Source organism: Haematobia irritans, chromosome 4 (assembly GCF_050003625.1).
Source record: "Haematobia irritans isolate KBUSLIRL chromosome 4, ASM5000362v1, whole genome shotgun sequence".
NCBI lineage: Eukaryota > Metazoa > Arthropoda > Insecta > Diptera > Muscidae > Haematobia > Haematobia irritans.
In genome coordinates this window covers 30,405,217-30,549,395 of record NC_134400.1, presented here as the reverse complement: position 1 = coordinate 30,549,395, position 144,179 = coordinate 30,405,217, and the positions used below count along the sequence as shown (strand labels likewise).

The 144,179-nt window shown below is 29.8% G+C and overlaps 4 protein-coding genes and 1 long non-coding RNA gene across 8 annotated transcripts in view; 4 read left to right on the top strand and 1 right to left on the bottom strand.

Moving 5' to 3' along the window:
• pip (heparan sulfate 2-O-sulfotransferase pipe) overlaps positions 1–38,591 on the top strand; it is a 390,683-nt gene extending 352,092 nt beyond the window's left edge. Inside the window, exons 4-6 of one of the 3 annotated variants that reach the window (XM_075304207.1) lie at positions 28,171–28,730; positions 28,795–28,949; positions 37,339–38,591. In XM_075304207.1, coding sequence (XP_075160322.1) covers positions 28,171–28,730; positions 28,795–28,949; positions 37,339–37,538 — 915 coding nt within the window. In that variant the 3' untranslated portion in view covers positions 37,539–38,591. Of the gene's footprint in view, positions 1–12,763; positions 13,324–13,487; positions 13,643–13,703; positions 13,895–22,471; positions 23,032–23,095; positions 23,251–23,312; positions 23,522–28,170; positions 28,731–28,794; positions 28,950–37,338 lie in introns of those variants that run through there. The other 2 variants (XM_075304209.1, XM_075304208.1) reach the window with 2 other exon arrangements.
• LOC142233320 (uronyl 2-sulfotransferase homolog pip-like) lies at positions 1,937–3,222 on the top strand. The gene is made up of 3 exons (XM_075304215.1): positions 1,937–2,632; positions 2,703–2,857; positions 2,930–3,222. The coding sequence occupies exons 1-3, from the start codon at positions 2,169–2,171 to the stop codon at positions 3,163–3,165; spliced, it is 855 nt and encodes a 284-aa protein (XP_075160330.1). The 5' UTR covers positions 1,937–2,168; the 3' UTR covers positions 3,166–3,222.
• Positions 38,592–43,200: 4,609 nt separating the features above from the next.
• On the bottom strand, positions 43,201–56,452 carry fal (SAM and HD domain containing deoxynucleoside triphosphate triphosphohydrolase falten). The gene is made up of 8 exons (XM_075306223.1): positions 56,188–56,452; positions 50,949–51,115; positions 50,782–50,887; positions 48,806–49,066; positions 48,272–48,733; positions 48,128–48,207; positions 43,951–44,019; positions 43,201–43,886 (listed from the first exon to the last, which is right to left on the bottom strand). The coding sequence occupies exons 1-8, from the start codon at positions 56,188–56,190 to the stop codon at positions 43,847–43,849; spliced, it is 1,188 nt and encodes a 395-aa protein (XP_075162338.1). The 5' UTR covers positions 56,191–56,452; the 3' UTR covers positions 43,201–43,846.
• Positions 56,453–73,028: 16,576 nt separating this feature from the next.
• Positions 73,029–133,680, top strand: Gbs-76A (Glycogen binding subunit 76A). Of its 2 annotated transcripts, XM_075304341.1 has the most exons (4): positions 78,543–79,084; positions 80,024–80,209; positions 131,506–131,711; positions 131,768–133,680. In XM_075304341.1, exons 3-4 carry the CDS (start codon positions 131,541–131,543, stop codon positions 133,502–133,504), a joined length of 1,908 nt encoding a protein of 635 aa, XP_075160456.1. In that variant the 5' UTR covers positions 78,543–79,084; positions 80,024–80,209; positions 131,506–131,540; the 3' UTR covers positions 133,505–133,680. The 2 variants fall into 2 exon arrangements, with proteins under 2 accessions (XP_075160457.1, XP_075160456.1); XM_075304342.1 differs by lacking the exons at positions 78,543–79,084; positions 80,024–80,209 and adding an exon at positions 73,029–73,430.
• On the top strand, positions 92,077–92,720 carry LOC142236998 (uncharacterized). Its single transcript, XR_012722296.1, has 3 exons — positions 92,077–92,178; positions 92,264–92,362; positions 92,445–92,720. It is a non-coding gene; the product is annotated as an uncharacterized LOC142236998 (long non-coding RNA).
• Positions 133,681–144,179: the final 10,499 nt, after the last annotated feature.

Genomic DNA, 144,179 nt, shown 5'->3' with positions numbered 1-144,179 from the left:
CAATATATAGCTTTCGCCCGATTTACACTCATATGACCACAGAGGCCAATTTTGTGCTGCGATTTAGTTGAAATTTTGCACATGGAGTAGATTTAGCATTGTAGCTATGGGTGCCAAATTTGATTGAAATCGGTTCAGATTTATATATAGCTCCCATATATAGCTTTCGCCCGATTTACACTCATATGACCACAGAGGCCAATTTTAACTCCGATTTAGTTGAAATTTTGCACAGGGAGTAGATTTAGCATTGTAGCTATGGGTGCCAAATTTGATTGAAATCGGTTCAGATTTAGATATAGCTCCCATATATATGTTTTTCTGATTTCGACAAAAATGGTCAAAATACCAACATTTTCCTTGTAAAATTGCCACTGCTTAGTCGAAAAGTTTTAAAAATGGCTCTAATTTTCCTAAACTTCTAATACATATATATCGAGCGATAAATCATAAATAAACTTTTTCGAAGTTTCCTTAAAATTGCTTCAGATTTAAACGTTTCCCATATTTTTTTACTAACATTGTGTTCCACCCTAGTGCATTAGCCGACTTAAATTTTGAGTCTAAAGATTTTGTAGAAGTCTATCAAATTCTTTCAGATCGAGTGGTATTTAAATGTATGTATTTGGGACAAACCTTTATATATAGCCCCCAACACATTTGACGGATGTGATATGGTATCGAAGATTTAGATCTACAAAGTGGTGCAGGGTATAATAAAGTCGGCTCCGCCCGACTTTAGACTTTCCTTACTTGTTTAATTTACATCCAAAACATTGAATTCGGATCACACCTAAAGAAGTGATGCAAATTCAGTGCAACGGCTGTTGAAATGGAGGACTTCCGTCCTATGACAAGCCCATGTTAAATTCATCGCTTCTGCGTCAATTTTGCACCACTACCGGATCCAAAAAGAACATTTTCATTACTTTTTTGGCGACGCTTGTTTTGCTGGGTAATTATATAAAGCCCCATATAAACCGATCCCCAGATTTGAACTCCGGTGCCTTTTGGAGAAGCAAAATTCATCCGATCTGGTTGAAATATGGTACGTGGTGGTGGTATATGATATTTAATAGCCATGCCAAAAGTGGTCCTTATCAGTCCATAATCATATATAGCCCCCATATAAACCGATCCCGAGATTTGGTTTTGGAGCCTCTTGGAGGAGCAAATTTCATCCGAGTCATTGAAATTTGATACATTGTGCTAGTATTTGGCCGTTAAAAACCATGCCTAATTAGGTCCATATCGGTCTATAGTTATATATAGTCCTCAGATAAATCGATCCCCAATCACACAAAAATTGGTCAATATCAATTTCATAATTGTATATAGCCCCCATATAAGCGACCCCCATATTTCAATTCTGGCTCTCTACCACGTATGGACTAACTCACAATTTAGAAAACGATGTTAAGAAGTTTCAAGATACCACAACCCAAGTAATTCGATTGTGGATGACAGTCTTTCGTAGAAGTTTCAACGCAATCAATGGTGGAGGGTACATAAGATTCGGCCTGGCCGAACTTACGGCCGTATATACTTGTTTTTTTTTTCTCAAAATATATAAATTTCTTAAACAACATAAAACTATTTTTAATAAAATTTTTTCAATTTGACAAAAAATTATAAACTTATTTTTGTCATATTGCAATTAGTAAAATATTTTAGTTAACATTTGCTAAAAAAACCTACATTTTCTTCAATGGTTATATTAAAAAAAAAAAACTATATCCCGCCCATATGAAAATTCTTATGTGTGAGTCATGTTTTTTTTTTTGTGAGTGTATGTTATGCAAAATTTCTTTAGATCTTTCCTCTTTCCTCTTCAATGGTATTTCTTCAATGCATCGCAGCAACGTAATAACTAACTCTCATCTTTTAGTGCTTCATTTTCTTCTTACTCAATTTTTTACTTCTCCTTGCATTTCAAGCTTAATTGATTACAAAGTAGATGGCAAATTTGAATATAATTCCATACATTTCGCAAAAAAAAATTTTTTTTTGAAAATTTGGTTCATTGACTAAGACCCCCTGTGGGTTATTTCTTACCTTCATTATTTTCTCAGCTATATACCCTAAATGCCGATGCATTGAATAATACCAAAAGAGCTGAAACCGATATACTCTTCTTCAATCGTGTACCCAAAACTGGTAGTGTCCAAATGATTAATTTACTCCAAAAACTTGGCAAGATCCATGACTTCGAAGTGGATGTTGATCAGCAACAAGGAGGCATAAGAACCCTACTGGAGGACGATGAAATTGAGAACACTATCGATAATATTGGAAATTTGGATGAAGGCACAGTGTTTGTTAGTCATGTGAATTTTATGAATTTCACCGACTATGAAGAGCCACGACCCATCTATATGAATATGGTAAGGGATCCTGTGGAAAGGATAATCAGTTGGTATTATTACATACGTGCCCCCTGGGTATTTGTCCCAAAAAGATTGAAAAACAACAAACCAATGCCCAATCCCAAATGGGCAAATACCGAATTCGATCAATGTGTTTTGAGTAAGGACAAGGCTTGTACATATATCGAGGGTTCCGGATTTGAGAGAACGGGTGATCATAGGCGGCAGACTCTATTCTTTTGTGGTCACAACGAGCATAAATGCATGTAAGTCGAAGTGAATCAAGTGAATTCTTCATCGAATCATGGAATACGATTTTTTTTTTTTTGATTTAAGGCCTTTCAATACCCGTTTGCCTTTGGAATTGGCCAAACGTACTGTGGAGAAAGAATATGCTGTAGTAGGTACATGGGAGGATACCAATGTTACCTTAACGGTTTTTGAAAACTATATACCACGCTATTTTATGGGAGCTTCCAAATTGTATTACAGTAAGTTCTTTGGTCTCTGTATATTACACTTGTCCATATTCTTAATGCCGTATGAACTCTTTTCTCTCCCAGTGGACTTGCATGCCGATCATAAAAATAGCAATCCCATGAAACCCCATATCAGTGAAGAGATTAAGAATATGGTACGCCGTAATTTCACACGTGAAATTGAATTCTATCAATTTTGTCGACAACGCTTGCATAAACAATATTTTGCCTTGAAGAAGCAAGATCTACTCGCCCTAGAGATGAGGGATCAAAAACAAAAAATGTCATTTCTTAATAAGGCTTTATTGAAATTAAATTAAGGTTTCATTCATTTAAAATTGATTATAAATAAAAAAAATATAAATATAAAATTTAAATTTATTTTTTTATTATATATTCCACAAATAAATAAGCTTCCGTACAAAAAAAAACAAGTATAAACGGCCGTAAGTTCGGCCAGGCCGAATCTTATGTACCCTCCACCATGGATTGCGTAGAAACTTCTACGAAAGACTGTCATCCACAATCGAATTACTTGGGTTGTGGTATCTTAAATCGTTTTCTAACTTGTGAGTTAGTCCATACGTGGTACACATTAGACAAAAAAAGTATGTGTAGGTAAGTCTACAAATAATTACGAAGTTTCAAGTCGATAGCTTGTTTCGTTCGGAAGTTAGCGTGATTTCAACAGACGGACGGACGGATGGACATGCTTAGATTGACTCAGAATTTCACCACGATCCAGAATATATATACTTTATGGGGTCTTAGAGCAATATTTCGATGTATTACAAACGGAATGGCAAAGTTAATATACCACCCCCCATCCTATGGTGGAGGGTATAATAAAAATTTTACAAAATTTTCTATAGAAATAAGATTTTGAGAAAATTTTTTAGAGAAGTAAAATTTTGAGAAAATTTTCCAGAGAAATAAAATTTTGAGAAAATTTTCTATAGAAATAAAATTTTGAGAAAATTTTCTAGAGAAATAAAATTTTGAGAAAATTTTTTAGAGAAATAAAATTTTGAGGAAATTTTCTATAGAATTAAAATTTTGACAAAATTTTCTATAGAAATAAAATTTTGACAAAATTTTCTATCAAAATAAAATTTTGACAATATTATCTATAGAATTAAAATTTTGACAAAATTTTCTATAGAAATAACATTTTGAGAAAATTTTTTAGAGAAATAAAATTTTGAGAAAATTTTCCAGAGAAATAAAATTTTGAGAAAATTTTCTATAGAAATAAAATTTTGAGAAAATTTTCTAGAGAAATAAAATTTTGAGAAAATTTTTTAGAGAAATAAAATTTTGAGGAAATTTTCTATAGAGGTAAAATTTTGAGAAAATTTTCTAGAGAAATAAAATTTTGAGGAAATTTTCGATAGAGGTAAAATTTTGAGAAAATTTTCTAGAGAAATAAAATTTTGAGGAAATTTTCTATAGAATTAAAATTTTGACAAAATTTTCTATAGAAATAAAATTTTGACAAAATTTTCTATCAAAATAAAATTTTGACAATATTATCTATAGAATTAAAATTTTGACAAAATTTTCTATAGAAATAACATTTTGAGAAAATTTTTTAGAGAAATAAAATTTTGAGAAAATTTTCTATAGAGGTAAAAATTTGAGAAAACCTTCTAGAGAAATAAAATTTTGAGAAAATTTTCTATATACATAAAAGTTTGACAAAATTTTCGATAAAAATAAAATTTTGAGAAAATTTTCTATAGAGCTAAAATTTTGAGAAAACTTTCTAGAGAAATAAAATGTTGAGAAATTTTCCTATAGAAATAAAATTTAGACAAAATTTTCTATAGAAATAAAATTTTGACAAATTTTCTATAAAACTAAAATTTTGACAATATTATCTATGGAATTAAAATTTTGACAAAATTTTCTGTAGAAATAAAATGTACACAAAATTTTCTGTAGAAATAAAATTTAGACAAAATTTTCTGTAGAAATAAAATTTAGACAAAATTTTCTATAGAAATAAAACTTAGATAAAATTTTCTATAGAAATAAAATTTTGACAAAATTTTCTATAAAAATAAAATTTTGACAATGTTATCTATAGAATTAAAATTTTGAAAAAAATTCTAGAGAAATAAAATTTTGACAAAATTTTCCATAAACATAAAATTTTGACAATATTATCTATAGAAATTAGATATTGAGAAAATTTTCTATAGAGCTAAAATTTTAAGAAAATTTTCTAGAAAAATAAAATTTTGCGAAATTTTTCTATAGAAATAAAATTAAGACAAAATTGTCTATAGAAATAAAATTTTGACAAAATTTTCTATAAAAATAAAATGTTGACAATATTATCTATAGAATTAAAATTTTGACAAAATTTTCTATAGAAATAAAATTTTGACAAAATTTTCTATAAAAATAAAATTTTGACAGTATTATCTATAGAAATAAAATTTTGACAAAATTTTCTAAAGAAATAAAATTTTAACAAAATTTTATATACAAATAAAATTTTGACAAAATTTTCTATAGAAATAAAATTTTGACAAAATTTTCTTTACAAATAAAATTTTGACAAATTTTCTATAAAAATAAAATTTTGACAATATTATCTATAGATATTATCTATACAATTTGACAAAATTTTCTATAGAAATAAAATTTCCACAAAATTTTTTATAGAAATAAAATTTTGACAAAATTTTCTTTAGAAATAAAATTTTGAGAAAATTTTCTAGAGAAATAAAATTTTGAGAAAATTTTTTAGAGAAATAAAATTTTGAGAAAACTTTCTATAGAGGTAAAATTTTGAGAAAATTTTCTAGAGAAATAAAATTTTGTGGAAATTTTCTATAGAGGTAAAATTTTGAGAAAATTTTCTAGAGAAATAAAATTTTGAGGAAATTTTATATAGAATTAAAATTTTGACAAAATTTTCTATAGAAATAAAATTTTGACAAAATTTTCTATAGAAATAAAATTTTGACAAAATTTTCTATAAAAATAAAATTTTGACAATATTATCTATAGAATTTAAATTTTGACAAAATTTTCTATAGAAATAACATTTTGAGAAAATTTTTTAGAGAAATAAAATTTTGAGAAAATTTTCTATATACGTAAAAGTTTGACAAAATTTTCGATAAAAATAAAATTTTGACACTATTATCTATAGAATAAAAATTTTACAAAATTTTCTATAGAAATAAGATTTTGAGAACATCTTTTAGAGAAGTAAAATTTTGAGAAAATTTTCTAGAGAAATAAAATTTTGAGAAAATTTTCTATATACATAAAATTTGACAAAATTTTCTATAAAAATAAAATTTTGACAATATTATCTATAGAAATAAAATTTTGAGAACATTTTTTAGAGAAATAAAATATTGAGAAAATTTTCTATAGAGTTAAAATTTTGAGAAAACTTTCTAGAGAAATAAAATTTTGAGAAATTTTCCTATAGGAATAAAATTTAGATAAAATTTTCTATAGAAATAAAATTTTGACAAATTTTCTATAAAAATAAAATTTTGATAATATTATCTATAGAATTAAAATTTTGACAAAATTTTCTATAGAAATAAAATTTTGACAAAATTTTCTGTAGAAATAAAATTTAGACAAAATTTTCTGTAGATATAAAATTTAGACAAAATTTTCTATAGAAATAAAACTTAGATAAAATTTTCTATAGAAATAAAATTTTGACAAAATTTTCTATAAAAATAAAATTTTAACAATGTTATCTATAGAATTAAAATTTTGAAAAAAAATTCTAGAGAAATAAAATTTTGACAAAATTTTCTATAAACATAAAATTTTGACAATATTATCTATAGAAATTAGATATTGAGAAAATTTTCTATAGAGCTAAAATTTTAAGAAAATTTTCTAGAAAAATAAAATTTTGCGAAATTTTTCTATAGAAATAAAATTTAGACAAAATTTTCTATAGAAATAAAATTTTGACAAAATTTTCTATAAAAATAAAATTTTGACAATATTATCTATAGAATTAAAATTTAGAAAAAAATTTCTAGCGAAATAAAATTTTGACAAAAATTTTTGTAAATATAAAAGTTTGAAAAAATTCTCTATAAAAATAAAATTTTGACGTTATTATCTATAGAAATACAATTTTGTCAACATTTTCTACAGAAATAAAATTTTGACAAAATTTTCTATAGAAATAAAATTTTGACAAAATTTTCTATAGAAATAAAATTTTAACAAAATTTTCTATAGAAATAAAATTTTGTCACAATTTTCTATAGTAATAAAATTTTGACAATATTTGCTTTAGAAATTAAATTTCGACAAAATTTCTAATAGAAATGAAAAATTTTTGTCGAAAATAGGCGATTTTAATTTTTGGTAAATTTTTCTTCAAATTTTGGTAAATTATTTTTGGCCCTAGTGGCAACAGTAATCTTGATCCATCTAAAATTGCGGAAGTGATCCTACCTTGACATAAAATTTAACTAATGTGATGTCTAGTGAACAATTGTTATGCCTGAAACTATGCAAAGAAAATTTTATAAAAAGGGTTCTCCCATGAACTGGATTAATTTTCGATTAAATTCACATAAAATGATTTTTATTTAAATCAAGTTTGTTAAAAAAACGCTAGTTTATTTATTTATTTTATAATGCTAATTTACTTATTTAAAACTCGAAAAATTCAATTTTTTTTAATTCATGGCCACATCCAAAAAATTGAAATTTCGATAAAAATTCTCGAAAAATTCAAGTTTTTATATGAAAAAATTATGTTGGCCATAACTCAATAGATATGGGTCCCTAGAGCGAAAAGGACGTTAATTCATGGCCACCCCCAAAAAATCAAAATTTCGATGAAAATCCTCGAAAAATTCAAATGTTTGTATGAAACTCTTATTTTGGCCATAACTCATTATATATGCGTCTAATAGCGAAAAGTATCTCAATTCGTGACCACCCCTAAAAAATCAAAATTTCGATGAAGAATAAAAATTTTGATGAAAATTCTCGAAAAAATTCAATTTATATATGAAAAACTTATTTATGCCATAACTCCTTAAATATGCGTCATAGAGCGAAAAGGACGTTAATTCATGGCAACCCCCCAAAAATCTTCCAAAATTCAAAAAAAAAAAAGGTTTTTATCTTTATGAATGATACGCTTTTTATAAAATTTATTGTGCCACTTTGTATTGCAAGTGACACTTATTGTGATTCTCAAAGGCAACGCAGATGGAAATATAAAAAATATGTCCCCTTATTTTCTCTAGACTGTTCATGGGATTTAGATAGGAGATTTTAACCGAAGGTGATAAATTTTCGGTGGCTTGGATCTTCCCAGCAAAAAAGCGAAGCAAAGGAAATTTTCATTTTGGATTCGGAAGTGATTCAAAATTGGCTCAGAATCTTACTCTTTTTAGGAATCCGCTGCATTTTCATGTATGTGATGCCATGTGATGATGTATTTAGGATTTCATTAAAAAAAAGTAGGAAAACCTTATGAAAATAATTTTTTTCCCAAGCTGTCACATACTTCTCACGAAGCTTGTTTGGTAATTTTAATGAAACAAGATTAACTCCTTTGAACTCATTCGTTAGGTGTTGGGATTTATTATAATGCCTTCTCTTCGCCCTCCTATTACTTTTCATCAACTTTACATGGCCCTCTAAATAACATGCTATGACTTTGATCCCATACAAACCGTACCTTTCCAGCTCTCCAAACTATCTGCCCAACGTCTCAATAATACTCGTCATGCCGACATTGATGTCATCTTCTTTAGTCGATCTACAAAAGTTGGTAGTGAGGCTTTATTGGAACTTTTCGATGCCATAAAGGGTTTCAATGATTACACTGTAGATCGCCGAGGATTAACGCAAATGATGAAACCCAGCATGGAGAGGTGGGAACAAAGAGAAATTGCCAAACGAATTGTTGATCTAGAAGAGCCATCGGTCTATATATCCCATGTAAATTGGATTGATTTCGATGATTTCGATTTACCCAAACCGATTTATATAAATATGGTTCGAGACCCGGTGGAAAGAGTTGTATCCTGGTATTATTACATCCGGTCATCATATAGGAATGCTATATTTTTTAAAAAGTTTCCCAATAGACAAGTCCCAACTGAGGAATGGTATAAAAAGGATTTTAATCATTGTGTCCGAAGTGGCGATGAAGAATGTCAATATCCCCAAATGGAGGTTCTACAAAACACAAAAGATCAAAAGAGTCAAGCTTTATTCTTTTGTGGTCATAGTCAAGATTGTTTGTAAGTAATGGTCAACACATAGACATATTTGATGATATCATTCGAAGTCATGAGCCATAGGACGGAGTTTATAGGTCTGTTATATACTAAAAAAAAAACACTTTACAAAAATTTTGTCATTACCCATAGGGTTTTGGTATTGATTCCCAGCCACGGTTGCCACTCGAGCCAAAAATAATCGATCAAATTTTTAAGAAAATTTCACCAAAAAACTATGAAATAGAAAAATCTTATTTCGTAATGTTTGTTCAAATTTTTGAGGTGATAAGTTTTGTCAATGTTTATTTCTATAGAAAATGTTGTCAAAATTTTATTTCTATAGAAAACTTTGCCAAAAATTTTATTTCTACACAGAAAAAAATATCACCAAAATATTTCCAATAAAAAAGTCAATTGAAGTTGAAATTTTTTTCAATTAATAAATTAATTGGTATAATTAACTTTTTAATCAAGATAGAAACATTAAGTTAATTAAGTCACTAATTGAAAATTTTAAAATTTTTAAATAAAAAGTTAATTGATACAATTAACTTTTAATCAAATTCGGAAAACTAAGTCGGTTAAAAAAGCGATGAACACTTTTTTTAAATTTTTAATTAAATTTTTTTTCAAACAATTAATTGTTAATCCAAATAAAAATTCTAAGCCAATTCAGAATGTAATTGAACATAGTTACCTTTTTTTAATTAATAAATTAATTGAGTTTTACAATCAACATCAATTAAATTTTTAATTAAATCAATTTAAAAATTAATTGAAATTGAAATCCATTAATTTTTTAATCAAGATTTTTTCTATGCCCAATTAAAACTGTGATTGATACTATCATTTTCGTGATTGAAGACATTTCAATTAAAAAATTAATTGCATCAATTAATTTCGTGATTGAATCAGAAAAAAATTTTTTTTTGTGTGTATAGAAAATCATCAACATTTCATTTCTATAGAAAATTTTGTCAAAATTTTATTTCTATAGAAAATTATGTCAAAATTTTATTTCTATAGAAAATTTTGTCAAAATTTTATTTCCATAGAAAATTTTGTTAAAATTTTATTTCTATAGAAAATTTTGTCAAAATTCCATTTCTATACAAAATTTTTTCAAAACTTTATTTTTATAGAAAATTGTGACAAAATTTTATTTCTATAGATAATTTTATTAAAATGTTATTTCAATAGAAAATTTTGTCCAAATTTTATTTCTATAGAAAATTTTGTCAAAACTTTATTTCTATAGAAAATTTTGTCAACATTCTTTTCTATAGAAAATCTTGTCAATTTTTTTTCTTTAGAAAATAGTGTCAAAATTTTTGTCAAATTTTTATTTCAAGAGAATTTTTTTTTCAAAATTTTTTTTTTTCTGTAGAAATTTTTGCCAAATTTTTATTTCTGTAGAAAATTTTGTCTAATTTTTATTTCAAGAGAAAATTTTGTCAAAATTTTATTTCTGTAGAAATTTTTGCCAAATTTTTATTTCTATGGAAAATGTTGTCAAAATTTTATTTCTATAGACAATTTTGTCAACATTTTATTTGAAGAGAAAATTTTGTCAAAATTTTATTTCAAGAGAAAATTTTTTTCACATTTATATCTCTATAGAAAATTTTGTCAAGATTTTATTTCTATAGGAAATATTGTCAAAATTTTATTTCTATAAAAAATGTTGTCAATAATTTATTTTTATAGAAATTTTTATTAAAATTTTATTTGTATAGAAAATTTTGTCAAAATTTTATTTCGTTGGTGTTGTGTGCATATTTTTTTTTTTAATTTGTTGTACGTCATGTTGATGTATCATATTATTTCTATAGAAAATTTTGTCAAAATTTTATTTCTATAGACAATTTTGTCAAAATTGTATTTGAAGAGAAAATTTTGTCAAAATTTTATTTCAAGTGAAAATTTTTTCAAATTTGTATCTCTAAAGAAAATTTTGTCAAGATTTTATTTCTATAGGAAATATTGTCAAAATTTTATTTCTATAAAAAATGTTGTCAATAATTTATTTTTATAGAAAATTTTATTAAAATTTTATTTGTATAGAAAATTTTGTCAAAATTTTATTTCTATAGAAAATTTTGTCAAATTTTATTTCTATAGATAATTTTGTCAAAATTTTATTACTATTGAAACTTTTGTCAAAATTTTATTTCAAAAGAAAATTTTGTCAAACTTTTCTAAAGAAAATTTTGTCAATTTTTTTTTTCATTATATTTGTTTAGTTCGGCTTGAGGTCATATGAATAAAAACAGATGTTGTTGTTTTTGTTAAGTTGTATTTTTATTTAAAATTATCCAATATTTCGTAACATCTCAGATGTTCGTCTTCTGGGAAATTTTTTAGAAGTAAAGAACAATGAACTTATTCGCAAACGACCTCAAGCCGAACTAAACAAATATAATTAACAGTTTAAAGGTCAACTATCAAACAACAACAATTTTTTTTTTCTATAGACAATTTTGTCAAAATTTTATATTTATATATAGAAATTTTGTCAAAATTATTTTTTTATAGAAAATTTGGTCAAAATTTTATTTCTATGGAAAATTTTGTCAAAATTTTATTTCTATGGAAAATTTTGTCAGCATTTTATTTTCAAGAAAATTTTGTCACAGTTTTATTTCTGTAGAAAATTTTGTCATAATTTTATTCTTATAGAAAATTTTGCCAAAATTTTATTATTATGATTTTTATCTCATAATCTCGGCTGTAGGTCTATAAATTAAACTCGAAATTGTTGGTTTCTAGTTTTTTATTTTCCGATATTTCGGTTGACTTCGTTAGACCGTTTTCAAGGATTTTATCCGATGTCTTGTTACTTCGCTGTCTGGTTTTCTACAAAAAAAAATTTATTACTATAGAAAATTTTGTCAACATTTTATTTTTATAGAAAATTTTGTCAACATTTTATTTCTATAGAAAATTTTGTCAAAATTTTATTTCCATGGAAAATTTTGTCACAGTTTTATTTCTGTAGAAAATTTTGTCAAAATTTTATTTCTATAAAAAAATTTTGTCAGAATACACACAAAAAAATTTTTTTCTGATTCAATCACGAAACTAATTGATCCAATTAATTTTTTAATTGAAATGTCTTCAATCACAGAAATGATAGTATCAATTAAAAAATTAATTGAAGGCCAATTAAAAAATTAATTGATCCAATTAAAAAATTAATTGATACTATTAATTTTTGTGATTGATTTTTGTTTCAATTAAAAAAATTTTTGATTCAATTAAATTTTTAATTGAATATTTTTTAAAACTCAATTAAAATTTTAATTGGAAAATTTTTCGTGAAATTTTTTTCTGTGTAGGTATACTACCTATTTCGATTGCTCTACCTTTTAGCCATCTTCTTTTTCACCTCTGAAGGCAATCTGTACTTGAATTTCTTATTTCCATATTCTTTCTATGCTTTACTCGACATTTAAAATAGTTTTTAATTACCCTAATGGGTTAACAAAACATTTCTGAATGCCTACGAAAAATAACCCATGAAATGCAGTAGTAATCATAATTTCCCCTTCTATATCTTCAACGCTTGAACTCCACGGCTTTTTTTCTAGAATTACAGTAGCATTCATTTCAAACATTTAAGGAATGAAGACTCAACATATTATTTCTATCCATCCATTGACTCTATTCCCAGCTGGCCTCTTTGAGTGCCTATCGATTGAATAATACCCGTAAAGCGGATATTGAGGTGATATTCTTCAATCGTGGTGCCAAAGTAGGCAGTGAAGCATTATTGGAACTCTTCAATGCTTTGGAAAAATACCATGGTATCTATATTGAACGAGAGGGTTTACGTAGGACCAATAAACGTCAACTGAAGCGTTGGGAGCAAAAACAATTGGCCGAAACTATCACGAATTTGGATGAAGGTTCCGTCTATATAGAACATGTGAATTGGATTGATTTCGATGATTTTGAATTACCCAAACCGATTTATATCAATATGGTTAGAGATCCTGTGGAAAGAGTTATATCATGGTATTACTATGTTCGTGGATCCTACAAAAATGCCATAGAATTTAAAAAGGACCCCAATAGGCCTGTGCGACCTGAGTCCTGGTATAAAAAGGATTTTAATGATTGTGTCCGAAGCGGTGATCTCGAGTGCCAGTATATACCATTTACCGTGGTTGATTTTATGCCAAATTTCAAAAGACAATCACTATTCTATTGTGGTCATCATGATGATTGTATGTAAGTATATAGGAAGAAGTATAGGAGGGAGTAATACGTTTAACCCTTTTGGAAAGGGCCTAGAACCTTCTTTGATGATGGCTTATGACTTAGGATATCCTAGTTATTCTTCTATTTGTCAATATAATAGTTTCTCCTTCTCCTCCACCTTACTTAATATCTAGACCCTTTAATTCCCCTGCAGCCATTCAAATGGCCAAAGAACATGTGGAACGTGATTATGCCGTGGTGGGCTCTTGGGAAGATACCAACATCACCTTGAATGTATTTGAAAAATACATACCACGTTTCTTTACTGGTGTCAAAACCATATTTGAAAGTAAGTTTTAATTTTTGATTTTTCTTATTTTATATAAAAATTTTATTTTCTTTTCTTTTAGTTCACAATGAGAAAATCACCAATCGTAATAAGAATAAACGTAAACCCAAAGTGGATCAGGATGTTAAGGATATGATAAGAAAAAATTTCACCCATGAATATGAATTCTATTATTTCTGTAAACAACGTTTGTATAAACAATATTTGGCAGCAAATTTGAAAAATTTAGAAGCTCATGGTCTATTGAATTAGTGAAGAATTCTTATAAGATTTTTTTTAATATATATATGTATTTTTTATTTTTATTAAAAATAATATCTCAATAAAATTATAATTTTATTATTATACAAATTCTTTTAGATCAATGAGAAATAGTTAAAATCAAGGTGGTAAATGTCAATACTTTTACTAAACATAAAATATCAATAAATTTTAAATATAAAATTTTAAATTAAAAATAACAATTATTTACAACGAATGGGGTATAGTTAAGGTTAACATGATAATATTTTTTTATTTTTATTAAAAAAAAAATTCAATAAATTTAAACAAATATATCCTAGCAAAAAAATTGGTAGTTGTTCTAAAGGCACAACTTTAAAAACACTTCCAAAAATGTCCTCCCAAGGAAAAAAGGTTAAAAACAATTTACAAAATAATTAAATTGTGCAAATTATTTAAATTTTTGCAAAAAACTGTTAAATCCATTTTAGAAAAATTATGAATTTTTGAAAATATTTGAAGTCACTTCTTAAGGTGTGACTTTTTTTTCTCTCTATTCAACCGTCGAACGGAACGGACGTGTTTTTTCAATAGCGGATAAACTCATCGTAATAGGTACCTACTACGAATTTCAAGTGTGGTGGGATATTAAGCCACCATGCAGCGAAATTCCAAGTCATCCACTGGGTTGCTAACTTCAGGGCCCAGTGGACGGGTATCGACTGGAGTTATAAATATGGGCAATGACCAAGAGTTAGGCCCAATTAGTCGACCTGTAGACGGGTCGACAGGTGGCGACACTCTGACAAGTCGAACTTTTTCTAAGGTAACGACATCAAAAGGAGGTAATCCCTCACGAAAGAGATTCAAGGAACGCAGAAATGCTTTGTTTATCCTAAAGAAGTTAGGATCAGTCGACCCAAGCACGCTGTCGGCTAAACAAAGCGATTCCTTAAAATGGGCTCAAGGAATTCTTGAGACTGGAAAAAGGGAACGATCGCCGGATGAGCTGCCATCCTCCAAAAGGGATCAAAGATCGTTTGCCTCAGTTGCTAAAGATAGCCTTGTGATGGCTATCATTAATAAAGGAGCATTGGACGGTATGGTTCCAAAGCAAAAATGGGGGGAAATTGAGAATGCTCTGTCTGTCGTCTACTCACAGGTGCTGGAAAAGTTTCCCGGCCCAGATCCTCGACACCAAGAGGCTGGTTGGTATCAAGGACGATTTAAGCTAGTCGCATTTGAGGACCAGAGGTCTATAGAATGTTTTAAAGCTGCTCTGATACTAATTGGTGAAGTTTGGGAAGGAGCTGCTCTAGAGTTAGTCGAGAAGAAAGACATACCGGCTAGACCTAGAGCACATGCCTGGATACCTGCAAACCCTTCTGACCCTGAATCTATTTTAAATAGACTGAAACGATGCAATCCAGATCTTCCAACAGCTGATTGGAAGGTTGGCCGTTTGGATGAAGTGGATGGACCAAGACGGCATGCAGTGTTTATATTGAACACTCAGTCTTTGCCACATCTGGCAAAGTCCCAGGGCCGTGTATGTTATGGCTTTCATTATATCCAAATGAAGGTGTATAAAAACGATCAGCTAAAGGATTCAGAAATGGACAAGCCTCTGTCTGAATCAGAAGTAAGCGGATCCTCTTGCGAAGTCGAGGGAGATACCAAAGTTGAAGACATAGATAGATACCGTATGCGTGAGGAGGCTTCTATTGCCTCAGAACTCACCAAAGTCGAACCTATGGTTATTGCGAGAGTCACCGATATCTCTGAAGAGGACATTCTTGATGACTCGATTGAAGCGGCTGATGTGACGGTTGTTGAAAATCTCGATGGTCCTACGGATCCTCCAGATAAATCTTCATCATTGTAAGGCTGCATGTGCTGCCTTAAAAGTTCTCCTGATGAAAGGGGACATAGACATAGTTCTTATTCAAGAACCATATGTTTATAGAAACAAAATATGTGAATTAAGTACTCCGGGGTTCAAACTATTGCAGTATACTGGTAATGATGTAATTCGAGCCTGTATAATTGCTAAAAACGAGCTTAACTTGTTTCTGCTTCCTTCAATGTGCAATGCAGACACTGTCGTTGCCAATTTAGAAATAGCCAAATGCAAATATTGGGTATCTTCGGTCTATATGGGACATGACAGGGAGATGCCTCCATGTGCCGTTAAGACCTTAGTTGAGGAGTCACTGAAAACAAAGACGAAACTCATAATGGGATGCGATGCGAATGCGCATCATAGTATATGGGAAAGTAGTGATACTAATGCAAGGGGAGAGTCGCTAATAGAGTTTATTTTGCGTACTAATCTGGTAGTTTGCAACAAGGGAGATGCCCCAACCTTTGTCACTAAAAACAGGCAAGAGGTTTTGGACATCACCTTGGCCTCGCAAGAACTGAATGAAATGATATCTGAGTGGCATGTTTTAAGTGAACACAGCTTCTCAGATCATCGCTACATCAGTTTCAAATTTGATGTTCATATCACCAAGACCATATTTTCGCCAAATGTTAGGAAAGCTGACTGGAATAGGTATAGGGAATCGTTCAATATGATGATACCGGAAATAACAGAGACAAATATGAGAAATGTGCAAGATATCGAACACGCAGTGGAGCGGATTACTAAGGCCTTCAACATCTCACTGAAAGCTGCATGCCCTAGAGGAAAGCCAAGGGGGAAACATCGACCATCATGGTGGTCTACGGAATTAAGTAATATGAGGAAATCCTGCAGGAAGCTCTTTAACAAGGCAAAGTCCACCAGAGCCCCTGAGGACTGGGACGCTTACAAGAGGAATCTGAGAGGATACAAGCGAGAACTGAGAAAGGCTCAGCATAACTCTTGGAATGACTACTGCAGCAGTATAGAATACGTCCGAGGCTTCCAGACTACGGAAGGTTCTAGCATCCACCAACTCCGCTCCAGGTTTCATTAAAACATCGGAGGGAAATTGGACAACGTCCAGTGAGGAGACGCTGGAGGTACTATTGGACACACATTTTCCTGGAAATCAGACGGTTGAACCATGTACTGGCGGTGCCACAGTTGCTCAGCGGTCGTTTCCTGTCGAGGAAATTGTATCGGAAACTAGAATAAGATGGGCGCTAAATAGCTTTGGACCATTCAAATCCCCCGGACCTGATGGAATTACTCCGGCGGAGTTACAAGCTGTAACTGACAAAATTATCCCCTGGTTGTCAGTGATATATAAAGGATGTATCAACTTATCATATATCCCAGGAAAGTGGAGGGAAACAAAAGTCGTTTTCATACCTAAAGCGGGAAAAGCCTCTCACTCGAGGGCGAAGGATTTCCGACCAATCAGCTTATCCTCATTCCTACTTAAGACTCTGGAGAGGATGATAGATATTTATCTTAGAACTAGCATCGATTCAAGGTTGTTCTCGAAAGGACAGCATGCATACTCGAAGGGCAGGTCTACTGAGACCGCACTACATGAACTAGTCAACTTTATTGAAAGCTCACTATCTGTCAAAGAATACACAATCGTGGCGTTTCTAGACATCGAAGGGGCGTTCAATAATGTCCATCCGAGCTCGATATTAAATGGACTGACAACTCTGAATGTTGATCCATGTATACCCAGGCTGTTAGACGAACTGCTAATGAAGAGACGTATTTCAGCCACACTAGGACAAGCAAACATACAAAGGTATGTGAACAGAGGCACTCCCCAAGGAGGAGTTCTATCACCTCTTCTTTGGAATGTTGCTATAAATAGCCTTCTGGTTACTCTAGAAAAAGAAAGGATAAAAGTGGTGGCATACGCAGATGATGTGGCTCTGGCAGTCAGGGGAAAATTCCCATCCACAATCAGAGATATTATTCAGAGGGCCCTCCGGATGACTGAGAAATGGGCGAAAGACAATGGTCTTGGGGTAAATCCTGCAAAGACAGAATTAGTCATGTACTGCAACGATCGCAAAACTCCCACGGTTAGGCCTATTTCCTTAGGGGGTATTGAAATTCCCTTTGGTGAATGTGCAAAATACCTTGGCGTTATTTTGGACAGGAAGCTGAACTTTAAGCTTAATATTGAAGAAAGGGCGAGAAAGGCAACTGTAGCTTTGTACTCGTGCAAAAAGGCAATAGGAAAAAAGTGGGGACTGAAACCAAAAATTGTGCATTGGCTATACACGGCAGTGGTTAGACCTATAATGCTATATGGTGTTGTAGTCTGGTGGCCGGCACTTCAGAAACCGACTTGTTTAGATAAAGTTCAGCGTATGGCGTGTTTGTGTATTTCAGGCGCATTCAGCAAGACAGGAACAAATTCCCTTAATGTCGTGCTGCATCTATTGCCTTTAGACATTTTGGCCAAACAGTCAGCTGCAACAACGGCTGTGCGGTTGCGCGAACTATCGCTGTGGTCGGAAAAAGGTTACGGTCACAGTTCTGTCCTCAAAATAATGCCAGATGTGCCTAACGTAGTGGATTACACTTTGGCGAGTCCACTTTTCGACAAAAAGTTTGAGACTCTAATCCCCAACAGTGAGGCGTGGTGCACACAGACCCCGGGGAATAAAGAATATATAGATTTCTACACTGATGGCTCCAAACTGGATGGACAAGTGGGGTTCGGAGTATATGCTAATGATCTGGAACTTCGAATAGCGAAAAGATTACCTAATCCCTGTAGTGTTTTTCAGGCTGAAATATTAGCAATAAGAGAGGTGGCGAATTGGCTGAGAAGTAATGTTCCAAAAAATGTGGGCATTAATATATACTCAGACAGTCAACCTGCAATAAAATCCTTGGACTCTGTGTTCCTCAACTCGAAAACGGCCATCGACTGCCGCAAATCTCTCAATGAGATGGCTGAGCAGTACAATATTCACCTAATATGGGTGCCTGGCCATAGGAACATACCGGGGAACTGCGAAGCGGATGAGTTGGCAAGGCTAGGGACTACCTTACATATTCCAGGGGAACTAGAATTTGTTGGTATGCCCCTAGCTACCTGCAAGCTCATGCTGCGTGAGAAGGCTGTTATGATGGCAAATGTTCGATGGGAGAATTGCAAGGGTTGTAACGACACCAAGCAAATATGGCCCCATTTCAACTTAAACCGCACACTAGATATGCTAATGTTCTCGAGACGTCAGATATCACTCCTGATATCTGCTATAACGGGTCGCTGCCTGATAGGCGATTTTGCAAAAACTATTGGCGCGAAGTATAATGACTATTGTATGAGCTGTCATGATGCGGAGGAAAAAGAATCAATTAAACACCTCTTGTGTGAGTGTCCTGCATTTTGTGTAAAGCGCAAGCAACTTTTAGGAGCATATAGCTTCAGATTACTGGCGGATCTGGAAAACGTTAACTTAAGCAGTCTGCTACTGTTTTTGGAACAATCTGGTTGGTTCAACAAAGAAAAATAATCAAGAAGGTTCAGCGGTTAAAACTAGAAGTGCCCATATGTAATAGGTACTTTTAGTTAATGTGGTATCACAATGGACTGAATAGTCTAAGTGAGCCTGAATCTTAATCGGGCTGCCACTTTAACCTAACCTAACCTAACCTAAGGTGTGAATTCGGTTGAAATTGTGGGCATCCGTCGTGAGACGGGCCCATGCTAAATTTATCGCTTGTGCGCCAATGCACCACTTCCGGATCCAAAAAGAGCATTTTCACCACTTTTTGGCGACGCTTGTGTCAAAAATCCCTAGCAAAAACCTAGGAAAATATTCCAGGTGTAGGTTTAAATAAACATTTCTTTTTAATCGCATCCCGGGATTCCCAATCATGTTTTTTCTACTTCCAATGAAGTTCTTTAGGACAAACCTTAGAACAATTATACTCAAAAAAATTATAATTCAGTTTGACAAAATTTTCTATAGAAATAAAATTTTGACAAAATTTTCTATAGAAATAAAATTTTGACAAAATTTTCTATAGAAATAAAATGTTAACAAAACTTTCTATAGCAATAAAATTTTAACAAAACTTTCTATAGCAATAAAATTTTGACAAAATTTTCTATAGAAATAAAATTTTGACACAATTTTGTATAGTAATAAAATTTTGACAAAATTTTCCATAGAAATAAAATCTTGGCATATTTTGTATAGTAATAAAATTTTGACAAAATGTTCTATAGAAATAAAATCTTGACAACTTTTGTATAGAAATAAAATTTTGACAAAATGTTCTATAGAAATAAAATTTTCTATAGAAATAAAATTTTGACAAAATTTTGTATAGTAATAAAATTTTGACAAAATTTTCTATAGAAATAAAATCTTGACAAATTTTGTATACTAATAAAATTTTGACAAAATTTTCTATAGAAATAAAATTTTGACAAAATTTTCTATAGAAATAAAATTTTGACAAAATTTTCTATAGTAATAAAATTTTGACAAAATTTTCTATAGAGATAAAATTTTGGTAGATTATTTTTGGGGATCGGCTATATATAATTAGAGACCGATATGGACCAATTTTGGCATAGTTGTTAGCATATACTAGCGCAATGTACCAAATTTCACCACGTATCAAATTTCAATCGGGTCACCTGTATTTTGCTCCTCCAAGAGCTCCGAAGGTCAAATCTGGGGATCTTTTTATATGGGGGCTACATATAATTATGGACCGGGATTCCCAATCAGGGTTTTTCTACTTTCAATGAAGTTCTTTAGGACAAACCTTAGAACAATTATACTCACAAAAATTATAATTCAGTTTGACAAAATTTTCTATAGAAATAAAACTTTGACAAGATTTTCTATAGAAATACAATTTTGACAAAAGTTTTGTATGGAAATAAAACTGTGACAAAATTTTCCAAAGAAATAATATTTTGACAAAATTTTCCAAAGAAATGAAATTTTGACAAAAATTTCTATAGAAATAAAATATTGACAAAATTTTCTTTAGAAATAATCTTTTGACAAAATTTTCTATAGAAATACAATTTTGATACAATTCTCTATCGAAATATAATTTTGACAAAATTTTATTATTATAAAATTTTTACAAAATTTTCTGTATAAATAAAACTTTGACAAATTTTTCTACAGAAATGCAATTTTGATAAAGTTTTCTATAGAAATAAAATTTTGACAAAATTTTCTATAGAAATAAAATTTTGACAAAATTTTCTATAGAAATAAAATTTTGACAAAAATTTTCTATAGAAATAATATTTTGACACAATTTTCTATAGAAATAAAATTTTGATACAATTCTCTATCGAATTATAATTTTGACAAAAGTTTTCTATAGAAATAAAATTGTGACAAAATTTTCCAAAAAAATAAAATTTTGACAAAATTTTCCAAAGAAATGAAATTTTGACAAAAATTTCTATAGAAATAAAATATTGACAAAATTTTCTTTGACAAAATTTTATTTCGAAATAAAATTTTTACAACATTTTCTATAGAAATAAAATTTTTACAAAATTTTCTGTATAAATAAAACTTTGACAAATTTTTCTACAGACATGAAATTTTGACAAAGTTTTCTATAGAAATAATATTTTGACATTTTCTAACGAAATAAAATTTTGACAAAATTTTCAATAGAAATAAAATTTTGAAAAAATTTTCTATAGAAATAAAATTTTGACAAAATTTTCTATAGAAATAAAAATTTGACAAAATTTTCTATAGAAATAATATTTTGACAAAATTTTCTATAGAAATAAAATTTTGATACAATTCTCTATCGAATTATAATTTATACAAAATTTTCTATAGAAATAAAATTGTGACAAAATTTTCCAAAAAAAATAAAATTTTGACAAAAATTTTTATAAAAATAAAATATTGACAAAATTTTCTTTAGAAATAATATTTTGACAAAATTTTCTATAGAAATAAAATTTTGACAAAATTTTCTATAGAAATAAAATTTTGATACAATTCTCTATTGAACTATAATTTTGACAAAATTTTATATCGAAATAAAATTTTTACAAAATTTTCTATAGAAATAAATTTTTTACAAAATTTTCTGTATAAATAAAACTTTGACAATTTTTTCTATAGAAATGAAATTTTGACAAAGTTTTCTATAGAAATAATATTTTGACAAAATTTTCTATAGAAATAAAATTCTGACAACATTTTCTAACGAAATAAAATTTTGACAAAATTTTCTATAGAAATAAAATTTTGACAAAAATTTTCTATAAAAATAAAATTGTGACAAAATTTTCCAAAGAAATACATTTTTGACAAAATTTTCCAAAGAAATGAAACTTTTACAAGAATTTCTATATAAATAAAATTTTCACACAATTTTTTATAAAAATAACATTTTGCAAAAATTTTGTATAGAAATAAAATTTTGTAAAAATTTTCTATAGAAATAAATTTCTTTACAACTCATGGTCTTAAGGGCATTTTTAATAAAAGAATCTATAAATTTAATGGCTATAATTTCTCAAAATTCTTCCTTTCCATTTATTCTTTTCAACTCTTTTATTGTAACCTAAATCCTCTGTTTCATTAAATCATCCTTCCAATAGTTCCAAAATTTCCCATTATGTATTTCCTAAAAAACAAAAATATTTCCTCTACCTATATTCTCTTCCATTGAATAAATAGCTCTATCGATTGCATCCACGCCGTTTAAATAATACAAAATATGCAGATATGGAAGTGTTATTCTTCAATCGTGTTGCCAAAGTGGGTAGTGAAGCTCTTATGGAACTTCTCCAACATATGGCTCCGCTCAATGATATGAAAGTCCTAACCCAAGGTCCCTTGAATATTAGTCCTCGCACACGAACTCTGAAACAGCAAATTATACAGGCTAATTGGATTTCGGATCTAAGCCCAGGAACTGTGTATATAGAACATTGCAATTGGTTGAATTTCACCGCATTGAAGACACCCAAACCCATAATGATCAATCTGGTAAGAGATCCTGTAGAACGAATGATATCATGGTATTTCTATGTCAGGGGATCATATAAAAATGCCCTCTACTATAAGAAATTCCCCGATGCGCCTGTGAAATCTGAAGAATGGTTCAAAAAGAACTTCAATCAATGTGTACGAAGTGGCGATCCAGAATGCCAATATGTTCCATACTCTGTCATCGATTCTGAGGGTAATCACAAAAGACAATCATTGTTCTTTTGTGGTCATGACCAGGATTGTTTGTAAGTGAAATGAAGCTCCAGGAGGTTCAAGGCAGACCAACTAATTTTACAAAATTTTTTGTAGGCCTTTTGATTCTCCACATGCCATACAAATAGCCAAGGACAATGTTGAAAGAGACTATGCCGTTGTAGGCTCTTGGGAAGATACCAATGTAACATTGACTGTATTTGAGCATTATATACCGAGATTTTTTAAAGGCGTCCATGAAGTATTCGAAGGTAGGTTATCTGCTATGATTGGTCTCATGATCTAATGCTCCTCACTTTTTTCTTTTCGATAGCCTTCAACGACAACGTTACAAATCGCAATAAAAATCATCGTAAACCCCACATTGATGAAGATGTCAAGGCAATGATTCGTAAAAATTTTACCAACGAATATGATTTCTATCATTTTTGCAAACAGCGTTTGTATAAGCAGTATATAGCATTGAATATTGATAAAAATTTGAGAATTGTTTAATTAAATTATAACTGGAAAACCTATTGAAAAAAATGATTTTAATTTAAGGTTTGTGGATGGTAGGTGGGTATGGGTCTAATCCAGTGAAGAAAATTGGATATAGTCCCAAAAATATTACATTTTTGGATATTCCATAGAAGCTCTGTTCGTTATTTCCTTCAGGCAAACAGGTCTTTTGTCAAAAATGTATTTCTATCGAAAATTTTGTCAAAATTTTATTTCTATAGAAAATTTTGTCAAAATTTTATTTCTGTAGAAAATCTTGTCAAAATTTCATTTCTAGAGAAAATTTTGCCAAACTTTCATTTCCATAGAAAATTTTGCCAAAATTTCATTTCTATAGAAAATTTTGCAAAAATTTTATTTCTAGAGACAAATTTGTCAAAATTTTATTTCTAGGGACAATTATGTCAAAATTTTATTTCTATAGAAAATTTTGTCAAAAATTTATTTCTGTAGAAAATTTTTTCAAAATTTTATTTCTATAGACAATTTTGTCAAAATGTTATTTTTATAGAAAATGTTGTCAAAGTTTTATTTGTATAGAAAATTTTGTCAAACTTTTACTTCTATAGAAAATTTTGTCAAAATTTTATTTCTATAGAAAATGTTGTCAAAGTTTTATTTCTATAGAAAATTTTGTCAAACTCTTACTTCTATAGAAAATTTTGTCAAAATTTTGTTTCTATAGAAAATTTTGTCAAACTTTTACTTCTGTAGAAAAATTTGTCAAAATTTTATTTCTAGAGACAAATTTGTCAAAATTTTATTTTTAGGGACAATTATGTCAAAATTTTATTTCTAGAGAAAATTTTGCCAAACTTTCATTTCCATAGAAATGTTTGTCAAAATTTGATTTCTATAGAAAATTTTGCCAAAATTTCATTTCTATAGAAATGTTTGTCAAAATTTTATTTCTATAGAAAATTTTGTCAAAATTTTATTTCTGTTGAAAATTTTGTCAAAATTTTATTTCTGTTGAAAATTTTGTCAAAATTTTATTTCTAAAGAAAATTTTGCCAAATTTTAATTTCTATAGAAAATTTTGCCAAAATTTCATTTCTATAGAAAATTTTGCCAAAATTTCATTTCTATAGAAATGTTTGTCAAAATTTTATTTCTATAGAAAATTTTGTCAAAATTTTATTTCTATAGCAAATGTTGTCAAAGTTTTATTTCTATAGAAAATTTTGTCAAAATTTTACTTCTGTAGAAAATTGTTTCAAAATTTTATTACTATAGAAAATGTTGTCAAAGTTTTATTTCTATAGAAAATTTTTTCAAAATTTTACTTCTATAGAAAATTTTGTCAAAATTTTATTTCTGTAGAAAATTTTGTCAAATTTTTTTTCTATACAAAATTTTGTCTAAATTTTATTTCTAGAGAAAAATTTTCCAAAATTCCATTTCTATAGAAACTTTTGTCAAAATTTTATTTCTATAAAATTTTTTGTCAAAATGTTATTTCTATAAAAAATTTTGTAAAAATTTTATGTCTATAGGAAATTTTCTCAAAATTTTATAAAAACTTTTGTCAAAATTTTATTTCTATAAAAACTTTTGTCAACATTTTATTTCTATAGAAAATTTTGTCAAAATTTTATTTCTATAGAAAATTTTGCCAAAATTTCATTTCTATAGAAAATTTTGCCAAAATTTCATTTCTATAGAAATTTTTGTAAAATTTTATTTCTATAGAAAATTTTGTCAAAACTTTATTTCTATAGAAAATGTTGTCAAAGCTTTATTTCTATAGAAAATTTTGTCAAACTTTTACTTCTGTAGAAAATTTTGTCAAAATTTTATTTCTATAGAAAATGTTGTCAAAGTTTTATTTCTATAGAAAATTTTGTCAAAATTTTACTTCTATAGAAAATTTTGTCAAAATTTTATTTCTGTAGAAAATTTTGTGAAATTTTTTTCTATAGAATATTTTGTCAAAATTTTATTTTTATAGAAATTTTTGTCAAAATTCAATTTCTATACAAAATGTTGTCAAAATTTAATTTTTATAGAAATTTTTGCCAAAATTTCATTTCTATAGAAAATTTTGTCAAAATTTAATTTCTATACAAAATTTTGTCTAAATTTTATTTCTAGAGAAAAAATTTCCAAAAATCCATTTCTATAGAAAATTTTGTCAAAATTTTATTTCTATAAATTTTTTTGTCAAAATTTTATTTCTATAAAAAAATTTGTCAAAATTTTATTTCTATAGAAAATTTTCTCAAAATTCTATAAAAACTTTTGTCAAAATTTTATTTCTATAGAAAATTTTGCCAAAATTTCATTTCTATAGAAAATTTTGCCAAAATTTCATTTCTATAGAAATTTTTGTAAAATTTTATTTCTATAGAAAATTTTGTCAAAACTTTATTTCTATAGAAAATGTTGTCAAAAATTTATTTCTGTAGAAAATTTTGTCAAAATTTGTTTTCTATAGACAATTTTTTCAAAATGTTATTTCTATAGAAAATGTTGTCAACGTTTTATTTCTATAGAAAATTTTGTCAAAATTTTACTTCTATAGAAAATTTTTTCAAAATTTTATTTTTGTAGAAAATTTTGTCAAATTTTTTTTCTATAGAATATTTTGTCAAAATTTTATTTTTATAGAAATTTTTGTCAAAATTTAATTTCTATAGAAAATTTTGTCAAAATTTTATTTCTATAGAAAATTTTGTCAAAATTTTATTTCTATAGAAAATTTTGTCAAAATTTTATTTCTATAGAAAATTTTGTCAAAATTTTATTTATAGAGACAGTTTAGTCAAAATTGTATTTCTAGAGAAAATTTTGTCAACATTTTATTTATAGAGACAAGTTTGTCAAAATTTTATTTCTAGAGACAATTATGTTAAAATTTTATTTCTGGAGACAATTGTCAAAAATTTATTTCTATAGAATATTTTGTCAAAGTTTTATTTCTAGAGAAAATTTTGTCAAAATTTTATTTCTGTAGAAAATTTTGTCAAAATTTTATTTCTAAAGAAAATTTTGTCAAAATTTTTTTTCTATAGAATATTTTGTCAAAATTTTATTTCTAGAGAAAATTTTGTCAAAATTTTATTTCTGGAGAAAATTTTGTCAAAATATTATTTCCAGAGAAAATTTTGTCTAAATTTTATTTCAATAGAAAATTTGTGATGTACTTCTTAGTTTGCAGTAAAAAAATCTTCCCCTTTTAGTAGAATACTACCAACTTTGGAAACCATGTCCGGAAGTGGTGCAAAATTGGCGCAGAAGCGATGAATAAGACGGATGTCCATAATTTCAACAGTTGTTGCACTGAGTTTGTATCACTTCTTAAGGGTTGATCCGAATTCAGTGTTTTGGATATAAATTAAAAATTTTGTGATATTTTTTTCCAAATAAATAATTTGTATAATTTTTTTGGGAAAAGAAAAATGTTTTTGCATTCACTTTGGTGAAAAACGGATCGGTAATTGAGATGCAAATTGTATAAATGTGCTCTCATTTGATATGAGAGAAATTTTTCTGGACGTTTGTGGGAAAATATTCATTATGAAATTAATACTTAAATAATGTTTTACTGTCTATAATATTTAGTTGCGACAAACAAAAACTCCAATGCATATCAGTCACCAGAAGTATACATATATTTTCTTATGTATACACAGAAAGAAAACTCTTAAACATAAAATTGATTAAATTATATTTTATTTATATTAAAACTATTTCAATCATGTAAATGAAAATATAATCAACAAAATGTGATTTAACAACTTCATTGATTTATTTAAATTCATTTTTTTGATTCAATTAATTACTGTGATTATTACTTTTTTTATTAAAAATTTAAATCAGCTAATTGAATAACTGCCATAAGAACATCAATCCTTTACTCCAATTAAAAAATTAAATGACATAATTAAAGATTTTATTGATTCTTCGATTAAAAGAAATAAATTTTGGCTGTGATTAAAAAATTAATTAAATATTTTCATCTCTGTATAAATTTGCAAATTCAATTAAGATTTAAATTGAAAAAATGGGTTATATTTTTTCTAAAAAAAACTATTTTCTAATAAAAATTTTAATTGAATTAAAAAAAAAAACTATTCAATTAAAATTTTCAATGTTTCAACTAATCACAAATCAATCACAAAAATGAATTTTATCAATTAAATTTTTTTATTGGAAATAAGATTTAAATTGAAAAAAATTTGATTATATTTATTCAGAAAAAAAATAAACCCAAAATTTTGATTTAATTTTTTAATTAAAACTTAAATCGAAATTTAAAAAATATTCAATTAATAATAGAATTGTTTCAACTAATTTTTTAATTAAAATAAAAATCTATGGCAAAAATTAATTGTATCAATTAAATTTAAAAAAATTTTGATTATATTTTTTCTGCAAAAAAAACAAAAACTTTGATTTAATTTTTTAATTAAAATTTAAATTGAATTTTAAAAAATACAATTAAAAATTTATTTGTTTCATCTAATTTTGTAAATAAAATAATTTTTTTTTTGACAAAAATTAATTGTTTCAATTAATTTTTTTTATTTAGTGATTCATTGAAGGAATTTCAATTAAAAATTAATTACAGCAATTAATTTTATGATTGAAGACAAAAAATGTTTTTTCATTCAATGTTATTCCATTAATAAACCCATTTAATTTCTCATTCCATTGAACATCTTTAGATGCAGTCTTTAAATGTCCACGATTTGAATAACACCCGAAAAGCCCAATTAGATTTGGTTTTCTTCAATCGCGTGCCCAAGGTGGGTAGTCAAACATTTATGGAACTATTGCGTCGCCTCTCGGAACGTAATAATTTTCAGTTTCATCGCGATGCTGTGCAAAAAGTCGAGACAATACGTCTGGCTGATGAACAACAACATGAATTGGCTGAAGTGATTAGTGATCTGCCCGAGCCGTCGGTATTCATCAAACATGTGTGCTATACAAATTTCACAAAATTCAATTTACCCACTCCAATCTATATCAATGTGGTGAGAGATCCTGTGGAACGGGTGATCAGTTGGTTCTACTATGTTAGAGCCCCATGGTATTTTGTTGAGCGAAAAGCTGCCTTTCCCGATTTACCACTGCCACATCCAGCTTGGTTGAAGAAGGATTTTGAGACATGCGTTTTGTCCGGCGATCAAGAGTGTACATATACCCAAGGTGTTACTGTGGAAGGTATCGGCGATCACCGTCGCCAGAGTCTATTTTTTTGTGGTCATGCCTTCGAATGCACGTAAGTTTATCCTACGATTTCCGCATTCTTAAGAAATTTGAATATTTTCTTTTGTTAACTTCAGACCCTTTAACTCAGTTGGTGCTTTGGAGCGAGCCAAGTATGCGGTAGAAAGTCAATATTCTGTTGTTGGCGTTTTGGAAGATCTAAATACCACATTGTCTGTATTTGAGAAATATATTCCAAGATTTTTCGAAGGAGTGCGAGAAATATATGATAGTAAGTTTATTAACTTCTCTTCTATTTAATTGTCAAAATTTTGTTTCTATAGGAAATTTTTTGAAAACTTCATGTCCATAGGAAATTTTTCAGAAATTACATTTCTATAGGCCATTTTCTGAAAATGTCATTTCTATAGGATATTTTCTCAAATTTTTTCATTTGTATAGGAAATTTTCTAAAAATTTCATTTCATATGAGAAATTTTCTGAAAATTTCATTTCATATGAGAAATTTTCTGAAAATTTCATATATATTGGAAATTTTCTAGAAATTTTATTTCTATGGGAAATTTTCTGAAAATTTAATTTCTATAAATTTTTTTTTTTGAAAATTTCATGTCTATAGGAAATTTTCTGAAAATTTCATTTCTATAGGAAATTTTTTGAAAATTTCATTTCTATAGGCCATTTTCTGAAAATTTCATTTCTATAGGCCATTTTCTGAAAATGTCATTTCTATAGGAAATTTTCTTAAAATTTCTTTACTATTGGAAATTTTCAGAAAATGTAATTTCTATAGGAAATTTGCTAAAAGTTTCAAATCTATAGGAAATTTTTTTGAAAATTTAATTTCTTAGAAAATTCTCTGAAAATTTAATTTCTATGTGAAAATTTCTGAAAACTTGTTTACATAGGAAATTTTCAGAAAATTTCATTTCTATAGTAAAATTTTCTGAAAATTTAATTTCTATAGGACATTTTCTAGAAATTTTCTGAAAATTTCATTTTTATAAGAAATTTTCAGAAAATTTCATTTTTATAAGAAAATTTAATTTCTATAGGAAAATTTCTAAAAGTTTGAAATCTATAGGAAATTTTCAGAAAATTTCAGTTCTATAGGAAATTTTCAGAAAATTTAATTTCTATAGGAAATTTTCTAAAAGTTTCAAATTATAGGATTTTTTTTGAAAATTTCATTTCTTAGAAAATTTCTGAAAGCTTTTTTACATAGGAAATTTTCAGAAAATTTCATTTCTATAGTAAAATTTTCTGAAAATTTAATTTCTTAGGAAATTTTCTGAAAATTTCATTTCTATAGGAAATTTTCTGAAAATTTCTTTACTATGGGAAATTTTCAGAAAATTTAATTTCTATAGGAAATTTGCTAAAAGTTTCAAATCTATAGGAAATTTTTTTAAAAATTTCATTTCTTAGAAAATTTTCTGAAAATTTAATTTCTATGTGAAAATTTCTGAAAACTTCTTTACATAGGAAATTTTCAGAAAATTTCATTTCTATAGTAAAATTTTCTGAAAATTTAATTTCTATAGGACATTTTCTAGAAATTTTCTGAAAATTTCATTTTAATAAGAAATTTTCAGAAAATTTCATTTTTATAAGAAAATTTAATTTCTATAGGAAAATTTCTACAAGTTTGAAATCTATAGGAAATTTTCAGAAAATTTCAGTTCTATAGGAAATTTTCAGAAAATTTAATTTCTATAGGAAATTTTCAGAAAATTTAATTTCTATAGGAAATTTTCTAAAAGTTTCAAATTATAGGAAATTTTTTGAAAATTTCATTTCTTAGAAAATTTCTGAAAGCTTTTTTACATAGGACATTTTCAGAAAATTTCATTTCTATAGTAAAATTTTCTGAAAATTTAATTTCTATAGGACATTTTCTAAAACATTTTCTGAAAATTTCATATCTATCGGAAATTTATTTAAAAAAAAAACATTTAAATTTTTTTCCATAGCAAAATTTTCTGAAAATTTCATTTCATTAATTTCATTTTTATTTTATGTCTATTGGGTAATTTTCGGAAAATTGCATTTCTACAGGAAATTTTATTTCTATTGGAAATTTTCTTTTCTCATTTCATTTCTGTAGAAAATTTTCTGCAAATTTCATTTCTATAGGAACTTTTTTAAAAATTTCATTTCTATAGGAAATTTTCTGAAAATTTAATTTCTATAAAAAAAATTTTCTGAAAATTTCATTTCTATAAAAAAAAATTTTCTGAAAATTTCGTTTCTTATCTATCTGAAATTTAAAAAAAAAATTAAATTTTATTTTCTTAGCAAAATTTTCTGAAAATTTCCTTTCATTAGTTTCATTTTATATCTATTGGTTAATTTTTGGAAAATTTATTTATACAGGAAATAATATTTCTATTGGAAATTTTCTTTTCTATAGGAAATTTTCTGAAATTTTCATTTTTACAGGCACTTTTTCAAAAATTTCATTTCTGTAGGAAATTTTATTTCTATAGGAAATTTTCTGAAAATTTCATTTCTCTAGGAAATTTTCTAAAAATATCATTGCTAAATTTTCTAAAAATATCATTGCTATAGGAAATTTTCTGCAAATTTCTTTTCTATAGGAAATTTTCTGAAAATTTCTTTTCTATAGAAAATTTTTTCAAAATTTAATTTCGAAAGGAAATTTTATTTCTATTCTACATTTTCTGAAAATTTCACATCTATAGGAAATTTTCTGAACATTTTATTTCTAAATAAATTTTCTGAAAATTTAATTTCTATAGAAAGTTTTATTTCTGTAGGAAATTTTCAGAAAATTTCATTTCTAAATAAATTTTCTGAAAATTTAATTTCTATAGAAAATTTTCAGAAAATTTCTTTTCTTTTGGAAATGTTCTGAAAATTCTCTCTATAGGTTAATTTGCTGAAAATTTAATTTCTATAGGAAACATTCTCAAAATTTCATCCGATCCGGCTGAAATTTGGTACATGGTGCAAGTATACGATCTCTAACAACTATGCAAAAATTGGTCCATATCGGTCCATAATTATATGTAGCCCCCATATACACCGATCCTCAGATTTGACCTCCGGTGCTCTTGGAGGAGCAAAATTCATCCGATCCGGGTGAAAGTTGGTACGTGGTGAAATTTGGTATATTACGCTAGTATATGGCCGCTAACAACCATGCCAAAATTGGTCCATGTCGGTCTATAGTTATATATAGCCGATCCCCAAAAATAATCTACCACAATTTCATTTCTATAGAAAATTTTGTCAAAATTTTATTACTATTAAAAATTTTGTCAAGATTTTATTTCTTTAGAACATTTTGTCAAAATTTTATTTCTATAGAAAATTTTGTCACGATTTTATTACTACACAAAATCTTGTCAAGATTTTGTTTCTATAGAAAATTTTGTCAAAATTTTATTTCTATAGAAAATTTTGTCAAAATTTTATTTCCATAGAAAATTTTGTCAAAATTTTGTTTCTATAGAAAATTTTGTCCAAATTTTATTTTTATTGAAAATTTTTTCAACATTTTATTTCTATAGAAAATTTTGTCAACATTTTATTTCTATAGAAAATTTTGTCAACATTTTATTTCTATAGAAAATTGTGCCCAAATGTTGTTGCTATAGAAAATTTTGTCAAAATTTTATTTCTATAGAAATTTTTGTCAAAATTTTATTTCTATAGAAAATTTTGTCCAAATTTTATTTCTATAGAAAATTTTGTCCAAATTTTGTTTCTATAGAAAATTATGTCAAAATCTTATTGCAATAGAAATTTTTTAATTGAGCTTTTTATTTTTGTATAATTATAACCCGTGTGGACTAACTTACAATTGAGAAGACGGTGGTAAGAAGTTTTAAGATACCTTGCCAGCGGCAAGTGTTACCGCAACCCAAGTAATTCTTTTGTGGATGACAGTCTTTAGTACAAGTTTCTATGCAATCCATGGTGGAGGGTACATAAGATTCGGCCTGGCTGAACTTACGGCCGTATATACTTGTTCTGAATTATTAATACCAGTTGGCCTTGGTCAAACAAAAGTTTCTTTAATGTAAACAAAACCATTTTAAAGTTGAATCACTTAATTGTAACAAACCGATTTCATTGACAAGTTTATAGACTTTTAGATAAGGAAAAAAACTTTATATCAGAGAAATCTTTGGTCTCACAACAATATTTTTATACCCTCCACCATAGGATGGGGGTATATTAACTTTGTCATTCCGTTTGTAACACATCGAAATATTGCTCTAAGACCCCATAAAGTATATATATTCTGGGTCGTGGTGAAATTCTGAGTCGATCTGAGCATGTCCGTCCGTCCGTCCGTCCGTCCGTCTGTTGAAATCACGCTAACTTCCGAACGAAACAAGCTATCGACTTGAAACTTGGCACAAGTAGTTGTTATTGATGTAGGTCGGATGGTATTGCAAATGGACCATATCGGTCCACTGTTACGTATAGCCCCCATATAAACGGACCCCCAAATTTGGCTTGTGATTGCTCTAAGAGAAGCAAATTTCATCCGATCTGGCTGCAATTTGGTACATGTTGTTATTATATGGTCTCTAACAACCATGCAGAAATTGGTCCATATCGGTCCACTTTTACGTATAGCCCCCATATAAACGGACCCCCAAATTTGGCTTGCGATTGCTCTAAGAGAAGCAAATTTCATCCGATCCGGCTGAAATTTGGTACATGGTGTTGGTATATGGTCTCTAATAACCGTGCAGAAATTGGTCCATATCGGTCCATAATTACATATAGCCCCCATATAAACCGATGCCCCGATTTGGCTTGCGGAGTCCCTAAGAGAACCAAATTTCATCCGATCCGCCTGAAATTTGGTACATGGTGTTGGTATATGGTATCCAACAACCGTGCAAAAATTGGTCCACCTCGGTCCATAATTATATATAGCCCCCATATAATCCGATCCCCAGATTTGACTTCCGGAGCCTCATAGAGGAGCAAAATTCATCCGATCAGATTGAAATTTGGTACGTGGTGTTAGAATGTGGTCTCTAACAAACACGCAAGAATTGGTCCATATCGGTTCATAACTATATATAGCCCCCATATAAACCGATCCCCACCACCGTGGTGCAATGGTGCCACCGTGGTGCAATGGTTAGCATGCCCGCCTTGCATACACAAGGTCGTGGGTTCGATTCCTGCTTCGACCGAACACCAAAAAGTTTTTCAGCGGTGGATTATCCCACCTCAGTAATGCTGGTGACATTTCTGAGGGTTTCAAAGCTTCTCTAAGTGGTTTCACTGCAATGTGGAACGCCGTTCGGACTCGGCTATAAAAAGGAGGTCCCTTGTCATTGAGCTTAACATGGAATCGGGCAGCACTCAGTGATAAGAGAGAAGTTCACCAAAATGTGGTATCACAATGGACTGAATAGTCTAAGTGTGCCTGATACATCGGGCTGCCACCTAACCTAACCTAACCTAAACCGATCCCCAGATTTGACCTCCCGAGCCTCTTAGAGGAGAAAAATTGATCCGATCCGGTTGAAATTTGGTACGTGGTGTTAGTATGTGGTCTCTAACAAACACGATATGGACACGAATTGGTCCATATCGGTCCATAATAGTATATAGGCCCCTTATAAACCGTTCTCCAGATTTGATCTCCGGGGTCTCTTGGAGAAGCGAAATTCATCCGATCCGGTTGAAATTTGCAACGTGGTGTTAATATGTGACCGCTAATAACCATGGCAAATTTGGTTCATATAGGTCTTTAGTTGTATATAGCCGATCTCCAATCACACAAAAATTGGTCCATATCGGTTTATAATCATGGTTGCCACTCGAGCCAAAAATAATCTACCTAAATTTTATTTCTATAGAAAATTTTGTCAAAATTTTATTTCTATAGAAAATTTTTTCACAATGTTATTCCTATAGAAAATTTTGTCAAACTTTATTTCTATAGAAAATTTTGGCAAAATTTTAGTTCTATAGCAAATGTTGTTAAAATTTTAATTCTATAGAGAATGTTGTCAAAATTTTAATTCTATTGAAAATTTTGTCAAAATTTTATTTCTATAGAAAATTTTGTCAAAATGTTATTTCTATAGAAAATTTTGTCAAAATTTTATTTCTATAGAAATTTTTGTCAAAATTTTAATTCTATAGAAAATTTTGTTAAAATAAAAACAAATTTTATTTCTATAGAAAATTTTGTCCAAATTTTACTTCTATAGAAAATGTTGTCAAAATTTTGTTTTGTCAAAATTTTATTTCTATAGAAACTTTTATCAAAATTTTATTTCTATACAAAATTTTGTCAAACTTAATTATATACGTATTTAATCGGCCTTTTTTAGTTTAATATATACTACGTATGGACTACCTTGCAATTTAGAAGGCGGCGTTAGGAAGTTTTAAGATACCTTGCCATCGGCAAGTGTTCCCGCAACCCAAGTAATTCGATTATGGATGATAGTCTTTCGTAGAAGTTTCTACGCAATCCATGGTGGAGGGTACATAAGATTCGGCCTGGCCGATCTTACGGCCGTATATACTTGTTTACTTTCTGTTCCGTTCCAGGGCATGAGCCGGGAGAGAGATTTTATAGAATTGTAAAAATTTGTTTCCAAATCAAATGGGGGTATATTAACTTTGTCATTCCGTTTGTAACACATCGAAATATTGCTATAAAGTATATATATTCTGGGTCGTGGTGAAATTCTGAGTCGATCTGAGCATGTCCGTCCGTCCGTCTGTTGAAATCACGCTAACTTCCGAACGAAACAAGCTATCGACTTGAAACTTGGCATAAGTAGTTGTTATTGATGTAGGTCGGATGGTATTGCAAATGGGCCATATCGGTCCACTTTTACGTATAGCCCCCATATAAACGGACTCCCAAATTTGGCTTGTGATTGCTCTAAGAGAAGCAAATTTCATCCGATCTGGCTGAAATTTGGTACATGTTTTTAGCATATGGTCTCTAACAACCATGCAGAAATTGGTCGAAATCGATCCATAATTATATATAGCCCCCATATAAACCGATTCCCAGATTTGACCTCCGAAGCCCCTTGGAAGAGCAAAATTCATCCGATCGGGCTGAAATTTGGTACATGGTGTAAGTATATGGTCTCTAACAACTATGCAAAAATTGGTCGAAATCGGTCCATAATTATATATAGCCCCCATATAAACCGATCCCCAGATTTGACCTCCGATGCCCCTTGGAAGAGCAAAATTCATCCGATTGGGTTGAAATTTGGTACATGGTGTTAGTATATGGTCTCTAACAAGCATGCAAAAATTTGTCCACATCGGTCCATAATTATATATAGCCCCCATATAAACCGATCCCCAAATTTGACCTCCGGAGCCTAGTGGAACAGCAAAATTCATCCGATTCGGTTGAAATTTGGTACGTGGTGTTAGTATATGGTGTCTAACAACCATGCAAAAATTTGTCCACATCGGTTCATAATTATATATAGCCCCCATATAAACCGATCCCCAGATTTGACCTCCGGAGCCTAGTGGAACAGCAAAATTCATCCGATTCGGTTGAAATTTGGAACATGGTGTTAGAATGTGGTCTCTAAGAAACACGCAAGAATTGGTCCATATCGGTCCATAATTATATATAGCCCCCATATAAACCGTTCCCCAGATTTGATCTCCGGAGCCTCTTGGAGGAGCAAAATTCATCCGATCCGGTTGAAATTTGCAACGTGGTGTTAGTATAAGTCCGCTAATAGCCATGCTAAAATTGGTCTGTATCGGTCTATAGTTATATATAGCCGATCCCCAATCACACAAAAATTGGTCCATATCGGTTCATAATCATGGTTGCCACTCGAGCCAAAAATAATCTACCAAAATTTTTATAGAAAACATTGTCAAAATGTTATTTCTATAGAAAAATTTGTCAAAATTTTATTTCTATAGAAAATTTTTTCAAATTTTATTTCTATAGAAATTGTTTTCCAAATTTTATTTCTATAAAAATTTTTTTACAAAATTTACTTCTATAGAAAATGTCAATATTTTAGTTCTATAGAAACTTTAAACTTAATTAAATACGTATTTAATCGGCCTTTTTAGTTTAATATATACCACGTATGGACGTATGGTATATATTACGGTGTTAGGATGTTTCAAGATACCTTGCCATCGGCAAGTGTTACCGCAACCCAAGTAATTCGATTGTGGATGACAGTCTTTCGTAAAAGTTTCTACGCAATCCATGGTGGAGGGTACATAAGATTCGGCCTGGCCGAACTTACTGCCGTATATACTTGTTTTCTCTCACTTGTACGCTATAAAACATTTTTAGGAATTTTAAAAATTGTTTGCTTTATTTTAGTTTAAAGCCCGAATATTTTACCATTCGTCGACTTTTTGTAATACATAAATTCTACTAATGGTCGTTTGATCATTATTATAGGACATGCATTTTACGAATTTTAATGTGTTTTAATATTATGAATAGCATGCGAAGCAACATTTTGGGCATGTGCAAAAATGCTCTCTTTGAGAAGGGATCTAAGATTCCCCTGCTGGGAAGTCTGACAAGTCTACTGTGATTTTTTTAAAAATTCTCTCTTTCTTTGTTTTTATTGAAAAATTTAAGTTGAAATCCAATCTTAACTCTCAATTTCTTTACTTTGATATCTTTACAGCTAGCGCCGAATATCTAACGAAGATAAACAAAAATAATTTCAAACCACCAGTTAGTGAAAGTGTTAAAGACATTGTCCGTCGTAATTTCACAAACGAAATTGAATTCTATCAATTTTGTCGACAACGCTTGCATAAACAATATTTGGCGGCTCATGTGCATCTACCCGATATTTTACCACCACCACACTTAAGGCCATAAGAAAGTTTTGGAAAATTATATTCGTTCATATATATATATATATATTTTCCTAAGATAATGAACTTCAGCTAGATATTGGGATACGATATTGGCCTAATAAGAGTTTTAAATTATATTATTTTTTATTTAAAACTTTTTTAACAAAAAATGTTAAATTAAATATGGTTTAAATGTTTTTATTTGAAATATTTTAATTAAAAAAAATTTTAAATTTATTTTTTTTTTTAATTTCCACAATTTTAATCAAAAATGTTTTAATTTAACATTTTCTTATTAAAAAAAATTAAATTTTTTAACTGGCCTTCTGCTGAAAATGTTCAAACAAAAAACACATGCGAGGAAAATATTGTAAATTTTTGTAATTAGAAATTTATTTAATTTACATATACATACGTATATACACATACACATAGATATATAATAAATAAACATTTAGAATTATTATAGTTTTTATCCCTTATAATAGGTCTGGTTTCTTTTAGTACTGGATATATGCAAATTTTGGCCATTTTGTCGAACCTAATTTTAATAAAATGATATTTCCCATTGACCCATAATAACAAATTTTATTGCGATATATTTATTGGCCAATAAATAATCGAATTTCTGTGATTATGTTTAAACAGCTGATGCCAGTGGTGCCCATTTTCTGGATAAGTTTTGCGTTTTTTTTTTTTAATCCGTCTTAGCTATGCTGTACTAAAGGAAAACTAGCCTAATATTATTAATTCGTTATGTTTATTTGTGTTTTGTTTTCAATGTCCTTTTCTATATTGTTTATTTATAATGTAGAAAAATACAAAATTTTGTTAAGTTATTTACTAAATGTTAAAGTTATTTTCTCTTTTGTAATAATTTTGTACGTATTCATTTTTAAATAATTTTTAAGTATTAATTTCTTATTTATCAACTTAAATTTTGTTTTATTCGATTTTTTGCATAGGCAAGGATAGATGCAATTTTTTCTATTGCATTTTTTCCTTGTTGTTTTCTTTACGAATAAATCTATTGTGATGTGTGATTTATGATGTTGATGTTTGTTTATATATAAAATGATGTAATTGTTTTTTATTTACTAATTTTTTTTTAAAGTATTATAAAACATAAAGTAATTTAAAAAAATAATAAAATAAAAATGTAAAACACAAAAAAAAAATATAAAATATTTGCATTTATTTTTATTCGATTCGTTAGTCTTTTCTAGGTTGGTGACTTTCTATTTTTGGGCTATACTACTAGTCATGAATTTTTAATATCTCTTTACAAATTTAAAGTGTTCTGATTGAACAGCTAGTTTTTGTTTATAAACTGAATAGAAATTGAATTTTTTCAATAGAAATAAAATTTTGACAAAATTTTCTAAAGAAATAAAATTTTGACAAAATTTTCTAAAGAAATAAAATTTTGACAAAATTTCCTATGAAAATAAAATGTTGACAAAATTTTCTTTAGAAATTAAATTTTGACAAAATTTTATTTCTATAGAAAATTTTGTCAACATGGTATTTCTATAGAAAATTTTCTATAGAAATAAAATTTTGACAAAATTTTCTATAGAAATAAAATTTTGACAAAATTTGCTATAGAAATAAAATTTGGGCAAAATTTTTTATAGAAAAAATGTTGACAAAATTTTCTATGGAAATAAAATTTGGACAAAATTTTTTATAGAAAAAAATGTTGACAAAATTTTCTATAGAAATAAAATTTTGACAAAATTTGCTATAGAAATAAAATTTGGACAAAATTTTTTATAGAAAAAAATGTTGACAAAATTTTCTATGGAAATAAAATTTTGACAAAATTTTCTATGGAAATAAAATTTTGACAAAATTTTCTATAGAAATAAAATTTTGACAAAATTTTCTATGGAAATAAAATTTTGACAAAATTTTCTATAGAAATAAAAAAATAAATAAAATTTTCTTAGAAATAAAATTTTTACAAAATTTGCTATAGAAATAAAGTTTGTACAAAATTTTCTATAGAAATAAAACTTTGACAAAATATTCTATAGAAATAAAATTTTGGCGAAATTTTTTATAAAAATTAAATTTTGACAAACATTTCTATAGAAAAAATTATTTCTCTATAAATAAAATTTTGACAAAATTTGCTATAGAAATAAAATTTTGACAAAATTTGCTATAGAAATAAAATTTGGACAAAATTTTTTATAGAAAAAAATGTTGACAAAATTTGCTATGGAAATAAAATTTTGACAAAATTTTCTATGGAAATAAAATTTTGACAAAATTTTCTATGGAAATAAAATTTTGACAAAATTTTCTATAGAAATAAAAAAATAAATAAAATTTTGTTAGAAATAACATTTTTACAAAATTTGCTATAGAAATAAAGTTTGTACAAAATTTTCTATAGAAATAAAACTTTGACAAAATATTCTATAGAAATAAAATTTTGGCGAAATTTTTTATAAAAATTAAATTTTGACAAACATTTCTATAGAAAAAATTATTTCTCTATAAATAAAATTTTGACAAAATTTTTTATAGAAAAAAAAGGTTGACAAAATTTTCTATGGAAATAAAATTTTGACAAAATTTTCTATGGAAATAAAATTTTGACAAAATTTTCTATGGAAATAAAATGTTGACAAAATTTTCTATAGAAATAAAAAAATAAATAAAATTTTATTAGAAATAAAATTTTTACAAAATTTGCTATAGAAATAAAGTTTGTACAAAATTTTCTATAGAAATAAAACTTTGACAAAAGTTTCAATAGAAGTAAAATTTTGACAATTTTTTTTTTTAGAAATTAAATTTTGACAAAATTTTGTATAGAAATAAAATTTTAACAAAATTTGTTATAGAAATAAAATTTGGACAAAATTTTCCATAGAAATAAAATTTGGACAAAATATTCCATAGAAATACAATTTTGGCGAAACTTTTTATAAAAATTAAATTTTGCCAAACATTTCTATAGACAAAATTATTTCTATATAAATAAAATTTTGACAAAATTTTCTACAGAAATAAGATTTTGGTAGATTATTTTTGGGGATCGGCTATATATAACTATAGACCAATATGGACCAATTTTGGCATGGGTGTTAGCGGCCATATACTAGCGCAATATACCAAATTTCACCACGTACCAAATTTCAACCGGATCGGATAAATTTTGCTCCTTCACGAGGCTCCGCAAGCCAAATCTGGGGATCGGTTTATATGGGGGCTATATATAATTACGGACCGATGTGAACCAATTTGTGCATGGTTGTTAGAGACCATATACTAACACCATGTACCAAATTTCAACCGGATCGGATGAATTTTGTTCCTCCAAGAGCAAGCCAAAACTGAGCGTCGGTTTATATGGGGGCTATACGTAAAAATGGTCCGATATGACCCATTTTCAATACCATCCGACCTACATCAATAACAACTACTTGTGCCAAGTTTATACCCTCCCCCATCCTATGGTGGAGGGTATAATAAAATTTTGACAAAATTTTCTATAGAAATAAAATGTTGACAAAATTTTCAATAGAAATAAAATTTGGACAAAATTTCTATAGAAACAAAATTTGAACAAAATTTTCTATAGAAATACAATTTCGACAAAATTTTCTGTAGAAATAAAATTTAAACAAAATTTTCTATAGCAATAAAATTTTGACAAAATTTTCTGTAGAAACAAAATTTTCTATAGAAATAAAATTTGAACAAAATTTTCTATAGCAATAAAATTTTGACAAAATTTTCTATAGAAATAAAATTTTCTATTGAGATTGAATTTTGACTAAATATCCTATAGAAATAAAATGTTGTCAAAAATTTCTATAGAAATAAAATTTTGACAACATTCGTGTTTTGTTTTTTATTGGTGGTTTCTACTTCAATCATATTTATTGTTTTGATCTCAGCTTTAAAACCATTGCGTTGACTAAACTACAAGAGTAGCTTAATCATCAGAGGAAAATAATGTTTGTCAAATTTATTTTGACAAAATTTTCTATATAAATAAAATTTTGACAAAATTTTCTATATAATATTTCTATATAAATTTTCTATATAAATAAAATTTTGACAAAATTTTCTATAGAAAAAAAATTTTGACAAAATTTTCTATAGAAACAAAATTTGGACAAAATTTTCTATAGAAATAAAATTAGGACAAAATTTTCTATAGAAACAAAATTTGGACAACATTTTCTATAGAAATAAAATTTTGTCAACAATTTCTATAGAAATAAAATTTTGACAAAAATTGTTATAGAAATAAAATTTTGACAAAATTTTCTATAGAAATAAAATGTTGACAAAATTTTCTATAGAAAAAAAATTGGACAAAATTTTCTATAGAAATAAAAATTTCTATTGAGATTAAATTTTGACAAAATATCCTATTGAAATAAAATGTTGCCAAAATTTTCTATAGAAATAAAATTTTAACAAAATTGTTTTGTTTTTTATTGGTGGTTTCTTCTTCAATCATATTTGTTGTTTTGAAATCAGCTTTAAAACCATTACGTTGACTAAACTACAAGAGTAGCTTAACCAACAGAGGATAAGAATGTCAAATTTATTTGGGCAAAGCCCTATAGACTGCAAGATGGTTGGATGGACGCACGTTTCGGAATTACCACATTCCTCATCAGCATCCTCTACTTGCAGCAAAACTATCACCATTTATCAGAATAAATTCAGGCAGTTTACTAAACCCAAAGTGAACCACACTTCAACCCTCCGAAAAAGGTTTATGATAGCCGACTTATGCCGAAATAAATTCATACAAACATCTCTCTTTTCCTTTGCCATCATCAAATCATCGATTTGAGTGCATTTGGCTGGGTTTATTTTGAGCGTGCTTCCTCTTACTTCATTATTGGTGGTTTCTACTTCAATCATATTTATTGTTTTGATCTCAGCTTTAAAACCATTGCGTTGACTAAACTACAAGAGTAGCTTAACCAACAGAGGAAAATAATGTTTGTCAAATTTAGTTTGACAAAATTTTCTATATAAATAAAATTTTGACAAAATTTTCTATAGAAATAAAATTTGGACAAAAATTTCTATAGAAATAAAATTTTGACAAAAATGTCTACTATAGAAATAAAATTTGGACAAAATTTTCTATAGAGAAAAAATTTATAGAATTAAAATTTTGACAAAATTTTCTATAGAATTAAAATTTTGACAAAATTTTCTATAGAATTAAAATTTTGACAAAATTTTCTATAGAATTAAAATTTTGACAAAATTTTCTATAGAATTAAAATTTTGACAACATTTTCTATAGAATTAAAATTTTGACAACATTTTCTATAGAATTAAAATTTTGACAAAATTTTCTATAGAAATAAAATTTTGACAAAATTGTCTATAGAAATAAAATTTTGACAAAATTTTCTATAGAAGTAAAATGTTGACAAAATTTTCTGTAGAAATAAAATTTTCTATAGAGATTAAATTTTGACAAAATTTTCTATAAATTCTACGCAAAACAATTTATTGACAGTTTATCGAATGAATGTATATGGCAAACTTTTAACTTTTTTTGTATATGGGTGTATATTTTTATAGTGGATTTCTGTTGAAATCCACTACAAACCAACTGATATTTCCGATGATTGAACCTCCGAGAATATTTACACGGACAAATAAGCATAATAATAAGGATGAAAATATTTCTTTGGTATTGCCAAATTTTGTATTATTATTATTATTTCTTAAAGTATATCATGATTATTATTATTATTATTATTATTATTATTATGTATCAAACATGAAGTAATTAGTGTTACTATAACTAAAGACAATGGTGATGTGGAATCGTTTTCTTAACGACTGTATAAACATTTCTATACATTATTCTCATTTAAGATTAATCATAAGTTCATTAAGACATTTAAAATAAACACTCATATATAGAACATAAAGATATTTTAACAACAAAACAAAAAAAAAACTAGAAACGTAATAAAACTGAAATAAAACTAAAAAAAACATGGTATCATCTTTGATGAATGAATGAACGAAAATGGCTTTCTTGTTGAAAACAAGTGAATTCATATACCAGGCCATTTGCCATTGGACTTACATAAAATGAATGAAAACATATAAATAATATTATAACGAAAAGTTATTTAACTAGAAAAAAAAACATATATAAAAATTCAAGGTACTATACTGTTTCAAAATGTATTACAAAAGGTACTTAATAGTAGTCTCTTGTTGAAATGCCATACGTTGTGATGCAGACTATGCAGTGAATATCATTAAAAATAAGCACATTTTTGTGTTGAGTTTAAAATTTCGGGTAAACATTTATGTTTATTCCAGGGCCTGTATATGGTAGAGAACTGTTTTGTTACTGCAATAAAAAAAATTTAATTATGATTATGAAAATTCTGAAATTATATTTTACCTATACATACCTACTATCGTATTTAAATCGAATGACTTGCCGGATTGTCTTTGTTTCATCTATAACCTCTGGTTTGTCTCTGTACATAAGCAAATATAAATATTATTATGTAGATTATATTACATTATCCTAAATATCGACCACCATAGATCTAATAGAAAACATTCCTTTGAAAATCTCTCGTCGTAATGCTTTAGAAATTCTAAAGGATTTTATGAAAAACATCCTCAAGAAGATTAAAGGTTCTACATATGGAGACTACATCATATGCTTTAATTCTGAATTCCCATTACTCGAATGAGGACGAAAAGAAAATGCGGAAAATTTTATTCCTATTTTCAGTTTGGTTGATCAGTATGCCTTCTATAATCTCAGGAAGTAAAATCGGCAAATCCATTTATCCAAATTTTAAATATCTCTTTATGGACCTAAAACACTTGTAGATTTCCCATTTCAAGACTCTTTGCGGTATTTAGAAGCCCAAGAATGGGGATACCATTTGCAATATCCGACTTGCACCGTCGACAATTTGTTTCTTTCGGAAGTTAGCGTGATTTCAACAGACGGACGGACATGTCTAGGTCGGCCCAGAATATCACCAGAATGGGGTCTGAGACTAATATTTCGATGCACTTCGAACGGAATGGCAACAACTAAGGAAATCGGTCTATATAGGATCTACACAAAAACATGGACCGATACACAATTTCAGGCAAATCAGACACAAATTATGGTATATAGATAAACAAAAAGTAACAGCGGGAGATTAGTCTATAGGGGGGCTGGCTATACCAAAACATGGACATAAATTACCTCTAGATTTCCAATTTCAGACAATTCTGGTAAAAAATGCGTTGTCTAAATGGCCAAGAATCGCTGAAGATCGATCTATAGAGAGGTTATACCAAAACATGGATCGATATAAGCACCTATTTTCGGCTGTTTGGATAGGGGCCCCAGGAAAATGAGCCCCAAAACCCAATTGAAGCAGGGCCACAAATGTGCGGCGATGCTTCATAATGGATATGAAAATGAACCCCCAAAAATGTAACTAGAAGATGAAAATCGACCCCAAAATAAAATTAGGGTTCATTTTCTCTTTGGATTCAATGGACCGTGTGGAAATGACCCCTAACTGATACAAAAATATTAAGTTTTAAGAAAAACAAGTAACGAAGTCGGGCGGGGCCGACTATATTATACCCTGCAACACTTTGTAGATCTAAATTTTTGATACCATATCACATCCGTCAAATGTGTTGGGGGCTATATATAAAGGTTTGTCCCAAATACATACACTTAAATATCACTCGATCTGGACAGAATTTGAGAGACTTCTACAAAATCTATAGACTCAAAATTTAAGTAAGCTAATGCACTAGAGTGGAACACAATGTTAGTAAAAACATATGGGAAACATTTAAATCTGAAGCAATTTTAAGGAAACTTCGCAAAAGTTTATTTATGATTTATCGCTCGATATATATGTATTACAAGTTTAGGAAAATTAGAGTCATTTTTATAACTTTTCGACTAAGCAGTGGCGATTTTACAAGGAAAATGTTGGTATTTTGACCATTTTTGTCGAAATCAGAAAAACATATATATGGGAGCTATATCTAAATCTGAACCGATTTCAACCAAATTTGGCACGCGTAGCTACAATGCTAATTCTACTCCCTGTGCAAAATTTCAACTAAATCGGAGTTAAAAATTGGCCTCTGTGGTCATATGAGTGTAAATCGGGCGAAAGCTATATATGGGAGCTATATCTAAATCTGAACCGATTTCAACCAAATTTGGCACGCATAGCGACAATGCTAATTCTACTCCCTGTGTAAAATTTCAATTAAATCGGAGTAAAAGATTGGCAACTGTGGTCATATGAGTGTAAATCGGGCGAACGATATATATGGGAGCTATATCTGAATCTGAACCGATTTCAATAAAATTTGGCACACTTGAATACACTACTAATTGTACTCCTAGTGCAAAATTTCAACCAAATTGGGGTAAAACTCTGGCTTCTGGGACCGTATTAGACCATATCGGGCAAAAGATATATATGGGAGATATATCTAAATCTAAACCGATTTCAATAAAATTTGGCACACTTGACTATAGTACTAATTGTTCTTCTTGTGCAAAATTAGGGTAAAACTCTGGCTTCTGGGGCCATATAAGTCCATCTCGGGCTAAATATATATATGGGAGCTATATCTAAATCTGAACCCATTTCTTCCAAAATCAATAGGGTTCTATTCTGAGCCAAAACCACATACCAGTGTTGCCAATTTGGTGCTTTTAGCACCAAATTTAGTGCTTTTTGATTTCTAAAAAGCACCAAATTGCCTTTTTGGTGCCTTTTCAAAAAAAGCACCAACTTGGTGCTTTCTGGCATTTTCATTTAGTGCTTTTGGTGCTTTTTTTATTTTGAACAGTATTAATTTTAATTGATACAAAAATTTTGATTAGACTTTCAAGAGCCGAAAAAACTCAAATTTATTGCCAAATATAGAATTCGATTGTTATGAAGTTGGTATTGATTATTTTTTAATTAATATTGTTATTTAGGGTATTCTGTAGGAAAGTCGAGCGATGAGTGTCGAATTTTTGAATTTGGTAAAGATGTCATTAAAAACGTTTGTATTAGATTCAGAAAAGCACGCACAACTGACATAAGCAATAGACTCCTTCCATATATTAATATTTTGAAAGTTGAAAAACATCACTGATCAAAATGAATTGGACGAAAGCATTAAAACTGATCAAAGTGTATACTTGAATAGCGGTTCATAATGGTGAGTACTAAGTTCGAATTTTGCCGCTAATGTGAAAAGTATATCAGTAAACAAGGCATAAAATTATGCATATTTGCTGCAAATTTTCACAAAGTTTGTATTCCTTAAAATGAATTGCTTAAGAAAAGTAATTATGAAAAATGGTAATTTTAGCAGGTAAACTCGATCTTAATACCCACGTTAACTTCTTAAAATTCAATTCACAAAAGTTGTATAATACATCTTCGGAAGTTTTTTTTTTTTTTTTGGTAGAGAGTTTAATTTTCGATTTTGTGGTGGAAGGTGGTATGTTAGAATTTATAATATATTTTTGGTGCTTTTTGGCCTTGGGGAGTTGGCAACACTGCCACATACTTGTGCCAAATTTGAAGTCGATTGGACTACGTCCTAGACTTTGATTACAAAAATGTATTCACGGACAGACGGACATGGCTATATCGACCCAGAAGCCCACCCTGAGCATTTTTGCCAAAGACACCATGTGTCTATCTCGTCTCCTTCTGGGTGTTGCAAACATATGCACTAACTTATAATACCCTGTTCCATAGTGTGGCGCAGGGTATAAAAACCGAAACATATGTTGCCGTGTACGAATCCCTTTGGAATCGCGTTAGCCCACATTGAACTCTGTCTATAGGAAAAAGTTTTAAACCCCGGTCAAAGGCCGGCCACGCAAAAGCAAAATCTGAAGAGAACAACAAATCCTAGAATCCCAAATACCAGAATGCGAAAATAGACTCAACCTGAAAATTATCCCAAAAAAGAAATTCGGGATTTATTTTCATTTGAAATATTGGGGTTAATTTTCATTATGCAAACGGGCCCAAAAATAAAATGAAGTTACCCTTCAAACAACTGAAAATCTTGATGTTGGTGTTGTTTTCCTTAAAATTTTTTGGGCTCCAACTTCATTTTGGTTTTGGGGCCAATTATTCCAGGGGCCATGTTCATAACGCCTATAATTTCAGGCCAGTCGAATAAAAAATCGGATTTCGGTTTGTAGGGTGGCTATATCAAAACCTGGACCGATATAGCCCATTCAAACTTGACCTGTTCTCAGACAGCCAACAAATCTGTGACAAAATCATTTTTATAAATTTTTTTAAAGTAAATTTAATGTAATTCTTTATTTTGAGTATCCCTGTAACCGTATATGGCCATTTCGGCTTGGTTGTAAAATGAGTTAAATAAATAAATAAAAAACAAAATCAGATAGCAAAATATCAGATAGCCAGACGGAGGAATTAACATGGTTAAATCGTCTACCTGATCAGGATTATATCATTTATATAATCGGAAATGTACATTTATATGAGTTCAGGCGGAATGGCATACTCCTATGGTGGTGGGTATGTTAAAAGCTAATTTTTAAGAAAATATACATACTCTGTACAACCATAGAAATCAAAACTGGCTCGTTTAATGAATGCCGTTACACTTGGTATATCTATGGCAATATGCAGGACCTAGTAATAGAAATATTCAAAACTAAAAATCAAATATTTATTTAAGTATACGATATATGCTAACCTCATTTGTTATATCATATAAATTGCTGGTATTCTGGAACTGTGCTCCGTATTTTAGAACCGCACTCAATGGATGTGATTCTATTAAACTCAATACTCTATTGTCGGTTAAATGCAGAAAGTCTTGCATATCGTTTTCAGGATTTATATCCCTTACGTTGTTATGATTAATTTTTGGATTTGTTTCATTTACTATAATCTTTAATATTTCATCTCGTATCAAATTGTAAGGCAATTGATAGCAGAGCTTATGAAAATTCCAACGGGCTGCAAATAAATTGTAAATTTTTCCATAGTCTTCATAACGGTATTCAATGTGCTGGCCACATTCTGACACTTTAGCCTTAAGGAAGATATCATCAATATCCATATTGGGATTACAAAGTTCTTTGAGGTAGAAATGATCACGTTTCAGATAGTCCCATTTATCAACATCGATTTCACTGTGTTTATTGCTGATAATCTAATGATAGATGAAGAAAATATATAATCAAATAAAGCATTTCTTTGTTTGCATATTTCCATTTATACTTACTCCAAAGATAAAATTAAATTTCTTAGGAAATTCCAAATCTAATTTTAAACATTTATCAATTTTCCCTTGTATTAGTGCCTTGATTAGGCGTATACCATAATTTTCGTTAGCTCTAAGTTCAGGGAATATTTTTTCATCTATACCAGCGAATATTTTATCTACACATGCAAAACCAACTGTTTCATGTTTATAATTATTCGCTACTCTTTCCCAAGTATGCGAGAAAGGACCGTGGCCAATATCGTGTAGTAAACCAGCAATCTAAAATAAAGAAAAATTTATCCAGTAAAAAAATTAAGGCTTTTGTGAAGGACACCACAATACAGAGCAGCTATTTAGTAAATGCCATAGGCTACCATAAACTCAAAGAAATTTGTTAGTAGACAATTCAGAAAATTCTGCTGAAATAAAGAGAAATAATACGTCACATAATAGAAAATTTTGTCAAAATTTTATTTCTATAGATGGTTTTGTCAACATTTTATTTCTACAGAACATTTTGTCAAAATTTTATTTCTATAGAAAATTTTGTCAAAATTTTATTTCTATAGAAAATTTTGTCAAAAATTAATTTCTATAGAAAATTTTGTCAAAAATCAATTTCTATAGAAAATTTTGTCAAAAATTAATTTCTATAGAAAATTTTGTCAAAATTTTATTTCTATAGAAAATTTTGTCAAAATTTTATTTAAAAATTTTATCTCTATAGAATATTTTGTCAAAATTTTTTTCTATAGACAATTTTGTCAAAATTGTATCTCTATAGAAAATTTTGTCAAAATTTTATCTCTATAGAAAATTTTGTCAAAATTTTATCTCTATAGAAAATTTTGTCAAAACTTTGTCTCTATAGAAACTTTTGTCAAAATTTTATCTCTATAGAAAATTTTGTCAATGTTTTACTTCTATAGAAAATTTTGTCAAAATTTTATTTCTATAGAAAATTTTGTCAAAATTTTATTTCTATAGAAAATTTTGTCAAAATTTTATTTCTATAGAAAATTTTGTCAAAATTTTATTTCTATAGAAAATTTTGTCAAAATTTTATTTCAATAGAATATTTTGTCAAAATTTTATATCTATAGAATATTTTGTCAAAAATTTTTCCTATATACAATTTTGTCAAACTTTTATCTCTATAAAAATTTTTTTAAAATTTTATTTCTATAGAAAATTTTGTCAAAATTTTATTTCTATAGAAAATTTTGTCAAAATTTCATTTCTATAGAAAATTTTGTCAAAATTTTATTTCTATAGAAAATTTTGTCAAAATTTTATTTCTATAGAAAATTTTGTCAAAATTTTATTTCAATAGAAAATTTTTCAAAATTGTATTTCTATAGAATATTTTGTCAAAATTTTATCTCTATAGAATATTTTGTCAAAATTTTATTTCAATAGAAATTTTTTCAAAATTTTATTTCCATAGAAAATTTTGCGAAAATTTTGTCAAAATTTTATTTCTATAGAATTTTTTTCAAAATTGTATTTCTATAGAAAGTTTTGTCAAAATTTTATTTCTATAGAAAATTTTGTCAAAATTTTATTTCTATAGAAAATTTTGTCAAAATTTTATTTCTACAGAAAATTTTGTCAAAATTTTATTTCTATAGAAAATTTTGTCAAAATTTTATCTCTATAGAAAATTTTGCGAAAATTTTATTTCCATAGAAAATTTTGCGAAAATTTTATCTCTATAGAAAATATTGCGAAAATTTTTTTCCTATAGAAAATTTTAGCAAAATTTTATCTCCATAGAGAATTTTAGCAAAATTTTATATTATCTCTACAGAAAATTTTATTTCTATAGAAAATTTGTGAAGTTCCTCTTAGTTGGAGGAATATTCTGGAATATTCTGAAAAATCTGCCAACCGTGGTTTGTATTCCTCTTAACAATATGGAAATATCTAATACAGAATTATATGCAAATCTAAAGTAGCACTAAGAAAAATTTGCCATTGTTCGTTCTTAATACCTGTACAGCTTGACGATATAGAATAGGAATCTTGTTATTATTATCTGAAAGCCAAGTTGTATTCTTTTCCAAAGCATCTAACATTAGACCTGCCGCATGATATGTCCTATAGAATATAAAATAAATGTTATAATTTTTTTTTTGGCAACATAAAAATTATACTATACCCTATGCAATGGTGATAACGATTGTGTTCATGTTCTCGAAGATTATCCAAATTAAGAAATCCTAATTGTTTTATGAATTTTAAACGTTGAAATTGAGGTGTAGCCACAATAGCTGCAACATCTGGTAGCAGAAAGAGTTTTCCATAGATAACATCATAGATTTCCATCTGAAAGAAAAATAAAATACCAGTACATAAATTTCAAATAATCAATTGTTTTATTCAGCAAAAAGCTACAAAATGCAATTCACTTCATGGTTTAAACTTCACAGATGGAATTTAGGTTTTTTATACCCTCCACCATATGATGGGTCATTCCGTTTGTAACACATCGAAATATTGATGTAAGATCCCATGAAGTATATATATTCTGGGTCGTGGTGAAATTCTGAGTCGATCTAAGCCTGTCCGTCCGTCCGTCCGTCTGTTGAAATCACGCTAACTTCCGAACGAAACAGGCTATCGACTTGAAAATTGGCATAAGTAGTTGTTATTGATGTAGGTCTGTATGGTATTGCAAGTGGCCATATCGGTTCACTTTTACGTATAGCCCCCATATAAGCCGATCTCCAGATTTGGCTTGCGGAGCCTCTAAGAGAAGCAAATTTCATCCGATCCGGCTGAAATTTGGAACATGGTATTGGTATATAGTCTCTAACAATCATGCAAAAATCGTTTCACATGGGTTCGTAATTATTTATATATCCCCATACTCGTATAAACCAATCCCCAGATTTGGCCTGCGAAGCCTCTACGAGAAGCAAATTTCATCCGATCCAGCTGAAATTTGGTACGTGGTGTTAGTATATGATCTCTAACAACCATGCCAGAATTGGTCTATATCGGTCCATAATTATATATAGCCCTTATATAAACCAATCCCGATTTGACCTCAGAAGCCTCTTCGAGGAGCAAAATTCATCTGATCCGGTTGAAACTTAGTACGTGGTGTTGGTATATTGTCTTTAACAACCATGCAGGAATGGGTCCATATCGGTCCATAATTATATATAGCGCCCATATAAACCGATCCCCAGATTTGGCTTGCGGAGCCTCTAAGAAAAGCATATATCGTCCGATCCGGCTGAAATTTGGAACATGGTGTTGGTATATAGTCTCTAACAACCATGCAAAAATCGGTTTACATCGGTTCATAATTATATATAGCCCCATATAAACCAATCCCCAGATTTGGCTTGCGGAGCCTCTTGGAGGAGCAAAATTCATCCGATCCGGTTGAAACTTAGTACGTGGTGTTAGTATATGGTCTCTAAGAACCATGCAGAAAATTGCTCCATATCGGTTCATAATTACCCAGCAAAGAAAGCGTCGCCAAAAAAGTAGTGAAAATGTTCCTTGGTGGTGCAAAATTGGCGCAGAAGCGATGAATTTAACATGGGCTTGTCATAGGACGGATGTCCACCATTTCAAATGCCGTTGCACTGAATTTGCAGCACTTCTTAAGGAGTGATCCGAATTCAGTGTTTTGGATGTAAATGAAAAATTTTGCAATAATTTGCCAAATAAATAATTTTTATACTTTTTTTATGATTTTTAAAGCATTGTACCGATTGTCTCAAACGTTTGACATCAAATATTTTCAAAAATTGGTAATTTTTTAAGAATGGATTTTTCATTTTCTTTCGAAAAAATTTTAATCATTTGTACCATTTTATTAACCCTTATTATGTTTTTAACCTATTTGAAACAGAAAGTTAAAATTTCCGGCTAAACTCTAGTTTAGCTATACCTCTCAGATTTTTTTCAAAACTTCACAGATGGTAGTACTCTTTGAGTTGATTACAACAACTTTTTTTCTTGGCGGTCGTAACCGGATAACCGGTTATTCGGTTCTAAAGTGTAAGTTAAAAATCCTTAATATATCCGGTTCTAGAGATCCGATTACTTTTGAAAGTACATCACTAGATGTATGAACCGTTATATCAGCTTCATCCGTTCCAGCTGTACGGGTAAAAACTTGTATTTTTCGGAACCGGTTTTTTATAAATAAGCTTATATCTCAAAAACTGCTCCATATAAAAGTACTAAATAACGGATTGCATTGTGTAGCTAACACTTCTACCTTTCCGTCAAGGTCAAAGTCAAGCTGCTATCTTTACTATAACCGGTGATATTAACTATTATATATCCATATACGGATTGAAAAATAAAAAATTTTTTCAAAAAAATCGCGCGATTTTTTTGAAAAATTTTTTGCCTGCAGCGCTTTCTTCTTCCTACAATTAGACATATTACCAAGATCCTATCCATATCCGGTTTGAAAAGACAAAATGAAAAATTTTTTCAAAAAAATCGTGCGATTTGAACCTTTACATCGAGCGTTTTTGGATTAAAAGCCGGTTTTTACTTGGGTTGCGGTAACACTTGCCGATGGCAAGGTATCTTAAAAAATCCTTAACACCGTCTTCTAAATTGTAAGTTAGTCCATACGGGGGATGTATTAAAAAAAAAAAAAACAAGTATATACGGCCGTAAGTTCGGCCAGGCCGAATCTTATGTACCCTCCACCATGGATTGCGTAGAAACTTCTACGAAAGACTGTCATCCACAATCGAAGTACTTGGGTTGTGGTATCTTAAAACTGGTTGTTAATGACCATATACTAGCACAATGTACCAAATTTCAAATCACTCGGATGAAATTTGCTCCTCCAAGAGGCTTCAAAGCCAATTCGTAATCATATACGACCACTACGTACTAAATTTCAAGCAGATCGGATGAATTTTGCTTCTCTAAAAGGCACCGGAGGTCAAATCTGGGGATCGGTTTATATGGGAGCTATATATAATTATGGGCTGATAGGAACCAATTCCTGATGGTTGTTGGATACCATATACTAACATCACGTACTAAATTTCAACCGAATGGGAAGAATTTTGCTCTTCCAAGGGGCTCTGGAGGTCAAATCTGGGGATCGGTTTATATGGGGCCTATATATGATTATGGACCGATTTAGACCAATTTTTGCATGGGAGTTTGAGGCCATATATTAACACCACGTACAAAATTTCAACTGAATCAGATGAATTTTGGTCTTCCAAGAGGCTCCGGAGGTCAAATATGGTGATCGGTTTATATGGGGGCTATATATAATTATGGATCGATGTGGACCAATTTTTGTATGGTTGTTAGAGACCATATACTAACACCATGTACCAAATTTCAGCCGGATCGGATGAAATTTGCTTCTTTTAGAGGCCTCGCAAGGCAAATCGGGGGATCGGTTTATATGGGGGCTATATATAATTATGGACCGATGTGGACCAATTTTTGCATGGTTGTAAGAGAGCATATACTAACACCATGTACCAAATTTCAGCCGGATCGGATGAAATTTGCTTCTCTTAGAGGCCTCGCAAGCCAAATTTGGGGGTCCGTTTATATGGGGGCTATACGTAAAAGTGGACCAATATGGCCCATTTGCAATACCATCCGACCTACATCAATAACAAATACTTGTGCCAAGTTTCAAGTCGATAGCTTGTTTCGTTCGGAAGCTAGCGTGATTTCAACAGATGGACGGACATGCTCAGATCGACTCAGAATGTCACCACGACCCAGAATATATATACTTTATGGGGTCTTAGAGCAATATTTCGATGTGTTACAAACGGAATGACAAAGTTAATATACCCCCCATCCTATGGTGGAGGGTATAAAAAAGGCCGATTAAATACGTATATAACATAATTCAGTTCGACAAAATTTTCTATAGAAATAAAATTTTGAGAAAATTTTCTATAGAAATAAAATATTGACAAAATTATATACAGAAATAAAATTTTAACAAAATTTTCTACAGAAATAAAATTTTGACAAAACTTTCTATAGTAATAAAATTTTGACAAAATTTTCTATAGAAATAAAATTTCGGTAGATTATTTTTGGCGATATGGACCAATTTCTGTGTGATTGGCCATTGGCTATATATAAATATAGACCGATATCGACATATTTTTGCGTGGCTGTTAGCGGCCATATACTAGCGCAATGTACCAAATTTCAACCGAATCGGATGAATTTTAGTCCTCCAAGAAGTTCCGGAGGTCAAATCTGGGGTAGATTTATATGGGAGCTATATACAATTATGGACCGATATGGACCACTTTTGGCATGGCTGTTAAATGTCATAACTACCATCACGTACCAAATTTCAACCAGATCGGATGAATATTGCTTCTCCAAAAGGCACCGGAGGTCAAATCTGGGGATCGGTTTATATGGGGGCTATATATATGGACTGATATGAACCAATTGCTGCATAGTTGTTGGATACCATATACTAACATCACGTACCAAATTTCAACCGAATCGGATGAATTTTGCTTTTCCAAGGGGCTCCGGAGGTCAAATCTGGGGATCGGTTTATATGGGGGCTTCTCGTTGAGGCTCCGCAAGCCAAATCTGAGGATCGGTTTATATGGGGGCTATATATAATTATGGACCGATGTGAACCAATTTTTGCATGGTTGTTAGAGACCATAGATTTGGCTCCGCAAGCCAAATCGGAGGGTCCCTTTGCAACAGGTCGAATTATATGATTCTTTACCTTTCAAACAGCCCATTCATTTTCCCAATTAGAATTTGGAAACAATACTCCATAAAGATTATTATTTAAGTGGAAGCGAAACAATAAAGTTATTATTATGGGAGATATACCTAGTTTAGGTTCATGGTAGACCTAGTTGCAAATGTTTTGAACAGCACTGTATATGGGAGTTATATCTAAATTTGATCCAATTCAATAGCGTTCGTCAAATTCAATAAAGTTGTGTCAAAAAAAATTTTCATTGAAATCGGTTAATAATTGAGACCGGAATTTAAATTTACATAAATGTTTTGTTCGATACAGCAGCATATAATTCCATGGAATCTTCATAACACTCCAACCTATTGAGAAAACAAAGTTTTTATCTGTGTATTAATGTATACAGCAGTACTTTCCCGCATACAAACCCCATATTGCACCATCTTTCAATATACATTTCCAATATATATATTTTTTCGTATCAAGTGGTTGCTGGGCTTTTTGTTTGTAAACAACGGAACAGCTGATTGCATCAGCCAAATACCACCCCCGCACAACAACCCCCTTAACAATAACAGTAAAATCCTAAAATAAGATTTTCACCAAATCAAAGAACACGCCAACGGCATTGACAACCCTTATAAGCATGGATACACCATCCTTTGCTTGGAAAAATGGGAAGAAAACTTACCATTTCCACCGGTTCCAATCCTAGAGGATGAAATTTTTAAAACACAAATTTCGTTTCCTAGTTAAATGACACTTCTAATAAGAGACGAATTCAAGCGTATTCACAAAATAAATTCTTGAGACTTCATACGCAAACGAATACTTTTTACAAAGTTTTATGCAATAATAAGATTTATTAAATTGTTTGCCGTCACCGATGTCTTTAGGGTAATTGTTTTTTTTTTGGCAAACAAATAATCCACAAATTCTTGCTATTTTCTTTTTATCACTATAATTTTCAGCATTGCCAGATCACTATAATTTCCAATGATATGGCAATTCCGCTAAATAATTATGAAGAAATAGGGTTTCTGTCGAGAGAGTGCAAATTACAAACTCTAGATGGAGCTGTATAACGACGATATGTGCCTTATTTTTAAACGTAAACACAAAACACATCATTGTCGATAGACGACTGGCGGATTTTATATAAATGTATACCCTGCCAGCATTTCAAAGTTCCATTTCATCCTCATCGCTACCACAGACTCGTAAATATCACCACAACCATCGCGTGATGGGAGAAGCATATCAAAAAGTACAAAATGTACATGAAAGTATTTTGCCATCACTACTGTTAGAAGAGCCATTTTATTTTTTGTGAAACGCCAAGCGCAACCAGCTTGTTATGTGTGTAAATATAACCATAGCGATAGGCGGTAGGCGAACACTTATTTACGTGTATTTCTTATGGGAAGCCCAAAATCCACGACGGAATACCGTGACGGCTAGCGGCGTGTCGCTAAATTAAAACTTATTCTAACTCCTTGGCGAAAACTGGTATAGTGTTGCCATCGCTTATCAATTTTTTTTAACTCACCACTAGGAATTGCTGTTGCCTGGACACGTGTAGATTATTTTTTCTTGAAATAACTCAACAAATAACAAGCCATTGTATGTTTTTATTCAACTTCATTGTTTAATATTGTCAAAGCGTGCTGTATTGACAACAAAAACGCTAGGAAACGTGAAAAAGGGAATTATTCGCCGTCAAGCTTATTGTATTTGCCGTTGCGGCAAAAATGTTTCGCCTACCGCCAATCGCTATGGTTATATTTACACACTATATTTTATTTAAATAAAAACGAAAATAAAGTTCTGAAAACATAGATATTACGCTTAAAATTGTGAAAGGTATATGGTGAACAATTTTCGACTTTCCAAATAGAATAAAGTGATCGTTTTTCAAATATTTTTCCAGGCACGCTGTCTCCATCGAAAATAAACAAACTGGCTGATAGACGCTGCAATATGTAACTTGCTACTTAAAACTCAACATCATTCTTTTATTAATGCAAAAAATTATGTTAAATGTGATGAGATAAACCGAAAAATGTTATATTTATAAGAAATTATAAATGTTTAATCAAATCAATAAACATCTACACAATCGTGTTTTACTTGACCACAATGATTCTTCTACACCCTGCCAACATTTTTTGAATTTGGGGGCGCTTCTGAGAATCCCCAGTACGTCGAAAACAATCATATACGATATCAAAAACTCGTCGGAAAAGCGCCGTCACTATTGAGAAGTTGTACCACGCCAAGTTACTACAAAAAGGTTTCGCATGAGTGCAATTATTAGGTGCCTTTATAGATCAATTTAGAACGACGCCAATAAGAGACCCTCCAAACAATCAGAAAAAGCACATTTTAAGATAGTGGTAAAAGAATCATTGTGGTCGAGTAAAACACGTTTGTTTAGATATTTATTAATTTGATTAATCATTTACAAATTCTTAAAAATATAACATTTATACCACTATCACATCACATTTAACATAATTTTTTGCATTAATGATGATGTAGAGTTACAAGTAGCGAGTTACATGTTGCAGCGTCTATCAGCCAGTGTTTTTATTCGATGGAGGCAGCGTGTCTGTAAAATATTTGAAAAACAATCACTTTATTCCATTTGGAAAATCAAAAATTGTTCACCAATATACCTTTCACAATTTTAAGCGTAAAATCTATGTTTTCAGAACTTTATTTTCGTTTTTATTTAAATAAAATATAACAAGCTGGTTGCGCTTGGCGTTTCACAAAAAATAAAATGGCTTTTGTAAAAGTAGTGATGGCAAAATACATGTATGAAGTACATTTTGTACTTTGTGATATGCTGCCCCCCATCACAGTAGGATGGTTGTAGTGACATTTACGAGTCTGTGGTAGCGATGAAGATGAAATGGAACTTTGAAATGCAGGCAGGGCAATTACCTTAAAATGCACTTTTTCTGATAGTTTGCAGGGGTTCTTATTGGCGTCCTTCGAAATTGATCTAAATAGGCACCTAATAATTGCACTGATGAGAAACTTGTTCGTAGTAACTTGGCGTGGTACAACTTCTCAATAGTGACGGCGCTTTTCCGACGAGTTTTTGATGTCGTATATGATTGTTTTCGACGTAGTGGGGATTCTCAGAAGCGCCCCCAAATTCAAAAAATGTTGGCAGGGTATATGTCCGTTAAGCCTATGACTAAGATTTCGCATAAATAAGTTAACATTTCTGGGTTGGAGACCCTATTTACGGAGTTAGATGAAGATATTCGGTTTTCGCAGAAACGAACTTAGTACTAAGCATTATCCAGAAAGCCAGAAAACCCCATAACTGTTTTGTTTATATGTAGAAATTTTTCTTATAAAAATACATATGAACTCATGAAAACTCTTATAGGAATGGAAAATCAGTTTCGAAAATAAAATTTGTTAGAAAATAAAAATTGTATAAATTGATTCGGTTTTAAGGGGGGGTACTACCCTGCCAACATTTTTTTAATTTGGGGGCGCTTCTGAGAATCCCCACCACGTCGAAAACAGTCGTATACGATATCCAAAACTCCTCTGAAAAGCGCCGTCACTATTGAAAACTTGTGCCACGCCAAGTTACTACAAAAAAGTATCGCATGAGTGCAATTATTAGGTGCCATTGTGGATACATTTAGAAGGACGCCAATAAGAGCCTCTTCAAACAATCAGAGAAAGTGTATTTTAAGATAGTTGTAAAAGAATCATTGTGGTCAAGCAAAACACGAATGTTTACATGTTTATTAATTTTATTAAACATTTATAAATTCTCATAAATATAACATTTATACGACTATCACATCACATTTAACATATTTTTATTCATTAATAAAATATTGATGTTGAGTTACAAGTTGCAATTTACATGTTGTAGCGTCTATCAGCCAGTGCTTTTATTCCCAATGGAGGAAAAAATATTTGAAAAAACTATCACTTTATTCCATTTGGATAGTAAAAAGTTGTTTACCAATATACCTTTCACAATTTTAAGCGAAAACATAGTTATTTCAGCACTTCATTGTCGTTTTTATTTAAATAAATTATAAGAAGCTAGTTGTGCTTGGTGTTTCACAAAATATAAAAGGGCTCTTGTAACAATAGTGATGGCAAAATACTTTCATGCGAATAGTGATTGGCGATTGTTGCAGTGTCACTTACGTGTCTGTGGTAGCGATGAGGATGAAATGGAACTTTGAAATGCTGGCAGGGGTTTTAAGGGTGGTACTAAGTTCGTACTTAGCCGATAAAATAAAAAAATAACCTCTTAAAAACCATACTTGATGGGGAATATTCTAATGCAACAAAGTAAAAAGTTTATATGCGTAAAAATGAATTACTAAAGAAAAGTAATCACCCTGCCAGCATTTCAAAGTTCCATTTCATCTTCATCGCTACCACAGACTCGTAAATGTCACTACAACCATCCTACTGTGATGGGGGGCAGCATATCATAAAGTACAAAATGTACTTCATACATGTATTTTGCCATCACTACTTTTACAAAAGCCATTTTATTTTTTGTGAAACGCCAAGCGCAACCAGCTTGTTATATTTTATTTAAATAAAAACGAAAATAAAGTTCTGAAACATAGATTTTACGCTTAAAATTGTGAAAGGTATATTGGTGAACAATTTTTGATTTTCCAAATGGAATAAAGTGATTGTTTTTCAAATATTTTACAGACACGCTGCCTCCATCGAATAAAAACACTGGCTGATAGACGCTGCAACATGTAACTCGCTACTTGTAACTCTACCTCATCATTAATGCAAAAAATTATGTTAAATATGATGTGATAGTGGTATAAATGTTATATTTTTAAGAATTTGTAAATAATTAATCAAATTATTAAATATCTAAACAAACGTGTTTTACTCGACCACAATGATACTTTTACCACTATCTTAAAATGTGCTTTTTCTGATTGTTTGGAGGGTCTCTTATTGGCGTCGTTCTAAATTGATCTATAAAGGCACCTAATAATTGCACTCATGCGAAACCTTTTTGTAGTAACTTGGCGTGGTACAACTTCTCAATAGTGACGGCGCTTTTCCGACGAGTTTTTGATATCGTATATGATTGTTTTCAACGTACTGGGGATTCTCAGAAGCGCCCCCAAATTCAAAAAATGTTGGCAGGGCATGAACAAATTATTATTTTCTCTTGAACTTAAAATAGGGCTTTAAAATAAAAATAAAATAAAGAAGAAAAAGCAAAAAAAAAAAAAAAAACAATATAAAAAATAAAAACCGGTTTGCACTTTTCTTGTAATTTGAGCTGACTTCTTAGAATTCCCACCAAGTCGAAAACAGTCGTATAGGATATCTAAATCTCAAATTGATTACTAAATTGAAGGATTGTTAGAGTATATTTACTACACTGAAAAACATTGAACCCACCGGGATAGCAAATTTTAGTTAATTTTAGAAAAAAAAACAAGTATATACGGCCGTAAGTTCGGCCAGGCCGAAGCTTATGTACCCTCCATCATGGATTGCGTAGAAACTTCTACGAAAGACTGTCATCCACAAATTTCAACTCATATGGTTGTTAAATATCATATGCTACCACTGCCATCCACAATCGAATTACTCAATTGCGGTAACGCTTGCCGATGGCAAGGTATCTTAAAACCTCCTAACACCATCTTCTAAATTGTACGTAAGTCCATACGTGGTATATATTAAATCAAAAAAGATCGATCCAATACGTATATAATTCAGTTTGACAAAGTAGACATAAAATTTTTACAGAATTTTCTACAGAAATAGAATTTTAACAAAATTTTCTATAGAAATAAAATTTTCACAAAATTTTCTATAGAAATAAAAATGTTGACAAAATTTTCTATAGAAAGAAAATTTTGACAAAAATTTCTACAGAAATAAAATTTTAACAAAATTTTCTATAGAAATAAACTTTTGACAAAATTTTCTATAGAAATAAAATCTTGGTAGATTTTTTTTTTGGCTCGAGTGGCAACCATGATTATGAACCGAATAAAATTTGAACAAAATTTTCTATAGAAATAAAATTTTGACAAAATTTTCTATAGAAATAAAATTTGGCAACCATGATTATGAACCGATATGGACCAATTTTTGTGTGATTGCACCAATTTTGGTATGGTTGTTAGCGACCATATACTAACACCACGTGCCTAATTTGAACCGAATCGGATGAATTTTGTTCCTCCAAGAGGCTCCGGAGGTCAAATCTGGAGAATGTTTTATATGGGGGCTATATATAATTATGGACCGATATGGACCAATTCTGGCACGGTTGTTAAAGATCATATATTAACACCATGTTCCAAATTACAACCGGATTGGATGCAATTTGCTTCTCTTGGAGACTTCGCAATCAAATCTGGGGATCGGTTTATATGGGGGCTATATATAATTATGAACCGATGTGGACCAATTTTTGCATGGTTGTTAGAGACCATATACCAATATCATGTACCAAATTTCAGGCGGATCGGATGAAATTTGCTTCTCTTTGAGGCTCCGCAAGCCAAATCTGGGGATCGGTTTATATGGGGGCTATATATAATTATGGACCGATGTGGACCAATTTGTGCATGATTGTTAGAGACCATATACCAACACCATGTACCAAATTTCAGCCGGATCGGATGAAATATGCTTCTCTTAGAGGCTTCGCAAGCCAAATCTGGAGATCGGTTTATATGGGGTCTACATATAGTTATGGACCGATGTGGACCAATTTTTGCATGGTTGTTAGAGACCATATACCAACATCATGTACCAAATTTCAGCCGGATCGGATGAAATTTGCTTCTCTTTGAGGCTCCGCAAGCCAAATCTGGGGATCGGTTTATATGGGGGCTATATATAATTAAGGACCGATATGGACCAATTTTTGCATGGTTGTTAGAGACCATATACCAACATCATGTACCAAATTTCAGCCGGATCGGATGAAATGTGCTTCTCTTTTAGGCTCCGCAACCCAAATCTGGGGATCGGTTTATATGGGGGCTATATATAATTATGGACCGATGTGGACCAATTTTTGCACGGTTGTTAGAGACCATATACCAACACCATATACCAAATTTCATCCGGATCGGATGAAATATGCTTCTGTTAGAGGCTCCGCAAGCCAAATCTGAGGGTCCCTTTATATAGGGGCTATACGTAAAAGTGGACCGATATGGCCCATGACAAAGTTAATATACCCCCATCCTATGATGGAGGGTATAATAATCATTTTGTCTAATAAATTTGTTTTGAATTTGTCGAAAATTATTTACTTATTTTTGTGAAATTGGCGTTTCTAATACAGTTTAGCTAAAATTAACTCTAAAATTAATCTATTTTTATACCCTCCATCATAGGATCCGGCTGAAATTTGGTACATGATGTTGGTATATGGTCTCTAACAACCGTGCAAAACTTGGTTCACATCGGTCCATAATTATATATAGCCTCCATATAAACCAATCCCCAGATTTGGCTTGCCGAGCCTCAAAGAGAAGAAAATTTCATCCGATCCGGCTGAAATTTGGTACATGATGTTGGTATATGGTCTCTAACAACCATGCAAAAATTGGTCCATATCGGTCCTTAATTATATATAGCCCCCATATAAACCGATCCCCAGATTTGGGTTGCGGAGCCTCAAAGAGAAGAAAATTTCATCCGACCCGCCTGAAATTTGGTACATGATATTGGTATATGGTCTCTAACAACCATGCAAAAATTGGTCCACATCGGTTTATAATTATATATAGCCCCCATATAAACCGATCCCCAGATTTGGCCTGCGAAGTCTCCAAGAGAAGCAAATTTCATCCAATCCGGTTGTAATTTGGAACATGGTGTTATAATATGATCTTTAACAACCGTGGCAGAATTGGTCCATATCGGTCCATAATTATATATAGCCCCCATATAAAACGTTCTCCAGATTTGACCTCCGGAGCCTCTTGTAGGAGCAAAATTCATCCGATCCGATTCAAATTAGGAACGTGGTGTTAGTATATGGTCGCTAACAACCATACCAAAATTGGTCCAATCACACAAAAATTGGTCCATATCGGTTCATAATCATGGTTGCCACTAGAACCAAAAATAATCTACCAAATTTTTGTTTCTATAGAAAATTTTGTCAAAATTTTATTTCTAGAGAAAATTTTGTTAAAATTTTATTCGGTTCATAATAAAATTTTCATCATTGTCAAAATTTTAGTTCTATAGAAAATTTTGTCAAAATTTTATTTCTATAGAAAATTTTGTTCAAATTTTATTCGGTTCATAATCATGGCTGCCACTCGAGCCAAAAATAATCTACCAAGATTTTATTTCTATAGAAAATTTTGTCAAAAGTTATTTCTATAGAAAATTTTGTTAATATTTTATTTCTGTAGAAATTTTTGTCAAAATTTTCTTTCTATAGAAAATTTTGTCAAAATTTTTATTTCTACAGAAAATTTTATTTCTATAGAAAATTTTATTAAAATTTTATTTCTGTACAAAATTTTGTCAAAATTATATGTCTACTTTGTCAAACTGAATTATATACGTATTGGATCGATCTTTTTTGATTTAATATCCCTGCCAACATTTTTTGAATTTGGGGGCGCTTCTGAGAATCCCCAGTACGTTGAAAACAATCATATACGATATCAAAAACTCGTCGGAAAAGCGCCGTCACTATTGAGAAGTTGTACCACGCCAAGTTACTACAAAAAGGTTTCGCATGAGTGCAATTATTAGGTGCCTTTATAGATCAATTTAGAACGACGCCAATAAGAGACCCTCCAAACAATCAGAAAAAGCACATTTTAAGATAGTGGTAAAAGAATCATTGTGGTCGAGTAAAACACGTTTGTTTAGATATTTAATAATTTGATTAATTATTTACAAATTCTTAAAAATATAACATTTATACCACTATCACATCATATTTAACATAATTTTTTGCATTAATGATGAGGTAGAGTTACAAGTAGCGAGTTACATGTTGCAGCGTCTATCAGCCAGTGTTTTTATTCGATGGAGGCAGCGTGTCTGTAAAATATTTGAAAAACAATCACTTTATTCCATTTGGAAAATCAAAAATTGTTCACCAATATACCTTTCACAATTTTAAGCGTAAAATCTATGTTTTCAGAACTTTATTTTCGTTTTTATTTAAATAAAATATAACAAGCTGGTTGCGCTTGGCGTTTCACAAAAAATAAAATGGCTTTTGTAAAAGTAGTGATGGCAAAATACATGTATGAAGTACATTTTGTACTTTATGATATGCTGCCCCCCATCACAGTAGGATGGTTGTAGTGACATTTACGAGTCTGTGGTAGCGATGAAGATGAAATGGAACTTTGAAATGCTGGCAGGGATATACTACGTATGGACTTACATACAATTTAGAAGATGGTGTTAGGAGGTTTTAAGTTGCGTTACCGCAACTTAAGTAATTCGATTCTGGATGGCAGTGTTTAGAAGAAGTTTCTACGCAATCCATGATGGAGGGCACATAAGCTTCGGCCTGGCCGAACTTACGGCCGTATATACTTGTTTTTCACTTATTAAGGCCGGTACTCTGTTCGGTTTTCGCGTTGAAACTCCATACAAAATTAAAAAATGCGAAAAACTAGCGAAATTTTTCCATTTGTGGTACTTTGTTTTTTTCGAGTTGAAAAACTGACGTTTATAGCATGGCGTCATTTCCATTGTGAATTAAGAAATAATTTATTTATTAAAACTATTTGTGTGGGTTTATAACACAAACACGGATTATATTTTTGTTCCGAAACTATACAAAGGATCAAAGGAGCAGCAGATCAATTGCCCCAGGAAAATAAAATGTTAATTTTGTAATAACAAACAGCAACCACCAACTTAATTCAATATCGCTCCCTGTAAAATAGCGCTCCAAGTTACCTAAATAAACACCGCTTTCTATGTGCGAAATAATGGTTTCTATAAAAATTTTTCGCAAGAATGAACATAGTACCGGCCTTTAAAGAAAATTTCGTAGTTTGAAGGAAAAAATTGGAGTTACTAATTGCAAAAATGTCTTTTGTGCCATACGAAGTTAGTGATGGTCAAATTTACAAATTTTAAAAAGTTTTGAACTATTTTATGGGAGACACGAATTTAGTTAATGCGTTTTAGTTAATTTAACTAACGTACGCTAAAAATTATTAAAGTAATGGAAATTTGGAAGACGATCTGGCTAAATTCAGGACGAAATATCGACTTGAAACTTGCTATAAGTTGTTCTTATTGATGTAGGTCGGATAGTAGTGAAAATGGGCCATATCGGACGGTCCGATATGGACCAAACAGTGGTCCGATATGCCCCGAAAATTCGTCGATATCGGTCTATAATTATAAAACCCGATAACCATATAAACCGATCCCCAGATTTTACCTACGCAACCACTTGGAGGAGTAAATTTCATTCGATTCGGTTGAAATTTTGCTTATTACCATGCTAGGTTAGGCTAGGTATAGTGGCAGCAGGCATACTTAGAAAAATCAGTCCATTGTGATATCACAGTGGATAACTTCTCCTTTATCACTGAGTGCTGTTCGAGTCTATGTTAAGCTCAATGACAAGTGACTTCCTATTTATAGCCAAATCCGAACGGCGTTACACATTGCAGTGAAACCACTTAGAGGTAATTATTTATAGACTCCTTTATATAAATCAATCAAACACTAAAGATGCCTATATATGCTAAATGCATATATAAGCCTTTTTATACCCTGCCTTTTTATACCCTAAACCACATAGTGGTCAGGGTATAACTTTGATCTGCCAAAAAATGTACATACTGTAAATAACAGGTTGGCCGATAAGTCCCCGGTCTGACACATAGATGGCGTCGCTAGTATTAAATGAATATTATTTTTATATAGTACCAACCTTCAAATGATTCGTGTCAAAATTTGACGTCTGTAAGTCAATTAGTTTGTGAGATAGAGCGTCTTTTGTGAAGCAACTTTTGCTATTGTTAAAAAAATGGAAAAAGAGGAATTTCGTGTTTTGATAAAATACTGTTTTCTGAAGGGAAAAAATACGGTGGAAGCAAAAACTTGGCTTGATAATGAGTTTCCGGACTCTGCCCCAGGGAAATCAACAATAATTGATTGGTATGCAAAATTCAAGCATGATGAAATGAGCACGGAGGACGGTGAACGCAGTGGACGCCCGAAAGAGGTGGTTACCGACGAAAACATCAAAAAAATCCACAAAATAATTTTGAATGACCGTAAAATGAAGTTGATCGAGATTGGTCATATCATTCATCAATATTTGGATATGCGGAAGCTCTGTGCAAAATGGGTGCCGCGCGAGCTCACATTTGGCCAAAAACAACAACGTGTTGATGATTCTGAGCGGTGTTTGCAGCTGTTAACTCGTAATAAACCCCAAGTTTTTCCGTCGATATGTGACAATGGATGAAACATGGCTGCATCACTACACTCATGAGTCCAATCGACAGTCGGCTGAGTGGACAGCGACCGGTGAACAGTCTCCGAAGCGTGGAAAGACTCAAAAGTCCGCTGGCAAAGTAATGGCCTCTGTTTTTTGGGATGCGCATGGAATAATTTTTATCGATTCTTCAGAAGGGAAAAACCATCAACAGTGACTTTTATATGGCGTTATTGGAGCGTTTGAAGGTCGAAATCGCGGCAAAACGGCCCCATATGAAGAAGAAAAAAGTGTTGTTCCACCACGACAACGCACCGTGCCACAAGTCATTGAGAACGATGGCAAAAATTCATGAATTGGGCTTCGAATTGCTTCACGACGCACCGTATTCTCCAGATCTGGCCCCCAGCGACTTTTTCTTGTTCTCAGACCTCAAAAGGATGCTCGCAGGGAAAAAATTTGGCTGCAATGAGAAGGTGATCGCCGAAACTGAGGCCTATTTTGAGGCAAAACCTAAGGAGTGCTACCAAAATGGTATCAAAAAATTGGAAGGTCGTAATAATCGTTGTATCATTCTTGAAGGGAACTATGTTGAATAATAACGAATTTTGACAAAAAAAAATGTGTTTTTCTTTGCTAGACCGGGGACTTATCAGCCAACCTGTTATTGATTTAGACAAATATATATCGATCAACTCAGAACCACCTGCTATAGAAATGATATTTTGACAAAATTTGCTATAGAAATAAAATTTTGACAAAATTTTCTATAGAAATAAAATTGTGACAAAATTTTCTATAGAAATACAATTTGGACAAAATTTTCTATAGGCATAAAATTTGGACAAAATTTTCTATAGAAATACAATTTTGACAAAATTTTCTATAGAAATAAAATTTTGACAAAATTTTCTATGGAAATAAAATGTTATTTGTTGTTTTGATCTCAGCTTAAAAACCATTGCGTTGACTAAACTATAAGAGTAGCTTAACCAACAGGGGAAAAATGTTTGTGAAATTTATTTGATATTTTTTAAGCTGAGATCAAAACAACAAATATGATTGAAGTACAAACCAACAATAACAAAACAATACGAATGAAATAAAATTTTTACACAATTTTTTATAGAAATAAAATTTTGAAAAAATTTTCTATAGAAATTAAATGTTTACAAAATTTTCTATAGAAATAAAATTTTGAAAAAATTTTCTATAGAAATAACATTTTTACAAATTTTGCTATTGGCATAAAATTTTGACACAATTTTCTATAGGCATAAAATTTTGACACAATTTTCTATAGGCATAAAATTTTGACAAAATTTTCTTTGGAAATAAAATTTTGACAAAATTTTCTATAGAATAAAATTTTGACAAAATTATCCACGTATTTGGTGTTTTTGGCACAAGGACGAACGCTATTGATCTTCGAAAACAATCAAATTTAGATATAGTTGCATATATGTGTATCGCTCGATTTTCCAAAATATGACCATAATAGCCTTATTTATTAACCAATCTTAGGTAAATTTAGCAGAAGGTAACCTTCTGTGGTATCAAATCAATCTGTAAATATCGTCAAAATCGGTTTAGATTTAGATATAACTCCCATATATATTTAGGGTTGGTCTAGGATATGATATATTCGGCTCCGGCCAACTTTCTACTTCACTTACTTGTTTTATCTAACATGGACTACATATGGACTAACATACAATTTAGAAGACAATGTTAAGAAGGATTCATATATACCTTGTCATAGGTAATTGTTACCTCAACCCAAGTAATTCGACTGTAGATGACAGTCTTTAGAAGAACTTTGTACGACATCACAAATCGTCACCACTTTCGAACAATAAGCAACATATTCAATTAAAATTGTTACAGATCATCTTTGCATTGCATAGCACTGATGCTGCGTTTTATTATCATCTCAGCATTGAAATGGAGTCATTGACTTGTTATACCCCCGCCCAATTCACATTCACTCAATTCAACAAGCATGTTACATACAAGCATGTATGTACATATGCATGTGTGTTATCTATTTGCACGCGAAAACAAATGAAAAAAATTTAAAAAATAATAAATTGTAGACTTGTAGGACTACTAAATATAAACGATGTCTATGCAATAATAAAAAAATTGTTAAAAAAGCCGGTAACCACAAATGTTATAGAGAGAATTGCTATATGAAATTTAATAACTCCAGAAGAGCAAAATTATTCAGAGAGAACGAGAGAGAGAGAGAGAAAGTGGGATATTTTGCATACAATAACAGCGGTGTTAATAAACACTTAACAAGTACATATGGGCCGAAACTTAAGTACGAAAAAAAGTGAACTGTTTTATAGGAAGAATGAACAACCTCGAACGAAAATTGAACTAAATTTTGCTCCACATTTTGAGATTTCCACAAAGCGTTGTTAAAACCAAGAAATTTTAATGCCCTGTTTTACTTTTTAACTGCAGTTCACGAAATTACATCCTCTCATAGAAGAAAAAATTAATTAAAAGTAAAGAAGAAAATCATTGGCGCCAAGTCATGACCATTTTAACCATACAGTAGTTCATTCTTACTATTTACTTCAATCATATTTGTTGTTTTCTTGCTGAAATATCAGAACCAGTACCCACTTTTGTATTCACAAATTTTAAAAATTTTGAAACCATTTTCGTCACTTTTAGACATCAAGTCAAAATATCTCTCTTGCCTTCATGTTGAAACAGATTTAAAGCGTACTTTATCAGTAATAGTACCAAATATTAAAAATCTAGCTAATGAAAGGAACAATTGCCAAATTGTCCACTAATTATCAATTAGTGGAAAACTCTTTTATTTTAATTGCCAACATTTTTATTTTTAGATATTTAATTAATTATTGTTATTCATATTTTCAGCTTTTGTTAATTTTTATTATACCCTCCATCATAGGATGGGGGTATATTAACTTTGTCATTCCGTTTGTAACACATCGAAATATTGCTCTAAGACCCCATAAAGTATATATATTCTGGGTCGTGGTGAAATTCTGAGTCGATCTAAGAATGTCCGTCCGTCCGTCCGTCTGTTGAAATCACGCTAACTTCCGAACGAAACAAGCTATCGACTTGAAACTTGGCACAAGTAGTTGTTATCGATGTAGGTCGGACGGTATTGAAAATGGGCCATATCGGTCCACTTTTACGTATAGCCCCCATATAAAGGGATCCTCAGATTTGGCTTGTGGAGCCTCTAACAGAAGCATATTTCATCCGATCCGGCTGAAATTTGGTACATGGTGTTGGTATATGGTCTCTAACAACCATGCAAAAATTGGTTCACATCGGCCCATAATTATATATAGCCCCCATATAAACCGATCCCCAGATTTGGCTTGCGGAGCCTCAAAGAGAAGAAAATTTCATTCGATCCGGCTGAAATTTGATACATGATGTTGGTATATGGTCTCTAACAACCATGCAAAAATTGGTCCATATCGGTTCTTAATTATATATAGCCCCCATATAAACCGATCCCCAGATTTGGCTTGCGGAGCCTAAAAGAGAAGCAAATTTCATCCGAACCATGCAAAAATTTCATCAAAACCATGCAAAAATTGGTCCACATCGGTCCATAATTATATATAGCCCCCATATAAACCGATCCCCAGAATTGGCTTGCGGAGCCTCAAAGAGAAGCAATTTCATACGATCCGGCAGAAAATTGGTAAATGGTGTTAGAATATTGTCTCTAACAACCATGCCATAATTGGTCTATATCGGTCCATAATTATATATTGCCCCCATATAAACCGATCCCCAGATTTGACCTCCCGAGCCTCTTGGAGGAGAACAATTCATCCGATCGGGCTGAAATTTGGTACATGGTGTAAGTATATGGTCTCTAACAACCATGCAAAAATTTGTCCACATCGGTTCATAATTATATATAGCCCCCATATAAACCGATCCCCAGAGTTGGTTTGCGGTGCCTCAAAGAGAAGCAATTTCATCCGATCCGGCTGAAAATTGGTACATGGTGTTAGAATATTGTCTCTAACAACCATGCCATAATTGGTCCATATCGGTCCATAATTATATATTGCCCCCATATAAACCAATCCCCAGATTTAAACTTCGGAACCTCTTGGAGGAGCAAAATTCATCCGATCTAAATGAAATTTGGTACGTAGTGTTATTTAGTATATGGCCTATAACATCCATGCCAAAATTGGTCCGTATTGATCAATGGTTATATATAGCCCTAAGATAAACCGATTCCCAATCACAGAAAAACCACTCGAGCCAAAAATAATCTACCAAAATTTTATTGCCATAGAAAATTTTGTCAAAATTTTATATTTCAATAGAAAATTTTGTCAAAACTTTGTTTCATAGAAAATTTTGTCAACATTTTATTTCTTTAGGGAATTTTGTCAAAATATAAATTTCTATTGAAAATTTTGTCAAAAATTTATTGCTTTAGTAAATTTTGTCAAAGTTTTATTTCTATAGAAAATTTATGAAGCACCTCGTAGTTGGAGAGGAATATTTTGCAAAATCTTCCAAAACATCAAGAATTCTACCAGTCTACCAAACAGTGAAAATCTGCCATTTTTGGTAGAATCGTGTTTATAATTGTATATAGCCCCCACACTCAAAAAAAAAAGTGAACTCACTATTTCACTAAAGCCAATTTAACTATATTTTAGTTCATGAACTTATTATATTTGGTGAAAGTTTCATTTATTCTAATAATTTTTTGCGTACGTTAGTTAAATGAACTAAAAGATGGAAAAAAATTATACACAAGTTAAGGATAGAGATTTACTAAATTCATATTTGTCATAAAATAGTTCATTATTTCTTTAAATTTGTAAATTTTACTACAAAAGCGTCCATCATGAACTACGTATGTCACTAAAGATATTCTTGCAATTTTGAACTCCAATTTTTTCCTCCAAGCTACAAAATTTTCTTTAAAAAGTGAAAAAAAATTATTCATGTATAATAAATTTTCTTGAATTTGTCGAAAAATTTTTACTTATTTTTGTGATATCGGCGCGATGCCAGCGCTTGTAATACTGTTTAGTTAAAAATTTCTAAAAATATTCAAAATTTTCTAAAATTAATCAAAAGTTTTCTTCCTGGTGGTTTCACTGTTTTTTCAGTGCATATTTCAATTCTGGCTCTATAATTACCGCACAAAAGTTCATATCGGTTCGTAATTATTTCTTTCCTATATACACCGGTCAAGAACTGAATATATACGTATTTAAACGACCTTTCTTTTGTCTAATATATATCCCGCATGGACTAACTTACAATTTAGAAGATGATATTAAGAAGTTTTAAGACGCCTTGCCATCGGCCGCATCCCAAGTAATTCAATTGTGGATGACCGTCTTTAGTAGAAGTTTCTACGCAATCCATGGTGGAGGGTACATAAGATTCGGCCTGGCCGAACTTACGGCCGTATATACTTGTTTTTAGTTATTTGTTCTTCTATGACAGGGTTTAATTTCGTGAACTGTAGTTAAAAATTACACCAGCGCATTAAATGTTCCTGGTTATAACAATGATTTGTGTAAATTTCAAAATGTGGAGCACAATTTATTTCAATTTTCGCACGAGTTAATTCATTCTTCCTATAAAACAGTTTATTTTTTTCTGTATGTGGTCTAGGGTATAAACATACTACAGAATGTGTTGAAGGAAAAGAGTTTGTAAAGCTAGTAGAAATTCAAATTGATATGGCGTAGCATATGAAAAATGCTCATCCCTGCGTTTATTGGGAAGAACGTAATTTCTTTATTGATTGGCGTTTTTTTCTGACAAGTTATTAGAACTTATCAATTGCATTCATTGTTTACGACCCATCTTAATATTAAATGCAGTAAGAAAAAGACGCTGTAGCGAATAACGATCGAATGCAGCCAACAACAAACTTCGCAGATAATAAACAAATAATGAGAACGAAGAGACAGCGTGCGAAAAAGAGAGCTACAGAGAGTGAGAGAGGAAGAATGAACATAAACCCTGACGGTTGAGTGCAGCAAATGCAAATGCATTCACCATCAGTCATGTGTTTCATGGATGGGTGATGGCCACTTAAGTGTAGATTGTGCTGTTGCTTGGCAGCTTGCAGATCGGTCCGAAAACAAATCTACCTAATACAATTTCGTGAATTTTAAATTTGTATGGTAAAAACAAAAATAAAAACAATTAATAAAAAAATGGCATGAAGATAAAGAACAAATAAAACAAATTTTAGGGGCAACAAACGAAAAACAATAACAAGTGCATACAAACAACAACAACCTTAGATATGAAATCGTAAGAATTTTTCGTGGGTAAATTGTTGTGGAGTGTTTTGGCAACGTAACGTATCGTAATTTCTTTCAAACGTTTTATATAAATGCCGGTTTAATTTAAAGTATTCATACAAATAACAATTACGGATTCATAAACTTCATAAACTTCGGATATCGGAACTTGAGGTAAGTTCAACGATTTGGATTCCTAAAAATCCAATTAAGTTTTTTTATTAATTAAAAATTCATTAGGTTTAATTTACCTGTTGACTCGGTTTAACCAAAAATTTGTGGGCTTTTCGAACTGTTCAGTATTTGTTTTTCTAGATTAAATGAATTGAACTAAATTGAAAATCGGTAATTATTGGTACTATATTAAATTATGGATTTCCTAATAAGCCCAAGAATCAATAGAAAATACTTTGAAACCTCTGACAAGAGGACACCCACTATCGCCTAAATTTTGTCGACATTTCCCATACCACTGTCCACTTTTGTGAGATGTCCGATTTTCGGAGTGTTCAAGTTTTGAGAGGTTCTACTATATTAGAGAAATCGATTGAAAACACCTTCCAAATGCTTAGGAAATCAAATCGGGAGATCGATTTATATGAGCGATAAATCAAAGAAGGGTCAAAAGTTCGCCAAGATTGAATCTTATCTACCATGGATATCGCACTAAGTTCTACTAAAGACTGTCATCCTCAATCAAATTACTTAGGTTGTGGTAACAGATATCTTAAAACTTCTTAACATTGTCTTCTAAATTGTAAGCTAGACCGTAAGGAGCCTAATGCGCTTTACAGACTATCAGTTATTCCGGACGGAATGTCGGTGTTTGTAAAGAATCTTACAATATATCGGATCGATACGACTTGTCGGCGATGACTAAATAATCGGTAAATGTGTTATCGATCCCATAAACATGCAGCAGTATCTATTATGCCTTCGGACTTAACTTATAATGTGCACAATATATGGGATATGTTCGAAACGAGCACTGTCGTCCGGAATAACTGATAATCTGTAAAGCGCATAAGTTAGATAATATACAAATATGAACAGATATCGAACAATTTTCTCATGGCAGTTGGTGGGATTATTGTAACATCATACACCGAATTAAGATTTCAAACTTGGCTATATAATTATAAACCATTTTTCATCGTTGTTAAAAGACATATACTGACATCATGTACCAAATTTCTAGCGGATCGGATGATATTTGCTCTTTCGGGGGCTCAAGAAGTCAAATCTGGGAATCGGTTTATATCGGGGCTATATATAATTATGTACCTACATGGACCAATTTTTTCGTTAGGGGTTTTTCACGTTTATGGGGATTTTTAGGAGTAACATTTATTTGAGGGGCATTTTTGGGTGTAAAAAATATCTCAGTGGAACAACCAAATTTGGAACAATTCTGGCATGAATTTGGAGAAAAAAGATGCAGGAAGTCAACACAAGTTCCTAAATATAAGCAAGTATGCATTAGCATTATTTTCATTATCATTACAGTTAGGTTAAAGTGGCAGCCCGATTAAGATTCAGGCTCACTTAGACTATTCAGTCCATTGTGATATTTGACACAGTTAAAAAAAATTAAGAAATCGTATTTTAACTTAGCAGCCGAAAGCATTTTAAGAGTTAAATTTTCATTCATAATTTAACACCTACAATTTGCACACTGCAACGGCAGATGTTTGTAATTTTGGACTCTTTGTGGCGAATAATGTCTATATTTGCTGATTTTTATAAACCCATTTTTTAAATTAATTTGATTTACAAGATTTATACATTAAATTATTCTGTTTTACCTGCACTGAAAAAACAGTGAACCCCTTTCCATTGCAAAATGAACTAAACTGTAGTAATATTGACCATGATTTAGCCCTTAAGATTTTTTTCAAATTGTCTAGTTTATAATTCTCCTAAGTTTTAGTTCATCTATTACATTGTATTTTAGTTCATTTTTACAACACCATAAGATTTATATACCCCTACTAAGTTAAAAAGTCAGTATTATTTTGGTTTACTTGCTTATTTTTTGGGAACCCGATAATAAAAATTGGTTAACAGTCTCTTTAAAATGTCGACGACTAAACTATTTTTAAATCAATAATTCCACAGTACAGAGAAATTAAATAATTAAATGAACAACAAAGCGTTTTACTATTATGAAAATTTTCATACAATAAAATTAAACTTTCTTTAAGCAAAAGTACTTTATTACAAAAACTTATGATGAAAGTTCTTAATACAATGTTTTTGTGAATGAAAATTATGACCACGTGGAACAAGAAAGTACTTTATTTTAACACGCGTTTTGGACATTTTGACTTTTCCTTAGTTTTTTATTCATCGTAAGTATATTTTTCACATATCTTGCTGAAAAAATGGAAGGAATAATGAAATTTGTTAAAAATTAACATGTAATAAAATATAATTTTTTAGCTCTTTAAATTAGCTTATAACTTACCATATTTGGGGGCATTTTATTAAATGGTGTAAGGAATTTAACTTTTCTTAGATAAACGTACCTCATAAAGTTTGTACCTGAAACAATTAGAGAAATAATGAATTAAGTAATATACTAACTCATAAAATTGTGTTGTTATCGATGTAAAGGACATAAAACAATAAATATTCTTGTTAAAAGAAAGCTAAAGTTTCAATATAAAACTTACCAATTCTCTATTACATTGTACGCTGAGGTTAAAAAGTTATCGAAATTCATTTGGGGTTACTCTGAAATTAAATATTTATTTTTTACATTAAATAAAAAACATTAAATTTGTTTCCAATTAATTAAAGAAATAATATGCGCAAAAAAAACTGGTTAAAAGAATGTTAAAGAACGCTTACCAATTCATAAAAATGTTTCCAAATTGTTATTCTCAAATTAAATATTTGTTTTTTACGTTAAAAATATTAAATTGGTTTCCAAAAATATTTGATTAAAGTAATACTAAAATAAGGTATTAAAAACGTGTAATTTTGATAATAAAAAGGTCATAAAAATTTAAATATTCTAGAGAAAAAAAGCCAATTTTTAAAAGAAAACTTACCACTTCTCTATTAAATTATACGCTGAGGAGAAATATAAAAATTTGCAGGAATCCATCTGGGGTTGCTCTTAAATTAAATATTTTTTTACAACAAAGAAAAACATGAAACTGGTTAAAAACAATAATAATAATTAGCATATAATAATATACATAAAGAATATTGTTTTTTAAAAGAAAACCACATTGAAAAAAGAACACTTACCTATTTATGATTAAACTATACGGTGACGTGTAACAAACAATTTTCCAAATTCATCTGGAGTTACTCTGAAATTTAATATTTATTTTTTACATTGAATAATAAAAATTAAATTAGATAAAACAATTTCAATATACTTTCCTTTTCAGCATTTTTTTCCTAAATATTGAACATTCTTAATAACTTTTTTCTAAGCAACCGATCATCACTTCGCCATTGTACACCTCATCGCTAAAATATTAATAACTTTCATTTAAAAGTTTTAATAAACAAACACCAATATACATAGGTCTCAAAAAACCAAAATATTCCATACCTTTATATTCCCTTGTCACATATTTGCTAAAAAGATGCAACAGCCCACGCCAACGCCAACTATACAACTGAAGCATGACAAACAAAACCAAGCAAAACCAAAACATTTCTACAACAACAAAAACACATGCGCCTTCATTGAAAACAACACCTCATCCAGACAAATAATCCATTCGCGAATAATAAACACACACACACACACAAACCACTGAAAGAACAGAAATAAAAACAACCCCACGCTCAGATATACACAACATCCCCATCACTCACTACCATTTCTCATTATTGCATTGCATGCTCTCACTCTCAAAAAAATTTCAAGTAACATCATCTTTACATTAAACATATTCCACTTTGACGAGAAAGATCTCTGTACTATGCATTAGTTCATCGCATCTGTCCACAATTTACTCTAAAAACAATACTCTTAAATGCATATCAGTATAAGAACGATGAAACGTTTAACTTAAAATTAGCAACAACTTCATGAAATGATATCTACCCATTTTTGACGAAAATGTCTATAAATTTAATTACACGCGAACTAAAAATATTTCATTGAGAAATGTTGTTCCAACTATTATTAACTATAGGAATTAACAGTAAGAAATTGCTATCCGCTTTCAAGTTCAATTTTCGTAAAAAAATATTTTCTCATACAAAAACTCTTTATAGTAAATTACACTTATTATTTAGAAAGTATTTTACATTTCATAAGTAGTTTTATAGTATGAGGAAAGAATTTTTAACTACCAGTTAAGAAAATTTTTAAGGAAATTTCCATCGTATTTTGTAGGCTATGAACTAAACGATTGCTACTTAAAATTTGTAAAATTTCCTTTCGAGTAGTTAATTTTCGTTAAAGATACGAAAAATGAACTAAAATTCTGGAAAATTCTTGTAATAAATTATTGTAAAAATCTTCTTAAATTTACGAGACACTTTTTTTTCTGTGTGCTTTTTAAATTGATAAACATATTGTATTATTATATTTTTTTTATTAAATTTAATTTTTAAAGTATATCACTACAGGATTTTTTCACGAAATTTCGGAACCAATTTTGACCTTTTTACATTCTTAAATTCTTGAGGGTTTTTGAAAGAAGTCTAGACCATTTTAGGGGTTTTATGTTAAGCTTTGGGGGGGGAATTCAAAAATCACCTGACAACACTGCACTAGCGTCACGTACCAAATTTCAACTGGATCGGAACTGGCTCCTCCAAGAGAACGCCGGGAGTCAAGTCTTTGGATGGGTTTATATGGCGGCTATCCCTAAATGGGGTCCCATAGGGCCCATTTACAAAACCGTACATCCTAGTTATGCCAAGTTTCAAACCGACAACTTGTTTCCTTCCAAAGATAGCATGATTTCAACAGACTATTGCGATGCGTTACAAGCGGTATGACAATCTTAGTATGCCCTCCATACAGAACGAAATGCTATAATCTTAACTTGTTTGTGTGCTGTGGACTAATACTGAGATGAAATGGAAGATTTCCAATTAAATTGAACTCATTTCTCCTTGCCAGTATAATTATGTAGTTATAGTTGTCACTAATATGATCTTAATGTCTATGGTCAGAGCGTCTAGCCAGCTAGCTACACTTTACATTTTGTACATGCATAATCGTCAGATTGCAGCTGAGGTTCTTTCTCGATGCCAGGCACAAAAATAAATCAGCACAATGGTGAAAAGAAAGTGTAGAGAGACTGGTGAAGTTAATGTCGATGGTCAGGGATTGAGAGTCAGGTGAAGATAGTGAGTAGAGAAGGTACTGAGAATAACATTCTGTGACTTTATCTTAATGGAGTCTCTCGATGAGGATGTTAAACAACGAATAAATGAATGCCTGACTCTGTTTGCCTGCTTCGATGGCTGACAGTGACTAAAGCAGAATATCCAACAAAGTGTAGAGTATGGCAAAATCTATACAACACTATGACCTTGCAATGCCCTTGGATGACACTGTTGTGTGCGCGCAGAGCAGCGACGAGTCAAATTTGAACTAATACAACAACAATTTAGAATTTCGTGAGCAGCAACAGCATTAAAGCAGAGGGAGAATTGAGCAGTCAAAACAGAAGCGAATATATCGAAGAAAATTAAGGCGGCAGTAAAAGATTCACAAAAATACGGGCCACTGTAAAACATTTGTATGACGGGCGGCAACCAGACTCGTACATTCGTGCGGCCAAAAATATACGGTGTATGACAATATTACAACAGCAGCGGCAGCAATTCAACGAAACTAAATTGTAATTAAGCAAAATAGTTTTAGTGTTTGCCACAAAACGAATAAAAAATTTACAATTTCTTTTTGTTTTATTAAAAATACTGTTTGAGTTTTATAACTTGAAATTTCCAACAAGAAAAAAATCAGCAAAGTTCATATGAAAATATCTGTAACAAAACAAATGAAACGAATTTAATAAAAAATAAAAATAGATATCTAGCGGTGGTGTATAAAAAAGCAAATTGTTATAGTTAAGCAAGCAAAAAAAAAAAAATTAAAATTTCAAGGCATTTTATAAAAGTAACGTATTTTTGGGTTTTTGAATTTGTTATCTAATAAATTTAGTTTTTGTTTTTTTTTTTCAAAAGAAAATATAAATGGTACAAAAAGAAAATATTTCACATGACCAGTGTTAGCAAAGAAATGTAATTAAAAATTAAATTTTGTAACAATTTGTTTTTCTTAAAAAAAAAGTTATAGAAAATTCGGGAAAGAAAACAAAATGTTGGTAAATGTGCAAATATTTGCCCTTTAAAAAACCCTTAAAAAGAAGTGCGAAAAGAAAACGATATCAAAAGGACCCCGAGAAAAGTTGAATGACATTGTGGAAAAGACATTGTCGGCATACACACATCTACTAAAAATCTCCCTTTCACTCATCATACTGTTCGTGTTGTCGTAATTCCACCCACATCTCCCACAAAATACACGCACACACACTTCCATACCATAATCCCATTCAGTCATAGTAAATTGTAGTATATGTTAAGGTCCAAAGTTATTGTTGTTGGTCTATTTCATTTCATTTTTTTTCTCCAATTGGTTAGGCGCGTGTGTTATTAATGACCATAACATCAGTGTTAACAACAACAACTCAATATTAATACATATCCTATACATACATATAAAAGAGTGAGCAAAACGAAATAATCACAACAAAATTATTCTCGTGGCATTTTAGTGATAAGAAAAAGTGTGTCAAATACAAGGACATCAAAGGTTGTCCTACCATTCAGAGATATAAAGAAAATCATAGAAGGAAGAGAGGGAGAGAGAGAAACCCATTGAATATCATCCCTACATTTTTGGAGAGTCACCGAATAGAGAGTGTACGCGCATAAATACTGCTAAAATTGCCAAAAGAAAAGTAAGTTTCCATTTGTTTTTGTTAGTTTATTTTGATTCCATTCATCCTATAGCTATAGGTCAAACATAAAGAATGCCGACACTTATGTAGATAGTGAAAGCAACACTAATATGATATAATAAGTGATAAAGAAATGGATGAAAACAAAATGTATGAACAAACCTAACCAAACATGGGCAAACATATGTTCATATCTCTCAAAATGTTTGAGAGCCGAATCTATCTATAGATAAATTATTAAAGAGACTTATACGAATGTACATTTAGGTAGGTCGTTTTTTTATGAAAATCATAAAACAAATCAGAAAGAGCTATTGCCGGGCGAACCGAAGTTTATGATACCCAAAACCAAACCAAAAAAAATCAACGAAAATTTATATAGCCGATTGGATTGTAAAAATTACAGGAAGAAAAATTTGCTTAATTTTAGAAAATGGAAACAGAAAATGCTTAATTTTAGAAAACGCAAATCATAAAACAAATAAGAAAAGGCTAAAGTCGGTCTGACCGGACACTACGATACACAAAACCCAAGACAAAATAAAACTACGAAAATATCTATAGTCGATTTAACTGTAAAAATGAGAATGAGAAAATTTGTATACCCTCCATCGTAGGATGGGGGTATATTAACTTTGTCATTCCGTTTGTAACACATCGAAATATTGCTCTAAGACCCCATAAATTATATATATTCTTGGTCGTGGTGAAATTCTGAGTCGATCTAAGCATGTCCGTCCGTCCGTCTGTTGAAATCACGCTAACTTCCGAACGAAACAAGCTATCGACTTGAAACTTGGCACAAGTAGTTGTTATCGATGTAGGTCGGAGGTATTGAAAATGGGCCATATCGGTCCACTTTTACGTATAGCCCCCATATAAACGTACCCCCAGATTTGGCTTGCGGAGCCTCTAAGAGAAGCATATTTCATCCGATCCGGCTGAAATTTGGTATATGGTGTTGGTATATGGTCTCTAACAACCATGCAAAAATTGGTCCACATCGGTCCGTAATTATATATAGCCCCCATATAAACCGATCCTCAGATTTGGCTTGCGGAGCCTAAAAGAGAAGCAAATTTCATCCGATCCGGCTGAAATTTGGTACATGGTGTTGGTATATGGTCTCTAACAACCATGCAAAAATTGGTTCACATCGGTCCATAATTATATATAGCCCCCATATAAACCGATCCCCAGATTTGGCTTGCGGAGCCTCAAAGAGAAGAAAATTTCATCCGATCCGGCTGAAATTTGGTACATGATGTTGGTATATGGTCTCTAATAACCATGCAAAAATTGGACCATATCGGTCCTTAATTATATATAGCCCCCATATAAACCGATCCCCAGATTTGGCTTGTGGAGCCTCTAAGAGAAGCATATTTCATCCGATCCGGCTGAAATTTGGTACATGATATTGGTATATGGTCTCTAACAACCATGCAAAAATTGGTCCACATCGGTTCATAATTATATATAGCCCCCATATAAACCGATCCCCAGATTTGATTGCGAAGTCTCTAAGAGAAGCAAATTTCATCCAATCCGGTTGTAATTTGGAACATGGTGTTAGTATATGATCTTTAACAACCGTGCCAGAATTGGTCCATATCGGTCCATAATTATATATAGCCCCCATATAAAACATTCTCCAGATTTGACCTCCGGAGCCTCTTGGAGGAGCAAAATTCATCCGATCCGGTTCAAATTGGGCACGTGGTGTTAGTATATGGTCGCTAACAACCATACCAAAATTGGTCCAATCACCCAAAAATATGTCCATATCGGTTCATAATCATGGTTGCCACTAGAGCCAAAAATAATCTACCAAAATTTTATTTCTATAGAAAATTTTGTCAAAATTTTATTTCTAGAGAAAATTTTGTTAAAATTTTATTCGGTTCATAATAAAATTTTCATCATTGTCAAAATTTTATTTCAATAGAAAATTTTGTCAAAATTTTATTTCTATAGAAAATTTTGTTCAAATTTTATTCGGTTCATAATCATGGTTGCCACTCGAGCCAAAAATAATCTACCAAGATTTTTTTTCTATTTTTATTTTATTTCTATATATATAATTTTGTCAAAAGTGTATTTCTATAGAAAATTTTGTTAAAATTTTATTTCTGTAGAAATTTTTGACAAAATTTTCTTTCTATAGAAAATTTTGTCAAAATTTTTATTTCTATAGAAAATTTTGTGAAAATAGAAAATTTTGTTAAAATTTTATTTCTGTAGAAAATTTTGTCAAAATTTTATGTCTACTTTGTCAAACTGAATTATATACGTATTGGATCGATCTTTTTTGATTTAATATATACCACGTATGGACTTACATACAATTTAGAAGATGGTGTTAGGAGGCTTTAAGATACCTTGCCATCGGCAAGCGTTACCGCATCTTAAGTAATTCGATTGTGGATGGATGTGTTTAGATGAAGTTTCTACACAATCCATGATGGAGGGTACATAAGCTTCGGCCTGGCCGAATTTACGGCCGTATATACTTGTTTTTACTAATATTTATATCCTTTACCACTGTGGTACAGGGTATAATAAGTTTGTGCATTTGTATGTAACGCCAAGAAGGAAAAGTCGTAGACCCATCGTTTAGTATACCGATCATCTTAGAATTAAATTCTGAGTCGATTTAGCGATGTCCGTCTGTCCGTCTGTCTGTCTGTTTCTCTGTATATGTAATTTTGTGCACAAAGTACAGTTCGCAGTTTAAGTCCGGTCGTCCTCAAATTTGGCACTGAGTTCTACTTTGGCTCAAAAAAAAATCGGTTCAGATTTAGATATAGGTGCCATATATATTTATCACCGATCTGGTCATAATTGACATATTTATCAACGCATTTTCTTAAAATTTCGCATGGCCGGATATTTGGGGGCTCTCGTAAAATATACGAAATATCAACCAAATCGGCCCAGATTTAGATATAGCTCCCATATAGATCTTTCGTACGATTTGCACTTATATAGCCTCAAAAGCCAGAGTTTTGTCCTGATTTGCTTGAAATTTTGCACAAGGAGTAAATTTAATAGTATTGTTAAGTGTGCTAAATTTGGTTAAAATCGGTTCCGATTTAGATATAGCTCCCATATATCTTTCGCCCGATATGGACTTTTATGGCCTCAAATGCCAGATTTTTTGCCTTCATTTGCTTGAAATTTTGCACAAGGTGTACGTTTAATAGTATTGTTAAGTGTGCTAAATTTGGTTGAAATCGGTTCCGATTTAGATATAGCTCCCATATATATTTTTCGTCCGATTTGGATTTATAAGGCCTCAAAAGCCAGAGTTTTGCCCTGATTTGCTTGAAATTTTGGACAAGGAGTACGTTTTATAGTATCGTTAATTGTGCCAAATTTTAATGAAATCGGTTCAGATTTAGATATAGCTCCCATATAACATATATCTTTCACCCGATATGGACTTATATGGCCCCAGAGGCGATAGTTTTAAATTAATTTGCTTGAAATGTTGCACTATGAATACAATTAGTAGTGTGGTCAAGTGTGGTAAATTGTATTGAAATTGGTTCAGATTTAGATATAGCTCCCATATATATCATTTGCCCGATTTGGACTAATATGACCACAGAGGCAAAAGTTTTACTCTGATTTACGTGAAATTTTGCAGAGTGAGTAGAACTAAACTTGAAACTTTGCACAGGGAGTAGAATTAAGGTTCTGGATTCTGGATCTGGTTGAAATCGGTTCAGATTTTAATATAGCTCCCATATATATCTTTCGCCCGATTGTACGTCATATGACCACAGATGTCAAAGTTGTAATCCGATTTACGTGAAATTTTGCACAGGAAGTAGAATTAACATAGTAACTATGCATGTGAAATTTGATTGAAATCGGTTCAGATTTCGATATAGCTTCCATATATATGTTTTTCCGATTTAGGCAAAACTGGCCGAAATACCCATATTTTCCTTATCAAAATGACTCAAATTTTCCTATTACTCTAATACACATCTATCGACCGATAAATCATAAATACAGTTTTGCGAAGTTGCCTCAAAATTGGTTCAGATTTAAATATTTCCCATATTTTCTTAATAACATTGTGCTTTATCCCAGGGCATTAGACGATTTAAATTTTAATTCTAGAAATTTTGTAGAAGTACAAAAAATTGTTTCCAAATCGGTTAAGATATGAATATTTGTATATGGGAATAAAAACCTTCATGAAGAAGTTAAGATGGTAACACAAATTGTGGTCTACAAAGTGGTGAAGGGTATAATATAGTCGGCCCCGCCCGACTTTAGACATTACTTACTTGTGTTTTTACTAACATAGTGTACCATCCCACAACGTTAGGCGACTTAAATTTTAAGTCTATAGATTATAAATTTTGTTCAGATGGAGTCAGATTTAACTGTATGTATTTGGGACGAAAACCTTTATATATAGCACCCAACACATTTGACGGATTTGATATAGTATCGAAAATGTGGATTTACAAAGTGGTGTAGGGTATAATATAGTCGGCCCCGCCCGACTTTAGACTTTCCTTACTTGTTTTTTTTTTTTTTTTAATCAGTACAGTGAACCCCCCTGGCAGAAAATTTTTGGTTAATTTTAGAAAATTTTAACTAAAATGTATTACAAAAACAGATGTCAAGCCAATTCCACAAAAATAAGTAAACAATTTTCGGCAAATTCAAGAAAATTTATTGGACATAATGTTCACTTGTTATAGAAATTGTCGATGTTTGAAGGAAAAAATTGGATTTCAAAATTGCAAAAAGGTTCATTATTGGTAAAAATTACAAATTTTAAGAAATTCAAACTATATAGACACAAGTTCAGTCCATCTTTATGTTTGATTTGCGTATAATTTTTCCCCATTTTTATACCCTCCACCATAGGATGGGGCGTATATTAACTTTGTCATTCCGTTTGTAACACATCGCTCTCAGATCCCATAAAGTATATATTCTGGGTCGTTGTGAAATTCTGAGTCTATCTAAGCATGTCCGTCCGTCCGTCCGAACGAAACAACCTATCGACTTGAAACTTGGCACAAGTAGTTGTTATTGATGTAGGTCGGATGGTATTGCAAATGGGCCATATCGGACCACTTTTACGTATAGCCCCCATATAAACCGACGCTCAGATTTGGCTTGCGGAGCCTCTTGGAGGAGCAAAATTCATCGGATCCGGTTGAAATTTGGTTCAAGGTGTTAGTATATGTTATCTAACAACTATGCAAAAATTGGTCCACATCGGTGCATAATTATAAATATCCCCCATATAAACCGATCCCCCGATTTGGCTTCCGGAGCCTCTTGGAGGAGCACAATTCATCCGATCCGGATGAAATTTGGTACGTAGTGTTAGTATATGATCTCTAACAACCATGCAGGAATTGGTCCATATCGGCCCATAATTATATATAGCCCCCTTATAAACCGACGCTCAGATTTGGCTTGCGGAGCCTCTAAGAGAAGCAAAATTCATCCGATCCGGTTGAAATTTGGTAGTTTGTTAGTATATGGTATCTAACAACTATGCAAAAATTGGTCCGCATCGGTGAATAATTACATATATATCCCCCATATAAACCGATCCCCCGATTTGGCTTTCGGAGCCTCTTGGAGGAGCACAATTCATCCGATCCGGATGAAATTTGGTACGTAGTGTTAGTATGTGGTCTCTAACAACCATGCAAAACTTGGTCCATAATTATATATAGCTCCCATACAAATCGATCCCCAGATTTGAACTCCGGAGCCTCTTGGAGGAGCAAAATTCATCCGATCCGGATGAAATTTGGTACGTAGTGTTAGTACATGGTCTCTAACAACAATGCCAATATTGTTCCATATCGGTCCATAATTATATATAGCCCTATATAAACCGATCCCCAAATTTGACCTCCGGAGCATAATGGAGGAGCAAAATTCACCCGATCCGATTGAAATTTTGTACGAGCACCCAGGAAAAAGGGGCTCTAATGCCAACTGAACTTTATTTTAGTTCGTGAAGATTACTTGATTTTAGTTAAATTTTTGAGTAAATGTTCCTTATTTGAATAAATTTTTGCTAACTTTAATGACGTGAATTAAAAATAAGAAAAAAAGTTGTATACAAATATAGTGCCCAATTTTACTAAAAAATAAAATAGTTCATATTTTCCTAAAATGGCAGAAGTTTGCTTAAATTGAGTTCATGAGTTTCCCAAATGAGTAAATTTTACTAAAAGTGTACCTGTCTCGAACTTCGTACAGCGCTAAAGACATTTTAACAATTTTTAAATCCAATTTTTTCTTTCAACATATGAAATTTTCTTAAACAACTGAAAAAAATTAATTATTTCTAAAAAATTTTCTTCAATGTGACAAAAAGTATTAACTTATTTGTAACATGTTGCAATTAGAAAACTATTTTAGTTAAAATTTTCTAAAATAAACCTAAATTTTCTCCCGCGGTGGGTTCACTTTTTTTGGGTGAGGTGTTAGTATATGGTCTCTAACAACCATGCAAAAATTGGTCCATATCGGTCCATAATTATATATAGCCCCAATATAAATCGATCGCCAGAACCTCTTGGAGAAGCAAACTTCATCCGATCCGGTTGAAATTAGGTATATGGTGTTAGTATAGGTCTCTAACAACCATATGGACCAATGTTGTCCATATCGGTCTATAGTTATATATAGCCGATCACCAATCACACATAAATTGGTCCATATCGCCAAAAATACTCTACCAAAATACTCGACCAAAATATCGGTCTATAGTTATATATAGTCGGTCTCCAATCACACAAAAATTGGTCCATATCGGTTCATAATCATGGTTGCCACTCGAGTCAAAAATTTTATTTCTATAGAAAATTTTGTCAAAATTTTATTTCTATAGAAAATTTTGTTAAAATTTTATTTCTATAGAAAATTTTGTCAAAATTTTATTTCTATAGAAAATTTTTTCAAAATTTTATTTAAATATAACATTTTGTCAAAATTTTAATTCTATAGAAAATGTTGTCAAAATTTTATTTCTATAGAAAATTTTGTCAAAATTTTATTTCTATATGGACTAACTTACAATTTAGAAGACGGTGTTAAGAAGTTGTAAAATACCTTGCCATCGACAAGTGTTACCGCAACCCGATTCGATTTTGGATGACAGTCCTTAGTAGAAGTTTCTATGCAATCCATGGTGGAGGGTACATGAGATTCGGCCTGTCCGAACTTACGGCCGTATATACTTGTTTTTAGTTTATTTAATTAACGAACACAAGAAAATATTAAAGTCAAAAACACTCTCAAAACATAATAATTCCATGAACTAAAATAAAATTAAATTGGTTCATTTTTTTAAAGTGTATAAACATTTTTATTTTTACTATTTAATTAATATTTTTATAGCCTTCACCACTACTGTGGTACAGGGTATAATAAGTTTGTGCATTTGTATGTAACGCCAAGAAGGAAAAGTCTGCGACCCATCGTTTAGTATACCGATCGTCTTAGAATTAAATTCTGAGTCGATTTAGCGATGTCCGTCTGTCTGTCTGTTGATGTATTTTTGTGTGCAAAGTACAGCTCGCAGTTTTAGTCCGATTGTCCTAAAATTTGGTACGGGGTCCTGTTTCGGCTCAAAGACGATCCCTATTGATTTTAGAAAAAATCGGTTCAGATTTAGATATAGCTGCCATATATATTTTTCACCGATCTGGTCATAATTGGCGTGTATATCAACCGATCTTCCTCAAATTCCGTACATTCAAATATTTTATGAGTCTCGAAAAACTTGCAAAATATCATCCAAATCGGTTCAGATTTAGATATAGCTCCCATATATAGCTTTCGCCCGATTTACACTCATTTGCCCACAGAGGCCAATTTTTTGCTCCGATTTAGTTGAAATTTTGCACAGGGAGTAGAATTAACATTATAGCTAGGCGTGTCAAATTTGGTGGAAATCGGTTCAGATTTAGATATAGCTCCCATATATAGCTTTTGCCCGATTTACACTCATATGACCACAGAGGCCAATCTTTTACTCCGATTTAATTGAAATTTTGCACAGGGAGTAGAATTAGCATTGCAGATATGCGTGCCAAATTAGGTTGAAATCGGTTCAGATTTAGATATAGCTCCCATATATAGCTTTCGCCCGATTTACACTCATATGACCACAGAGGCTAATTTTTTGCTCCGATTTAGTTGAAATTTTGCACAGGGAGTAGAATTAGCATTGTTGCTATGCGTGCCAAATTAGGTTGAAATCGGTTCAGATTTAGATATAGCTCCCATATATATGTTTTTCTGATTTCGACAAAAATGGTCAAAATACCAACATTTTCCTTGTTAAATCGGCACTGCTTAGTCGAAAAGTTGTAAAAATGACTCTAATTTTCTTAAACTTCTAATACATATATATCGAGCGATAAATCATAAATAATTTTTGCGAAGTTTCCTTAAGATTGCTTCAGATTTAAATGTTTCCTATATTTTTTTACTAACATTGTGTTCCACCCTAGTCCATTAGCCGACTTAAATTTTGAGTCTATAGATTTTGTAAAAGTCTATCAAATTCTGTCCAAATTGAGGTGATATTTAAATGTATGTATTTGGGACAAACCTTTATATATAGCCCCCCCCCTCGAAAATTTAGATCTACAAAGTGGTGCAGGGTATAATATAGTCGGCCCCGCCCGACTTTAGACTTTCCTTACTTGTTTCTATATGGACTTACATACAATTTAGAAGACGGTGTTAAGAAGTTGTAAGATACCTTGCCATCGACAAGGGTTACCGCAACCCAAGTAATTCGATTTTGGATGACAGTCTTTAGTAGAAGTTTCTATGCAATCCATGGTGGAGGGTACATAAGATTCGGCCTGTCCGAACTTACGGCCGTATATACTTGTTTTTAGTTTATTTAATTAACGAACACAAAAAAATTATTAAAGTCAAAAACACTCTCAAAACATAATAATTCCATGAACTAAAATAGAATTAAATTGGTTCATTTTTTTAAAGTGTATAAACATTTTTATTTTTACTATTTAATTAATATTTTTTCTTAATTTGACATAAAATATTTTCTTATTTCTATTAGATTGCAATTAGTAAAATATTTTTAATAAAATTTTCTAAACTAAACCTACATTTTCTTTCATGGTGGGTTTACTTTTTTTGGGGTCGATGATCTGTGAGAAATTTTTGTGAATTTTGTCTAAATCCCAACCGTTATGTTTACTACCCAGAAAAAAATTTCATTAGTTAAACTAACGTTAAATTTAACTTATTTTTATTGGAAAAAAATTATTTGCTTGTAGTTAAATTTTATTATTTTTATCGAAATTTCCCACAGCTTAATGAAATCTTACTTTTTTAAGATGTCTCAAAAATTTTATGAACTAAACGTGAGTATAAAGTTCAATGACCGTACACATGAGTTCAATATGAACGAAAACAAATGAAACTTTTAGTACGATTCCCAAAAACAGTAATAATGAACTACTGTATGGTTAAAATGGTCATGTTTTGGCGCCAATGATTTTCTTCTTTACTTCTAGTTAATTTTTTCTTCTATGCGATGATGTAATTTCGTGAACTGTAGTTAAAAAGTACAACAGGGCATTAAAATTTCCTGGTTTTAACAACGCTTTGTGGAAATCTCAAAATGTGCAGTAAAATTTTGTTCAATTTTCGTGCAAGATAATTCATTCTTCTTATAAAACAGTTCACTTTTTGTTCGGTGTACAAATAAATTTAATTTTAAAAACTCTTTATAATCTATCCAGCATATCTCTCAGTAAATGTCCAAGCAAATAAATTGCCCTAACCAAGAAACGAGATGCTGTTGTTTTCATGCAATCATCGATTTGCTCACAGTTACGTTACTATCGTTGCCATTATTAGCATAGTACAAATATTGTCCGTCCTATCTTTGTGATGGAAAATTTCCAGAAGTATAAAAAGATTGAATTTTCATATATGATTGATCATCATCTTAAAGATGTTTATATACTGAACACAACTAAAATTTTATTACAGATAGAACGGCGACAAGTTTTAATTCCTGCCGTGAGCCTATACCGTTTATGTACAGTGAGCAAAACGTACAGCTAATATTCAGCAAAAAGAGCAACGTTTACAAATTCGTTTGTATATTTATTAACCCCCATTTTCATGAAGCTCCGTTAGTGCTACGTTAGCTAATGAACTTTTAAACCGCACTATGGACATATTATCTGTCATCTTGTCTATATATTCCATATGTCTGCTTTAACTGCCAGTTGTTAAAGCCTAACGGAGCTACATGAAAATGGCCGTAAGAAACATAAAATGAGACTTTCATTAAAAATTAAATTTAGCCTTTATAATAACACATCTTAAAAGCATACACAGAAAAAAAAGTGTCTTGTAAATTTAAGGACCATTTTGACTTCCACATAGTTCAACAAATTTACTGTAATATAGTTCATTTTTCGTAACCACAACGAAAATTAACTTAGCTAAAGCAAAACTTATAAAAATTCAGTAAATGTTTTTTAGTTCACTAACTACGAAATGGGAAGGATTTTTCCTTAAATAAATTTCCAACACAGTAGTTAATGCATCGTTGATTCTATTATAAAAATACATGGGCAATATAAAAATCTTACTACGAAATGTGGACAATTTACTAAGAAAAAATTTTGTATGGAAAAAAATTTTTGTAGTAAAAATTAACTTAACGACATTACCGATTCGTACGATGACTACCTACAGATTATTTCCCTTTTTATTATATGTTGGAGTGTTTTTACTCACATTGAACATTTTAGTTAAAATAGAGTAAAAATTAGTTAATATAATCCTTGACAGGTGTATATAATTTTTATAGATTCCTCATAGATTTGGTATATATTTTACCTTAACTTATAGATAGAATTCCAACTAATCAATAAACGTGCTACTGGAAATTGTGAGTGCATCATGCGAGGGAGTTTTTAGAGACATTTTGTGTATATCTCGTATGATTGTTTGTGTTTGTTATTGCGTCATTTATGCTGTTGCTGGTTGTTTTGATTCTAGAGACAATGGAATGTTCCTTGTGTGTTGTTGGTATCTTTTGTGGTGAGAGTTGTTTTTTTGCAATAGCAAGATCAGAAAGGGATCGTGTGTGTGTGTGGAGTTGTTTTTCTTTACGGCAGGTATGTATCCCTTATGACTATTTGTGTCTTTGAGTTTTATTGTTGCATTCAGTTATGTTGATGCATTTATGAAGTGCACACGTGGATTTAATTTTGCAAAATTGTACGTGCGGTATTGGTGTTTATTAATGAACATACATTTATTTCGAAACATTTTAGAAACTGAGAAGTGAATGATGTAATGTTAGAGGAATCAAAAACGCTTTTTATTGATAAAAAACAAATAACAGATTAAGGAACTGTATATTTCTGTTAATATGTTAGTTTAAAATTAGTGCGGATTTTAAATTGATTTACATACAAATATACAACATGAGTGGTAATAGGATGATTTATATTTATTCTATATCTGGATCACAGGTTGAGAAGCAACCATTTTTTTGAATCTATATTTTTATGTTACAGCAATTCCTACAGGTGAGTACTAAGTTCGAGTTTAGCCGCTAAAATTAAAAATAAATCACTAAGCAAAGTATAAAATTATACGTCTTCGATACAAATTTAAATATAACTTGATGGAGAATAGCCCAAATCAAGTTTTTTATAAAGATTATTTTTTATAATGGATTATTAAAGAAAACTTATCATGGAAATTGCAATTTTAGCCGCTAAACTCGAACTTAATATCCATCTTAAACACTAAATGCTATACTGACAAGTGGAAATTATGTCTAATTTTATAATATTTTTTATTTCAAATATATTCTGAGAATAATTTCAATAACGTCCCATTTGTCCATGGATATGATTCCAATAATGTACCTACTGGATGGATTTTTCAATGTGGTAAGTTATTCTATAAACGGTATTCTGTCCGTTTTTAATAAAACCAAAATTTCAATTTATTAAAAATTATTTTTTTCACTTGCAGGTAGACAGGTCTCGTAATGGTAATTTTTTGAATATTCTTACTGTTTAATACTAATTAAGCTGATATCCTTATTGGCTCTAGGAAATACTCTTGAAACCCGTAAGTTAAAGATCAATATGAACGATAGAATTAATTAATTAATAATATTTTTCTTATATTTTGTATAACTTTGCAATTTCAGATGCTTATAAGCCAAATCCGCCCAACAAAAGTTAGCCAAAATCGATGAAATTGGACAATTCAATTGAATATAGCAACTTATGCCACATATATCTTTCATATGGATAGAAAACATGGAAATTTAAATTAATTAGTTTAATCCTAATAACATAGAATATTACTCTTTTGAAAAAGCAATTACTAACTACCGACAAGTAAATGCGTCCAACGTACTAATAAAAATATTTCCTTTATTGTATATCATAAGCCATAGTTTTGTGTAATATAATAATAATTTTTTGAAATAAAATACTGGTGGTTATAGAAAATTGACTTGTTTTGTACGAAAAATTTCTTAGTTGTATACAGGCTTGTTGTACCTTTGATTCCTCAATTTCTCTACTTTTTTAAAAATTATACCGACAAACAGTTTATTTCAAACCAATTTCTTAATACAGGTTTCCCAAAAAATTGTTAATTTTTCCGGATAGCAGGAATATTTTGAATGAGTTTAACTATATTCTTCCCACAGCATAGTAATAATGAACTAAAATACGATGTAATACATGAACTAATTTATAAGAAAATCATGAACTTATCTAGATGAAAATAATCTTTGGCGCCAAATCATGGTCATTCTTACTATGGGTTAGTTCATTTTTCATAAAAAATAGTAAACTTTTTTTTCGGTGTAGGAGTGTAAAAATTCGCAACAAAAACTTGTGTACCCTGCACCATGGACGGCGTAGAAAGTTTTACTAAAAACTGTCATCTACAATCTAACTACTTGTCTTAATCGATATGGAGACATATTAATTTTCTATACACTCAAAAAAAAGTATGCTTGGACCCAAAGATTTTGACCTTCTCCTAAGGATTTTGGTATTGATTCCGAGCGGCTTGTTTAAAATAAAGAAATTTTTAGCGACATAGATGAATTTAAAACCAGTAAGGAAAGTCTAAAGTCGGGCGGGGCCGACTATATTATACCCTGCACCACTTTGTAGATCTAAATTTTCGATACCATATCACATCCGTCAAATGTGTTGTGGGCTATATATAAAGGTTTGTCCCAAATACATACATTTAAATATCACTCGATCTGGAAGAATTTGATAGACTTCTACAAAATCTATAGACTCAAAATTTAAGTCGGCTAATGCACTAGGGTGGAACACAATGTTAGTAAAAAAATATGGGAAACGTTTAAATCTGAAGCAATTTTAAGGAAACTTCGAAAAAGTTTATTTATGATTTATGGCTCGATATATATGTATTAGAAGTTTAGGAAAATTAGAGTCATTTTTACAACTTTGCGACTAAGCCGTGGCGATTTTACAAGGAAATTGTTGGTATTTTGACCATTTTTGTCGAAATCAGAAAAACATATATATGGGAGCTATATCTAAATCTGAACCGATTTCAACCAAATTTGGCACGCATAGCAACAATGCTAATTCTACTCTCTGTGCAAAATTTCAACTAAATCGGAGTTAAAAATTGGCCTCTGTGGTCATATGAGTGTAAATCGGGCGACAGCTATATATGGGAGCTATATCTAAATCTGAACCGATGTCAACCAAATTTGGCACGCATAGCTACAATGCTAATTCTACTCCCTGTGCAAAATTTCAACTAAATCGGAGTTAAAAATTGGCCTCTGTGGTCATATGAGTGTAATTCGGGCGAAAGATATATATGGGATATATATCTAAATCTGAACCGATTTCAACCAAATTTGGCACGCATAGCTACAATGCTAATTATACTCCCTGTGCAAAATTTCAACTAAATCGGAGTTAAAAATTGGCCCCTGTGGTCATATGAGTGTAAATCGGGCGAAAGCTATATATGGGAGATATATCTAAATCTGAACCGATTTCAACCACATTTGGCACGTATAGCTACAATGCTAATTCTACTCCCTGTGCAAAATTTCAACTAAATCGGAGTTAAAAATTGGCCTCTGTGGTCATATGAGTGTAAATCGGGCGAAAGCTATATATGGGAGATATATCCAAATCTTAACCGATTTCAACCAAATTTGGCACGCATTGTTACAATGCTAATTATACTCCCTGTGCAAAATTTCAACCAAATCGAAGTTAAAAATTGGCCTCTTTGGGCAAATGAGTGTAAATCGGACGAAAGCTATATATGAGAGCTATATCTAAATCTGAACCGATTTGGCTGGTATTTGGCAAGTTTTTCGAGACCCATCAAATATTCGAATGTACGGAATTTGAGGAAGATCGGTTGATATACACGCCAATTATGACCAAATCGGCGAAAAATATATATGGCAGCTATATCTAAATCTGAACCGATTTTTTCCAAAATCAATAGGGATCGTCTTTGAGCCGAAACAGGATCCTATACCAAATTTTAGGACAATCGGACTAAAACTGCGAGCTGTACTTTGCACACAAAAATACATCAACAGACAGACGGACGGACAGACAGACGGACAGACAGACAGACGGACATCGCTAAATCGACTCAGAATTTAATTCTAAGCCGATCCGTATACTAAAAGGTTGGTCTATGATTACTCCTTCTTGGCGTTACATACAAATGCACAAACTTATTATACCCTGTACCACAGTAGTGGTGAAGGGTATAATTAAAATTACACGCAAAGAAAAAAAACGTTTAGAAAACGTGTACCGAAAACGTTTTTCTTTTATTAGAGGTTTTTCAATTGCTTCGAAAAGTATACACTTTTATCACCAAAAAAAAATCGTTTGTTACAAAATTTTTATTTTTTCAATAAAAAAGTTATTTTTGAACGAACAACACAGTCAGTTTCGTTTATATCAAACACTGTTCTTTTCTGACTTTAGGTCTTTAATAAGACACATTTTACAGTTCATAGTAAAAATTTAATATAGTAAAATGTAATGTTGAAAATTTTTTCGGAATCTTCCGACCATATCTGGAATATATGTAAAAATAACAAGTAAGGAAAATCTAAAGTCGGGCGGGCCGATTATATTATACCCTGCACCACTTTGTAGATCTAAATTTTCGATACCATATCACATCCGTCAAATGTGTTGTGGGCTATATATAAAGGCTTGTCCCAAATACATACATTTAATTAAATATCACTCGATCTGGACAGAATTTGATAGACTTCTACAAAATCTATAGACTCAAAATTTAAGTCAGCTAATGCACTAGGGTGGAACACAATGTTAGTAAAAACAAGTTCGGCCGGGCCGAATCTTAAATACCCACCACCATGAACCAAATATTAGGGTTTCCTTTTAAATCCCGAAGATAAATTTAAAGATTTCACCTATGAGGACTGGATTTATAAAAACCATTTTTGTTTGAGTTTTAGAGGAATCATTAACATCTCTTGTAAGTGTGCAAGAAAATTATAAAATAACGTCTTGATTTGAAATCTTAAATCTTTAGAAGTAAAATCTGGAAATTTTACATTGAGTTTCAAGCAATTTTCATGATCAGTGCGCCTTCTACTCCCTCAAGAAGTGAAGTCGGTCTATATGGAGGCATTACCCAATGGACCGATAAAAACTTAATCCGATACACGTTTTTGTGAGCCTAAAATACCAGAATATTTACAATTTCAGGCAAATCAAATAAAAACTACGGTTTCTAGAAACCCAAGGAGTTAAATCGGGAGATCGTTCTTATGGGGGCTATACTAAAATATGGACCGATACTCACCGTTTTCGGCACACCTCTTCATGACCCGAAAATACCTCTAGATTTCATATTTTAGGCAAATAGGATAAAAACTTCGGATTCTAGAAGCCCAAGAAGTAAAATCGGGAAATCGGTCTATATGGGGGCTATACCAAAATATGGACCGATACTCACCATTTTCAGCACACCTCTTTATGGTCCTAAAATACATCTAGATTTCCAATTTCAGACAAATTGGATAACAACTACGGTTTCTATAAGCACAAGACCCCAAATCGGGAGGTCGGTTTATATGGGGGCTATACTAAAATATGGACCGATACTCACCATTTTTGGCATACCTCTTTATGGTCATAAAATACCTCTAGATTTCAAATTTCAAGCAAATTGGATAAAAACTACGATTTCTATAAGCCCAAGACCCCAAATCGGGAGGTCGGTTTATATGGGGACTATATCAAAACCTGGACCGATATAGCCCATCTTCGAACTTGACCTGCCTGCAGACAAAAGACGAGTTTGTGCAAAATTTCAGCACGATTGCGTCATTATTGAAGACTGTAGTGTGATTACAACAGACAGACAGACAGACAGACGGACAGACGGACATCGTTATATCGTCTTAGAATTTCCCCCTGATCAAGAATATATATACTTTATATAGTCGGAAATATATATTTCGATGTGTTACAAACGGAATGACAAACTTATTATACCCCCGTCACCATTCTTTGATGGTGGGTATAAAAATATGGGAAACATTTAAGCAATGAAGCAATTTTAAGGAAACTTCGAAAAAGTTTATTTATGATTTATCGCTCGATATATATGTATTAGAAGTTTAGGAAAATTAGAGTAATTTTTAAAACTTTTCGACTAAGCAGTGGGTATTTTACAAGGAAAATGTTGGTATTTTGACCATTTTTGTCGAAATCAGAAAAACATATATATGGGAGCTATATCTAAATCTGAACCGATTTCAATCAAATTTGGCACGCATAGCAACAATGCTAATTCTACTCCCTGTGCAAAATTTCAACTAAATCGGAGTTAAAAGTTGGCCTCTGTGGTCATATGAGTGTAAATCGGGCGAAAGCTATATATGGGAGATATATCTAAATCTGAACCGATTTCAACAAAATTTGGCACGCATAGCTACAATGCTAATTTTACACCCTGTGCAAAATTTCAACTAAATCGGAGCAAAATATTGGCCTCTGTGGTCATATGAGTTAAATCGGGCGAAAGCTATATATTGGAGCTATATCTAAATCTGAACCGATGTCAACCAAATTTGGCATGCATAGCTACAACGCTAATTCTACTCCCTGTGCAAAATTTCAACCAAATTGGGGTAAAACTCTGGCTTCTGGGGCCATATAAGTCCATATCGGGCGAAATATATATATGGGAGCTATATCTAAATCTGAACCGGTTTCTTCCAAAATCAATAGGGATCTATTCTGAGCCAAGACACATATTTGTGCCAAATTTGAAGTCGATTGGACTAAAACTGCGACCTAGACTTTGATCACAAAAATGTGTTCACGGACAGACGGACATCGCTATATCGACTCAAGAGCCCACCCTGAGCATTTTTGCCAAAGACACCATGTGTCTATCTCGTCTCCTTCTGGGTGTTGCAAACATATGTACTAACTTATAATACCCTGTTCCACAGTGTGGAGCAGGGTATAAAAAAAACTTTGTTCGAAGCAGGGATCGAACCCACGACCCTTGGCATGCTAGTCGGACGTAGCAACCACTGTTCCACGGTGCCCAACTAAATGTATTTTTCTGTTAAATAAACTTTGTTTAATCGGCTCGTGGGCGCCGCAAGCTATGCTATATAAATATAACTTATATGGGTAATTGTCTATTGATGACAATAACGGCTACATAGCTCAGTGGATAGTATGTTGGCTTACAAATTGCATGGTCCGCGGTTCGATTCTCCGTCCAGGCGAAAGGTAAAAAAATTTTAAAATTTATAAAATCGTATAATTTCTTCTACATTGTTTGTATTACAGAAAAAGGAGCTAAGAACTAAAAAACTTCGTGGAAGTGAGAAAGATGTGAGGGAAAATGCAATTAGCCAGAAAATTTTTTTTGAGTTAGTCTTTATGAAATTGTTATTACATCCCGGAAAAGAATAAACGTTTATTACAAAAAGTATATACTTTTCTTCCAACTACACTTCGTTTCAACGAAAAGCAAATGAGAAACGAACTTTGTTTGTCTAAAATTTCGTTTGGGAGGAAAGAATTATTTTTTTGCGTGTAGGATACAACTCTCATTTATCGAATTTTCATTCTATTTTAACGCTATAGTAAGAAAGCTATTAACGTACAAAAAATTCCAGTTTATAAATCCAAATTCTAATGGATACTTCAAAGTAAATAAGTATATACGGCCGTAAGTTCGGCCAGGCCGAAGCTTATGTACCCTCCACCATGGACTGCGTAGAAACTTCTTCTAAACACTGCCATCCACAATCGAATTACTTAAGTTGCGGTAACGCTTGCCGATGGCAAGGTATCTTAAAACCTCCTAACACCGTCTTCTAAATTGTATGTAAGTCCATACGTGGTATCGATTAAATACGTATATAATTCAGTTTGACAAAATTTTTAATAGAAATACAATTTTGAAAAAATTTTCTATAGAAATAAAATTTTGACAAAATTTTCTATAGAAATAACATTTTTACAAAATGTTCTATAGAAATAAAATTTTTACAAAATTTTCTATAGAAATAAAATTTTTACAAAATTTTCTATAGAAATAAAATTTTAACAAAATTTTCTATAGAAATAAAATTTTGACAAAATTTTCTATAGAAATAAAATTTTGGTAGATTATTTTTGACTCGAGTGGCAACCATGTTTATGAACCGATATTGACCAATTTTTGTGTGATTGGAGATCGGCTATATATAACTATAGACCGATATGGACCAATTTTGGTATTTGGGTATTACCAATGTAGTATCACAATGGAATGAATAGTCTAAGTGAGCCTGATACAACGGGCTGCCACCTAACCTAACCTAACCAAACCTAATTTTGGTATGGTTGTTAGCGGCCATATACTAACACCACGTTCCAAATTTGAACCGGATCGGATGAATTTCGCTCCTCCAAGAGGCTCCGGAGGTCAAATGTGGAGAACAGTTTATATGGGGGCTATATATAATTATGGACCGATAGGGACTAATTCTGGCACGGCTGTTAGAGACCATATACTAACACCATGTTCCAAATTTAAACCGGATCGGATGAAATTTGATTCTCTTTGAGGCTCGGCAAGCCAAATCTGGGGATCGGTTTATATGGGGGCTATATATAATTATGGACCGATATGGACCAATTTTCGCATGGATGTTAGAGACCATATACTAACACCATGTTCCAAATTTCAACCGGATCGGATGAAATATGCTTCTCTTAGAGGCTCCGCAAGCCAAATCTGGGGATCGGTTTATATGGGGGCTATATATAATTATGGACCGATATGGATCAATTTTCCCATGGTTGTTAGAGACCACATAATAACATCACGTACCAAATTTCATCCGGATCGGATGAATTTTGCTCCTCCAAGAGGTTCCGGAGTTCATATCTGGGGATCGGTTTATATGGGGGCTATATATAATTATGGACCGATGTGGACCAATTTTTGCATGGTGGTTAGAGACTATATACCAACACCATGTACTAAATTTCAGCCGGATCGGATGAAATATGCTTCTGTTAGAGGCTCCGCAAGCCAATCTGAGGGTCCCTTTATATGGGGGATATACGTAAAAGTGTACTGATATGGCCCATTTGCAATACCATCCGACCTACATCAATAACAACTACTTGTGCCAAGTTTCAAGTCGATAGCTTGTTTTTTTTTTTTTTGGAAGTTAGCGTGATTTCAATAGACGAACGAACGGACGTACATGCTTAGATCGATTCAGAATTTCAACACGACCCAGAATATTCGATGTGTTACCTTCCTATGGTGGAGGGTATAAAAAAAAACTTTAAACCAAAGATGCTAAGCCCTCAAAATAATTCTTAGCCTAGGTGTGAATTGTTTTATCTTAAATCGAAAGATTAAATATTTCACTTAATTTAAGGACGATTTCTTTAAATCAAAAATGTGTTTCTTTACTTTAAGGAAATTTAGCTTTTTATAAAAAAATACGACTTTAATGAAAGGACGCAAATTTCCAAAACTTTTGTTTTAAATTTAATGACAACATTTTTTTTGAGCAAAGTGTATAAACTTTTTTAATTTATTTAATTAAAATTTCATTTTTTTAAAGAAATTTGTTCTTAATATTGTGGAAATTGCGTAACCTAAATTCCAATCGGCCGGAATGATGTACAGACCTAAAAAAACTCCTTTTCAGATATTTTAAAAAGCTCCGAGCCTCTCTGAAAAAAAATATTTACGTGGTATTAAAGATTAGGCAACTTAAATTTTAGGACACACTAAGGACAAATGAAATTTTAATTAAAAGAAAGTGGCCATAAATTTTGGAAATTTGCGTCCCTCCGTTAAAGTCGTATGTCATTGAACTAAGTCAAATTTTACTTAAAGTAAAGAAAAACATTTTTGATTTAAAGAAATCGTCCTTAAATTAACTGGAAAATTGTGTCTTTAGATTTATGAATCTTTGGCTAGGAACTAATACCAAAATCCTTAAAGGAAGGACAAAACCTTTGGATCCAAGTAATTTTTTTTAGAGCACGAGAGACTATTACTAAAGCAACCAAATACTACACACTCCATTCTTATACATACACATCAATACGCCATCAGAACATTCGAGTTAATTTAAGAAAGACAATTGGTCTGGTTATTGTTTTTTTTTTCTTTTGCTGGAAGACTCTGGATTTTAAGCACCCAACTGACTGCATACATTGCCACAAACATTTTTCTTTCATATATATTTTTTGGCATACATTAATCAAAATAAACTTAAATGGATTTTTATCGTTATTTTCATTTTCTTTTCTTTTTCAATCGGAATAACTATAGTCCAATTAAATCGATCATAAACATACACTCAAACAAAAAAGTGAACTCAAGCGGAAAGCAAATGTATGTTAGATTTAGATATCACAAAAATAAGTAAATATTTTTCGACAAATTCAAGAAAATGTATTTATTAAGAAAAATTATTTTTTTTTCTTTGTAATTAGAATTCAAAATTGCAAAAATGTACGCAGTTCAAGATTAAATTAAAATTTATGAATTTTAAGAAATTTTGAACTATTTTGTAGGAAATACGAATTTAGTAAATTTGTATGCTATATTTTGTGATTAATTTTGTATGCTATATTTTGTGGGTACAAAACCCGTCTTCATACACTGCAAAAATATAGTCGTGAGGCCCTTAAAATACGAATGCGAATTTAGCTTAGCATAGAAGACGCATTTCTCTGATATGAGGTTTTTTTCCTTGCCCAAAAGTCATTTTGTCAAAATTTTATTATAGAAAATTTTGCCAAAACTTTATTTCTATAGAAAATTTTGTCAAAATTTTATTTCTATAGAAAATTTTGTCAAAACTTTAATTCTAAAGTAAATTTTGTCAAGAATTTTATTTCTATAGAAACTTTTGCCAAAATTTTATTTCTATAGAAAATCTTGTCAACATTTTATTCCTATAGAAAATTTTGTTAAAAATTTTATTTCTGTAGAAAATGTTGTTCAAAATTGTATTCTATAGAAAAGTTTGTCCAAATTTTATTTCTATAGAAAATTTTGTCAAAATTTTATTTCTATAGAAACTTTTGTCAAAATTTTATGTTTATAGAAAATTTTGTCAAAATTTTATTTATATAGAAAAGTTTGTCAAAATTTTATTCCTATAGAAAATTTTGTAAAAAATTTTATTCTTATAGAAAATTTTGTCAAAATTTTATTTCTATAGAAAATTTTATTTCTATATAGAAAATTTTGCCAAAATTTTATTTCTATATAGAAAATTTTGCCAAAATTTTATTTCTATAGAAAATTTTGTCAAAATTTTATTTCTATAGAAAATTTTGTCAAAATTTTTTTTCTATAGGACATTTTTTCAAAATTTTATTCCTATAGAAGTTTGTCAAAATTTTATTTCTATAGAAAATTTTGTCAAAATTTTATTTCTATAGAAGATTTTGTCAAAATTTTATTTGTATAGAAAATTTTGTCAAAATTTTGTTTTTATAGAAAATTTTGTCAAAATTTTATTCCTATAGAAAATATTGTTCAAAATTTTATTTCCATAGAAAATTTTGTCAAAATTTTATTTCTATATAGACAATTTTGTCAAAATTTTATTTCTATAGAAAATTTTGTCAAAATTTTATTTCTATAGAAAATTTTGTCAAAATTTTATTTCTATAGAAAATTTTGTCAAAATTTTATTCCTATAGAAAATTTTGTCAACATTTTATTCCTATAGAAAATTTTGTCAAAATTTTATTCTTATAGAAAATTTTGTCAACATTTTATGTTTATAGAAAATTTTGTAAAAATTTTATTTCTATAGAAAATTTTGTCAAAATTTTATTTCTATAGAAAATTTTGTCAAAAGTTTATTCCTATAGAAAATTTTGTTCAAAATTTTATTTCTATAGAAAATTTTGTCAAAATTTTATTTCTATATAGACAATTTTGTCAAAATTTTATTTCTATAGAAAATTTTGTCAAAATTTTATTCCTATAGAAAAGTTTGTCAAAATTTTATTTCTATAGAAAATTTTGTCAAAATTTTATTCCTATAGAAAAGTTTGTCAAAATTTTATTCTTTTAGAAAATTTTGTCAAAATTTTATCCCTATAGAAAATTTTGTCAAAATTTTATTTCTATAGAAAATTTTGTCAAAATTTTATTTCTATAGAAAATTTTATTCAAAATTTTATTCCTATAGAAAAGTTTGTCAAAATTTTATTCTTATAGAAAATTTTGTTAAAATTTTATGTTTATAGAAAATTTTGTCAAAAATTTTATTTCTATAGGACATTTTTTCAAAATTTTATTCCTATAGAAGTTTGTCAAAATTTTATTTCTATAGAAAATTTTGTCAAAATTTTATTTCTATAGAAGATTTTGTCAAAATTTTATTTGTATAGAAAATTTTGTCAAAATTTTGTTTTTATAGAAAATTTTGTCAAAATTTTATTCCTATAGAAAATATTGTTCAAAATTTTATTTCCATAGAAAATTTTGTCAAAATTTTATTTCTATATAGACAATTTTGTCAAAATTTTATTTCTATAGAAAATTTTGTCAAAATTTTATTTCTATAGAAAATTTTGTCAAAATTTTATTTCTATAGAAAATTTTGTCAAAATTTTATTCCTATAGAAAATTTTGTCAACATTTTATTCCTATAGAAAAGTTTGTCAAAATTTTATTCTTATAGAAAATTTTGTCAACTTTTTATGTTTATAGAAAATTTTGTGAAAATTTTATTTCTATAGAAAATTTTGTCAAAATTTTATTTCTATAGAAAATTTTGTCAAAAGTTTATTCCTATAGAAAATTTTGTTCAAAATTTTATTTCTATAGAAAATTTTGTCAAAATTTTATTTCTATATAGACAATTTTGTCAAAATTTTATTTCTATAGAAAATTTTGTCAAAATTTTGTTCCTATAGAAAAGTTTGTCAAAATTTTATTTCTATAGAAAATTTTGTCAAAATTTTATTCCTATAGAAAAGTTTGTCAAAATTTTATTCTTTTAGAAAATTTTGTCAAAATTTTATCCCTATAGAAAATTTTGTCAAAATTTTATTTCTATAGAAAATTTTATTCAAAATTTTATTCCTATAGAAAAGTTTGCCAAAATTTTATTCTTATAGAAAATTTTGTTAAAATTTTATGTTTATAGAAAATTTTGTCAAAATTTTATTTCTATAGAAAATTTTGTCAAAATTCTATTTTTATAGAAAATTTTGTCAAAATTTTATTTCTATAGAAAATTTTGTCAAAATTTTGTTTTTATAGAAACTTTTGTCAAAATTTTATTCCTATAGAAAATTTTGTTCAAAATGTTATTTCTATAGAAAATTTTGTCAAAATTTTATTTCTATATAGAAAATTTTGTCAAAGTTTTATTTCTATATAGAAAATTTTGTTAAAATTTTATTTCTATAGAAAATTTTATCAAAATATTATTTCTATAGAAACTTTTTTTAAAATTTTATTTCTATAGAAAATGTTGTTCAAATTAAATTTCTATAGAAAATTTTGTCAACATTTTATTTCTATAGAAGATTTTGGCAAAATTTTATTTCTATAGAAGATTTTGGTATCCTTACTTCAATTCTCCGCTACTTTGGCCCAGAATCAATGCCAAAAGATAAAATCTTGGGAGCCGGGCATGCTTGTTTTAATTTACCTGTCCATATCGGTATATAACCGATCTAACGAATTGATTTACGGAGCCTTTTGGAGGAGTAAAATTTCAACCGATTCGGTTGAAAATTTTGTTAATGTCATAAAGCTCTTTGTATCAGCGTAGAAGAAGTGTACCTTCATTTCGGATTTATGACTTCTCGAATGATATTACATTCCAAATAGACGGAACATCAGAGCCAATAAAAATCTCATGGTGCCATATGAAATTAGGTCAGTTTTGTAAATGTGACAACCTGCGGAGGCAAATAAGCCTCACATAGCGGTCACCTCTAAAATGTCAAACGCACACCCTGGCTCTTAAGTATTAACATCGAGAAGCAGACATTTAGTGCGATGATGAAATAAGGTGTGCTGTGTCGTCTGGTCGTCCAAGAGACGTTTGATTGGAATTTGGACAATCGACTAAAATGGACAATTGTGGAGACCGAAATAGACAAAACAAAAAACAGTTTTACTCAATTTTGGTTGATGGCAAACAGTTGCGATAAAAATAAAGAATAAAATTAATTCACATTTGCTTCCATTCACTTGAGTCTGTGTGTTCCATCTATCTATCTGATTAAATGTGGGAGGCATGAGGAGGGTATAGAAAAAGAAAAAATTACGTCTGTTTTGTAGGAGCTTGTGACGCGTATTAAAGAAATTTTATATTCGTATGACATTGAATGTCATAGAGAATGTCAAAGAGAGAATAATACAATATTTTCGGTTATGAACATAAGCACACTTACAACAAACAAAGTAAGGAAAGTCTTAAGTCGGGTGGGGCCGACTCTATAATACCGTTAGGACCTTGAGAATTTTTTGGGAGCTATATCAAAAGATATAAAATCTCGAGTTTACTGTCCACACAAAATTCCTACGAAACCATTGAGAAAATTTATCACTCGAAGACACAATTCTCTTTTAAATTTGGGTTTTGTGTACTTGCTTCTAGGAAGCAAATTTTAAATTTCAATTCTTCGCTTTTTCAGCTTTTTTTTTTCTTCAAATGCTATCAAATTCTTTTAAAAACAAGTTAACGACAACTTTATTTTCCAACTTGAGACTCGGCTTCCAGTAGAAATTATGCTATGTTTCAGGTAAAAAAAGTCTTTAAAATAAAATGTTGAAAAACATGTCCTATATTTGAACGATTTTTTTGCAAAATGACAACAAATTTAAAGACAATTTCATTAAATGTAAAGAATTTTACTGAATTATTAAAGTCAAGTTTTAGCCCTAACATTTTTTCTTTCATGTTATGATTCCCATTTTTAAGTCAAATCACTTAATTATAAGGACACTGCGACGTCATTGGAAAGTTTATCGACTATTGGACAAGGAAAAAAAGTATATTGGAGAAATGCGTCTTCTATGCTAAGCAAAATTTGCATTCGTATTTTAAAGACATGAAATCTTTGGTCCCACGAAAATATTTTTTTCAGTGTACCAGGCATCATGGTCCATGTCGGTCTATAGTTATATAGCGCCCAGATCAACCGATCCCCAATCAAACAAAAATTGGCCCATATCGGTTTATAATTGTATGTAGCCCCGATATAAGCCACCCCCCATATATATTACATCTAATTAACTACCGCGCAAAAGTTGTGGATGACAGCCTTTAGTAGAAGTTTCTACGCAATCCATGGTGGAGGGTACATAACATTCGCCAAGGCCGAACTTACGGCCGTATATACTTCATTTAATTACAATCTGCTCAATTTGCCAATATGGTGCAAGCGAAGCAACCACGGTTGCCACAGTTGGTATAATTCTGCCATAAATGGTAATTTTTTACTGCTTGGTAGACTGGTAGAATTCTTGATGTAGATTTTGACAAAATTTTCTATAGAAATAAAATTTTGACAAAATTTTCTATAGAAATAAAATTTTGACAAAATTTTCTATTCAAATAAAATTTTGACAAAATTTTCTATAGAAATAAAATTTTACAAGATTTTTTATAGAAATAAAATTTCGACAAAATTTTCTATAGAAATAAAATTTTGACAAAATTTTCTATAGAAATAAAATTTTGACAAAATTTTCTATAGAAATAAAATTTTGACAAAATTTTCTACAGAAATAAAATTTTGAAAAAAATTTCTATAGAAATAAAATTTTGACAAAATTTTTTATAGAAATAAAATTTTGAAAAAAATTTCTATAGAAATAAAATTTTGACAAAATTTTCTGTAGAAAAGTTAATTTTGTACAGAAATAATTTTTTAGCACAGTTTTCTATAAAAATAAAATTTTGACTAAATAAAGAGTAAAGAATTATACCGTCACATACACACAAAATAAGTAAACTGTTTTATAGGAAAAATAAACTAACTCGTACGAAAATTTAACTAGATTTTGCTACACATTTTGAGATTTCCCCAAAGCGTTTTTAAAACCAGGCAAATTTAATGCCCTCTTGTACTTTTTAACTACAGTTCACGAAATTACACCCTCTAATAGAAGAAAATATTAACTAAAAGTTAAGAAGAAAAAAATTAAAATGTTGACAAAATTTTCTATAGAAATAAAATTTAGGCAAAATAAAATTTTGACAAAATTTTCTATAGAAATAAAATGTTGAAAAAATTTTCTATAAAAATAAAATTTTGACAAAATATTCTATAGAAATAAAATTTTGCAAAATTTTCTATAGAAATAAAATTTTTACAAGATTTTTTATAGAAATAAAATTTCGACAAAATTTTCTATAGAAATAAAATTTTGACAAAATTTTCGATAGAAATAAAATTTTGACAAAATTTTCTATAGAAATAAAATTTTCACAAAATTTTCTATAGAAATAAAATTTTCACAAAATCTTCTATAGAAATAAAATTTTGACAAAATTTTCTATAGAAATAAAATGTTAAAAAAATTTGCTATAAAAATGAAATTTTGACAAAATATTCTATAGAAATAAAATTTTGGCAAAATTTTCTTTAGAAATAAAATTTTGACAAAATTTTCTTTAGAAATAAAATGTTGAAAAAAATTTCTTTAAAAATAAAATTTTGAAAAAACTTTCTATAGAAATAAAATGTTGACAAAATTTTCTATTGAAATAAAATTTTGACAAAATTTTCTATAGAAATAAAATTTTGACAAAATTTTCTATAGAAATAAAATTTTGCAAAATTTTCTATTGAAATAAAATTTTGACAAAATTTTCTATAGAAATAAAATTTGTACAAGATTTTCTATAGAAATAAAATTTCGACAAAATTTTCTATAGAAGTAAAATTTTGACAAAACTTTATATAGAAATAAAATTTTGACAAAATTTTCTACAGAAATAAAATTTTGAAAAAAATTTCTATAGAAATAAAATTTTGACAAAATTTTCTATAGAAATAAAATTTTGACAAAATTTTCTATTGAAATAAAATTTTGACAAAATTTTCTATAGAAAAGTTAATTTTGTACAGAAATAATTTTTAGCACAGTTTTCTATAAAAATAAAATTTTGACTAAATAAAGAGTAAAGAATTATACCGTCACATACACACAAAATAAGTAAACTGTTTTATAGGAAAAATAAACTAACTCGTACGAAAATTTAACTAGATTTTGCTACACATTTTGAGATTTCCCCAAAGCGTTTTTAAAACCAGGAAAATTTAATGCCCTCTTGTACTTTTTAACTACAGTTCACGAAATTACACCCTCTAATAGAAGAAAATATTAACTAAAAGTTAAGAAGAAAAAAATTAAAATGTTGACAAAATTTTCTTTAGAAATAAAATTTAGGCAAAATTTTCTATTGAAATAAAATTTTGACAAAATTTTCTATAGAAATAAAATGTTGAAAAAATTTTCTATAAAAATAAAATTTTGACTAAATATTCTATAGAATTAAAATTTTGACAAAATATTCTGTAGAAAAGTTAATTTTGTACAGAAACAAATTTTCTTTAAAAATAATATTTTGCAAAATTTTCTATTGAAATAAAATTTTGACAAAACTTTCTATAGAAATAACATTTTGACAAAATTTTCTTTAAAAATAAAATTTTGCACAATTTTCTATTGAAATAAAATTTTGACAAAACTTTCTATAGAAATAAAATTTTAACAAAATTTTCTATAGAAATAAAATTTTGACAAAATATTCTGTAGAAAAGTTAATTTTGTACAGAAACAAATTTTTAGCACAGTTTTCTATAAAAACATACACCGAAAATAAGTTAACTGTTTTATAGGAAAAATAAACTAACTCGTACAAAAATTTAACTAGATTTTGCTACACATTTTGAGATTTCCCCAAATTTTCTATAGAAATAAAATTTTGACAAAAGTTTATATAGAAATAAAATTTTGACAAAATTTTCTATAGAAATAAAATTTTGACAAAATTTTCTATAGAAATAAAATTTTGACAAAATTTTCTATAGAAATAAAATTTTGGCAAAATTTTCTTTAGAAATAAAATTTTGGCAAAATTTTCTTTAAAAATAAAATTTTGCAAAATTTGCTATTGAAATAAAATATTGACAAAACTTTCTATAGAAATAACATTTTGACAAAATTTTCTTTAAAAATAAAATTTTGCAAAATTTTCTATTGAAATAAAATTTTGACAAAACTTTCTATAGAAATAAAATTTTAACAAAATTTTCTATAGAAATAAAATTTTGACAAAATATTCTGTAGAAAAGTTAATTTTGTACAGAAACAAATTTTTAGCACAGTTTTCTATAAAAATAAAATTTTGACTAAATAAAGAGTAAAGAATTAACATATACCGTCACATACACCAAAAAAAAGTAAACTGTTTTATAGGAAGAATAAACTAACTCGTACGAAAATTGAACTAAATTTTGCTACACATTTTGAGATTTCCACAAAGCGTTGTTAAAACAAGGAAAATTTAATGCCCTGTTGTTCACGAAATTACAAATTGTTATTAATAGAAGAAAATATTAACTAAAAGTTAAGAAGAAAATCATTGGCGCCAAATCATGACCATTTTAACCATACAGTAATTCATTCTTACTAGTTTTGGGAATCGTACGAAAATTGTGATTTGCTTTAGTTCATATTGAACTTATGTGTACGGTCATCGAACTTTATACTCACGTTTAGTTCATAAAGTATTTGAGACATACCTAAAAAACGAAAATTTCATTTGGCTGTGGAAAATTTCGCAAAAAGTAATAAAATTTAACTACTAACAAATAATTTTTTTACAATAATAACTTATTTTTAGCGTTAGTTTAACTACGGAAATTTTTTTCTGTTCTATATCTATGTCTGAAGCATTTTTTATCAAAATCAGGACACTTAATTAAAATGTTACTTCTACACTCTGTGCAAAATTTCTCTGTGTTGATGTGAACGTAGTATATCGGGCAAAAGATATATACAAGGGAGCTATCTATATCTAAATCTCAACCAAGCAAATTTAGCACACTTAATGAGAATACATGTTGGCATCTTGCATGAAGAAAGTTTTTGTCAAACGCCATCTATATATAGTTTTTGCATCGCTCTAGCATTCCCGTATGAACTTTTGATATTTAAAAATTTTTCCTCATTTCGCATAGAGCATAATTTGCAAAATTTTATTTTCATCTCTGTGGATAGTTTTTTGAAAAGGGCAACGTACATTGTCAAACGGTTTCCGGTATGGCATCCAAATCGAATATCAATTGCAGTGCTTTTTTCTACAATTGTTTTTTTTTTTTGCAAATCGAAAATCTATCTAAAAATAATCTATACTATTTATTTTTCGCAATGAACTTAAGGTGATGAAAAAAACGCAAGAAAAAACACAAGATCTAGCCAAATCTGTTGGATATTAGTATTGGGGTAGTGAAGGAGTAGTCTATGTATTTACGTCGCATTATTGGCTATTTTATGTGCACTGAGATAAATTATCCAAGTATTTTAAGCGAATCTAGCTTCAAGGGGGATCAGACAGATTGGAGTAGGATTACTCTACAACAAAAATAAAAATATTGCTGTAGTTTTTCAATTAAAATTGTAATACATTTTAAGAAAATATGCCCTTAAACTTCAGCACGTGTATAAAAATTTCCTATAGAAATAACATTTTGATCAAATTACCTATAGAAAGGAAAATTTTCTTTAGAAATAAAATTTTGATAAAATTTCCTATAGAAAAGAAAATTCTCTATAGAAGCTAAATTTTGACATATTTTTCTATAAAAATAAAATTTTAACCAAATTTTCTCTAGATATAAAATTTTGACAATTTTTTCTCTAAGAATTTTCATATGAAACTTTTGACAAGGTTAGGTTAGGTTAGGTTATGTGGCAGCCCGATGTATCAGGCTCACATAGACTATTCAGTCCATTGTGATACCACAGTGGTGAACTTCTCTCTTATCACTGAGTGCTGCCCGATTCCATGTTAAGCTCAATGACAAGGGACCTCCTTTTTATAGCCGAGTCCGAACGGCGTTCCACATTGCAGTGAAACCACTTAGAGAAGCTTTGAAACCCTCAGAAATGTCACCAGCATTACTGAGGTGGGATAATCCACCGCTGAAAAACTTTTTGGTGTTCGGTCGTAGCAGGAATCGAACCCACGACCTTGTGTATGCAAGGCGGGCATGCTAACCATTGCACCACGGTGGCTCCCAAACTTTTGACAAAATTTTCTCTATTTAGAAAATTTTGACAAAATTTTCTCTAAAAATAGAATTTGGACAACATTTTCTCTAGAAATAAATTAAAAAAAAAATCTATAGAAATAAAATTTTTTGGGTGTACGATGTCAGTATATGCGCTCCACAATAAAAGTTTAAAATCACAATAAATAAATTGAATTACTTTTTTTATAAATTAAATTTAACTAGATTAAATTGATTCTCATTCTAAAATAAACATTTATATAAATTCAAAGGCATTAAAAATGGGCTTTAATTTGCAAATTTTTGATAAGCTCGATCGAGTACCTCCTATGAGATTAAAGATATAGTCAGTAGCATTTGACATCTCGGCAAAGTAAAAAAGATTTCGAAAATTATATTGCAATTTTTTACTGATTTGTGTTTTCTTGTGAATCTACTACAATCGCTGTAGACAGCATTTTATCGAGAACAAATATATGCAAAAAATTGAATCACAACCAAAATAAAATGCGTTTTACAAGCCATCGGAATTGGATTGGAAATCAAAATAAATATAAATCAGTTCTACTTTCTTTAATATTGCAAACAAAGAAGTAAACAAATTGAGAATACCTCACTTTAAAAATTATAAATAAACAAAATAAAAAAAAAAAAATAATTAATAAAATAAATAAAAATTATCATATACTGAAATTTTTGAACTACGTTTTACTGAATTATTTTTTGATAATAATTTAATGATTTTTAGGGAAACCCAGTTGAACTGGTGATTTCTTTTTCCGGCCACCGGTTTAGGAAAACAAGTCGGTTTTTTAAAACCTAGTTTTTGTTTATCACTCTACCCAGTACTAAACCAGATGTAATATTATACAAAAATTTAATTAATTTCAATATTTTGAAAACAAACCGCTGCTATAACCATATATATATACGTACACTCGTACACACAAAATCAATAATCTTTAGATGGATTTTTTATTAATCTATTTAGAATATATTTAATGACAATGCAATCAAAATCAATATTATAATTAAAATTACGACTTACGAATGCACAATTTTATATAAATGAGATCTGTGAGATTGGCTTTTGTTTAATACATTAATTTTTAGTCCATGGAATAATTTTTATTTAATAGGCGCCAATAATTACTCGAGGCCACTGACCATTTAGTGTCAGCGGAACAAATACATAATACATCTGTCATGTCAAAATCACATGTCATTTGTCTCGTCATATAGTATTCTAAACTTGTCAATAAATCCTAATTTTATATTAAAAGAAAACAATTTTTATTCCAAAAAAAAAAATCTATCACAATCACGGTTGCCAGTCGAGTCAAAAGTAATATACCAAAATTTTAGTTCTATGGAAAATTTTATCAAAATTTTATTTCTATAGAAAATTTTGTCAAAATTGTCTTTCTATAGAAAATTTTGTCATTTTTTTTCTATAGAAAATTATTTTAAATTTTATTTCTAAAGAAAATTTTGTCAACATTTTATTTCTATAGAAAATTTTGATTATATTTTATTTCTATAGACAATTTTGTTAAAAATTTTATTTCTGTAGAAAATTTTATCAAAATTTTATTTCTATAGAAAATTTGTCAAAATTTATTTCTACAGAAAATGTTGTCCAAATATTATTTTGTCAAATATTTATTTCTATCGATAATTTTGTCAAAATTTTATTTCTCTAGATAATTTTGTCAAGATTTTATTTCTATAGAAAATTTTGTCAAAATTTTATTTCAACAGAAAATTTTGTCACGATTTTATTTATATAGAAAATGTTGTCAAAATTTTATTTCAACAGAAAATTTTGTAAACATTTTATTGCTATACTTTTGTCAAAGTAAAATTCAAAATTTTCGTTTTATAGGACATTTTAGTCAAAATTTTATTTATATAAAAAATTTTGTCAAAAATCTTATTTCTCCAGAGAATTTTGTCAAAATTTTATTCGATAGAGGATTTTGTAAAATTTTATTTCTATAGACAATTTTGTCAAAATTTTATTTCTGTAGACAATTTTGCAAAATTTTATTTCTATAGACAATTTTGACAAAATTTTATTTCTATAGACAACTTTGGCAAAATTTTATTTCTACAAAAAATTTGGTCAAAATTTTATTTCTATAGAATTTTTTTTTAAATTTTATTCCTATAGAAAATTTTGTCAACAATTTGTCAAAATTTTATTTCTATAAAAATTTTTGTCAAAACTTTATTTCTGTAGAATTTTTTTTTTTAAGTTTTATTCCTATAAAAAATTTTGTCAAAATTTTATTTCTATAAAAAATTTTGACAAAATTTTATTTCTATTAAAAATTTTGTCAAAATTTTATTTCTATTAAAAATTTAGTCAAAATTTTATTTCTATAAAAAATTTTGTCAAAATTTTATTTCTATAGAATTTTTTTTTTTTAAGTTTTATTCCTATAAAAAATTTTGTCAAAATTTTATTTCTATAGAAAATTTTGTCAAAATTTTATTTCTATAGAAAATTTTGTCAACATTTTATTTCTATTAAAAATTTTGTCAAAATTTTATTTCTATAGAAAATTTTGTCAAAATTTTATTTCTATAGAAAATTTTTTCAAAATTTTATTTCTATAGAAAATTTTGTCAAAATTTTATTTCTATAGAAAATTTTGTGAAAATTTTATTTCTATAGAAAATTTTGTCAAAATTTTATTTCTATAGAAAATTTTGTCAAAATTTTATTTGAATAGAAAATTTTGTCAAAATTTTATTTCTATAGATTTTTTTTTAAATTTTATTTCTATAAAAAATTTTGTCAAAATTTTATTTCTATACAATTTTTTTTAAATCTTATTTCTATAGAAAATGTTGTCAAAATTTTATTTCTATAGACAATTTTGTCAAAATATTATTTCTATAGAATTTTTTTTTAATTTTTATTTCTATAAAAAATTTTGTCAAAATTTTATTTCTATAGAAAATTTGTCAAAATTTTATTTCAATAGATTTTTTTTTAAATTTTATTTCTATAAAAAAATTTGTCAACATTTTGTCAAAATTTTATTTCGCTGTTGTTGTTTTTTTGATTTCAGCTTAAAACCATGTATTGACTAAACTACAAGTGTGGCTTAACCAACAGAGGAAAAGAATGTTTGTCAAATTTATTGGGACAAAGCCCTATAGACTGCAAGATGGTTGGATGGACGCACGTTTTGGAATTATCACATTTGGGCTTTGCCCAAATAAATTTGGCAAACATTCTTTTCCTCTGTTGGTTAAGCTACACTTGTAGATTAGTCAATGCATGGTTTTAAACTGAAATCAAAAAAACAACAACAATGATTAAAGTACAAAACCAACAATAACAAAACAAAACGAATGAATGAAAATTTTATTTCTCTAGAAAATTTTGTCAAAATTTTATTTCTCTAGAAAATTTTGTCAAAATTTTATATCTATAGAAAATTTTGTCAACATTTTATTTCTATGGGAAATTTTGCCGACATTTTATTTCTATAGAAAATTTTGTTAAAATTTTATTTCTATAGAAAATTTTGGCAAAATTTTTATTTCTATAGAAAATTGTGTCTTAGTTGTATTTCTATAGAAAATTTTCTCTAAATTTTATTGCTATAGAAAATTTTGTCAAAATTTTATTTCTATAGATTTTTTTTTTATATTTTATTCCTATAAAAAATTTTGTCAAAATTTTATTTCTATATAGAATTTTGTCAAAATTTTATTTATATAGAAATTTTTGTCAAGATTTTATTTATATAGAAATTTTTGTCAAAATTTTATTTCTATAGAAAATTTGGTGAACAATTTTATTTCTATAGAAAAGTTTGTCAAAATTTTATTTCTATAGAAAATTTGGTAAAATTTTATTTCTATAGAAAATTTTGTCAAAATTTTATTTCTATAGAAAATTTTGTCTAAATTTTATTTCTATAGAATATTTTGTGAAAAATTTTATTTCTATAGAAAAGTTTGTCAAAATTTTATTTCTATAGAAAATTTTCTCAAAATTTTATTGCTATAGAAAATTTTGTCATAATTTTATTTCTATAGAAAATTGTGTCAATTTTTTTATTCAATACAAAATTTTGCATTTTTTTTTTAAATAGAAAATTTTGTCAAAATTTTATTTCTATAGAAAATTTTCTCAAAATTTTATTGCTATAGAAAATTTTGTCAAAATTTTATTTCTATAGAAAATTTTGTCAAAATTTTCTTTCTATAGAAAATTTTGTCAATTTTTTTCCAATACAAGATTTTGCATTTTTTTTTTAATAGAAAAATTTGTCAAAATTTTCTTTCTATAGAAAATTTTCTCAAAATTTTATTGCTATAGAAAATTTTGTCAAAATTTAATTTCAACAGAAAATTTTGTCAACATTTTATGCTATAGAAAATTTTGTCAACATTTTGTCATTTTTTGTTTTCAATACAAAATTGTGCATTTTTTTTTTAATAAAAAAATTTTGTCAAAATTTTACTTCTACACAAAATTTTGTCAAAATGTTATTTCTATACAAAATTTTGTCAGAATGTTATTTCTATAGACAATTTTGTAAAAAATTTATTTCTATTGAAAATTTTGTTAAATTTTATTTCTATACAAAATTTTGTCAAAAGTTTTTTTCTATCGAATATTTTAGTGAAAATTTTATTTCTATAGAAATAAAAGTTTGCCGAAATTTTATTTCTATAGAAAATTTTGTCAACATTTTATTTCAATAGAATATTTTGTCAAAATTTTATTTGTATATTATTTCAATATTTTGTCAAATCCTTATTTCTGTAGAAAATTTGCAAAGTTTTATTACTCTAAAAAATTTGGCAAAATTTTTTTTTCTTGTGAATTTTATCAAAATTTTATATCTATAGGAAATTTTGTCAAAATTTTATTTCTATAGGAAATTTTGTCGACATTTTATTTCTATAAGAAATTTTGTCGACATTTTATTTTGTTAAAATTTTATTTCTATAGAAAATTTTGTCAAAATTTTATTTCTATAGAAAATTGTGTCTTTGTTGTATTTGTATAGAAAATTTTCTCAAATTTATAGAAAATTTTGTCAAAATTTTAGTTCAACAGAAAATTTTGTCAACATTTTATTATTAACATATAGACTATTTTGTCAACACATTAAATCTGTAGAAAATTTTGTCAAAATTTTATTTCTAAAGAAAATTTTTTCAATATTTTATTTTTATAGAAAATTTTGTAAAATTTTTAAAATATTGTAAAACTTTTATATCTCTAGAAAAAACGTTCGTATTTTCTTGTTTGTGGTATATTACATTCAAGGAAAAAAAGTTTATTCTCGTAATTTCTCTCGCAAAACCTTCCCAAAAAAACTTGCATGGAGGTAAAAAAGCCAAACGAGACGGGCTTAAATTCGTGTTGGATTGAAATTTCTCTTCTAGTTTGACTACAATTTCGTGTCACCTACCCTTTAATATTTAATCTCTGTTTGTATTGAGGGTATTTACTTTGAAATTAATATACTATATATAATAATCACATTAACTTTGTTTATTATTTTTTTGTTGTTTATTTTTGATAAGATTCTATTCGTAGCGAATATATATATATATGGCAATTTTACCTGCTGGTGTTTGAATGCTTAGAATGTTTCACACGACATAATTCTTTTTATAGATCCAACACTATGCAAATTTTGAATGAAACTTTATTTTGTGCACAATCATTGATTACTATTTTCATATGAAATTTTTTTATCAATAAACAAAAATAGCATAATGCATTTATGATGACGGGAATTTAGCATAGCTAAAAAAAATGTTTTTGTTTTATTTATAATAAAAATTATTTGAACACAAGCAGAATAGATGGTATATATATATACACGTTTAGACAGCAACAACAAAAATTTCCATTTGTTTTGCGTGGGTTTTATTGTGGTTTTATTTTTAATAAGAAAATCTACAAAGATTTGCTGCCTTTTTTTTATGAAAAAAAAATTAATTCAAAAGTTTGAGCACAAGATCGCTTTCTTTTGCCAAATAAAATTAAGCACATATGAAATACAAATGTTTTTTATAAATCATGTGACATTAAAAAATAACGCCATGGAAAATCAAAAAAAATTAAAAAGAAACCAAAGAGAAAAAATGAAGTACCCAACACATTTTCTATAAATTTAAATGAATAGATAAACACTCTTGCAACATCTGTCCAAATATATCAAAAATTATATTTTTTTTGTTAAATGACTACGTATTCCAAATTACTTAAACCAATAAATACAATATGCTAAGCGAGGAATATACCCATACTTACTTATCAAAAAAAAAAATATTTATAAATTAGCAAGATGACAATTTATTGAAAGAAATGACAAAATAACGAATGTTTTTATTATTATTATAATTTTTTTGTGACAAAATATTTTGACTTATTGCAATGTAGTTAGAAAATCTATACGTATATCCAGTACAAATGTGGTAATCACTAGTGAGTGATTCCTCCGGCATTACCGGTAATCAATAACTTAATAATAACAAGTAAGGAAAGTCTAAAGTCGGGCGGGGCCGACTATATTATACCCTGCACCACTTTGTAGATCTAAATTTTCGATACCATATCACATCCGTCAAATGTGTTGGTTGCTATATATAAAGGTTTGTCCCAAACACATTTAAATATCACTCGAGTTGGACAGAATTTGATAGACTTTTACAAAATCTATAGACTCAAAATTTAAGTTGGCTAATGCACTAGGGTGGAACACAATTTTAGTAAAAAAATATGGGAAACGTTTAAATCTGAAGCAATTTTAAGGAAACTTCGCAAAAAATTATTTATGATTTATCGCTCAATATATATGTAATAGAAGTTTAGGAAAATTAGAGTCATTTTTACAACTTTTCGACTAAGCAGTGGCGATTTTACAAGGGAAATGTTGGTATTTTGACCATTTTTGTCGAAATCAGAAAAACATATATATGGGAGCTATATCTAAATCTGAACCGATTTCAACCAAATTTGGCACGCATAGCTACAATGCTAATTCTACTATCTGTGCAAAATTTCAACTAAATCTGAGTTAAAAATTGGCCTCTGTGGTCATATGAGTGTAAATCGGGCGAAAGCTATATATGGGAGATATATCAAAATCTAAACCGACTTCAACCAAATTTGGCACGCATAGCTACAATGCAATTCTACTCCCTGTGCAAAATTTCAACTAAATCGGAGTTAAAAATGGTCTCTGTGGTCATATGAGTGTAAATCGGGCGAGAGCTATATATGGGAGCTATATCTAAATCTGAACCGATTTCAACCAAATTTGGCACGCATAACTACAATGTTAATTCTACTCCCTGTGCAAAATTTCAACTAAATCGGAGGAAAAAATTGGCCTCTGTGGTCATATGAGTAAATCGGGCGAAAGCTATATATGGGAGCTATATCTAAATCTGAACCGATTTCAATAAAATTTTGCACATTTGACTATACTACTAATTGTACTCCCTGTGCAAAATTTCAACCAAATTGGGGTAATACTCAGACTTCTAGGGCCGTATAAGTGCATATCGGGCGAAAGATATATATGGGAGCTATATCTAAATCTGAACCGATTTCTTCCAAAATCAATAGGGTTCTATTTTGACCCAAAACACATACTTGTGGCAAATTCGAAGTCGATTGGCCTTAAATTACTACCTAATCCCTTGGTTACAAAAATGTGTTCACGGACAGACGGACATGGCTATATCGACTCAGGAACCCACCCTAAGCATTTTTGTCAAAGAAACCATGTGTCTATCTCGTCTCCTTCTTGGTGTCGCAAACATATGCACTAACTTATAATACCCTGTTCCACAGTGTGGCGCAGGGTATAAACACTTCAAATATAGGCCAAGACTTATTTTAAGGATTTGCATCTTTGGTTTAAAGTCAGCATTAAGAAAACTGTGTTTACTTTGAAATATCCGGCATAATTTGGATTTTGAAATTGGAATTTGTTATCGCAAAAAGAGAATAAAAATTCGATGAATGAGTTCTGTATCCAATTTTAATTTTTTTGATCCTAGATTTAAAGCCGGGTAAATCCGTAAAAAATGTCTTTATTTTAACGAAGCCACATCTTTGGCTCGGAATCAATACCAAAATCCTTAAGGGAAGGTCAAAATCTTTGGATCCAAGTAAACTTTTTTTTGAGTGTGGGGTGTAAAAATCAATATTTCCGGTAGGCAAAGTTTTCTGCAGAGCAAAGTTTATATACTCTAACAACTATGTGGTTATGGTATAAATAAAGGTTATTTGGAAGCTCTAATTTCCTCACATTGGTTCTTGAAATTTTCGTTGTCTCTTTTTTGAGGGTTCGAGACCAATAATTATTTGTTTTTTATTTACATGTAGATAAATTCCCAAGTTGACATTTGATAAATGTCATACTTGTTAAATACCTCTAAACTAACAAAATTTAAATTATTTCAAATATTTATAGAGCATTAGAGAAAAACAAGATTGGCAATTCAAAAGTAATTGATTATTTTCGACATCTGGTCTTCAACCAAAAAAAAAAAATCGTCTAATCATGCAAATCGGTTGTTGTGAATATGCCACAACAACAATAAAAACATTCAACCAAAATGTATACATATGCTAGCAAAGATACACCCACAAGATTTGCAATCGCCACCAAATGGCATTTAGGAGGAAAAATGCACAAAATAAACAATTAATAGAAATGGCCTTGAACCATGGGTTAATTTTATACAAAACAAAAACAAACAAAAAATTGGCAACAATGTAGAAAAAGTAAATAGGAAAAACCGCAACTAAAGGATATAGAAAAGAGTTATCTTTGACCCCATCAAACTGCCTCAGAATGTAAATCCGACAACATTGTTTGTCTCAATTTATATCGGGGGGTGACCAAGCGACAGAAAGAAAAGGCAATACGACGACGATAAATGGCAACTTCCGTCTGTACCACATCATCGGTGATGTTGGCTAAATTCCTATGCTAATTGAGCAATAAGCCAAGAATACCTTAGACAATCGTGCCTGGCAAATGGTTTTTACATACATCACGTGTTTGATACTTTCGAAAATATTTTTTCTTCAATAGATTTGATGGTCTGTGCAATGGCTCCTCCCAGATGGCAGATTTTGGCCACTGTGGGTGGGTATTTAAAATGGTTCACGTATGCACAATTCTGTTTATAAGACCTAAACATACATGCAAAAAAAAAATTTTTTTCTTCCAAAAGAATTTTTTTTAATGTGTTCTTGTTAAAGTTGTCTCCTTACAGACAAATCAATATTTATTTATGTTACCCGTTGCCACTATTGTCCTCAACTAAGTTTTGAAAAATATCTTTAATAACAAAAGGAAACTTCGTTGATGTAAAATTTCGTTTCCGAGAAACAAAGTTTCCTTCTGGCTTTTGGCCAAAAATCTTTCGACTTAAGATGGGTCAACCGACTTTTTTTCAATAAAAAAGTCGAAAAGGTCTTAGTACACTTTTGATATTTATATACCCTCCACCATAGGATGGGGGTATATTAACTTTGGCATTCCGTTTGTAACACATCGCAATATTGTTCTAAGACCCCATAAAGTATATATATTCTGGGTCGTGGTGAAATTCTGAGTCGATCTAAGCATGTCCGTCCGTCCGTCTGTTTAAATCACGCTAACTTCCGAACGAAACAAGCTATCGACTTGAAACTTGGCACAAGTAGTTGTTATTGATGTAGGTCGGATTGTATTGCAAATGGGCCATATCGGTCCACTTTTACGTATAGCCCCCATATAAAGGGACCCTCAGATTTGGCTTGCGGAGCCTCTAACAGAAGCATATTTCATCCGATCCGCCTGAAATTTGGTACATGGTGTTGGTATAGGGTCTCTAACAACCATGCAAAAATTGATCCACATCGGTTCATAATTATATATAGTCCCCATATAAACCGATCCCCAGATTTGGCTTGGGGAGCCTCTTGGAGGAGCAAAATTCATCCGATACGGTTCAAATGTGGAACGTGGTGTTAGTATATGGTCTCTAACATACATGCAGAAATTGGTTCATATCGGTCTATAGTTATACACGCAAAGAAAAAAAACGTTTGGAAAACGTGTATCGAAAATGTTTTTCTTTTGTTAGAGTTTTTTGAATTTCTTCGAAAATTGTAAACTTTTATCAACAAAAAAATTCGTTTGTTACACAATTTTTATTTTTTCAATAAAAAAAGTTTTTTTTTTTGAAAGAACAACACAGTCCATTTCGTTTATATCAAACACTGTTCTTTTCTGACTTTAGGTCTTTAATAAGAAACATTTTACAGTTCAAAATTTAAAATACTACAATGTAATGTTGAACATTTTTTCGGAATCTTCCGAACATATCTGGAATATATGTAAAAAAAAAAACACAAAACAAAAACTTTGGTCGAAGCAGGGATCGAACCCACGACCCTTGGCATGCAAGTCGGACGTAGCAACCACGGCTCCACGGTGCCAAACTAAATGTTTGTTTCTGTTAAATAAACTTTGTTTATTCGGTTCGTGGGCGCCGCAAGCTATGCTATATAAATATAACTTATATGGATATTTATCTATTGATGACCATAACAGGTACATAGCTCAGTGGTTAGTGTGTTGGCTTACAAAGTGCATGGTCCGCGGTTCGATTCTCCGTCCAGGCAGTGTTGCCAGTATTGGGGATTTTTCCCCAAATCGGGGATATTTTTTCGTGGGTGGGGACAAATTTTTTGAGTTGGGGACTTGGGGATTTGGTGGGGAATTTCCACAAATTTGGGGATTTGGTGGGGAATTTCCACAAATTTGGGGATTTTTGTGGGGAATTTTCGAAATCTGATCAGTATAATAAATCAGGTTTTGAGTTATGGTTTATATGAAATTCTTTACTTCTACATGTTTAAAATGGGGCTTAAGGAAGTACAGAGGGTCTTAAAAATAAAAAAGATTCTGTTCCAAGCGCTTTGTTTCCTTCTTTTACTACTGTGAAATTATTTCGTAAGGACTGGGGTCGAAGTCTTGGCCCCTCATTTGCGTACATCACTAATTTGGAAAATATATACCATATATATATTATTTATATCTCGAGCATTTAGAAGACGATTTTCATAACAAACAAATTCGGTGACTCTTTATACCAATAATTAATGAGGGATTGTATCGGATAATATTTTTAGCACCCGTCTCTTGGTTTAGTGGTTTGAAAACTTAATCTTATACGGTGTTCTCACCAAGCATGTTTTGGGGTTTGAAATGGTTTCCCTTTATAAGCACTTCAAAACGAGTCGTTTTCGCCATACTAAAAACCAAGTTCAAAACACAAGTTTTCCTCCAAAACACGTCAATTTTAGAATGTGAACCCACCTAATTTGGAATATATCCCGAATAACATACCCTATTCAAAATATATGTCAAAATAATGAAATAAGTTTCATAGAAAAAAAGAATAAACAAAGACTTTAAAGAACATGGACATGTGAAAAACATAAAGATAAAATTTTTTTCCCTTTGCGCTCGCGGTAATTATTTGGACATAGGTTGCATATATGTGAATTTCGAGTAAATGTGAATTTCTAGTTTCCATGGTAACTGTCAAACTAAAACATCTCAACCCGGTGTGAACGGTGAAATGTTTTGGAAAAACGAATGAGGAAAACGAGTCGATGGGAACATAGCATTATTGTATTTCGCAAACTGGTATAACAAATATTGCATATTTTCCAATTTTTAAATTATGGAGGATTTTTTACAGCAGAGCCTATTCCTTTACTTTTCAAAAACCTTGCCAAACACTGTATTGGGGATTTTTGTGGAGAATTTTAAATTAAATTGGGGATTTTTGGGGATGAAATCGTCCTATTTTGGGGACAAGAGTCCGAAAAATACTGGCAACACTGCGTCCAAGCGTAAGGTAAAAAATTTAAAAAAAAATTTTAAATTGTATAATTTCTTCTACATTGGTGGTATTACAGCAAAAGTTGTTAAGAACTAAAAAACCCCGTGGATGTGAGAAAGATGTGAGGGAAAATGCAATGAGCACGAAACAATGTTTTTGTTTTTTTTTTTGAGTTTGTCTTTATGAAATTGTTTTTACGTCCTGGAAAAGTATAAAAATTTATCACAAAAAGTATATACTTTTCTTCCAAATACACTTCCTTACAGCGAAAAGCAAATGAGAAACGAACATTGTTTGTCTAAAATTTCGTTTGGGAGGAAAGAATTATTTTTTTGCGTGTATATAGCCGATCTCCAATCACACAAGAATTGGTCCATATCGGGCCAAATTCATGGCCAAAAATAATCTACCAAAATTTTATTTCTATAGAAAATTTTGTCAAAATTTTATTTCTATGGAAAATTTTGTCAAAAGTTTATTTCTACAGAAAATTTTGTTAAAATTTTATTTCTATAGAAACTTTTGACAAAATTTTCTATAGAAATAAAATTTTGACAAAAGTTTCTATAGAAATAAAATTTTAGAAAACTATAGAAAATTTTGTCAAAATTTTATTTCTATAGAAAATTTTGTCAAAATTTTATTTCTATGGAAAATTTTGTCAAAATTTTAATATGTCAAAATTTTATTTCTATAGAAACTTTAAACTTAATTATATACGTATTTAATCGGCCTTTTTATACCCTCCACCATAGGATGGGGGTATATTAACTTTGTCATTCCGTTTGTAACACATCGAAATATTGCTCTAAGACCCCATAAAGTATATATATTCTGGATCGTGGTGAAATTCTGAGTCGATCGAAGCATGTCCGTCCGTCCGTCCGTCCGTCTGTCCGTCTGTCCGGCTGTCCGTCCGTCTGTGGAAATCACGCTAACTTCCGAACGAAACAAGCTATCGACTTGAAACTTGGCACAAGTAGTTGTTATTGATGTAGGTCGGATGGTATTGAAAATCGGCCATATCGGACCACGTTTACGTATAGCCCCCATATAAACCGATCCCCAAATTTGGCTTGGGGTGCCTCCTGGAGCAGCACAATTCATCCGATCCGGTTGAAATTTGGTACCTGATGTTAGTATACGGCCTCTAACAACCATGCAAAAATTGGTCCATATCGGTCCATAATTATATATAGCTCCCATATAAACCGATCCCCAGATTTGACCTCCGGAGCCTCTTGGAGGGGAAAAATTCATCCGATCCGGTTGAAATGTGGTACCTGAAGTTAGTATACGGTCTCTAAAAACCATGCAAAAATTGGTCCATATCGGTCCATAATTATATATAGCCCCCATATAAACCGATCCCCAGATTTGACCTCCGGAGCCTCTTGGTGGGGCAAAATTCATCCGATCCTGTTGAAATTTGGTACCTGATGTTAGTATACGGCCTCTAACAACCATGTAAAAATTGGTCTATATCGGTTCATAATTATATATAGCTCCCATATAAACCGATCCCCAGATTTGAACTCCGGAGCCACTTGGAGGAGCAAAATTCATCCGATCCAATTGAAATTTAGTACGTGGTGTTAGTATACAGTCTCTAACAACCATGCAAAAATTGGTCCATATCGGTTCATAATTATATATAGCTCCCATATAAACCGATCCCCAGATTTGACCTCAGGAGCCTCTTGGAGGAGCGAAATTCATCCGATCCAGTTGAAATTTGGTACATGGTGTTAGTATATGGTATCTAACAACCATGCAAAAATTGGTCCATATCGGTCCATAATTATATATAGCAAAAGTCATCCGATGCGGTTGAAATTTGGTACATTTTGTCAATATATGGCCTCTAACAGCCATGTAAAAATTGGTCAATATCGGTCTTTAGTTATATATAGCCGATGACTTATTACACAAAAATTGGTCCATATCGCCAAAAATAATCTACCAAAACTTTATTTCCATAGAAAATTTTGTCAAATTTTATTACTATAGAAAGTTGTGTTAAAATTTCATTTCTATAGAAAGTTTTGTCAAACGTTTATTTATATAGAAATGTTTGTCAAAATTTTATTTCCATAGAAAGTTTTGTCAAAATTTTATTTTTATAGAAAATTTTGTAAAAAATTTATTTCTGTACAAAATTTTGTCAACATTTTATTTCTATACAAAATTTTGTCAACATTTTACTTCCATAGAAAATTTTGTCAACATTTTATTTCTATAGAAAATTTTTTGTCAACAAAAAAGTCGAAAATGTCGTAGACGACTTTTGATATTTGTGAAAATCGACTAATCAACCTTATATGTTGGCGAAAATCGATTTTTGATATTTTTGAAAATCGATTAATCGGCCTTGAGTGTTGGCGAAAATCAGCAAAAAGATCCAATATACGAAAGGAATACAAAAGTTGAAAATTTGAAGTTGAAACATTTAAAGAAATCAATGTCATGACATCGATTGTTAATAAACAAATACGAAAAGTCGTAGTCGTTGTGTTGGGGAAAATAGACTTTTCGACAAAATCGGTTTTGGAAAAAATCATCATCATATCATACGATGGGTACGGATTTTTTTACTTTTAGACCAATCGACTTTTTGTCAATAAAAAATAGAAAAGGTCGTAATAGTCGATAATAGTCTTGATAATCTTCCATTGCGGATATTTTTGAAAATCAACTATGTTGACAAAATTGGCTTTTGGGTAAGTAAAAATCATTCAATTTACGATAGGGATGCTTAGGCATCCCGATTTGCTTCAGGCTCATTTAGACTATTCAATCCATTGTGATTGCGATAGGGATGCAATATATGGGTAAACAGTCGATTTTTCGTCGTTTAGACTAATCGACTTTTTGTCAATAATAAAGTCGAAAAGATCGTAGTAGTCTACTCTAGGTAATCTTAAATTTCGACCATTTATGTTGGGCAAAATCGTCGTTTTGGCAAAAATCATCCAATTTACGATGGGTATACAATCGATTTTGCGGTTTTTAGACCAATCGACTTTTTGTCATTTAAAACAGGTCGTAGCCCTCTTTTGATAGTTGTGAAAATTGACCTTATATGTTGACAAAAATCGACTTTTCATACTTTTGAAAATCGGCCATTTTTGGCAAAAAAAAAATCCGATACAAGAGTTGAAAATTTAAATTTAAAGAAATCAATGCCATTAAATTGACATCGTTTGTCAATAAAGAAAGTCGTAGTCGACTGTTGATAGTCTTCAAATTCGACGGCAAAAAACATCGAAGTCGACTTTGTCTAATTAATAAAATCGGAGATTTTTTGAAAATTTAAGGGCGATTTCGTTTCGCAAAAAATATGATACCGTGATGTAACACTACATTTTCCCTCATTGTATTTTCGCCCAAATGATAGTATTATTCCAAAGTTGTTGTTAGTTCATAATACTGTTAAGAATACAGAACCCAAAATCTGGGATATGCTCCCAAACATATTCTGCTTCATGCACATATATTTTTAGAAAAAATGTTTGTACTGTGCAAACATATTATGTTTCATCCTAAGCATATCTTTTTAATGCTCTGAATATACAGTTGAATGTGTAAATTGAATATTTAGACTTAAATATTTCAATGTTTCAATTTTGCTCATTAATCCACATAAAAAATGTCTCTCAAGCAGAGCACCATTTTCCCTCATTTGATTCCTTCACAGTGGTCCCTTTGCCATATTTTTACACGAAAACATCGAAAAAAATCGAATTTGAATTGAAAAAAAAAACAAAATCAAAAAGCCGAATTTGCATTCAAAAAGCTAAGTTGCGATGCCAAACATCGACATCAAGATGTCAAACATCGATTTTTTTAACATTTTAAAAATTCGAAAAATTCGATGTTTTTGTATGTACGACTATATGAAAAATCTACTATCTCATTAGGGTGAATATAAAACAAAATGGAATTTATAATAATATTTTGCGTTCCAAATTCCAAATTAAATTAAAATTGATTCATTTTTTGTATCATTATTCTCAATATAATAGGGACCTAAAATATATTTTTTATACAATTTATGTGTAACGAAAATGAAAATTCGGTCAACAATTTCAACGTTTTCGCAGAATTACGCACGCATATATATAAGAAAATATATATAAATATATATATATATATAGGAGAAAAAGAAATATAAAAATATTTTTATATATAAATAGGCCACAAAAATATATTCTATATATTGTAAACACAGCGAGACTTTTGCGGGGTAAATTTGCCATTAGGAAAATTTGCTGTAATTTTATTATTATACCCTCCACCATAGGATGGGGGGTATATTAACTTTGTCATTCCGTTTATAATACATCGAAATATTGCTCTAAGATCCCATAAAGTATATATATTCTGGGTCGTGGTGAAATTCTGAGTCGACCTAAGCATGTCCGTCCGTCCGTCCGTCCGTCCGTCCGTTGAAGTCACGCTAAATTCCTAACGAAACAACCTATCGACTTGAAACTTGGCACAAGTAATTGCTATTGATGTAGGTCAGATGGTATTGCAAATGGGCCATATCGGTCCACTTTTACGTATAGCCCTCATATAAACGGACCCCCAGATTTGGCTTGCGGATCCTCTAAGAGAAGCAAATTTCATCCGATCCGGCTGAAATTTGGTACATGGTGTTAAAATGTGGTCTCTAACAGCCTTGCAAAAATTGGTCCATAATTATATATAATTATATATAGCCTATGCTACTTCTCATTTGGGTGATAGCGCGCTATGAATAAAAGTGAAGCAATAAAACTAAAAATTATTCAAAAACTTAAGATGTAAAGTACACTCATAGGAAAAAGTCTGCTAAAAACAGCAGTCGATGTCTGCTGTTATATTTTTGTACTTCAAGGCCAAGTGAACAACAATTTATAAAATTTTTAGGTTATAAATTTTTCCCCAAACCATATTTAAGAACCAAAAGTAGTTTTTGGTATATTTTTGCACTGTAATATACCTACAAGCTCCTAAATTCGATCAGCAAACATTTTTTTTGCTGTTATACCTCAATTCGATAAATATTCAGATTTTTGGTCAAATACTATAGATATTCATAAAATATTGTTTTAATTATGTTAGAATAGCTCCTAAGTTGACATTTTTATTTGTTTTAGCCAAAATAAAACATGTTTTAGTGTAATCGAGCTTCAACAAGTATATACGGCCGCAAGTTCGGCCAGGCCGAATCTTATGTACCCACCACCATGGATTGCGTAGAAACTTCTAAGTTAAGTCTACAAATAATTACGAATCGATATGGACTTTTTGTACGTAGAGAGCCAGAATTGAAATATGGGGGTCGCTTATATGGGGGCCATATACAATTATGAACTTGATATGGACCAATTTTTGTGTGATTGGGGATCGATTTATCTGAGGGTCATATATAACTATAGACCGATATGGACCTAGTTAAGCATGGTTGTATACTAGCATAATGTACCAAATTTCAATTCATTCGGATTATACGATTATGGACTGATATGGACCACTTTTGGCATGGTTGTTAAATATCATATACTAGCACCACGTACCAAATTTCAAGCAGATCGGATGAATTTTGCTTCTCCAAAAGACACCGGAGGTCAAATCTGGGGATCGGTTTATATGGGAGCTATATATAATTATGGACTGATAGGAACCAATTCCTGCATGGTTGTTGGATACCATATACTAACATCACGTACCAAATTCCAACCGAATGGGAAGAATTTTGCTCTTCCAAGGGGCTCTGGAAGTCAAATCTGGGGATCGGTTTATATGGGGCCTATATATAATTATGGACCGATATCGGCCAATTTTTGCATGGGAGTTTGAGGCCATATATTAACACCACGTACCAAATTTCAACTGAATCAGATGAATTTTGGTCTTCCAAGAGGGGCCTATATATAATTATGGACCGATATCGGCCAATTTTTGCATGGGAGTTTGAGGCCATATATTAACACCACGTACCAAATTTCAACTGAATCAGATGAATTTTGGTCTTCCAAGAGGTTCCGGAGGTCAAATCTGGTGATCGGTTTATATGGGGGCTATATATAATTATGAACCGATGTGGACCAATTTTTGCATGGTTGTTAGAGACCATATACTAACATCACGTACCAAATTTCAGCCGGATCGGATGAAATTTGCTTCTCTTAGAGGCCTCGCAAGCCAAATCGGGGAATCGGTTTATATGGGGGCTATATATAACTATGGGCCGATGTGGACCAATTTTTGCATGGTTGTTAGAGACCATATACTTACACCATGTACCAAATTTCAGACGGATCGGATGAAATTTGCTTCTCTTAGAGGCCTCGCAAGCCAAATCGGGGGATCGGTTTATATGGGGGCTATATATAATTATGGACCGATGTCGACCAATTTTTGCATGGTTGTTAGAGACCATATACTAACACCATGTACCAAATTTCAACCGGATCGGATGGAATTTGCTTCTCTTAGAGGCCTCGCAAGCCAAATCGGGGGATCGGTTTATATGGGGGCTATATATAATTATGGACCGATGTGTACCAATTTTTGTATGGTTGTTAGAGACCATATACTGACACAATGTACCAAATTTCAGCCGGATCGGATGAAATTTGCTTCTCTTAGGGGTCTCGCAAGCCAAATCGGGGGATCGGTTTATATGGGGGCTATATATAATTATGGACCGATGTGGACCAATTTTTGTATGGTTGTTAGAGACCATATACTAACACCATGTACCAAATTTCAGCCGGATCGGATGAAATTTGCTTCTCTTAGAGGCCTCGCAAGCCAAATTTTGGGGTCCGTTTATATGGGGGCTATACGTAAAAGTGGACCGATATGGCCCATTTGCAATACCATCCGACCTACATCAATAACAATTACTTGTGCCAAATTTCAAGTCGATAGCTTGTTTCGTTCGGAAGTTAGCGTGATTTCAACAGACGGACAATAAATTTTTTTTCTAAAAATTCGAACATTTTTGAAAAAAAAGTACGAAAGTTTTTCATAAAAAGGACGAAAATTTTTCATAAAACCTACGAAAATTTTTCATAAAAAGTACGAAACATTTTCATAAAAAGAACGAAATTGTTTCATAAAAAGTACGAAGATTTTTCATAAAAAGTACGAAGATTCTTCATAAAAAGTACGATTTTTTTTTCTTACAAACTACGAAAATTTTGGAAGAACTTTTCTTCGTAGAAAGTACGAAATATTTCGTACTTTTAATGAAAAGTTTCTTTGGTTGTAAAACAATGACAAATTTCGTACTTTTAACGAAATTTTTCGTTCTTTTTACGAAGAAAATTCTTTCGGTGTAGCCCCCATATAAACCGATATCCAGATTTGAACTCCCGAGCCTCTTCGAAGAGCAAAATTCATCCGATTCGGTTGAAATTTGATACGTGATGTTAGTATATGGTCTCTAACAACGATGCAGGAATTGGTCCATATTGGTCCATACTTATATGTAGCCCCCATATAAACCGATCTCCAGATTTGGCTTGCGGAACCTCTTGGAAGAGCAAAATTCGTCCGATACGGTTGAAATTTGGTACCTGATGTTAGTATATGGTCTCTAACAACCATGCAAATATCGGTCCACATCGGTCCATAATTATATATAGCCTCCATTTAAACCGATCCCCAGATTTGGCTTGTGGATCCTCTAAGAGAATCAAATTTCATACGATCCGGTTGAAGTTTGCAACGTGGTTTTAGTATATGGCCGTTAATAACCATGCCAAAATTGGTCCATATCGGTCTATAGTTATATATAGCCGATCCCCAATCACCCAAAAATTGATCCATATCGGTTCATAATCATGGTTGCCACTCGAGCCAAAAATAATCTACCAAAGTTTTATTGCTATAGAAAATTTTGTCACAATTTTATTTCTATACAAAATGTGGTCAAAATTTTATTTCTATAGAAAATGTTTTCAAAATTTTAATTCTATAGAGAATGTTGCCAAATTTTAATTCCATTGAAATTTTTGTCAAAATTTTATTTCGATAGAAAATTTTGTCAAAATTTTATTTCTATAGAAAATTTTGTCAAAATTTTATTTCGATAGAAAATTTTGTCAAAATTTTATTTCTATTGAAAATTTTTTTAAAATTTTTACGACCGTATATACTTATTTTGTATTTTATATGTCCAATAAATTAAGTATAACTGAAATTAAAAAAGTCTAATATTTTCTCAAAATAATGGGTAAATGGGAATTATGAGAAAAATATGTATATTCACAATTTTAGATGTTTTTTTTTAATAAGAATTTTACCCTCTAATCCCAAATTCTATGAATTCGATATATAATTAATAAGTTGAGTTCCAAATTATAGCAATTTTGGCTATATTCGAGTACAGGATATGCTAGTAAATAAATAATAATTTTAAAAATTTAAATAATGCTAAAACTTTATGATAAATAATTACAAATAAATTTATTCCCTCTCTCTCTCTCTCTTACTCTCTTCTTGCAGTTCGACAACGCAATTCATTTAAAAGTCTGACGTAAATGAACGGTCCAGGCGACTTACCTTTACAACGTTACAGTGGCACACCGGAGGGTACAGACAATTGTGGTATTATATCGATTATACCCACCCTAGGTATGTCATCATGTAGGGGTCGAGCTGAGGCATTTGCACGCCGTTTGTCTTCCAAATTACGTACATTGGGCTCTCAGGTATGTGACATTTTTGATATGGTCTATTAGCGTTTTATTGGATACCAATTTTACAGGGTGACGAAAGTGATCACTCGACTGAGGAAGAGTCCATTATAAATGGTGAATCGACAAATACCTGGGTTACCGGCCATGAGGGTGAACAGACTGTTACAGATTTACAACCCTTGAGACACGAATCGGATTCGTATTTTGATTTCGATTGTGAAAGTCCTGGTAGTCCGGTAGATGAATGTGAATATTTAAGACTTATAGAATCTACCTCAAATACTCCCCACAATTCTGCAGCTGAATCTGGTTATGCTTGTGCCTCGGCGGCAAGTTCACATAGTTCCTCGGATGGTCCGTATTTTGATGTCAACTCCGAAAGTGATACCAGTCAAAATCAAAAGGCCCATATATGTCAGAATGGCACTGAGGGTGACATCAATGGTCACGGAAGTGATGTAGTGGACTTTCACAAATCTCCCAAAAATGACGATAACTCCACACAGTGCAATGGCCATGATAGTGGATTTTTTACTCCACTATCGAAGGAAAACTCAACATCCCCAACCACCTCGGAATCTCAAAATATATATAATAATGTGAAAAAATCACTGCCCTCTGAGGGACCAGATATTAAGGTGGACCGCCATGGCAATTTGGTAGTACTCACTAAGGAGAATAGCATGACCACGGCCATACAAGAGGAAATTTTACAAGAGTTACGCAAACAGTCCAAAGATTTCAGTCAAGTGCAAGAGGAGAATAAAAAAAATTTGGAAACAGCTGAAGCAGAGGTGGGAAAGGAAGCGACGGAAGCTATTGTCAATGAGAATGAGGAGACCCTGAACACAGTCATACACACTATCATCAATGGTCATGCGGAAAATGGCGAAGATGTCCTTAAAATCGAAGTCTGCGAAATTAAGGAGACCTGCAAAGAATCTAATGAATGTTCCCCACAGCAATTGCCAATGACAGAGGAAACCAAAGGCCCACAAAGCGAGGGACAACTCGAAGAAGTAGCCGATACGAAGAAGCAACTCTTACATACTTCACATCTAGATACCGATGATGAAGATGACTGTCGACCTCAGAGGGTGAGACGTTGTTCCTCACTAAAAACTGGCAAAACTCCACCCGGAACTCCGGGACGTAAAAAGATTGTACGCTTTGCCGATGTCCTAGGCTTGGATTTGGCCGACATTAAAACGTTCCTCGACGAAGTACCCACCATACCGAAATCTGCATATGAAGATTTGGAAATTATGGATTCCGAACCTCCCATACAATTGGGTCCCAAGTCTGATAGACTCCTAATGCCTTTGTTCCAGCAACCAGGTGCCCTACCCAGCTTCCTTGATATTGTGCGCGAGAAATTGGTATCGCTGGAAAATGCCGCTGTCACGGACACCATTAATCAAACTATTACCGGTACTGTTCGCGTTCGTAATATTGATTTTCACAAATCGGTACACATACGCTACACCACAGATAGTTGGCGTAGCTTTGCCGACTTACAAGCAAACTATGTGGAAAATACCTGTGATGGTTTCTCCGATAAATTCTCCTTTGTGTTATTTGGCAACTCTCTGCATGTGGGCCAACGTCTAGAGTTTGCCATACGTTACTCATGTAAGGGCCAACAGTATTGGGATAATAATTATGGATCCAATTATTGCTTTCAATGTTTGCCAACAACAACACCAGCCGTTCCCACACCTGTAATACCATCACATCATACAAATAATTTGGTAGGAGTATTAAGTCCCACCGCTGGCGAGACCTGGTGTTCATCTTTCTATTGAGATCAGGAATAATAGACGTCCATAGTGCATTGAGAAAAAAAATACGGCACAATATGAAATAATGTTCGATTAGGGCAAGTTTGTATATCGAAAGGGAAAGAAACACTTGAAATAGCCAACAAAAATAAAAAAGATATTCGAAATAGAGGTTGCATTAAAGGTTGCACCAATTCGCACAGGGTTCGTTGATGAAGCGAATGATTTTGTTTTCCTTAGGTTTGAAAGAGATATTTGCCAAGAGAATGTTTTTTTTTCCCCAATTCGAGATGGCAATACAATGTAGAGAGAATTTACGGTACTGTGGTAATAGAATACCAATTCGTATTGAAAGAGGATATGAAAGTCGAAATAAAAACCTATTGATTTTTTTATAGAAAAAACAGTTTCGCAAAGCGAATTATTTTTTTTTTTGTTTGACAAAAAATGCTGAAAATTATGATTCTCCAATATTTTTGCAAGAGTTCGTATATTTTTATCGTAGTGAAAAAGGACATGAAAGTCGAAAAAAAGCTCCATTGATTTCTTCAAAAAGCAGTTTCGCAAAGCGAATTAATTTTTTTTTTATTTGGCAAAAAACAAAATGCATAATGATGATTGTCCAATATTTTTGCAAAAGTTCGTATAGTATTTCGATTATCGAGTTTTCCAAGAAATTAATTTAAATTAAATTAATTTGCATTAATTTAGTAACTAAATTAAACTAGATTATACTAAATTAAAGTGAAGAAAATTAATTATTTTATTTACTAAATTAATAAGTTTTCGTCAATGTCTAATGAAAATTAAATTAATTTAAATTAGTTAATTTAATTTAGTAAATCAATTAATATCTGATAAAAATTAAATTAATTTCAACTACATGAATTCACACTGATTTGGTAAATAAAGTAAATAATATAATACCAAAATTAATTTAATTAATTACTTTGCTTACTAAATTAATGAGTTTTTGCTGATATCTAACAAAAAACAAAAAATTAATTTACATTCAGTTGATAAATAAAGTAAATTATATTTTACTAAATTAGATTGAATCTAATTAATTATTTTACTTACTAAATTAATGATTAATTTCTTAAATAAAGTAAATTATATTATACCAAATTAGATTGATTCTAATTAATTATTTTACTTACTAAATGAATTAGTTTTCGCCAATATCTGATAAAAAGTAAATTAATTTAAATTAAATTAATTTACATTAATTTATTAAATAATGTAAATTATATTATACTAAATTAAATTGAATATAATTTTTATTTTTTTATAGTTTCCTTTTTTATTTTTAACTTTATTTCAGATGAAATAATATATTCGTATAACACAATAATTTGTTACTTTACTTACTATATGAACGAGTTTTTGCAAATAGCTGATGCATATTAAATTAATTTAAATTAATTAATTTATTTTAGTAAATAAAGTAAAATTGAGTAAAAGATCTAAAAAGCAATAATTTTAAATTAAATTGAATTTATTTAATTGCTTTATTTACTAAATTAATCAGTTTTCTCCTAAATCTGATGAGAATTAAATTAATTTGCATTAATTTAGTAAATAAAGTAAATTACATTATTCTAAATTAAATTGAATCTAATTATTTAATTTACTTACTAAATTAATGTGTTTTCGTCAATATCTGAAAACAAAAAAATAAATTTACATTAATTTATTAAACAAAGTACATTATATTATACTAAATTAAATTAAATCTAGTTAATTACTTTACATACTAAATCAATGAGTAAATATCCGATAAAAATTAAATTAATTACAAAATTAATGATTTTTTCTCTAATATCTCAAAAAAATTAAATTAATTTACATTAATTTTAATTTCAATTAAATTATTTTACACTGATTTAGTACATAAAATAAATTATATTATGATAAATTAAATTGGATCTAATACAGTACTTTACTTACTAAATTAATTAGTTTTCGCTCATATCTGAAAACAAATAAATTAATGTAAATTAGAAAACTCATTGATTAAATTCAAATTATTTTTTTTTTCTATTTGATTCAATTTACAATCAAATAGAAAAACAAGTATATACGGCCGCAAGTTCGGCCAGGCCGAATCTTATGTACCCACCACCATGGATTGCGTAGAAACTTCTACGAAAGACTGTCATCCACAATCGAATTACTTGGGTTGTGGTATCTTAAAACTTCTTATTCCTGCATGGTTGTTGGATACCATATACTAACATCACGTACCAAATTCCAACCGAATGGGAAGTATTTTGCTCTTCCAAGGGGCTCTGGAGGTCAAATCTGGGGATCGGTTTATATGGGGCCTATATATAATTATGGACCGATATCGACCAATTTTTGCATGGGAGTTTGAGGCCATATATTAACACCACGTACCAAATTTCAACTGAATCAGATGAATTTTGGTCTTCCAAGAGGTTCCGGAGGTCAAATCTGGTGATCGGTTTATATGGGGGCTATATATAATTATGAGCCGATGTGGACCAATTTTTGCATGGTTGTTCGAGACCATATACTAACACCATGTACCAAATTTCAGCCGGATCGGATGAAATTTGCTTCTCTTAGAGGCCTCGCAAGCCAAATCGGGGGATCGGTTTATATGGGGGCTATATATAATTATGGACCGATGTGGACCAATTTTTGCATGGTTGTTAGAGACCATATACTGACACCATGTACCAAATTTCAGCCGGATCGGATGAAATTTGCTTCTCTTAGGGGCCTCGCAAGCCAAAACGGGGGATCGGTTTATATGGGGGCTATATATAATTATGGACCGATGTGGACCAATTTTTGCATGGTTGTTCGAGACCATATACTAACACCATGTACCAAATTTCAGCCGGATCGGATGAAATTTGCTTCTCTTAGAGGCCTCGCAAGCCAAATCGGGGGATCGGTTTATATGGGGGCTATATATAATTATGGACCGATGTGGACCAATTTTTGCATGGTTGTTAGAGACCATATACTGACACCATGTACCAAATTTCAGCCGGATCGGATGAAATTTGCTTCTCTTAGGGGCCTCGCAAGCCAAATCGGGGGATCGGTTTATATGGGGGCTATATATAATTATGGACCGATGTGGACCAATTTTTGCATGGTTGTTAGAGACCATATACTAACACCATGTACCAAATTTCAGCCGGATCGGATGAAATTTGCTTCTCTTAGGGGCCTCGCAAGCCAAATCGGGGGATCGGTTTATATGGGGGCTATATATAATTATGGACCGATGTGGACCAATTTTTGCATGGTTGTTAGAGACCATATACTAACACCATGTACCAAATTTCAGCCGGATCGCATGAAATTTGCTTCTCTTAGAGGCCTCGCAAGCCAAATTTTGGGGTCCGTTTATATGGGGGCTATACGTAAAAGTGGACCGATATGGCCCATTTGCAATACCATCCGACCTACATCAATAACAACTACTTGTGCCAAGTTTCAAGTCGATAGCTTGTTTCGTTCGGAAGTTAGCGTGATTTCAACAGACGGACGGACGGACGGACGGACGGACGGACGGACATGCTCAGATCGACTCAGAATTTCACCACGACCGAGAATATATATACTTTATGGGGTCTTAGAGCAATATTTCGATGTGTTACAAACGGAATGACAAAGTTAATATACCCCCCATCCTATGGTGGTGGGTATAAAAAAACATAATTTAGATTTAATTAATGAGTTTTCTTCAATGTATAAAAAAAAAATTAAATTAATTTAGTAAATAAAGTACATACACACAAAAAAAAATTCTGATTCAATCACGAAATTAATTGATCCAATAAATTTTTTAATTGAAATGTCTTCAATCACGAAAACGATAGTATCAATCACAGTTTTAATTGGTCATAGAAAAAATTCTTGATTAAAATATTAATTGATTTCATTAGCAAATTTGAATTAATTTTTTAATTGATTCAATTAAAAATTTAATTGATGTTGATTGCAAAACTCAATTAATTTTTTAATTCAAAAATGTAACTATTTTCAATTATTTTCTGAATTGGCTTAGAGTTTTTATTTGGATTAACAATTGATTGTTTGAAATACATTTTTAATTAAAAATTAAAAAAATATTCATCACTTTCTTAGTCTTCCGAATTTGATTAAAAAGTTAATTGTATCAATTAATGTTTTAATTAAAAATTTTTTCAATTTTCAATCATCGACTTAATTGACTTAATATTTCTATTTTGATTAAAAAGTTAGTTGTATCAATTAATTTATTAATTTAAATTTTGTTCAACTTCCAGTAACTTTTTAATTGGAAATATTTTGGTGATATTTTTTCTGTGTATATTATACTCAATTAATTTGAATCCAATTAATTACTTTGATTATTAAACTAATGAGTTTTCGCCAATATCTGATGAAATTAAAATTAATTTCAACTACATTAATTTATTAAATAAAGTAAATTAATTAAATGTCTGAAAAAATAAGTTAATTTAAATTAAATTAATTTAGTAAATAAAGAAAATTAAATTATGCTAAATTAAATTGATTATAATTAATTGTTTTACTTACTAAATTAATGAGTTTTCGCCAATATCTGATGAAAATTGAATTAATTTTAATTAAATTAAATTAAATATCATTAAAGTAGTGAATAAAGTACATTATATTATACTAAATTAAATTAAATCCAAAGTAATTCATTATATTTTATTTAATTTAGTCAAATATAATGTACTTTAGTATACTTACTAAATTAAATTTTTTTCCTCCAATATCTGAAAAAAAAATTAATTAATTTAAATTAATTTATATTAATTTTTATTTATCTGATGAAAATTGAATTAATTTTAATTAAATTAAATTAATTATCATTAAAATAGTGAATAAAGTATAATATATTATACAAAATTAAATTAAATCCAAAGTAATTCATTATATTTAATTTAATTTAGTCAAATATAATGTACTTTAGTATACTTAATAAATTAAATTTTTTCTCCAATATCTAAAAAAAAATTAAATTAATTTAAATTAAATTAATTTATATTAATTTTTATTTATCTTTTATTTATCTGATGAAAATTGAATTCATTTTAATTAAATTAAATTAATTATCATTAAAGTAGTGAATGAAGTACATTATATTATACTAAATTAAATTAAATCCAAAGTAATTCATTATATTTAATTTAATTTAGTCAAATATTATGTACTTTAGTATACTTACTAAATTAAATTTTTTCTCCAATATCTGAAAAAAAATAAATTAATTTAAATTAATTTATATTAATTTTTATTTATCTGATGAAAATTGAATTAATTTTAATTAAATTAAATTAATTATCATTAAAGTAGTGAATAAAGTATAATATATTATACTAAATTAAATTAAATCCAAAGTAATTCATTATATTTAATTTAATTTAGTCAAATATAATGTACTTTAGTATACTTACTAAATTAATTTTTTTCCTCCAATATCTGAAAAAAAATTTAATTAATTTAAATTAATTCATATTAATTTTTATTTATCTGATGAAAATTGAATTAATTTTAATTAATTATCATTAAAATAGTGAATTATTATACAAAATTAAATTAAATCCAAAGTAATTCATTATATTTAATTTAATTTAGTCAAATATAATGTACTTTAGTATACTTACTAAACTAAATTTTTTCTCCAATATCTGATAAAAATGAAATTAATTTATATTAATTTTTATTTATCTTTTATTTATCTGATGAAAATTTAATTAATTTTAATTAAATTAAATTAATTATCATTAAATTAGTGAATAAAGTATAATATATTATACTAAATTAAATTAAATCCAAAGTAATTCATTATATTTAATTTAATTTAGTCAAATATAATGTACTTTAGTATACTTACTAAATTAAATTTTTTCCTCCAATATCTGAAAAAAATTTAATTAATTTAAATTAATTTTTATTTATTTTATTTTATTTTATTTATTCATTCACATACTTTAAGATATACAAAATCTTTTAAATTCCAGTATGTGATTTAGTAAATAAAGTAAATTATCATTATCATTAAAATAGTGAATAGAGTACATTATATTATACTAAATTAAATTAAATCCAAAGTAATTCATTATATTTAATTTAGTCAAATATAATGTACTTTAGTATACTTACTAAATTAAATTTTTTCCTCCAATATCTGAAAAAAAATTAAATTAATTTAAATTAATTTATATTAATTTTTATTTATCTGATGAAAATTGAATTAATTTTAATTAAATTAAATTTAATTTAGTCAAATATAATGTACTTTAGTATACTTACTAAATTAAATTTTTTCTCCAATATCTAAAACAAAATTAAATTAATTTAAATTAAATTAATTTATATTAATTTTTATTTATCTTTTATTTATCTGATGAAAATTGAATTCATTTTAATTAAATTAAATTAAATTAATTACCATTAAAGTAGTGAATGAAGTACATTATATTATACTAAATTAAATTAAATACAAAGTAATTCATTATATTTAATTTAATTTAGTCAAATATAATGTACTTTAGTAAACTTACTAAATTAAATTTTTTCTCCAATATCTGATAAAAATGAAATTAATTTATATTAATTTTTATTTATCTTTTATTTATCTGATGAAAATTTAATTAATATTAATTAAATTAAATTAATTATCATTAAAATAGTGAATGAAGTACATTATATTATACTAAATTAAATTAAATCCAAAGTAATTCATTATATTTAATTTAATTTAGTCAAATATAATGTACTTTAGTAAACTTACTAAATTAAATTTTTTCTCCAATATCTGAAAAAAAATTAATTTAAATTAAATTAAATTAATTTATATTAATTTTTATTTATTTATTTTTTTTTATTTTATTTTATTTTATTTTATTTTATTTTATTTTATTTTATTTTATTTTATTTTACTTATTAAATTGCACCTGTTTAATTAATTTATTTATTGTATTAATGTAAATTAGTTGAATTTTTTTTTATTGATTGGAATACCGTTAAATTCGAGCAAATTAAATGGAGAATCTCTACAAATCTACAATCTCTGAAACATATTTAAATTTACATATTGGCAATAAGAGGAATTATTTTGGTACGCAAAGAAAAAAAATTAATTTTTTTGAAATAAATGATCGGATATTTGTTTCATAATAAAGGGGAAGTTCTGTTCGTTCACAATTAAAAGCAGTATCAGCCTCCCCGCTTACAGGATCGTATCCTCTTCATGCAATTTGGCATAATTAAATCGCAAATTTTGCGTAATTAAATAGCTGTCCTATGTCCTCGAAAGTCTTACGATTTTTTTTTTCGGGAAACGAAAGTTTAGACCAACGATGCTTTTCTTTGTTGGCAAAGTACTTTTTTTAAGGCTAAACAAAATTCATTGCTGGCAAATGTGGCAAGGGGTATAATAAACATAGATTTTCTTTGCCTTCACAGAAACAATTTTCACGAAAATTTTTCCAATTAAAATTATTTTTTTATAATTGAATATTTAAAAATATTCAATTATAAAAAAAAAAAACAAACACAAAGATTAATAGTACCTATTAATTTTGTAATTGACTTTCAATTGATTTTTTAATTGATACTATCATTTCTGCGATTGAACACAAAAATATTTGTTTCTGTGCTTACACAGACAACTTTATCGATAAAAGAAAGTTTTCGTTTCGTAGGAAAGAATTAATTCTATTTTTGTCTGGGCTGTTAGACATTATTTTTGTTAGACGTTTCTTTATATGAAAAAGTTGATAAGTGTTAAATCATAAATCCGCCCGGAAAAGTTCTTGGCCTAGATTTTAGTTTTCTCGTGGCTACAAATGAAGAAGTCGTTAAGTGTCAAATCACAAGAACTCGGTGGCCTATTGGAAACAGGTCCGGGAAAATGGCTTTTTTTCCTAGAACACAAAAATATGTTTTTGTCTTCACCAATGAAATTAATTGATCCAATTAATTTTTAATTGAAATTTCGTCAATTAAAAAATTAACAATTTTGTTGAATCAATGAAATTTTTAATTGAATTTTTTTGTTTGTTTTAATTCAATTAAAATTTTAATTGATTCAAATATTGTTGATAGTTTTTTTTCTGTGAAAGGAAATTTTAGATAGACGAATTTTTCTTTTATTGGTCACACGCAGAAAAGAAATATGATCATCTCAAACATGTTTCATAAACATAATACCTTTTCACAAGAAACAGTGGAACATTTCTGTCGCAAAAATATACATTCTAGCCGAAATCAGATATACAATTTTTTGAGAAATTAATATGGTTGCGACAAAAATATTACATGCGTCCCGTGAAAAAGTAAGATTATGTTCTTGTACAATGTTTGAGGTGATCATATTCCTTATCTGGGTTCAAAAAAAAAAAATAAAACAAAACTTTGTTGGTCTAAAATTTTGCCTTCCAAGAAAATAAATAAATTTTTTGCCTATAAAAGGGCAAGGCTTTCGTTGCTTGTGGGGTAAACCGTTGCTTCTTACGTAAACCGTAAGAATTTTTTTCGTAAAAGTAACAAAATTTTGTTATTGTTGTACAACCAAACAAATTTTTCGGTCAAATACTTTGCGTACTCTCTACGAACATAATTTGTGCCTTTTATGAAAAAAGTATTGTAACTTTCTATCAAAAATTTTTGTATAATTTTTTTTTATCAAAAAACAAACAAAAATTATTTGCCACGAGAATTAAAAATTTCTTTACTGCATTATGCTTTAGCGTGAATAATGTAACGAAAAAAGGAATGAAGAAGTTTCTTTTAGGATCCGAAAGTGGTGCCAAATTGGCTTAGAAGAAATTAACTTTAAATGGGATTCTCATTTTTTAAATAAATTTTAAATTTCGCATTAATTCTGCAAATGTAACGTTTCGGTTTTTCGGATTTATTCCAAAAAAAAAAGGAAAACCTCCATAAAAATAATTTTTAAGACGTTTTGAATAATGCCAGCAAATGTTTTACTGCAAATTCCATGTCTGCCGAGAAATCGATCTGTACGTTTTTCAAATATTTTTTTTTTTCTTTGGAAATTTATAATATTTTTATATTTGCCCTTACTGTATTGTGTACACACAAAAATAACAAAATTATTTGATCCAATGAATTTTTAATTGAAATGTCTTCAGTCACAGAAATGATAGTATCAATCACCAAAGTCAATTAAGAAGTTAATTGATTCAATTAAAAAATTAATTGATACAACTAATGTTTGAGCACAGAAAAAAAAAATTCATGAAAATTTTTTACAAATAAAATCTGAATTGAATTTGAAAAAATATTCAATTAAAAATTTAATTGATTCAACAAATTTTTTAATTGAAACAAAAATCAATCACAAAAATTAGTAGTATCAATTAATTTTTTAATTGGATCAATTAATTTTTTAATTGATACTATCATTTCTGTCATTGAAGATATTTCAATTAAAAAAAAATTAATTGATCCAATACTAAATTAAATTAAATCCAAAGTAATTCATTATATTTTATTTAATTTAGTAAAATATAATTTATTTTAGTATACTTACTAAATTAAATTTTTTCTCCAATATTTGACAAAAATTTAATTTTTTAATTGGATCAATTAATTTTTTAATTGATACTATCACTTCTGTGATTGAAGATATTTCAATTAAAAAAAAATAACTGATCCAATACTAAATTAAATTAAATCCAAAGTAATTCATTATATTTTATTTAATTTAGTAAAATATAATTTACTTTAGTATACTTACTAAATTAAATTTTTTCTCCAATATCTGACAAAAATTTAATTTTTTAATTGGATCAATTAATTTTTTAATTGATACTATCATTTCTGTGATTGAAGATATTTCAATTAGAAAAAATTAATTGATTCAATTAATTTCGTGATTGAATCAGACATTTTTTTTTGTGTGTGAGATTGATTTGTGTTTCAATTAAAAAATTTGTTGTATCAATTAAATTTATAATTGAATATTTTTTAAAATTAAAAATTTAATTGGAGAAATTTTCGTGATTTTTTTTTTTTATATACAAAAAATTATTTTTTTTGCGAAAACTGTGTGAATGAAAGGATTTTTATATATCACCTAAAAAAATCTTCTTGTGAAGTATAAATTAAGTCCATCTCTAGAAGAAGAGCATTTTTGAATGTTTGGCTTAAAAGTAATGACTTAGGAAGAACTAAAAAATTGTTAAATATCAAAGGATAAAAGCTTTAAAAGAACAGTTACCATAATACCGGGTGATTAGAAAATAACTCTTTTTTGTTAAAAACAAAAAAAAAAAAACAACAACAATTCACTAAAAACCCGCTTATAAACCAAATAGGAAGTAATCAACGAAACCTGATTACCGATGTACAAAAGTAATGCATTATTTTTATACAACACATATAGATTTTGGCTACATACATATATAAAATAATACAAAAAAAAAAACATATTTGTAGATTTATACAAAGAACATTTTTATTTTAGAATGTGCAACCTTTAATTAAATAACAAAAAAAAATTATGATAACTTAAATTTATTTGTAAAATTATTTTAGGAAGCAAAAAACAAAAAAATTAAAAAGCCATATATAAAATGAAAAATACAAAATTCTCAGGTAAAAACAAAACGAATCTAAAAATCGAAACACATATATGATTTTGAAATTTTCGAAAAATGATTTTCATATT

Bases quoted from the DNA above. Each gene is read 5' to 3' on its own strand.
- LOC142233320 (XM_075304215.1), top strand. From the start codon at position 2,169: ATGATTAATTTACTCCAAAAACTTGGCAAGATCCATGACTTCGAAGTG. The intron at 2,633-2,702 runs GTAAGTCGAAGT...TTTTGATTTAAG, and splicing joins CACAACGAGCATAAATGCAT to GCCTTTCAATACCCGTTTGC. The intron at 2,858-2,929 runs GTAAGTTCTTTG...TTTCTCTCCCAG, and splicing joins AGCTTCCAAATTGTATTACA to TGGACTTGCATGCCGATCAT.
- fal (XM_075306223.1), bottom strand. The intron at 48,208-48,271 runs GTTAGCATATAT...TTCTATTACTAG, and splicing joins TATATGATATAACAAATGAG to GTCCTGCATATTGCCATAGA. The intron at 44,020-48,127 runs GTATGTATATTT...GCTTATGTACAG, and splicing joins GATTTCTATGGTTGTACAGA to AGACAAACCAGAGGTTATAG.
- Gbs-76A (XM_075304342.1), top strand. From the start codon at position 131,541: ATGAACGGTCCAGGCGACTTACCTTTACAACGTTACAGTGGCACACCG. The intron at 131,712-131,767 runs GTATGTGACATT...CCAATTTTACAG, and splicing joins TACGTACATTGGGCTCTCAG to GGTGACGAAAGTGATCACTC.